We start from the raw sequence: 132,319 nt of genomic DNA, 5'->3' as shown, positions 1-132,319 counted from the left end.
CAGAGTAAAAGGCATCCTGTTAAGCAGAACATCTTCCTAAAATGTCGAAGAGTTACTATGAGAGTCGTGCATAATAACCTCACTCCCTGACATTTTGTTTTCGGCTCCACCTCCTATGGAAGGGATTTTTTGGTTGCGCCCATTACTTTGTGTCAGCATTTAAAAGATGCCCTGCAGGTTCGGAAAGGTTGGGGACCCCTGGTTTACAGCATTGGGACAGGACCGGGGAGACCTTGGGCTCAAATCCCAGCTTTCCATTAAATTTGTTTCGTGAACTAGGTCCAGGCACCTACCTCGCAGGGTTGCTGAGAGGATAAAATGGAGGAGGGGACAGCCACGTGTGCTTCGCTGAGCTACTTAGAGGAAGGCTGGACTAAAATTAAAAATTGTACCCAATAAATCTCCCAACTAGCCTGTCCTTCAGGGCTGGAGTTACCAAGAGTAGAAGATTCATCTCCAAACAGCAGAATCTTATCTTCGGTTTTATTAGTGTGATTCTTAAAGGCGAAGACAATCAGCAGCCAACTTCAAAGAATGACCCCGTGACTCTTCCTCCACTCTTTGTTTTCGGTGCGTTCCTGGGATGGAGGGCGATTTTCATCACTGCTTTTAATAACATCCTTTGCTACAGAAACATCTGGATTTGTGCTGTCCCGACTGGGGGCGGAACCTGGCGCAGGGGAGGAGGGAGGCCACAGAGGTTTTCTCTTTTGGGCTCCTCAGTGTTGCCGGCGGTCTCTCTGTCTCTCCCCATTGCCCCCCCTCTTATAGTGTGGGGGAGCTCAAGCCTCATTGCTGGGGGGCGGCACCTTGATCATTCCATGTGTGCTACAGGAAGCTTACCACATATCCCTTTACAGGCTGGCACTGCCTGAAGCACCCCACATACCCAAGGTGTGCAGCTGGCTTGTGTTCGTTGAGAGGGGGGGCACCTTGGCCATCTTCTGGGCATGGAGCAGGGTCACTGGGGGTGTGGGGGGGAGGTAATTGTGAATTTCCTGCATTGTGCAGGGGGTTGGACTAGATGACCCCTGGCGGTCCCTTCTAACTCTATGATTCTGATTCATTGCAATGCACAGCTGAAGGCTGTTTGGGAAGGGGCTGCCCCTTTCCCTCCACACCTGCCCATGCACTGAGATCTTTTGGCTAAGACCATGCTCTCTGTCCCACCTCTATCTGAGGATGGATGGGAGGGTATGTGAGGCAGGGCCTTTGTAGTAGTGGCTCTCTGACTTGGGAACTCGCTGCCTCAGGAGCTTCATTGCCCTCCCCTCCCCATGATAGCCTGTCATTGACCAGTCTCCCTCCTGAGACCAGATACCTACTTGTCAGGGGTATTACAGTAGTAGCTTCTGCTTGGGCAGGGGGTTGGACTAGATGACCTTGGTGGTCCCTTCCAACTCTGAGAATAAATAAATAAAATTAATGTTTTAAAACAAAAATTCCTTGTTCTGGGATACATTTTGTTTGGGGCTTTCTCGCTGCTGTCATTTACTGTTTTTCAGTGGTTTTGTGTGTGTTTTTCTTGTGTTGTTGATGTCATTGGGGTTTTTTTTAGCATTTGGTTTATATTTGGTAGCTGCTTGGAGGGGGTCCCTTGAGCAAAAAAAGTAAGGAATGTTTTAATAAATGGAATAAAAAATTGTGTGCTGGAGCTTCAAGCTCTCATCCCTCTATCCATAATTCTTCTTCTGACAGCTGTTGAGGCCAGCACCTTCGGACTTCCTTCTCTTGGCTCCAGCAAGTCTGACTTCTGCTTGCTAGTTATGGGGCAGCTGTCCAGTGTGTGTGTGGGGGGAGTAGTGTTGCTTGTGGCGCACCTGAGCCTCGACCCACTTCAGTGCTCGGCCTCACGTGTCCATCTTGGCAGGCAGCTGCCCCCCGAAGCCTCCCGCCCTCCCCTGCTCCCCCTGGGTGCTTGTGGCAAGCAGCCATTTCTGAATCATGACATTCAGGCTGTGCAGGTGACCACGAACTTTGCCCGTGTGGGTTTGATTGGTGGCATGCACCAATGCACTGTTTGGAGGGCTCGGACACGGAGTCACAAGCAGTGTGCAATCCCTAAACAGGTGGGGACAAGCACCTGGACACTTTCTGGATGGCCACAGGTACCGGCAATGTGGATGCCGGGCTTGGTTCCAACGGGGCTGTTTATTCTGCACACCCCGGCAGGAGCATCAAGGGAGAGGCCGAGCTGACCCTGGATTTGCTGTGGAATACTGACTTCTTCTCTTCTGCCTGGGGAGGAATTGTGTTTTCTGTTGGCTCCTTGCACAATGGTGAGGGAAACTCTCCCAGAAAGGTGGGGTGGTTAAGAGCGGTGGCTAGGAGCACTGTGGACTCTAATCTGGAGAACCGGGTTTGATTCCCCACTCCTCCACATGAGCTGCGGACGCTAATCTGGTGAACCGGGTTTGTTTCCCCTCTCCTACACATGAAGCCAGCTGGGTGACCTTGGGCTAGTCACAGTTCTCTCAGCCCCACCTACCTCACAGGGTGACTTGTGGAGAGGGGAAGGGTCGGTGATTGTAAGCCGGTTTGATTCTTCCTTAAGTAGTAAAGAAAGTCGGCATATAAAAACCAACTCTTCTTCTGCTTCCCTTTGGGAGGCCTTCAGCCCAACGTCCAGGCAGGACACCGCATGTGGAAAGTTTGCATTCAGGTTTTACAACTGGGGGCGGCTGATGGGAGGGAGAGGCACAGCCACCGAAGAGGAAGAAGGTGCAAGCTCTTTTTCATGGGCGTGCCTCAAGAATGCTCCTTGTGCCTGCAACTTCCATTCCAAATATGGTTGAGCTATTGGCCCTGGAGCAAAGCCGGAGGGGGTGGGGGGAGGTTGGTGCCTCCAGCTTCTTGCTCATAGGTCGACCCCAAATGGATGAGGCTGATCTCTGAGTCAGCAGCCTCAGCTTTCCTTCTTCCCTCCAACTGCAAACTCCACTACGGTGCTAGCCACCTATGCTGGGCCCCTTAAAGCGGTGTGTGTCATCCAGGCATTGGGGTGGGGCTGTTTTTCCTTGTCATTTCTTCCAAGCTAAAGCATGCGTGTGTGAGAGAGAGAGAGGGAGAAAGAGAGAGATCTGCCAACCTCACCCTGATTGCCAGAGTGGCTGTTAAGCTATAGAATATGCTAAACGGTCCTAATTCTGGGGGAAGATGAGGGCAGAAGAGGGTGGACAAATGGAGGCTCTTAAAGTTTCCCGCAGGACAGCAAGGGAGTTGCATGAGTCCGGCTGTTGGAGCCCTGGGGGGACGGAGTTTCCCGCTTGTAGCGTGCCTTATAAACACAGCCCGCGGCTACACCTGGCAAGGTGCTGCAGTTCCCGACTGGGTGGAGTTGGTCGGTCTCTTTCTAGTGTCATCCGGTCTAGGAATCCATCGGTTTGCCTGGAGACGTCCAGTGAGCAAGGAGGGACTGATATGCCTGTCTTATTGTATCAATATTCAATCACAATAAAACAGTCAGAAGTTGAAGATTCAAAGCAGTTTGTTTTATTGGCCAATATACAAAAAGCCTGGTGAAAATTGCCTGAAGCGCAGAGCAATTCCCACCCGCATCAAAGGGTTGCAAGCATGAATATAGACTTCAATAATGGGTGGTTACAGAGGCGTAATACACACGTAAGACCCAACTGCCCAATACTTGGGACCTCTAAATTAGAATAGCCTATAACAGCATTGAAGGCGTTGCAGAGAAAGTTATGATCTCATGTCCACTAATGAGCAAGAAGAGTTTTCAGTGTCAGGTGCTGCTATGTTTTGATCCTAACCTACTGAAGTTCTTATCTTGGATCCTGGCACTTGCCAAGGCTAACTAAGGGAGTGTTCCTAGCTGGCCCGATGAGGGAAGTGGGGGGCCAGCTTATGAGAGCATACTAAGATCTTCTATAGCTTCTCTAATTAACTTCTAACAAGCAAAGCTGGGCCTCTTATACTCAAGGCCTTTAACATATATGTGCTTGGTGTGACTTTATAATAGATGCCAACTCTTATATGCTGAGTCTGGCATATTCATAAGTGCAGATTATACTTTATTGATTACAAAGAATTTATTTCAAATCAAAGAATACATTTCTAATACATTTCCCATAGAATATAATGATTTCAGGCATTGCAGGACTCGGCAGCCGATGCGCAGAGAAGCTGCCAAACGCTGGGCTGCGTGTGTGCTTCACGGGCATTTTCGGCTCATGAGCTCGTCGGCACTTAGCAACTGTCCGAGAGGGTGTGCTTTGCTGCCAGGCCTGGGAACTCGTTCAAGCTCTGGCCACTACTCCTTGCTGCCCGCTGCTTCTTAGCTAGCAGCACAGCCTGTTACCCGTTTGCACCCTGGCCAGGCTGGGCTGCCTCTGAACAAAATACTCTCCCAAAATACTAGAGCTCAAAGGCATCCAGTGAAGCTGATGGGCAGTAGAATCATAGAGTTGGAAAGGGCCATAGAGGCTACCTAGTCCAACCCCCTGCTTAGGATCAGCCTAGAGCATCCCTGACAAGTGCTTGTCCAGCCTCTGCTTAAAGACTGCCAGTGAGGGGGAGCTCACCACCTCCCTAGGTAGCTGATTCCACCGTAAAACAACTCCTCAGCCTTTCCTCGCAGGGCTTGGTCTCCAGCCCCCTGGTCATCCTCGTCGCTCTCCTCTGCACCCGCTCCATTCTGTCCACATCCTTTTTGAAATGAGGCCTCCAGAACTGCACACAATACTCCAGGTGCGGCCTGACCCATGCAGTGTACTATGACATCTTGGTGATTTGGATGTTATGGATTTTGGACAGACAAAAGGAAATACTTCTTTACACAAAGAATGACTAAAATGTGAGATTTGCTGCCAGAGGATGTAGCATTGACCACAGGCATGGACGACTTTAAAAGGGGATTAGACGGATTCACAGAGCAGAGGTCTGTCTGTGGCTACTAGCCATGGTGGCTAAAGGGAGCCTCCATGTTCCGAGGCAGTCAATCTCTGAATCCCAGTACCAGGAGGCAACCTCAGGGGAAGGCCACAGCCTCTGCGCTCTGTTTGTTTGGCCCTCCAGGGCAGCTGGCTGGCCGCCCTGTGAGACAGGATGCTAGACCACTGATCTGATCCAGCCGGGCTGTTCTGATGTTCTTATATAAAATCCAGTCCTGCTTTTGTAATGGAGGGCCAGGCAATCTGGGCAGTGCTATGTATGGTTGGGGGAAAGGTTGCTGCAGGATCAGACCCCACGGGAGCCATACTTGTGGTCCAGACATTGGTTTGCAGGCTGGACAGCCACAGAGGAGGTCAGGAAAGCTCCCACTCCCCTGGCTTTCCGCAAACTGGGCAAAGCTGAGTGATTCAAGGGGGCTTTTCTGCGCAGGTGATAGGGTTGCGCTGCACAAAATGGTTTTACAAACTTGTTTAGATAAATGATAAGGGATTGTGGTCTATGCTGCTGTGTATAGCTTATTTTAAGCAGGATCCTATTGTAATTTTTGTACTGATTAATGTGTCATATGTATACTTATGTGAAGACATGAACACATGAAGCTGCCTTATACTGAATCAGACCCTTGGTCCATCAAAGTCAGTATCGTCTACTCAGACCGGTAGCGGCTCTCCAGGGTCTCAGTCAGAGGTCTTTCACATCACCTACTTGCCTAGTCCCTTTAACTGGAGATGCCTGGGATTGAACCTGGGACCTTCTAGCTGGCCAAGCAGAGGCTCTCCCACTAAGCCACAGCCCCTCCCCAAAGCATACCCATGAAGCTTCTTTCTACTGAATCAGACCATCGGTCCATCAAGGTCAGTACTGTCTGCTCAGACTGGCAGCCTCTCTCCAGGATCTCAGGCTGAGGTCTTTCACATCATCTGCCTGGTTCCTTTAAAACTGGAGATGCCGGGGATCAAACCTGGGATCTTCTGCAAGCCAAGCTTCCATTGACCCAGAACCCTTCCATGTTCTATGCTTTAGTTCTTTCTAGTTGGTTCCAGACTTCTCAAATCCTAACACATTGTTTATTGAATGTCCCATTTTGTTGATTGTACTGACTTACTCGGTGTCATCTGCCTTGAGTCCCTGTGAGAAAGGCAGACGATAACTAATGTAAATAAATCGTATGTCAGGGAATGGAGCTGAGATAATGTGTGTGGGGGGGGGGGGGTTGCAAGCAGGATCAGCCCTCCAGCTGTTGGCGCCTTCCTGGGAAGCAAACATTGTGGGGTGTTGAAGCCGTCCCATCCGCCCAACCTTGTGGGAAGTTGAGACCTGGCCGAAAGGTGCACTGGTGCTCACCTGCAAGTTCCACTTGCAAGTTTCAACTTCCTGGGCATATAGTTTTACTGCCGGAGGCACTGGGCAGTGGTGCCAGTAGGGGGTAGTAGCAGGAGATAGATGGGGCAGTTCCCCCCTTTTCCTGTCTCCTAAGCCCACACGGATACCCTTCTGTCCACACCTGTAGTACTCAGGTAAGGGAGTGATGTAAATGGCTGTTTGCGTTCTCTGTGGCTAATAATTGCTGGAGTTTCTCACTCGAGTGGGTATTGCTGCCTGAACAATGAAGGGCTGGGGACTTTCCTTCGCCTGAGCATTTCCTGCTAATTCCGCAGGGTGTGGTTGCGCGGGCGTTCTCTCTCCCTCTGCATGGGTTTGTGCATTTTTAAAGTTTCCGGAGGTGCAATTCCAGTGAAGCCTGTGTGTAAACATAGGATAGGCTGTGGCCTTGATGCAAGAATGCAGGAAGTAAGGCCATTGGCACCCACTGTCACAGTTTACGGGGTGTGCTCTGGGTGGTGAACATAAGAAAGGCCATGCTGGATCAGACTTAGGGCTGTTTAGCCTGGAAAGAAGGCGGTTAAGGGGAGACATGATAGAGGTCTATAAAATTATGCCTGGTATGGAGAGAGTGGACAGGGAGAATATTTTCTCCCTCTCTCATAATACTAGAACGTGGAGTCATCTGCTGAAGCTGGAGGGTGAGAGAGTCAAAACAGCTAAAAGGAAGCATTTCTTCACACAACGCATAGTTAAATTGTGGAACTCCCTGCTCCACGATATGGTGATGGCTGCCTACTTGGGAGGCTTTAAGAGGGGAGTGGACATGTTCATGGAGGAGAGGGGCTATCCATGGCTACTAGTTAAAATGGATACTAGTCATGATGCATCCCTATTCTCTCCAGTATCATTGGAGCTTGCCTATAGGTCCTGGAGTCTGACACCTATTATATTAGGTGCTGTGGAACACAGGCAGGATAAATGCTGCCGCAGTCGTCTTGTTTGCGGGCTTCCTCGAGGCACCTGGTTGGCCGCTGTGGGAACAGACTGCTGGACTTGATGGGCCTGGGTCTGATCCAGCAGGCCTTTTCTTATGTTCTTAGACTAAGCCCCATCAAGTCCAGCAGTCTGTTCACACAGTGGCCAACCAGGTGCCTTGAGGAAGCCCGCAAACAAGACAACTTATCCCGTCTTACCCCACTTTCAGGTCCTTTCTCTGTTCCTGCCAGTGGTCAGATACGCATACATGAAAACCAAGTGTCATGACTTTGGCTGTGTGTGTTAAAATTCTGGATATTTGTAAATGAAATGTTGTGTGGAAGCCCAAAAGATGCTAAGAGTTGATCCCTACTGGTGGAAATGTGCATTTGGGCTTGCAGGCTTGGGATGAACACTCTCACTCACCTTTGATGAGTCAAAGTCGCCTCCAGACAATTAGGTTAGGGAAGCTTGTAAATACTGGAAGGAGCTCCTTTTATTTTCCTCCAGGCCATCAAAGCACCAGAGATGTTTCTTCTGTGCATACGTGTGGGCAGCTGAGCTAGAAATATGTTTGGAGGCCAAATCAGGCTTGCAGCACTGGTTGCAGGTTAAGCACAGTTCTATTCTATTCGTTGTATGCTTTGGTGTCCCAAGGCCCTGGGTCGCTAGGAAGGCTGAGTGTGTCAATGGCTGCAGGGAACCTACAGGTTCAGTGGCAGTATATCTTGCAGTATCAGGTGCTAGGCACAGAAAGCAGGGTGAGTGCTGTTGTCCCCATGAGCTTCCCAGTGGCATTTGACTGGCTTCTGTGTGCAAACAGAATGCTAGACCAGATTTCCTCTGCTGTCTGCTCCAGCAGGGCTGTTATGGCGTTCCTTAGGGAGCCTACTGGAATTTCTCCTTAACTGCTGGAAATCCCTCTCTGTAAAATGTTGGTGAGCTTGGCCATGCAGTCAGTAGCATAAACTTGACCATAAACTTCCGTTCCCCCACCTTTGGCATAGTTTGTCCAGATTGGTGTATCCATGTGGCAGTCTGTGTGGGGCGTGCAGCTCATAGAATCAAAGTTGGAAAGGACCACCAGGGTCATCTGGTCCAACCCCCTGAACAATGCAGGGAATTCACAACTACCTCCCCACACACACACACACACACCCTGTGACCCATACTCCATGCCCAGAAGATGGCTAAGATGCCCTCCCTCTCATGATCAGCCTAAGGTCATAGAATCAGCATTGCCGACAGATGGCCATCTAGCCTCTGCTTAAAAACCTCCAGGCAAGGAGAGCTTACCACCTCCCAAGGAATGCACTGCCTCGGAGGGTGGTGGAGTCCCTGTCTTTGGAGGTCTTTAAGCAGAGGCTGGATGGCCATCTGTCAGAGTGCTTTGATTGTGGGATCCTGCATGGTGGAGGGAAGGTTGGGGTCATGGCATGTGGGGGGGAGGTAGTTGTTAATTTCCTGCATTATGCAGGGGGTTGGACTAGATGACCCTGGTGATCCCTTCCAACTCTATGATTCTAAGCCTGTTCCACTGAGGAACCGCTCTAACTGTTAGAAAATTATTCAGATAGCTGCTTGGGCTGATGCGCAATTCTGCATGTAGCTTGCGAGGTTGCTGCTGCGGCTGCTGCTTCTCCTGTTGTGCCATTTTGGTGGATAAAAGTCACAAGATTGCCCCGAGGCAGCTCATCACACCCTTGCTCTAAATTCCTCTTCCAAGCTTAGGGCTGGCCAGATAGTTTTTACTCCCAAAATGAAACTGTAATTTTGCCTAAAAATAAAATCCCAGCAAAGAGGCCAGCCGATCTTCTGATTGCTTCAGAGGCCTTCCCATCTGGCAGCGTGCCAGCTGCAGCTCTGGATCCCCTGCTGTGGCACGCTCATGGGGGGTCTTATAGTCTGTGAACCTGGTGCACAGTATCTGAAACTGGGGCGCAAAAGAGCTCTGCCCTCCTGACCTCTGACTCCGTCGCCCTTTCCCCTGATCGCCTGCGATAGAGGCTGGTTGCAATTACGCAGTGGGGAAGGAGAGTCTCTTGATTTGTGCAAGGGCTCAACCCTGGAAAGTAGACGGTAAAATCAAATAAAAATGGACATCTTCACTGAGTAACTGCAAAGAGTTACCCACGTGACAGGGGGTTATGGGGAGAAGAACTTCCAGACTTGTGACAACAGACTCGTACCCACAAATCCCCCCCCAATTTACTTGTTCATTGCATGTTCTAATGGTTATTGTCTATTAGGGACCATCCCTGTTTTTAGTTTCCTGTTTGTGATAAATCATGGCTGTATACTGTATAAAGAGAGCCAATGTTGTGTAGCGGTTAAGAGCGGTGGTTTGGAGTGGTGGGGTCTGATCTGGAGAGCCGGGTTTGATTCCCCACTCCTCCACATGAGCGGCGGAGGCTAATCTGGTGAACTAGATTTGTTTCCCCACTCCTACACATGAAGCCAGCTGGGTGACCTTGGGCTAGTCACAGCTCTCTCAGCCCCACTTCTCCTCCTCCTCCTCCTCTTTTGTCTGAATCTTTGCCATTTTCAAATGCCTTATTAAAATTTGAGTTGCTAGCCTCGTCATCCCTCAGGGGTCAACTTGGTCTCCAGAAGTTAACTCTCTGAGGAGGTGGGTGTGTTGTGTCTCGAGTGCGCATCCACGGGTACGAGCATGAACACCAAGGCACTGTGGCAGCCTGCCGTTTCACTGGGTAGCTCAGCTCATTTGCAACTGTTGATTAGAAGCTACCCAGGACAATTGTGTTTTTCTAGCTTATCTTTAACCTCAAGAGCAAACACCTTCTCGGTTATTAAAATGGAGCAGAGCCGGCTGTTGCAGAGGAAGAGAATACAGTAAACAGGCAGTTGTGGGGAGGGTTGTTATTTTGACACCACCACCACCACCCCGGTTGTTCACATTTCATATTATTCTGCAGCCCTTGGGATTCCCCCAGATTTGTGGAACACTAAAATGTAGCTGCCCCTGATCTGGATGGTCCAGGCTAGCCCAACCTCATCAGATCTTGGAAGCTAAGCTGGGTCAGCCCTGATTAGTCCTTGGATGGGAGACCACCGAGGAAGGCTCAGGTCGATTTGCAGAGGTAGGCAATGGCAAACCACCTCTGAATGTCTCTTGCCTTGAAAACCCTATGGGGTCGCCATGGGTCAGCTGCAACTTGATGACGCTTTCCACCCCCACCACAAAAATGTAGCTGGAGTTGGTCCCTTTTTGGGGGGTGGTTTATTTTGGATCCTCGTGGGGGCCAGACCTTGTATTCTGAATAGAACGGTAATGTTTGTTTTCATGAAGCAGTTTATATTGCTGGTTTCTTTGCTCTGTTACTCACTCGCCCTCAGCTGCAGAGAGGAGATTAGAAAAGCAAGTGAAATACAAACGGCATCAGGCTAACTGGAGAGTCCAAAGATCGCTGGTTGTAGAGTCCCAGCTGCTGAGCCCTGCAGGACTATCTAAAGTACAGAAAAGGGCGTGTAGTTCTGGGGGCGCTAACCCCCCCTCCCCCCACAATGAAAATAAGGCCAAGAAAGGAATCCCCCCAGCACTGGCTAACTGGCGGGGGCGAAGGGGTTCTCATTGTGCCAGTTCCCTGCCCCTCGGCTTGTATCATGCTGTCTTGTTCTGCTTTGATCTGTTTGCAGTGCATTTAATTCTCGGGGTCAGGCTATTGACAGCTGCCGTCACCTTGGTTGTTTGCCATCGACCCAGGGTTGGCAGTCATCAAACTCCTGCTTGCCCTCTTAGACGCCGGGCATGGGTGCCAAGTCTTTGGTGCGCCAGTCGCTGAGGCTGGCCCTTCATGTGCTCTGCTGGCTGAACTTGCGTTTCAAGGAGCCGGTGTGATCAAGAGGCAAAAGGCCATGGTGTGGCCGTGAAGGGCAGGCCAGGCCATGGGAGTCCTTCAGCCCTTCTTGGTTGCCTGCTCTTCAGTTGCGGAGAGATGCTCCTGGGATTTGGAGCCTCACATTAATGGCCAAGGCATGCTCAGTGAAAAGCCCCAAACTGCAAGCTGCCCATCGTTTTTAATTAAATGTCTTCAGTCTTCACCTTGGTTTTCAAATGAACTTCTCTGCCTTATAATTGCAGAGCATAGCATGGAGGCATTACCTCGATACTGTCTGTACATTAAGGAGTTAAAGAAAAAGACCCAAACCTGAATCTCACCAACTTTCAAACATGCAGACCTGATGGCCAACCCTTTAGCAGGGGCAATGCTGCTACTTCAAATAAAAAGAGGGGTGTCTTTCAGAACTGGGCCAAGCAGCTAGTCAGTAACAGGAACCATAAGAGTTTGCTTCCAGTGCCAAACTGCTTTTAAACTTGTACTCGCTTTTGTTTTCTCCTGCGGTTGGCTCCGTTAAAACTCCTTTGTGCCTTATTTTGTTGCTGGTATTTTTCACATTTGCAAATGAGCCAGTGCTTAGGTTTTTGCTCTCACCTGGGATGGTGGAAGGAAGGCCGGGGAGGGGGGGTGTTTCCCCCTACTGTTTCTTTTGGGACATGCTCATTCCGGTAGGGTGGAGTGTGTGTGAGTGTGCAGACGCATAGGAGTGAGCTGTGATGACAGGTTCCCATTGCCTCCAGTCTCTGCCCAAAGAGGGAATGAGCACTTTTTCCACATGTGCAAAAGGGAGGGGGAGGCGGGTTTCTTCAACTGCTGGTGCTGCAACTTGACAAGGAAGAAGATCATAAAGGTACACCAACCTTGCCAATCCAATACGCATCGCCTGGTTGGAATAATAATCAATATTTCTGCAATACTTTCAAATGTTTAAAGTGCTTCAACATGCCTTTTGTTGGTTCTGATCCTCACAACCGCCCTGTAAGGTAGGCAAGTACCATCACCACCCATTTTGCAGATGGGAGGATGGAAGAAAGCAGCAAGCCAAAGGCCATCGAGTGAGTTTGTGGCAGAGAGGAGATTTGAACCAGGGACTTCCTGGTCCTTAGCTCAGTTTCTCAGCCTTTCCACTTAATTTGTCCTGTGAGGTCTTGTGGTGACTCCAGTGCCCCAAACCAGCTGCCTTTTCATTCACACCCCATAATAGGTTTTAGGGAACACCACACCATGGAGGATGGGAAATCTGTCCAGCTGGGGAGGAATGTTTGGTGACAGATGGAGAAGAGGGGGTGACGTTCCCATAGGGTGGCCAGTTCCAGGTTGGGAGATACCTGGAGGTTTTTGGGATGGAGCCTGAGGAGGGCAGGGTTTGGGGGCTGGAGGGACTTCAGTGGGGTAGAATGCCCTAGAGCCCACCTTCCAAAGTAGCCATTTTCTCCAGGGGAACTGATCTCTGTCACCTGGAGATCAGTTATAATAGCGGGAGATCTCCAGCCACCACCTGGAGGTTGGCAACCCTACGTCCCCACCCACCCGCAAGGCCTGGGGCAGGTGTAGAGCTATTCCAGGGAGGCGGGTGGAGGGGGGAGCAGGAGAAAGGAGTTTGCAGGGAAGAACGAACAGGCACCTGGGGCAAGTTTTTCAGCCCCCGCTGCCCCCCCCATCCCAGCCGCCTCCTGTCCAGCCTCAGCGTCAGCCAGATTGATTTTTTTAGAAACACACACGTTGCACTTTACCCGTTCTGCTTGTTTTTTTCCTGGTAAAAAAGCCACTCCTGGCAGCCAGCCGGGTGGAAGGGGAGGCCCAGAGTGGCCGGCAGCTGCTGCTTCAGTGCATTTAGATTGAGCAGCCGTACAGCTGTGGAGCCGGTGGGGGGGTAGGAGGGGGCAGTCTGACATATTCTGCTTTCAAGCAACTTCTGTTTGTTTTTTAAGTGGTTGCCTTAATGGAAATGGGGCTGAGGGGAGGGAAAGCTGGGCTCTGCCGTTGGCAAAGCTACGGAGAAGATCCCTTGCTAACAGGGGGGAATGAGTGGGGGGAGCCACTCTGTAAGGTCCTGTCCTCCAAGTCTGTGCCTCTTGTTTTTTTTTGGGGGGGGGGCGTTTGGACAGCTTATGATTCCTGCTGATCATTGGCAGCACGTGCAGCTAGATAAGGAGGGAGGGGTTGTTTTCAGTTCCTGGGAAGGGGTCAGAAGAGGCTGTCTAAACGGGCCAGGTCTCCCTGTCCGCTTGGAAAGAAGGTGGTTAAGGGGAGACATGATAGAGGTCTATAAAATTATGCATGGTTTGGAGAGAGTGGACAGGGAGAAGCTTTTCTCCCTCTCTCATAATACCAGAACCTGGGGTCATCTGCTGAAGCTGGAGGGGGAGATAGTCAAAACAGATAAAAGGAAGTATTTCTTCACATAATTCATAGTTAAATGGTGGAACTCCCTTCTCCCGGGATGTGGTGATGGCTGCCAACTTGGAAGGCTTTAAGAGGGGAGTGGACATGTTCATGGAGGAGAGGGCTATCCATGGCTACTAGTCAAAATGAATACTAGTCATGATACTATTCTCTCCAGTATTATTGGAGCATGCCTGTTATATCAGGTGCTGTGGAACACAGGCGGGACGGTGCTGCTGCAGTTGTCTTGTTTGTGGGCTTCCTGGAAGCACCTGGTTGGCCGCTGTGTGACTGTACTGCTGGACTTGATGGGCCTGGGTCTGATCTAGCATGGCCTTTCTTATGTTCTTATGGAGGATGGGGCTATCCATGGCTACTAGTCATCATGCATACCTATTCTCAACAGTATCAGAGGAGCATGCCTATTATATTGGGTGCTGTGGAACACAGGCAGGACAATGCTGCCGCAGTCGTCTTGTTTGTGGGCTTCCTGGAAGCACCTGGTTGGCCGCTGTGTGAACAGACTGCTGGACTTGATGGGCCTTGGTTTGATCCAGCATGGCCTTTCTTATGTCCTTATGACCTGCAGTGCTGGCAGGCTCCTTCTCTGGTCTTTTTCCATTCCTTTGCGTTCCTATTCCTGAGCTGGGTTCTGGTCAGTTGTCAGAAGCCTGAGCCAGTGAAACTGGTCAGCTGGACTCACTTGCTGGCTGTGAAAAGCTCTGCCTGCTTGTCAACTTTACTATCCCTGAGCACTTAGAAGGCTGAGCTTTGAAATAGGTTGGACGGACACTGCAGTAGGTCAGATCTTCAAGTGAACTGGACCAACGGAGTCTCCCACAGGGTCCTGCTGCTGCTGCTGCCGCCGCCTTTGCACACAGTTTTCTGCAGCAGATCATGTGGAGAACCCGCTGCGCTGAATGTAGTCAAGCTGCCTGATTGACGCAAGACAGGCCCTTGCAAACAAGACGCCTCCGGACAGCTGCTTCCCTGCTGGAAGTGTGGGAAACTGCTGGAGCAGGTGCCTCACAAATGGGGGCATCTTTTCTGTGCTTTCATCCTCTTCTGCGTGGCCAGGACTGGGGTGGGGCGGGAGCAGAGAGGGGTGGGCTTGCCAGCACCTAGGCCCAATATATACACACAAGAGGAGGGGCTGTGGCTCAGTGGTAGAGCATCTGCATGGCATGCAGAAGGTCCCAGGTTCAATCCCCGGCATCTCTAGTTAACGGGGCTAGGCAAGGAGGTGATGTGAAAGACCTTCCCTGAGACCATGGCTCAGTGGTAGAGCCTCTGCTTGGCATGCAGAAGGTCCCAGGTTCAATCCCCAGCATCTCCAGTTAAAGGAACCAGGAAAGTAGATGATGTGAAAGACCTCTACCTGTGACCCAGGAGATCCACTGCCGGTTTGAGTAGGCAATACTGACTTTGATGGGCCAAAGGTCTGATTCAGTAGAAGGCAGCTTCATGTGTTCATGTGTTCAAAAGCACAACAAAAAACGGTTTACTTGTGACTCAGTGGTTCTGCACATCTCTCGCTCATACGAGGACCCGGGTTCAGCCTGTGTTATAACTGGTTAAAGGATCTCCAGTAGCAGACGTGGCTTTCGTTCGTTTCTCTGTTTGAGATCCCAGAGAGCCATTGCCAGAGTGGAATGGGGGGGGGGGGGAGCTGGTCCTTGAACTGTTCAAAAATTTGAGCCAGAAACAAAGTGCCGCATCCAGCTGGGGCCCTCAAAAGCGGTCTGAAACCCAGCTGTGGCTCTCTGGTTGAAAAATGTGCCACTCCGGAGAAGGCCATGCTGAGCTAGACAGAAAGGCGACCTGACTCAATAAAAGACAATTTCAGATGTTCAACGATGTAAGGAGCGGCCAGAGAGGCGGGGGCGCAAAAGAGGAGCCTCCGCAAATGTTTTGTCTCTCGCTGCTATATTTATACAAAACACGCACAAAAATATCCAGGGACAGTTGAAACCAGAAGCTGCAGGGCTGGAATGCATTAGCGAGGGTGACGCCGTGTTTCGACGCCTAAATAAGGAGCTTTGGGGTACTTTCGTTGCCAAGCGGGTTTATTCACACTCACACACCTTAAATCGGGTGCAGCAGCAATTGGTTGCACTTCATGCACTTCATGAGGAAAGGTTGAAGGAGCTGGGTATGTTTAGCCTGAAGAGGAGAAGACTCAGAGGGGACATGATAACCATCTTCAAGTACTTGAAGGGCTGTCATATAAAGGAGGGTGCCGAGTTGTTTTCTGTTGCCCCAGAAGGTCGGACCAGAACCAACGGGATGAAATTAAATCAAAAGAGTTTCCGTCTCGACATTAGGAAGAATTTTCTAACCGTTAGAGTGGTTTCTCAGTGGAACCGGCTTCCTCGGGAGGTGGTGAGCTCTCCTTCCCTGGAGGTTTTTAAGAAGAGGCTAGATGGCCATCTGTCAGCAATGCTGATTCTATGACCGTAGGCACATCATGAGAGGGAGGGCACCTTGGCCATCTTCTGGGCATGGAGTAGGGGTCACTGGGGGTGTGGGGGGAGGTAGTTCAGAATTTCCTGCATTGTGCAGGGGGTTGGACTAGATGACCCTGGTGGTCCCTTCCAACTCTGTGATTCTGTGATTCCATGGGCTGATGCTTCAGCAACTGCAGGTTCTCTGTGGTTCGCATCCTTCCCAGGGCAACTGTCTGAAATGTTCTTAGCATTCCATTGTCTCTTGGGCTTTTGCCTTGTGGTTTGGTTTTTCCTTCAGCCTACACATTGAGGTGTGTGTATTAGATTATCTATCTTTCTATCCCTCCAGAGCCCCACATTTCCAGTGAAGCAGGTTCTGGCTTCCAAAAAGTCTTGTCGTGATAAACTCGGTGTTCCTTATGGTGCTGTCAGATTCTCTTGTCTTGTCCCATCAGTTGTGCGTTTCTCTCGAGCGATGCCAGCCAACCCCGAGAATGACCTTAGATAGCCCTTGTCTGTGCGGACTTGGCTTTTGCTCAGGTTTCATAACCGTCTTTCCTTCGCTCGGAGCCATCCAGAAGGAAACATCTGTGGTTTCTCTGTCCTCTGCCAACCTGCTGGGTGGTTAGCCATGGCTGATCTGTGTGTGACCCGGGGAAATGATAGCTTGTTCAGGCAGCCTGGCAGGCCACCGTCTTAGCCCCTGGGAGCCCCCCTCCAAATTCTTGTGGAGAAGAATGGAAACACATAAAAGCAAGGAACCTGGAAAAATCCAGGCAAGAGTTTGTTCCTCTTCAATAATCTTTTTTTCCTTGTGCTCGTAGGGGCTGAATCCCTGGGCCTCATGTGCGCCAGAGTTAACTGTGCCTCGGCCCAGGATTGCTTTTTGTAGCTGCCAGGAAAGTAGAACAACAATAATGTACAGACTATCCTAGAAAATAGGATAGGATAGAAATTAGGATGAGTGCCTTCTTCAGCCCCATACTTTGGGCTCCATATCTGTGTGGTAACGGTAAAGGTAGTCCCCTGTGCGAGCTCCGGGTCATTCCTGACCCATGGGGTGACGTCACATCCCGACGTTTCCTAGGCAGACTTTGTTTACAGGGTGGTTTGCCAGTGCCTTCCCCAGTCGTCTTCCCTTTACCCCCAGCAAGCTGGGTACTCATTTGACCGACCTCGGAAGGATGGAAGGCCGAGTCAACCTTGAGCCGGCTACCTGAAACCGACTTCCGTCGGGATTGAACTCAGGCCGTGAGCAGAGCTTGGACTGCAGTACTGCAGCTTACCGCTCTGCGCCACGGGGCTCCTTATATCTGTGTGAGTGGTGGTTAAAAGGGTCATATCGGCACGGGCGAAACCCAGGTTCAAATCCCCACTGTGCAGTGAGGCTCGGTAGGCTAATTGCTCTCTTTCAGCCTCACCTACCTCATAGGATTGTTGTAAGGTTAAAAGCTTGCAGGAGAGAGCCATGTAAGACCCCCTAAGCTCTTTGGAGGACAGGCAGGATTTAAATGTCATCATTTTCTGGAGTGGCTGGAGCATCACAGTATTTGTGCTTGGAAGTTTAAAGCGTTCTTGGAAGAGATATGGGGGGCTGCATGCAGCCTGGAGAGCCACAGGCCTGGCTGTTCTTCCGGTGCCCAGGCAGAAGGCGTTTGGGCTCACGCTTGACAGATGGGAGCGGTTCTGCAGCCTCAAAATCGCTCTGCGGGGGCGACAGCCATGGCAGTGGCTGTGATTTCCTAGCAGGTTCTCTGGGAGGTCTCATTTGAAGCTGAGGTCTGAGCCCACCTCTCTGTCCTCCTGAGTCTTCTTGCTGCTGACACTGCAGAACCTGTCTGACCAGCTGCAGCATCTGGGAACCGCGTCTGGGAACAAGCCGGTGCTGATCCGGTCTCTCTTTGTTCCTTTCCCCAGCATGCCTCTTCCGGTTCAATGGCCTCTCCTTAGTGTATCTTCTCTACCTCCTGCTCCTGCCGTGGTTCCTGGATCCTACTGAAGTCAGCATTAAAGGTAAGAGCCAGCGTGGTGTAGTGGTTAAGAGCGGTGGGTTGGAGCGGTGGATGCTAATCTGGAGAACCGGGTTTGATTCCTCACTCCTCCACATGAGCAGCGGACGCTAATCTGATGAAGCGGGTTGATTCCCCACTCCTACACACTAAGTCAGCTGGGTGACCTTGGGCTAGTCACACTCTCTCAGCCCCATCTACCTCCCAGGGTGTCTGTTGTGGGGAGGAGAAGGGAAGGTTATTGTAAGCTGGTTTGAGTCTCCCTTAAGTGATAGAGAAAGTCAGCATATAAAAACCAACTCTCCTCCTCCTCTTCCTCCTCTAAGAGCCCTACACTGGTCCAGCTTTATCCACCTGGGTAGGAACAAGGTGTTTGGGATTCCCAACTTTGTGCAGTTCCAGATTTGTAGGTGGCATAATTCTACAAATCATCATAGGGTTGGAAGGGGGCTTGGTGTCCAGCCCCTGCTCATTGTGGTGGTGGAGGAAAGCGCCGTCAAGTCACAGCTGACTTATGGCAACCCCCATGGGGTTTTCCAAGGCAAGAGATGTTCAGATGTGGTTTGCCATTGCCTGCCTCTGGACCCTGGACTTCCTTGGTGGTCTCCCATCCAAGTATTAACCAGGGCTGATCCTGCTTCCAAGAGTCTGACGAGGTCAGCCTGGCCTGGACCATCTAGGACAGGGCCCATTGTAGGAGATCCAAAGCTTCGATAGCTGGTCAGATTATGCTTGAAGACCCCCAACAAGGAAGAGAGCCCTCCTCCCTGCTAGTAACTGGTCCCATTGTCAGATTGCTCTCCTCTTTAAAAGTAAAGGTAGTCCCCTCTGCAAGAACTGGGTCATTACTGACCCTCGGGGTGATGTCACATCCCGCCGTTTTCTAGGCAGACCGTGTTTATGGGGTGGTTTTCTATTGCCTTCCCCAGTTGTCTACAGTTTACCCCAAGGAGTTTTAATTTCATATTTATTATGAGGGGGGGAGACTTGGAATTAAGACTAGATGAGAAAGTCTTGAGAGCTGACAATCAGGAGAGATGGAGACTAGAAGACTTAGATTTAGGCCTGGGAGCCAAACATGCTGTTGGAGACATTAGAAGATCCACAAGAAGCTCCCCTCTCCTCCCTGGTTTCTAAGCATGCAGGAGAAACGCTCAGGTTGCTTCCACATTAGACCTAGAAACTTGACCTCTACTTTAAAAAAAGTCTCGTGTTCTGTGGGAGTTGCCAGGTTATTTATTGCCAGGTTTTTACACACACACACACAAACACACACACACACACACACACACACAATTAAGGTTATACTGCAGAGATTCTTAGGATGCGTGTGCACTTATTTATTGCAGCAAATTAGGGATGAGCTAGGTGTAAGTGGCCAAATGCCTATTCCCACAGGGAATAGCACTGTGCCCAAAAGGGCAAGGCACCCAGCCATGCCATGGCACCTAGTAGCCGCTGAAGCAAGAGTGAGGTCCCTGCAGCTTTGGAACTTTTGGCTGAGAGTTTATGGTCGGCCACAGTCTGCATTGGTCCATCTCTCTGGCCTCCTACCAGTGCTGGGCACCAGAAGCAGCAGAGGAAAGTGTAGGAGAAGCCAGAGGACAAGGGGGGGGGGCAGAGCTATAGAATTCCCTTTGCCCTCCTCCAGCTTCCTTCTGTGCCTCCGTATGCCAACTGTGGAACTTCGTTCCTCCTGTTTTATGTTCTTCCTTTCTGTTTATCCCCCTCGCACGGGTCGATGTTGGTTTCCTTCCTGAGGTGCTCACCCCAGGGGCTTCTGTACCACATGCCCTGCTCTACATGCCCGGCCCCTCCTGGCAGGCCCCTGGCTACGTGCCATGGCTGCCTCCCTTTTCTGATAGGAGACACAATAAGTCCTTCCTGTTTTGAAAGGTAGGAGTGTTTTTGCCCTGCCCCCCCTTCCTGGAGGCTTTAGCCAGAAGTTAGAGGAATGTTAGTGTCCTGCTGATGTGTGGAAAGGCAAGGAAAGGGGACATGAGGGCAGATTAATTGTGCCAATGCCAGCGATGGAGAAGGCCAAATCGGGGATGAAGTGGGATACTGGACTCCGATGCATTTTTGCCTCTGGGCTGGTTTTCCAGGGGCCGCTGCCCTCTCTGCAGAGCAATGAGCTGGCTGGAGAGCCTCACGTGGTATCCATGTCCTGTACATGAGACACTTTTAAACATGCCATTCACACCTCTGGCTGCATCGTCGCAAATTGTTAACTCTAATAATATTGGTATAGCAGCCTGTCACTTGTGTGGACTCAGCGGTAATCCACACAACAGCCCTGTGAGGTAGGCCTGTGTTATCCCCATAATCGGTCCTGCAAGTAAGTTCACAAAAGTTACTGATGGTGGAAAGTGTCGTCATGTCGCCACAGACTTATGGGGGGGAAATGAAAAGTTATAAGGCCACTGACATACAGAAAACAAGAAACAGTTTTTACAGCTTTTTTTTTGCAAGTTTCTGTAGGCAATCCTGTGTTTGCCTAAAGTGGCTGGCGAGGGGCTATTTAGAAGCCTTCCCATATTACACATTTGGGGGGTGGTTGCTGAAAGAGGGTACCTTGCCTTAACCAAATCACAGCACGTTCATGGCTGATTGGAGGTTTGCCAGTGACTTCCTTCTCTTATGCTACACACAAAGGCCTCTTCCTGCTCTGCCCAGGTCAGAACAACTCTCTCTGCCCCGCAGGTATATTTAGGAAGAACAGAGGGGCGGGTGTGGGGCTAAAGAGGGCCTCTTCTTCTCGTCTCCTTCCTTTTGTGGTCTCCCCTCTCCCCGGTCTGGGTGGGCTGGTGGCTGGCTGGCTGGGTCACGCTTCCCTGGCATGGAGCAGGGTGTTTAAATTACAAGCCGGTTTTGCTATTCATAGCTGCTGTGCTGCAGAGCGGCTGGTTGCAGCCAACAGGGGTGTTGAAGCAAAGACCTCGGAACCAGCTGGGTTCTGTACCTGGGCGAGGAGGGGGTGGCGTGTGCGGAGGAGGGGGCAAGTTCAGGTCACACTCAGGAAGCCGCCAGGAAAGACCACTGGAGGGGAAGTGGATGGGGTCAGCCACTTCCGGAGAGGCAGCCACAGGTGGGTGGGAAGAGACCACAAACATCTACTTGCTTCTCCACGATTGTCAGATCCGCTGTGGGCTGGATCCTGAGCATCTTCCCTGTTCGTTCACATTGCCAAACAGACGCTGTTTTTGAAAGCTTCTGCGTTACTGACCAGAGATGCTCGACTAAAATAATTGCCAAAGCTCTTTAAGAACTTGTTCAGGACGGCCTTTGGTTGAAGCTTAAACTGTGAACAGGGTAATTTGGAAGGTGATAACTGCAGAGGAAGGCACTGGCAAACCACCTCTGTTAGTCTCTTGCCATGAAAACCTCAAAAAGGGGTCGCTATAAGTCGACTTGACAACACTTTACACACACACAACTGCAGAGAGCTGCTGCTTGGCATTAGAACACATGGATTGCACGCACAGGGTTCTGGGTTCAATCCCTGGTACCTCCACTTAATTGAGACCCTGGAGAGCGGCTGCCGCTCAGAGGAGATAGCATTGGGCAAGAGGAACCACGGGTCTATCTCAGTAGAAAGCTGCTTCAGACTAATAAACAAGTTTTCTAGCATAAGAGGGATGAAGTGTGCCGGAAGGACATCTAGACCACCCTTGAACACATGAAGCTTCCTTATACTGAATCAGACCCCTGGTCCATCAAAGTCAGTATTGTCTACTCAGACCGGCAGCAGCTCCCCAGGGTCTCAGGTAGAGGTCTTTCACATCACCTACTTGCCTAGTCCCATTAACTGGAGATGCCGGGGATTGAACCTGGGACCTTCTGCATGCCAAGCAGATGCTCTACCACTGAGCCACAGCGCTTCCTCTCTAGGTCACAATCTTTCCTCTGCTGGTGTTAGTTTGTCACTTGCAGTAGAAAAGAGAAAGAGCCTAGTAGCACCATAAAGACGAACCAAATTTCTGGCAGGGTAGGAGCTTTCATGAACCACAGCTCACTTCTTCAGATCTGAGCTGTGACTCAAAAAAGTTCATGCCCTGCCAGGAATTTTGTTCGTCTTTAAGGTGCTACTGGACTCTTGCTCTTTTCTACTTCCCATGCCGGACAGGGCCAACCTCCCCCCTCCCCTCCTGCGATGGCGAATGGATCCATAATTGGAACTGCCACTAATGGCTCTGCCCTTTTGAATATTTCATGGCTTTTCGTGCCACCTGAGCCCTCCAAAGAGCTGAAAAGCAAACTTACGGTAAAAAAGCAAGTGAGAATTTTTTGGGAAGGGCCTCTCTTCCCCTCCTCCCTGGCAACAGCCAGTGTCCCCTCGAGGGACGCTCCGTGGCTGAAGGAGAGTCTTCGGGTTCTTTTTCTTTCCAGGCTAGAGAGGAAAATGTGAGCTCTCTGCTCCTCTTCCCGCGTGCCCCCCTCCCGCCCACTCCCCTGCCGGCAGCATCCTGAGATTTATGAGGCCTGTGCGAGAACAGGGGGCTTAGCAGCATCTGGCGGAAGATCTGGGCTGTTCCATGCAGCAAATTCAGTTGGAATTTTCCAGCCGTGGGCTGCAAAGTAAGCCGCCAGCGACCAAGATGGGGCCAGCCAGGCCCTGGGGTGAGGGGGTGATCAGTTGCATCCTTGGAAAGTGAGACACGCTGTTTCGGGATGACCAAGGTGGTGTCGATTCTGGGCATGACTCCCTGTACGCCAGGCCAGGCTTTGCCATTTGGGACCCTCCAAGTTGAATGCAGTCCACATACCACGTATGCTTATACACATATTTATTTCCCTATCTCCAGGGCTGGGGGACTGCATCCAGCTTTGTGGCTTCCAGATTGTTCAGATTTCCTTCTTTGTCTTATTAGCTGACTGGCAGGTAGGAGTTCAAAAGGGGCAGGTCTTCACTTTGTGAGGGCTACAGTTAGGCGAGAAATGGCTCTTCCTGTTGAGATGCCACGGAAGGCCAAGGAGCATCTTTGGCAACCCCGGTACTAAAGTTAGGCCAGTCTGAGACCGGATGGTGGTGCCTCAGGCTCAGACGCAGAACAGAACTCCAGCTGCACCTTAAAGCCAAGAAGAGGAAGAGGAGGAGGAGTTGGTTTTTATATGCCGACTTTCTCTACCACTTAAAGGAGAATCAAACCGGTTACAATCACCTTCCCTTCCCCTCCCCACAACAGACACTCTGTGGGGTAGGTGGGGCTGAGAGAGCTGTGACTAGCCCAAGGTCACTCAGCTGGCTTCGTGTGTAGGAGGGGGGAAACCAACCGGTTCACCAGAATAGCCTCCGCCGCTCATGTGGAGTAGTGGGGAATCAAACCCGGTTCTCCAGATCAGAGTCCACCGCTCCAAACCACCGCTCTTAACCACTACACCACAGCGTCTATTCTGGTATGAGCTGTCATGATGCTCAGGCCCCAGGTCAGAAGGCGATGGGAAAACCCTTGTCAGGCTGAGACCCTGGGGAGTCACTGTGGGTTGCTGGGGGGTGGGGGTGGGAGAGGGGACCTGCCAGTTAACCTACTGGGGAAAGTTCCTAGGAGTGGTTGGGTGGTATGAACATATAAACACATAATAAACACATAAAGGAGAAATCTGTCGCACTCTGAACTTCTGCAACTTTTATGGATAAGAACATAAGGCCCATCAGACCAAAGGCCCATCAAGGCTAGGATTCTGTTCACCCAGCGGCTGGCCAGCTGCCTCTAGGAAGCCCATTAGTTGGATGACTGCAGCAGCAGCATCCTCCTGCCCCTGCTCCCCGGCAACTGATACACAGAGGCATACTGCCTCTTTGGCTGCGGGGAGTAGATATCCACCATGACAGGTAGCCATCCATAGCCCTGTCCTCCGTGAATTTGTCCACTCAACTTTTAAAGCCTTCCAAGTTTGCAGCCACCACCACATCCTGTGGCAGCGAGTTTCACAAACTAACTGTACTCTTTGGCTTGCAGGTCACACGGGACGCCTCCTCCGAGCCCTCTTGGGCACCAGCATCCTCTTCCTTGTGGCCCACCTGGTCTTCCAAGTATGTCTCTACACTGTGCCCGCCTTAGACCAGCTTCTGGGGAGCAACTGTGAGTACCCAGTGCCCGTTGCCCTTTTGGGACTTCCTTCCTGAGTTTTTGGGTGGGGCTGCGCGTTGAGGGGAAAATGCAGAGTTCCCAATCTGGAGCTTCCTGTGCAGAGCTACTGTGGAGGCATTGTGGGGGTGGGGGGGAGATTGATGGACAGGGCTGCATTCCTACACTCCTGGTTGTAAGTAGCCCCATAATGCTTTTCCACCCAGCCGGGCTCTGAAACATGAAGTGAGCCCTGCTTTGGTTGGGGTTACTAGCCGCCTTTCTCCTGTGCACAAGACGGCTTACAATATAAATGAAATGATTATAAGAAACACAATAAAACAATATAAATAAAACAACTATTATAACAGCATGTAAAAAAGTCACAATTTAAAAACTCCAATTAGGACAGCCAATAAATAAAAACTGAATCAGTCAAATGCTGTCCTAAACAAAACTGTCTTCAACTGCCTCCTGAAGATCAACAGTGGGGCGGGCGGGCCAGGCACACCTCCCTGGGGAGGTTGTTCCATAATCGTGGGGCTGCCACCGAAAAGGCCCTCTCTCGTGTGCCCACCAGGTGAGCTTCCTTGATTGGTGGGGCAGTCAGGAGGACCTCTCGCTGTGATCTTGATTCCCAGGGATGAACATATGGGAGAAGACAGTCCCTCAGATAATGGGTACCAAGCCACATAAGGCTTTAAAGGTCAAATTCAACACCTTGAATTGGGCTCAGGAGTGGATCAGTCACTAGTGTAATTGCTGTAGTATTGGGGTCACGTGCTCCTGGTAGCTGGCCACAACCAGCTAGGTGGTTCCGCTGCCCCTCCGTTCCTGTTGGGACCCCCAGTTTATCTCATTTGGCCCTAAAAAAAAAAGAAGAGTTGGTTTTTATATGCCAACTTTCTCTACCACTTAAGGGAGAATCAAAGCGGCTTACAATCACCTTCCCCTCCCCACAACAGACACCCTGTGAGGTAGGTGGGGCTGAGAGAGCTGTGACTAGCCCAAGGTCACCCAGCTGGCTTCCTGTGGAGGAGTGGGGAATCATACCCGGTTCTGCAGATCAGAGTCCACCGCTCCAAACCACCGCTCTTAACCACTACACTAGACTGAAGTCTGTGTTCTTCCCAAGCCCTGAGAGAGAGAGAGACGTGTGTGCCTTTTGCAGTGTCGAGGGTTCCCAGCTTCTCCGTTCCCACCAGGCTGGTGCTGATCGAAAAACATCCCCCCACCCCGCCCAGCTGTTCTCCCTCTGATTGTTGGTGACACTTTTGCTTGGCAAAGCTTTTTACGATCGGCTGTAAAGCAGCGACCCCCGGGAGGGCCAGGGCTGACCCGGGTGCAGCTGGAATGTGAGGTTTGTGCTGCAGCAGGGCTTGTGTTTTTCTTGACATCTCTCCCTGCCAACAACACATGGATCTTGGGCGGGTTGGGCAGGGGGAGTCTTCCAAATGGCTTCCCTTCTCTGTGCGCAGTGGAATCGAACGTGGTGGGGGGGGGGACGTTCCCTTCTGGAAAGCCTGGCCAGCCTCGCTCCTTCCAGATGGAACAGCTCTGCCTGTTAGGAGCTCCTTGGTCACTAGGATGGCTCAGGAAGCGGACATTTTGTCCTAGCAGGTAGCTGGAAATGAATTGTCCTTTTAAAAAAAAAAGGCTCCATTAATGATGAAGTTTATGCTCTTTGCAAAATAAGGATCGGACATACTATTTACGAGACCCTGTGGAATGGGGCTTCCTCTTTTTTTGGAGTTTTATGAAGGACAAGTTCTTGTTTTGGGCTTACACGGTTCTGTGGGCAAGCGAGATGAGTTCTGACCGCCTGCCTGCCTAATGCCTAGTTAGTCCCGGCTCTTGGAATCCCAGGTGGGCAGGCACAAGAAGAGGTGTGATCTCAGGCTCTTCTGATGTTTATAAACTGTCAGGTTGATTGATACAGAGGTGACCATTTCTCTTAACACCATGGAACTTCTCTTTCTAATTTCTGGCACCAAGTTTGGAGAGGTGAAAGGTTGCCCTGTTAGTCTGTTGTCACAAAATAAAAGTCTAGTCGCACCTTAAAAACTGATAATCCACATGTAGCATCCCTGTAAAACGAATCATGACATTTTTGTCCAGAGCAGAAGGCAGGCTCTGTCACTGCCAACCTCCACAGCGCGCACAGGATTTCCTTGTTCATACACTCGTACATCCAGAGATATTGGCTCATTTCAGGTGATCTCACAAGTAAACCAGCGTTTGTTCCTGATATGACACAAACCTGCTTAAGTGCCGGGGCTCACAAGCCTCCCTCCTCTTGTACAGAGATGGACCAAGATTGATGGTGGAAGTCTGCGTGTAACTCCAGTCAGTCATGATGTCTGAATGCATCACTTTAACTAGAGCCAGCATGGTGTAGTGGTTAAAAGCGGTGGACTCTAATCTGGAGAACCAGGTTGGTTTCCCCACTCCTACACATAAAGCCAGCTGGGTGACCTTGAGCTAGTCACAGTTCTCTCCGAACTCTCTCAGCGCCACCTACCTTACAAGGTGTCTGTTGTGGGGAGAAGAAGGGAAGGAGATTGTAAGCTGGTTTGATTCCTTATGCCCAGTGGGGAGAAAGTTTATTTTTATCCAGTGTAAACATTTGATGCCTAGGTTGTTAGTAGCTTTCTTTTCACTGTTGGCCTTCATAGGGTTAGTGTTCTGTTTGTAGCCCATGGCTCTGCTCCAGTTCTCTCACGTTTAAAGCATGAGGGACCACGCTGACCTCGCCAGCTCTGTGGAATAAGCAGCTACACTTTCCATACCAACAGCCCTGCGAGGCTGATCAGGACTAGTATCCCGACATCAGGATCATTTCCATTAGCAGCCTGGCTTGCTTCTTTGCAGCACACCAGCCCAGTGTGGAGATTGGCTAGATTACCTGGGTCTAGGAATTGGATTGGTCCTGCCTTGCAGCAAAGGTTTTGACGGGTTAGACTAGATGGCCTCTGGGTGGAGCATGTCCAGCCTGGTGTGTTGTATCCTGATGCTTCTAATAGTAGGACTGCTGGGGAAGGGAGCTGTCTCCAGGGCTGATGCCTCCACACTGCCCTCCCCCTGGGCTCTCTCCACCGCTCCTGGCACCTGTTCCATGGCAACATTCCCCTCTTGGATTCCTTGGACCTGAAAAGGAGATGACCTTGGCTGGCTCCCCCCACAAATAGCAGGGAGGGGGGAGACCCCATGCTGTGTTCTGCTGCCTCCTGGAATTAGAGGAATGGAGAGCGCTCTGTCAGGGACAGGCTGCAAAGCTAAGCAGACTCAGCGGGAGGAAAGTTCCACTGAAGTCAGGTCTGAACCTCGAGCACCCTGAGCCCCACTGGTCTGTCCTTCCGAATTTCCAGTGTTCTACAGTATTTCTGCACGGTTCTACAGTAAAAAAAAGTATTTCTTCACACAGCGCATAGTTAAATTGTGGGACTCCCTGCCCCAGGATGTGGTGATGGCTGCCAACTTGGAAGGCTTTAAGAGGGGGAGTGGACATGTTCATGGAGGAAAGGGCTATCCATGGCTACTCTGGAGGTCTAACAACAAGGCATAGAAGCTGAGGCCTTTCCCTTCATAAGAACATCAGAAGAGCCCTGCTGGATCAGACCACTGGCCCGTCTAGTCCAGCATCCTGTCTCACACAGCGGCCAATCAGTTACTCCAAAGGGATGGCAACAGGGCAGGGAAGCTGAGGCCTTCCCCTGATGTAGCCTGTGTCTCCACTTTTAAATATGGGAGGTTCCCTAGAATCCCCATGGCTAGTAGCCACTGATAGACCTCTCCCCCATGAATCTTTCCAATACCCTTTTAAAGCCTTCTATGCCTGTGGCCATCACTACATTCTCTGGCGGCCAATTCCACATTTTGATTCCACATTTTAAAAGCTGTAGACAGTTAAAGCCCCCTAACAAGGGGGAAATCTTGTCGGGTACTTTTAGACTGCTTTCACCAACCTGTGCCCAGGTGCTTTCAAATGTATTGTCTCTTAAGTCATGAGGGCTTTGAAGCATATTGCAAAAAGGGAAAATGAGGCATCCATGACCAGGAAGACCAAATATGCTCCTGTGTGTTGACAACCAAACGGAATGCACACACCTTACCATGTACCCCTTCAGAACGGCTGGGTTGGTTGTCTGTTCTGCCTTCACAGAGATGCGCGGGCAAGCTCAGGCGTCTGTTCACAGGTGATTTCCACATACCTCTGCAAAGGTGGGTTAAAACTCAAATGTTTGGGCAGAAACCATCTCTATGCTGTGCTGGCTTATCGCTTATTTCCCCACTTTACAACTGTTTGGATTCCCAGCTAGATCACAGAGTACCAGCCAATGACCTCCTCCCCAGATTTTTCGCCCTTATCAGCTCCTTCATTAAAACAGGCTTGCTGGTCAGAGGAGAGTGAAACTTTGAGGATTCTTGCATAACTCATTCTTGTGTAACTCGTATTTTTTTTCCTTTAGTGCCAGTAAGATCCAACTCTGGTTATCTCAGAGGTCGAAAACAACATATGCTTTTAACAACTGGTCATTGGAATGCATTGATATGGGCCGGGGTGTGTTAAGGAGCTAACTGTCTCTCTCTCTCTTTCCCCTTTTGCAGGCAGTAAGTGGCAAAACCTCTCTCTGCACATTGGGGTTACAAGGTAAGGGCCTGATTCTCTTGGCTCTCTGTCCCAGTGGTCAGCCACTCATCGTTCTCTCTAGCATTAGAGGAGCATTCCTATTATATTGGGTGTGGTGGAACACAGGCAGGATGGTGCTGCTGCAGTCGTCTTGTTTGTGGGCTTCCTAGAGGCCCCTGGTTGGCCACTGTGTGAACAGACGGCTGGACTTGATGGACCTTGGTCCGATCCAGCGTGGCCTTTCTCATGTTCTTAAGTTCCCTTTTGTGGGATTTCCCAGCATCGCACAGAAGTTGCATCTTGGGCTCACGGGGAGTCCCAGAGGGAGCCGGGGTGCCTTGTCCTGCTCCCGCCCCTGAAATGTCTTTTCTTAGAGGGCTGGGAAGTATCACCAGCTTTTGCAAGAGAGACGCCTGGCCCCGCTGACATCTCGGTGCAGGGGGCAACCTCAGCACAGCAATGTTTCCCCCTCCCTTTTAACTTCCAGGCTGGACCTAAATGACGTCCCAAACGCCGTACGCTTGGTGGGCCCCGACCTTGGGATCCTGCTGATCTCTGCCATCTTCCTTAACGTTTGCAATCGCCTGGAACCCTCGAAGAAACCCGCAGCCCGGAGCGAAAGCTCTGAACCCAGCCCCCTCCCAGAACAGGTGAGAGGTGGCAAGTGGCCCGTTCCCATTCTGTTTCTGCCCGCTCGTCCCTCCCTTGAGCAAAGGGTGTGGTTCATCCTTCCTTCACTTCTTCTTTCTGCGCTCTGGCACATGAGACTTTCCCCACCTCTGCTGAGTTACGTCAGAATAACTAGACTCTCCCTCGGTATACGTCAGCTGGGCATAGCTTCTAAGTGAACAAACACACACAGATTCAAGTTCCCTTTATGCACTGTGCATGGATGTCAGTCCTCAGGGGATGTGGAGCTGTATGTTAGTTGCAGGTGGGCCATAGTGGATGAGGCCAGTTTATTTATTCATTTTACTTCATTTATGTCCCTCCTTTCTCCCCCAGTGAGGTCCCAAAGTGGCTAACATCGTTCTCCTCTCCTCCATTTAATCCTCACAACAATCCTGTGAGGTAAGCTAGGCAGAGAGTGTGTGACTGGCCCAAGGTCATCCAGTGAGCTTCTATGGCACAGTGGGGATTTGAACCTGGGTCTCTCAGATCTTGCTCTGATGCTCTAACCACTACACCACCCTGTCCAGTGATGAGCACATATGAAAATCTGGCCAGGAGGGCTCTTTTTTCAAGGGTGAACAGATACCGGGGTGGGGTGTGGGTCAGAAGGAGACCGAACCAATCTGCTGTGGGGCAAAAGAGTTGTTCAGTCAGGCAGCCTCCAGGGCTTCCTTTGCCCAGGAGAGGAAGTTCCTTGGAGTACAGGGAGGCTTATCCTGTCTCATTTACAGTGCCTGTTTATTTCCACAGCCAGAGCGCACTGGCTGGCTCACATGAACACATGAAGCTGCCTTCTGCTGAATCAGACCCTGGACCCATCAAAGTCAGTATTGTCTACTAAGACCAGCAGCAGCTGACCAGGGTCTCAGGCTGAGGTCTTTCACATCACCTACCTGCCTGGTCCCTTTAACTGGAGATGCTGGGGATTGAACCTGGGACCTCCTTCATGCCAAGCAGAGGCTCTTCAGACTGAGCCACAGCCCCTCCCCTGCCCGATAGAACTAAAAGTGGGCAATTTGCAGTTGGATGTTTTGGGGCAGATCCCACAACAACAACAAAGATTCTGTGGCATTCCAAGGCTAAACCTTCCCAGGTGCTCCCTTTCCAGACAGCCGCAAACCATTGTAGGTTTCTGAGAAGTCTAACTGGGCTGTGTGAGCTTAGGGTAAGGAAACAGGGTTCCAGGATTTACTGTGACCCCCTTCCCTGTCTGACGCACACTCACTGATGTTGCACTTCTAACTTACAGTAGCCCTGTGAGGTTGGCCCTGCTGTCCCATTTTGCACCAAGACGCCTTGATATGCTCCCGTGTCCTTGGCAGAGGTCAGCTGCCTGCAGCAGGCAACTGTTTGGACATTATTCCCCCAAAAGTCCCTGCAAAGCTGGTAGTTGGCTTCCTTCAGAGTAGCCACCCACCCCCAACCAGCAAACCCTCCCTCTGGGACAGGAGAAGATTCCAAGGCGGTGATGGAAGGCGAGACCCTCAGCTAGCAAGACACAGGTGTTTTTCAGGTTGCCTCTGCTGGCTGAATGGGTTTGCTGCTCCCTCTGCTCAGAAACGCAGCTTGGAATGCCATCAGGACAGCAAGAACAGCAGAGTTCAGACACCGGTGGGAGAAGAGCCAGATTCGAGTCCAGCAGACCAACAAGATTTTCAGAGATAAGCTTTCGAGAATCAGAGTCTTATGTCTGACGAAGGGAGCTTTGACTCTCAAAAGCTTAGACCCTGAAAATCTCGTTGGTCTCTGAGGTGTGGCTGGACTCGAATCTAGTTCTCCTGCAGACCGACACTCACACCCTCAAGCTATTTTGGTGGGAGAAGGTTGCAGGCCTGTGGATCATTCTGTCACTGACATTCTTTGGCAAATGAGCTTCAAAGAGAGACTCTGGCAGGAAAAGGCTGAAGAGGGTTGATAGAGTTCTCCAGGAGTCAAACAGGCCTGACGGATTTCTCTGCAGGTGTTAAATTGCTTAACATGGCTGGGGACACTGTGTGATTGATTGCCAGATACAACCATTGTGAATGCAAACACCGTGTCGTACTTTTGATTACTCACCAGCACAGACTTTCTTTTTGGATTTTGCTATGCGTGGACATGGCTGCCTTTGTTTCTTGTCTGCTTTGGGAATAGCTGTCGGGGCTGCTCCCTATGTTTTTATACAAGTATTTTTGCATAAAAATATCCCATGCCTGGCCTTTTAAGCCAGAAGAGCCAGTGGGGTGTAGTGGTTAAGTGCGGTAGTTTGGAGCAGTGGAGTCTGATCTGGAGAACCGGATTTGATTCCCCACTCCTACACATGAGCGGCGGAGGCTAATCTGGTGAACTGGGTTGATTTCCACACTCCTACACATGAAGCCAGCTGGGTGACCTTGGGCTAGTCACAGCTCTCTCAGCCCCACCTACCTCAGGGGGTGTCTGTTGTGGGGAGGGGAAGGGAAGGTGATTGAAAGCCAGTTCGATTCTCCCTTAAGTGGTAGAGAAAGTCGGCATATAAAACCCAACTCTTTTTCTTCTTCTAAGCCAGAGTTGGGAGTTTTGTTTCCTTTGCGTATAGTGCTCCTCGTGACTGAGAATTCACTTTAGGCATCTGATGAAGTAGGTAATGCTGCAATAAATTTGCTGGCCTTTGGTGCCACAGAACTCTTGTTTTTACTGTAACAGATTGCTGTGGCTACAGTCCTGGAAATGACTTTCAATATAAAAACCTACAGTACAAAAACAAGAAGAAAAGAAAGTGTAAAAATCACAATAGCAGTAAAAGCAGTTGAAAATCAGAAAGCAGTGCCATTAATCACCAATAAAAGATCAATAACAAATAGATAAAATCAGCACTATGGCAAGGGGAATCCTTCAGAATTAAACTATCTTTTCACACCTCCAGAAGGCCAAAATGGAGGAAGAAAAGAGAGCAGGGTATTCCAAAATCTGGGGGCGGAGGTGGGTGGGCCAACCGGGAGCTGGCAACGTCAGAGCCAGCTGAGCCCCTGCAAAGCATCAATGCCCTCCTTGCTGCGCTGAAGTGGATGCTTGCGTGGTGTGGCCAGAGAACTGTCCTGTTCTTTGAAGCTTGCAGGATCAGGCCTGAAGGAGGGAGAGGAGAGCCAGACTATGATTTAGCCGTGGCCCAGTGGTAGAGCATCTGTTTGGCATGCAGAAGGTCTCAGGTTCAATCCCCAGCATCTCCAGTTAAAGGGATGAGGCAGGTAGATGATGTAAAAGACCTCTGCCTGAGACCCTGGAGAGCTGCTGCTGGTCTGAGCAGACACTACTGACTTTGATGGACCGAGGGCCTGATTCAGTAGAAGGCAGCTTCATGTGTTCATGTGTTTGGCACAGTAGAATCCTCCATGTTCAGACGCAGCCTGCCTTAGCTGGGCTGGGGGGGTCCTTGCCTCCCATCCCCTGCTTGTGCATAACCCCCCATAGTGTCTGCCCTGCTTGCCAATGTAGGCAGGCCTTTGGTGTGACCCAGCCAGGCTGTTCTTATTGCTTGGGATGCCAACAGCATCATCCGCCCGCTCTCCAAGATTCCCCGCTGAGGGGAACCCGTCTTTCCTGGCACCTCCAGCCGTGAGTCACCAGCCTCCCAGGCAGATTTCCCACGTCTGCCCGAATGTATGAGTGACTCTCTGGCCGTTCCCAAATTGCCATGGAGACTCCCTAACAAACAGTGGGGCTTCACAGAGGCCATATTGTGCTGGCTGGCGTGACATCGCTGAGGATGAATTCAGTGGCCAGGCCCCGCACGTCGCCACCTGCCCACTGGCACCAGTCGCTCTTCTGCCGTGTGCGTGGGGGCGGCACCCCCCTTAAGGATGACCCAGCCCCAGCTCAGAGGCGCTGAGAGTCTGTTAGCTTCGACAAGGAAGATGATGTGCAGAGGGGGTGATCCAGACCTGAACAGTTTCAGAGAGTAGCCATGTTGGCCTGCGGTAGAAGAAGAAGAGGAGGAGGAAGAAGAGGAGGAGGAGGAGGAAGAAGAGGCAGGGCTGCAACAGGAAAAGCCGCTGGGCCTGCAAGCGACCCACCCTGGTTTGTTTCCTGTGTGTGCCATTCAGGCCAGATTTCCCTTCCCACCCTACCGTGGGCCACTTCTCGGGCAGGGGAGACCTGAAAGTGGCCGGGGTGGGTGGGTGGGCACATCTTGCTGTGGCCGAGCCCTAGTCACACGCCCACCCCTTTCCCCATCTTTGGGGGAGGGTGGAGAAGGGGAAGGGAGAGGCTGATCCATGGTGGTGTGGGGTGTAGTAGCACCCAGTGCAGGAGACCTAGCCTGCACAGTGGTTGCACTCTCTGCCTTGGTGCTCGAGGTCTAGCTCTGGAATTAAACCCCCCTCCTTGGACTTTTCTCCCCAGCCAGGTTGTACAAGAAGGCCGAGATCTGTGAGAGAGCCCGCGTGATGTAGTGGTTAAGAGCATTGGACTAGGATCTGGGAGATCCAGGTTCGAATCCCTACTAGTAGAAGAAGAAGAGCTGGTTTTTATATGCCGACTTTCTCTACCACTTAAGGGAGACTCAAACCGGCTTACAGTCACCTTCCCCTCCCTGCAACAGACACCCTGTGAGCTGAGAGAGCTCAAAGAGAGCTGTGATTAGCCCAAGGTCACCCAGCTAGCTTCATGGGCAGGAGTTTGGAAACAAATCCAGTCCACCAGATTAGCCTCCGCCGCTCATGTGGAGGAGTGGGGAATCAAACCCAGTTCTCCAGATCAGAGTCCACCGCTCCAAACCACCACTCTTAACCACACCACTACTCTGGCCATGAAAGCTTGCTGGGCTTGGACCAGTCACACACTCTCAGCCTAGCCTACTTCACAGGGTTGTTGTGAGGATGTAAGCTGCTTGGGGTCCCCCTTGGGGAGAAAGGAGAGGCATTAAATAAACAAATAAACTTGGGTTCCGAAGGGGGGCTCTGATGCGGCCTGGGTTTGCGGTTTCCGTCATTGAAGATGGAAAAGGGGAGCCAACAGGGAGGGAGGCCAGGTTGAGAACTTGTTTTCCTGCCACAGGCCATGTGAAACAGTCTGCCTCTGAGGTGGTGCAGAGTGCATTTCTGTACCCCTCTGTGCTTGCTTTGAACTCTGGCTTTTCTCCTCTGGGCCATTTAGCTGTGGGGGCCTCGGCCCCATCTCTGCATTGGCAATGTCAGGAAATGATCCCGGCTGCTTCTTGCCTGCCCCAGCTCAGCAACCCCAGCATGGCATGGATATTCTCTCTCTCCCTCTCTCTCTCACCCCCCCCCCAATTCACACCTTCTCTTGGAGCTAATGCTGAACCACGGCCGGCTGGCACTTCTGCAGCCAGGGAGCTTTGCCCAGCCCTTTCCCCCCGGGCTCCCAGGGGGCTTCCGTGCTTTGTGCATCCCGGCACGATTGATCCAAGCTGTACTTGGAGCCCTGGCCGGAGCCCTGGCCAGCACCGAGGAGGTGGGGCCAAAGACCTTTGCTGCCAACCCCACCGGGTTGGAAAATCGCTGGGCCCCTTGGGCAGCCAAGAAAAACAGACCTTGGCGGAATGCACTTTCCAAAGCAGCGAATGAGATAAACAAGGGCCGGCGCTGGCTTGTGGAAGGGCAGCTGCTCCAGCCGGGAGAGGTCGAATTGCCAGGCGCTGGGTCTGGGGCACGCTTTCATGGGGTTGCCAGAGCCGTCTCTGGAAAACAGCAGGACTGGCAAGTTTTAGTCCCATGCGTAGTGGGTTCTTGGAGGTACATTCAGTGTGTTTGCTGGCTGGGCCTGAGCGGCATCCCAACAGGGCTCAAGCGCTTCCCTTCTGGCCGGACATTATTGGGAAGAGGTGCAGAGCAAGACAGTCTAGGTTGCCAGCCTCCAGGTGGGGTAGGGTTGCCAGGTCCCTCTTCACCAGCGGCAGGAGGTTTTTGGGGCGGAGCCTGAGGAGGGTGGGGTTTGGGGAGGGGAGGGACTTCAACGCCATAGAGTCCAATGGCCAAAGCGGCCATTTCCTCTATGATCTCTATGGACTGGAGTTCAGTTGTAACAGCAGGAGATCTCCAGATAGTACCTGGAGGTTGCCAACCTCCAGGTGGGGCTTGGAGAGCTCCAGAATTGCAATCCATCTCGACTAGAGATCAGTTCACCCAGAGAAAATGGCAGCTTTGGAGGGCAACCAGTAAGGTCCCTCCCCTTTCCAGGGTCCACCCCCAAATCTCCAGGCATTTCCCAAGCCAGACCTGGCAACCCTGGGACAGTCTGATTTTCAGGGAGGCTCATCTGCTAGAGCTGAGGGTTTTTTTTAAAAAAAAATTAAACTCACCATAACAAGCTTGATTTTGTATATATAAGGCTCTTTTGTCAATTCTGGTTCTGCAAATAAAATGCCTGAAATTAGCTCATTTGGGCCGCGTGCGTACAGCCGGACGCTTACCCCAAATGGTTTGTGTATACTGGTTTTTAAGTGCTGTTTTTCAGTGGCTCGGCTGTCAAAGATCTGCGTGGGTTTTGCAATACCGTTTGTAAATCACAGATCAAGACCAGCCTTCCGATGTCAGGGGAAGAGCCCTGTGCTGACAGCAACTTTCATCCGTAGGTGGGGCTTAGACTTCCAAAATAGGCGACTCCCCAGCCTCTGGGAGCAGGTGGGGGTGTTTCCATTCTCACAGCGAGAGGTTGCGTGCCAACACCAACCTGATCATGCTCTCTGGAGAGTGTAAATGATCCCTCTGGGCAGGCTTGGGTTCCCTGGCACTGCCACCCTGTCCTGGGAGGAAGTGGGTTGTGGCATTTGATCCCAGGGGTTGTGCTGCTTCCCACACCTGTCATTTGACGCTGGGCTGGTTCTGTGTGTCTCCCCCCGACATTGGCCTCATTACCTTTCAAGAAATGTCCCCACTCTGGCAGAGACTTCTGTGTTACAGGTGCGCGCTTTCTCGCACGTGCAATCTCTCTCTCTTGCGATGTTTGTGTTCTTTGTGGCAGGCCTTTGAGTAAACTACTTTGGCATCCCTTTTGTTGTGTCTTTTTGTATTTTTTTCAAAGCACACACAAACGTTCAAGACAGTCTTGTTTTGAAGTTCTGTGCACTGGCAGATAATGTTTTTCCTCCCATGCATTCAAGGGATGGAAGCGATGCTTGTGGTTTTGCATCTGCACCGGGCAAACACATAAATTAGTATCGTGCACTAAATTCTGCAATGGAATGGCATCCATGGTAATTAAAAAAGGGTTCTAGTCCTTCAGTCCAGGAAAGCAGGCTTGGAAGCGTGTGGAGCTGAGGATATATGCAGGGACTTCGGCAGCATTTCCATTGGTCAGAAAGCCAGTAATTAGTTCAGGGCACAGTCTTTGCCCCTCCTCCTGATTTTCAAAAGCAAATATATTTTACAAAATAAATGCAAATTAAATTACTTTGGATGATATTTTCAGGTCAACAAGTTCTGGTTTCTTGTCGCACTAGAGTGTTAGACAAGGATCTGGGAGACCCGGGTTCAAATCCCCACTCTGCTGGACCACCCCTCCTTAAGGGAGTGGCCGTGGCTCAGTCTTTGGCACGCAGAAGGTCCCAGGTTCAATCCCCAGCATCTCCAGTTAAAAGGACCAGGCAGCTGGTGATGCGAAAGACCTTTCTCTGCCGGAGATCCTGGAGAGCCAATCTGCCGATCTGAGTAGCCAGCAGGGACCATGATGGATCGATGGTTCGATTCAGTAGAAAGCAACTTCTTGTGTTCATGTGATCTTGGGCCAGTGACACACACTCCACCTAACCCACCTTGCAGGGTTGTTGTGTGGATACAATAGAGAAATGAAGAATGGTGTTCAGCCTCTTCTCTGTTGAAGAGAAATGAAGTAAATAAATAAAGTGTGTTCATCTCTAGCTGTGCTCTCTATGGCTTGGTGAGCTTTTCACCCTTGAGCTTTTCATGGCAGGAATTCGTTGCCTTCTCCAGAATTATGATATTATACATTTAGCTGCTAGCAGTGAGTAACTAACAAGTTTCTCCCCGGGGATGCAGTCTTTGGGGCTGGGCAATTCGAATGAAGCCGTGTTTTGTGGGCTCTTGGGGGCTCTCTGACTCCTGGCTCCCCCCTTCTTCCCACCAGTGTGGTGTAGTGGCTAAGAGCGGTGGACTCTGATCTGGAGAACCAGGTTTGATTCCCCACTCCTCCACATGAACGGTGGAGGCTAATCTGGTGAACTGGATTTGTTTCCCTACTCCTACACACGAAGCCAGTCACAGCTCTCTCAGCCCCACCTACCTCACAGGGTGTCTGTTGTGGGGAGGGGAAGGGAAGGTGATTGTAAGCTGGTTTGAGTCTCCCTGAAGTATAGAGTAAGTCGGCATATAAAAAACAACACTTCTTCTTCTTCTTCAGGAAGAAGCGGCTGTGGATGAGGGTCTGCCGAGCTCAAGTGGAGCTGGCAGGGTGCCGCCTGAGACCTCGCCAAGGCGGCGGGCGCGGCTGGCTGCCCGGCTCCGGCTCAAGGCCCACTGGCTCCTGATGGCAGTCGGGAAGGTCCTGGCCGTTGCTCTGTTGGCGCTGGCAGGTAGGTGCCAAGAGGTGGTGGTAGAAGGACAGTCACATGCATGGGCCATAGAGAGAGGGGCTGGTGAGGAGGATCTGATGGCATTGGAAAGAGCCCCCCCTCCGCATGGATGAGCCGTTGGGCCCATACTCCGTGATCACGTGACCCAGCCAGGGGTCCCACTCTGAGGCATTCCTTTCCTTTCGAGGAGGGGGCTCCCCTTTGCGTAATTCCCATCTCCTGCCGGCAAATAACCCCACAGCTGAACCAGCCTCTGCAATTTCACCTCTGCAGTCTTCTTGTGGTCTCCCAATGGCTGGGTGTCCATCAATGAGATGAATATTCATGGTTCTCCCAAACCAGTGTGGTGTAGTGGTTAAGAGCGGTGGTTTGGAGCGGTGGACTCTAATATGGAGAACCGGGTTTAATTCCCCACTCCTCCACGTGAGCTGCGGACCCTAATCTGGTGAACCGGGTTGGTTTCCCCACTCCTCCACATGAAGCCGGACTGGGTGACCTTGGGCTAGTCACAGCTCTCTTAGAGCTCCCTCAGCCCCACCTACCTCACAGGGTGTCTGTGTGGGGAGGGGAAGGAGATTGTAAGCCGGTTTGACTAATCCTTAAGTGGTAGAGAAAGTTGGCAAGTAAAAACCAACTCTTCTTCTTCTCTTGCCCTGGGTCAGGTTGTCCTGTAGTTCCCTCGGCTGAGTCTGGGGAGACTCATGCCTCCCTACCCCTTACTCCACTAACCCCCCATGGCCTCCTCCTTGCCTCCTCCCCAGGGATCACCCTGCCATCCGCCTTCTCCAGCACGTACTTCCTGGTCTTCGTGGGCCTCTGCACGTGGTGGGCCTGCCATTTCCCCATCAGCCAGATGGGCTTCAACGTCTTGTGCGTCGTGGTGGACGTCTATGCCGGAGGACACCTCATCTGTCTCTATGGCTACCAGACCCCCTTTATGCAAGAGACCCTTCCACCCGACGATCTCTGGGCACGGTAAGGGGGCTGCTTGTAATTGCATTGGAAGGGGGGGTGAGGGAATGTCACTGTGTGGCCTGGGTGGTGTAGGTTGTTCGGTGTGATGTGATGGGGAGGAGGTAAGACGGCCCAGGTATGTGGTGGTGTGCTTGGGAGTCTGGCATGGGTGCCTCACAGAATAAGCATGCAGTGGCGTGGAGTTCCTCTGGCACATCTGACGCCAGGCTTGAATGGCATCACCGACTCTTTCTCCCACCAAGGCCCTCTTAGCAGTCAACAGAAAATCATCATTCCTAGAGAGCCAGCGTGGTGTAGTGGTTAAAGGGTCAGACTAGGATCTGGGAGGACCAGGTTTGAATCCCCACTCTGCCATGGAAGCTTGCTGGGTGACCTTGGGCCAGTCACACACTCCCAGCCCAACCTACCTCACAGGGTTGTTGTGAGGATAAAATGGAGGAGAGAAGAATGATGTAAGCTGCCTTGGGGTCCCCATTGGGGGAAACGGCAGGATATAAATAAAGTAAATAAATTCCTAGCATTTTGAGTCCTCTCGTGTCCCCGCCCCCCACATCAGTAAATGATTTTGGGGGCTAGGGTTGCCAAACTCCAGGTGGGGCCTGGAGATCTCCTAGAATTCCAACTGATCTCCAGATGACAGAGCTCAGTTTCCCTTCTGGAGTGTGGACTCTACAGCATTAGACTCTCCACAAACACTGCTCTCCCTAGGCTCCACCCCCAAATCTCCACGAATTTCCCAACTCAGTGTTGACAACGCTGTTTGGAGGGTTTGAAGAAGAAGAGGAAAGCCAGGGGGGCCGTGGGTGGAGCATGAACGCACCACAAAGCAGGAAGCGGGGTGGGGATCGCACTTCCCAGCAGTACCAAACTCTGGCCAAAGTACCTGTTCTGAAAAGGCCCAAGTCTGAGGCCTTCGCCAGGCATTTGACCCGGTCACCTAATCGCTCCAACGGGTTTTAATTGCTGCTGTGGTCAGATAGCATTGCTATTACTTCTGTGCCTGTGTCGTTTCAGCTCAGCGCTCTTCCAGCCGTGTGCTCCATGCGGCTGATTGGTTTTATTCCTGTGTCCTCATATTAAATGCTGCGCTGGCAGGCGCCTCCAGCGATTTTAATCAGAGAGAGCAGTCTGTGGATAGTTTCGGTAAACAGAAGCCAGCCAGAGAGCCTAGGAAACCCCGATGTAGAGCTTCCCCCAGACATGGGAACCGCAGAAGGGTCTTGTAGCCCCTTGGTGGGGGGGAAGAGGCAGAGCTTAACAGGATGGAAATGAGCTCGGGGGGCATGGCTCAGTGGCACAGTATCTGCTTGGCATGCAGAAGGTCCCAGGTTCAATCCCTGGCATCTCCAGTTCATAGAATCTTAGAACCATAGAGTTGGAAGGGGCCATGCAGGCCATCTAGTCCAACCCCTTGCTTGATGCAGGATCAGCCCAGAGCATCTCTGACAAGTGCTGGTCCATCCTCTCCTTAAAGACTGCCAGTGAGGGGGATCTCACCACCTCCCTAGGTAGTCGATTCCACTGTCAAACAACTCCTACTGTAAAACACTTTTTCCTGATATCCAGCCAGTACCTCTCCACCTGCAATTTGAACCCATTGTTGCAAGTCCTGTCCTCTTCTGCCAACAAGAACAGCTCCCTTCCCTCCTCTAAGTGACAGCCCTTCAAATACTTCAAGAGAGCAATCCTGTCCCCCCTCAACCTCCTCTTCTCCAGACTAAACATTCCCAAGTCCCTCAGCCTTTCCTTGTAGGGCATGGTCTCCAGGCCCCTGATTGTCTTCGAAAGGACCAAATAGGTGATGTGAAAGACCCTTTTCTGTCTGAGCCCCTGGAGAGCTGCTGCCAGTCTGAGTAGACAATACTGACCTTGATGGACCGAAGGTCTGGTTCAGTAAACAGCAGCAGCTTCATGCATTCAGCTTGTCTTAGCATCTCTGCCTCTGGCTTCCTCAAAAGGCTTGGCTTGGCCCTTCCTCTTGAAGGGAACTGCAACGTGTGGCGGGCCCAGCTCTGTCAGAGCAGAATTTTTAACACTGGGGGAGGAGTTCCTTGAGAAATGGAAATCACGCATACCTCTGTGCATGTGCAAAGTGCCTTCACACCTAACCCCGATGTGGAGTTGAGCAGGGCTCTTCTGCGTAGGGACTGCTGCTTTCTAAAATCCCTGAGCCCCCACCCCTTTTTAAAAAGGGGCCAATATGTGCAGGGGCTTCCATGCACTTGTTCAGCACTCCTTCAGCAAAGTTCTGGGTGTTGTCGGTGATTCCTGGTTGGGCGGGAAGGCGGGATTCTGCCTGGGTGCTGCGTGCTCTCCCCTCCTTATTCTCAACCATGCAGATGTTCTGCAGCTGGAGAGGTTTGTTTGTTTTATCTTATTTCCTCCCTTTTTACCCCGCCTTTCTCCCCAAAGCAGCTTACATCCTCCTCCTTTTTATCCTCACAACAACCCTGTGTGGTTGATTCGGCCGAGAGTCTGCAACTGGCCCAAGTGAGCTTCCATAGCAGAGCAGGGATTGGAAAGTGGGTCTCTCTGATCCTGGTCCCGGGCTCTCAACCACTACACTGGTTGGGGGGCACGATTCCCTTTGGGACCCTCATCACCTGGCCCCTTTGCTGCCCCCTCCTCCCACCCCAGGCAGGAAGGGAGAGTCTGGGATGGGATGGGAGACCCCTCCCTCGTCCCATTTCCTTTCTCTCTCCAAACCCTTTGAAACTTGAGAAGTCTGTGAAAGGGAAGGTGGGGGAGTCTGGGAGGGACCTCTTTATCATCTGAGCTTTGTGGCAATCGGGTTTCCCCTCCCAGGCTCAATTTCTTCCCACTGCAGGAGTTTGCTTTGCTCCAGATTGACTTGGCAGATCCCCCACAGATGGGATGCCTCTCTAAGCTCCCTCTCTGCAAACGGAGGAAAGGATTTCGGTCTCTCTGTCTGTCTTTGAAAGCCCGCTTGGGATCAAAGCAGAGACCTCTGCTTTTGTGCCTCTGGAAGAAGAATGGCAGGTGTTGCTGTCCTTTCTGTTCCTCGGGTGTTTTCCCGTGAGAAAGTCCGCCCTTTGCTGGCCAGAGAGAGGGAGACGGCTTCCTACTCCTTCTCTTGCAACCTGATCTGAGCTTCTTTGCAAACGAGACATTTAGCTTCCAAGGAGGTTTTTCCTGTGCACAAACATGGAGGGCAGGAGCACGCAGCTCCTTGCCGTTCACAGTGTATAAACTTTGCAGTTCTTGTGCTCCAGAATTGGACTCGAGGAACCTGAAATATACCCCTGGCCAGGGCTAGTTTCTCAATGAAGGCTCAGTGTGTCTGAGAAGCCCCAGAGAGGGAGTCTCACGATCCTTCCCTGTCAGGATCACTCTGCGGTGGCTGCTTTTTCCATCTGCAACTAGTTCAGATGTCATGGGTCCCAACTAGAGTTGCCAACTCTGGTTTGAGAAGTTTCTGAAGATTTGGAGGTAGAGCCTGGAACATGTGGGGTTTGAGGAGGAGAGCAACCTCAGTGGGGTATAATGCCCTTGAGTCCCCTCCAAAGCAGCCATTTTCTCCAATAGAACGAGGGATGCCAGCAGCCTCCAGGTGAGACCTGGGAATCCCCTGGAATTACAGCCTACTGAAATCCAGACTACAGAAATCAGTTCCCTTGGAGAAAATGGGTGCTTTGGCGGGTGGAGTCTGTGGCATTGTATCCCACTGAGATCCCTGCCCTTCCCAGGCACCATCCCCAAATCTCCAGCAGTTTCTCAACCTGGATCTGAAAACATTAGCCCCCCGCATCCCCCACCAGCAGAGAGAGATGACCTGGTAACCCTAAGGGGAACTGATCTCTATCATCTGGAGTTCTGTTATAATTCTGGGGGATCTCTAGGCCCCACCTGGAGATTGGCAACCCTAGTCCCACCCAAGGAATTTTGGGAATTGTAGTCTAGTGAACAGGGCTGGACTTCCCTACCAGAGAATCACATGAACACATGAAGCTGCCTGATCCTGAATCAGACCCTAGGTCCATCAAAGTCAGTACTGCCTACTCAGACCAGCAGAGGCTCTCCAATGTCTCAGGCAGAGGTCTTTCACATCCCCTACCTGCCTAGTCCCTTTAACTGGAGATGCCGGGGATTGAACCTGGGACCTTCTGCATGCCAAGCTCTACCACTGAGTCATGCCCCCTCCTCGGCTGCTTATGAGCTGCAGCAGATACTCTCAGGCAGAGGTCTTTCACATCGCCTACCTGCCTAGTCCCTTTAACTGGAGATGCCGGGGATTGAACCTGGGACCTTCTGCATGCCAAGCTCTACCACTGAGTCATGCCCCCTCCTCGGCTGCTTATGAGCTGCAGCAGATACTCTCAGGCAGAGGTCTTTCACATCGCCTACCTGCCTAGTCCCTTTAACTGGAGATGCCGGGGATTGAACCTGGGACCTTCTGCATGCCAAGCTCTATCACTGAGTCATGCCCCCTCCTCGGCTGCTTATGAGCTGCAGCAGATACTCTGGGAAGAGCCCTGCCAGCTTCATGCTCCATTGGGTCTGTGTGGGGTTACTGGAGATACTTGGCCATGCAAAGAGGGGAGCTGACGCAGGGAGACCTGCAGTCTGGCACGTTGTTACCAAAGCGCCCCCTGTGCCATTTGGCCAGGGTGCTCCAGAGTAATGTCTGAAGCTGCTGTGGGAAGGCGGCCGCTTGCTGTGCTCCTTGGAAGGAGCGTCACGGTTTTAGCTCTGCAGCTCCACCATCCTCTAATGTGGCTTTCTTAAATCTTCCCTGAAGGTTGTTTGGCTTGAAGGATATCATCCAGCACGAGGCCTGCAGCAAGCCCAACGCCCTGCTCCTCAACGTTGACCTCCCGTGGCCTGTGTACGCCAACCCGGGGATTTTGCTGGTGCTCTATTACGTCTTGGCCACCCTGGTGAAGCTCAGCAGGTCCCATGCCTATGACCAGGTGAGGAGGCAGGCCGCATTGCTCCGTTACTCAGCCTGAGCCCCTTTTCTAGGCATTGCTACTTGTGGATTAAAAAATGCCCACTCTGGACCATGATCTGGGAAGGGGCAACCTTGGATAGGAATCGTCCCAGAGCAGAGCTGTTACGGGGCTTTATTAACAAGCAAGCAAAAAAAAAGGAAAATGGAGCGGGGGGGGGGGTTGCACACAAGCAGTATCCCATAGAATCATAGAGTTGGAAGGGATCACCAGGGTCATCTAGTCCAACCCCTACACAATGCAGGAAATTCACAACTACCTCCCCCACCACACCCCCAGTGACCCCCTTCTCCTTGCCCAGAAGATGGCCAAGGTGCCCTCCCTCTCATGATCTGCCTAAGGTCATAGAATCAGCATTGCTGACAAATGGCCATTAGCCTCTTAAAAACCTCCAGGGAAGGAACCGCTCTCACTGTTAGAAAATTCTTCCTAATGTCTTGACGGTCTGTTGGTCAGGGGTTTGGCATCCCAGGGTCAGATCTCTCAGTGTCACCATGAATGGCCAGTGAGACTTTAGGCCAGCTGTTCTCTCTAAGCCCCGGCTCTCAGCCTCTGCATTGTGGGGATAATAATTAAAAGCCTACCCTGCAGGGCCATTGTAACAATTGCAGAGGTCAATGTGAAATGCCCAAAAAAAGCTTTATGTTCCTGTTCAGAAATTCAAGTGCCTACGTGCCAAAGTACATGGGTGAATAAAAAAACAGGTCCCAAATTATTAAATATTGAAAGAAAAACTTCAATCCCAGGGTTTAGATGATGCATACAAACTCCTAATTTTAAGAGCAGAAAGAAGAAATTTAACTATGTGTACGTATATTTGTGATAATAGTGATTTAAAATGGTAAGTTAAAGTGGGGAGGGGGGGTTCCACCGCAATCCACCCATCCACACATATTTATTCATTTTATTAAATGTATACCGTGCCCTTTCCTGGTCAAGCCGGGCTCAGGGCAACTAACAACAGATAAACGTATTTAAATATTTGTTGATTTAAATGTTTATAGCCTTTTTTTCTCCCTACTGAAGACTCGAAGTGGCCAACAAAACAAACAAAACACATGAGTAGAGTTAGAGAAAGAGACAAAAAGGGCATTCAGTGGAATTCCCCGTGGCAGGCCGGGGAGACAATGGGAGTAGCCCACAGACTGTGAACCGTGGATCGACATTCCTTTGGCTCAACCCTTTGACCACACCCAGGCTTCAGTACCCAAACCAGGAAAGGGAACAGAAGCTCAGCTTTGATCTTCTGCCCAGCAAAGGAACCTGTCTAATCTCTGCCTGGGGGGAGGGAGGGGGGAGAAGCCCAGCAAAGTGTCCAGAATCCTTCCCACCGCACTCCAAAGTTCTGATAGCGTCTTTCTTTCTCATCTCCAATTTCCAAAACACAAGAGGAGGGATGTTCCGGATTCAGCGTCAGACTTGCTGGAGCTGGAGAATTGGCCCAGGGACCAAGATGGCCTGGCTGAAGACGCCAAGGTGAGGTGCCCTGGAACGTGTCCGGGTCAGCCCAGGGAGGGAAATGTCACCATGTCTGCTTGCGGTGCCCTGGTGTCTCTGTGGTGGAAGTGGGAAGTCTGAACTGCTGGCTGAGTGGTCTAGGTTTTGGCTCACATTGGATGTCTCTGTGTTCTTCTCTCCCTCCCCCTTCCCCATCCACCCTTTGCAGCCAATGCTGGCTTCTGCGGCTGACCCTGAGAACTGCACGGTGCACGTGATTGGAGAAGCCGACCCACCAGGTGAGGATCTTGATGCTCCGGTGCCGCAAGGAGAGCAGCATGGTGTAGTGGTTAAGAGTTGTGGTTTGGAACAGTGGACTCGGATCTGGAGTACTGGGTTTACTTCCCCACTCCTCCACATGAGCGGCAGACTCTAATCTGGAGATCTGGGTTGGTTTCCCACACCTCCATGTGAAGCCAGCTGGGTGACCTTGGGCTAGTCACAGTTCTCTCTGAACTCTTTCAGCAGCACCTACCTCACAGGATGTCTGTTGTGGGGAGGGGAAGGGAAAGTGATTGTAAGCCAGTGTGATTCTTCCTTAAGTGGTAGAGAAAATCAGCATATAAAAACCAACTCTTCTTCTTCTACATCACCCTCCCCTTTTTCCCTTGCCTGAATTAAAGCCAGCTAGCAAAGGGCTTCAGCTCTGCCCCCTCTGTAGCACCGGGCTGTCCCAGTATAGTCACCTCTCTGTAGGATCGGAAAATTGGGGGGGGGGATTCAGTCCAACTAGGGCCCCGGAAAGCCTGCAGATCCCCCTAAATGGAGATTATACTCTACTGGGGTCCCTCTTCTCTCTAAAAACCACACTCCCTAAGGTCCACGTCCAAATCCCCAGGAATTTCTCAGCCCAGAGTTGGCAACCCTCGGCAGTCCAACACTATGTGATACTTCAGTGTAGAACTGAAGCTCATAGACAGCAAGCACGCCTCTCTCAGCTCCTGAGAGTAAATGTACTCAAGACCTAACAAAAAAAGACCATCAGTCATGTCCAGCATGAAACCAAGTTCAGTGGCCAGGTCTTTGGCGGGGAGGGTATTTTACTCTGCCCAGCACCAAATGAAAGCAGGACGGAAGGCAGAGACCTTCCTGAAACTTATCCTGCAACCTCCTTTTAACGCAGATCATGGGCAGGGGATATTGCTGGGTATAAAACCTACCTGGCATTCTGCTGCCTTGGCATTGGATCTGGCTTGGCATGAGGTAATGCCGCCTCCTCGTGGTTAAATGGCAGCATTGCATGGGCACTGGGTACCTTTGTTGACCAATTCTTGGGCACAGAGTTCATTTTGTTGCAAATTCGCAGCCTGAGTACACTTTTGGGTATACACTTTTGTGTATCAAGCCCAGCAGAACAAGGCTAGCTGTGAGAAGTCTAGTTCTGAAAGCAGAGGATGCTCGGATGGGAGGCTGGAGCCCCCTTGCCAGGCATCGCACATTGCCTTGCCCACACCAAGGGTGAAAGCGCTTGGCTGTAGACCCCAGTCAGAATCCATGCTATGAATTATTAACAAGTGAAATCCACTGACTCGGAACAGGGTGCGAATCGCTAGTTTAGTTAGTTCTTTAAAAGGATTAGACAAATTTGTGGCGTCTCGGTCAGTGAAGGATTGTTAGTCGTAATATCCCTATAGAACTTCCATATTCAGAAGCAGTGTACCTCCTGGGAATCCAGATGCTGGCAGCGGCCATAGGTGGGAAGAGGCCCACCCATCAAACCTGACTCATAAGCTTTCCAAGGCCTCTGGCCTGGAACCAGACTGCTGGGGCAGGTGGATCATTTGATCTCATGGCCTTCCCGGGAAGCTGGAGAAAAGGCCCTTTTAAACCAGATGAACATAAGAAAGGCCCTGCTGGATCAGACCCAGGCCCATCAAGTCCAGCAGTCTGTTCCCACAGTGGCCAACCAGGTGCCTCTAGGAAGCCCACAAACAAGACAAGAAGAGTCTGTTTTTCCTGCTCCTGGTCTAGCCAGGCATTCTCCCTGAGAAGAGAATTCTGGACGATTGCCCTGCACTCCCCATTGTAAAGGACAGTGTGTGTTTGGGGGAGCAGATAAAAGGAATTTGCCTGTTCGGGGGTGGGGAGTTTGACCCAGGTGTGAGCAAACGCTCCTCCCTCAGCCATTTTTCCTTAGAGAGATGGGAAATGCTCTACATATCTCCTTTGCAGCCGGCAGAAAACGAGAACGGCGGAAGGAGAAGCAGCTGCTGCAGTCGCTGGGCCACGTGGTCATGAACCAAAGCTATGTCTGCGCCCTCATTGCCATGATGGTAAGAGGCAGGAGCTCCCTGGATGGGTACAGGGAGGACTCGTCTGTCTGGGCCCCACGGAGCCAGGGGGCCAGGGTTTAAAAGCAGGGTTCCCCGAGGGTTACCATCCCTTCCTGCCCGGTCTAGGGATTCCGGGCTTCTGCAGCAGGCCGAGTCCAGTCACCGCCTGCCTCTGCTCTCTTTTCCAGGTCTGGAGCATCACCTACCACAGCTGGCTGACCTTTGTGCTGCTGCTCTGGGCGTGCCTCATCTGGATTGTGCGGAACAGGCACCACTTTGCCATGCTCTGCTCCCCCTTCATCCTCCTCTATGGGATTGCCCTCTGCAGCCTGCAGTACGTCTGGGGCATGGACTTGGAGAAGGAGCTGCCTACCAAGGTTGGCTTCATGAGGCTGGAGCAGCTGGGCCTGGCACACCCCAAATACCCCTGCTTATCCCTCGGAGCCAAGGTAAGGGCTGTACGTTTGTGTTTGCCTGGCCTCCCTGGCTCGCCTTTCTGGATGCATTCAGATGTCGCAGTAAGCCAGGGTTGGTTCTAACCCTGGTCAGTTGTGATGTCTGTTCAGTAAACTGGGGTTTGTTGGCCAGCATCAGAGCAGGATTTCAAACGAGGGTTTGTAGCTGCTTGGTGCAACACTGTTAGGACTAATTGTGGTCTGTTGCGGTGTCTGCAATCCCAAACTGCAGTTTAACACCATGCCTACAGAGACAGCTGTACCGGGAAGGAATCCTTCCTCCTGGAAAACAGAACCAAGCCAAAAAGCAGTCAAACCTAGGTTTACACACAAACCAGGATTTGCCATGTAGGACTGGTAGATTAACCAGAGTTTGTTACACACACCACAGTTTGAGCAAGCCATAGTTTCGTTGGGTCTGCCTGCATATATTTTCTTAAGGGAGAGGGATAATTTTCTCCCTGGACTTCTGCTGTCTTCACGTTTACCTAGATGTTCTAGAAATGCAGATCCATGTAACGTGACATCTGGCAGAAGAGGGGGGTTTCCTTTGGGCAGGATGTTTTCCTGCATTGGCGGATTTCTGGGTTTTCACGCGAGTGATGCTTGTGTACTTCCTGCACTGCCTTTTGGGGTAGAAGCGTGGTTGCATGGCACAGCATCTCTGACTCCCCCCCCCACCCCTTTTTGTCCGCAGCTCCTATACACCCTGACCTTCTGGCTCCTGCTGCGGCAGTTTGTGAAGGAAAAGCTGCTCAAGAAGAAGCCCCCGCTGGCCCCCTTGGTGGAAGTGACTGTGGCAAACTCTGGTGAGCTGGAATCGGGAGGGTCACAGGCCCGGGCTTCCAGGGTTGTTTCCCACTGCTCGTGTCACATCTGCCTGTCCGACTTGCACCTGGCTCTTGGGGGGGGGAGTGTCTCCCATCCAGATTAGCGCTCAGCAATGCATCTGCTTAGATTCGGCAATGCTGTAACACTACTGATGTTCCCAGATAATTTGCTGGGTCCTGAGGTGAGCTGGCATTTTGCAGGTACTTCTGAGCATGTTCAGGATGCCTTTCCCTGATGGGCTAGTAATCACCGCTGGACCTCAGCCCCTGCAGCTGTGTGCTAGAATTTCCAGTCTGGAAGGAATGGTGGGGAGGGGCAGTGGCTCAGTGGTAGAGCATCTGCTTGGCATGCAGAAGGTCCCAGGTTCAATCCCTGGCATCTCCAGTTAAAGGGACTATGCAAGTAGGTGATGTGAAAGACCAATGCCCAAGACCCTGGAGAGCCGCTGCCGGTCTGAGTAGACAATACTGACTTTGATAGACCAAGGGTCTGATTCAGTAGAAGGCAGCTTCATGTGTTCATGGGCAGCTCGAGACCCAGAAAACACTGGGGGAGGTTCTCCAGATGTGTCCCAGCTGGGGCGAAGTCAGAAAAGGGCAAATTTTCCTTTGTCCGTTCCTTGAACTGCTGGGGACAGGCCCTGAGTTTCAACGCTGGTTATCCTCAGAGGTGGAGGGATCCAGAGCAGGAGAAGAGCTGTAGGGAGACTGTTTTCTGTCCCGTCCCCCCCGCAGGCTCAAGGGGGTTTGCTTGAGGAAGTTCCATATTCTCGATCCTCGTGGGTTCCTGGGTGCTCAGTGAGGATCATGCCGGGCCGGTCCTTCGGGTGTTCAGGATGCTGAACCAGTCTTTCTCCCCCTGGCAGGGCCGGGCCGCAAGCGGGATGTGCTGAAGACCCTGGGGGCTTACGTGACGGGCTTCTACGCCAAGTTCTGGATCTTGGTTTGTGCCGGCATGTTCATCGTGGTCAGCTTTGCGGGCCGCCTGGTGGTCTACAAGATCGTCTACATGCTGCTCTTCCTCCTCTGCCTCACTGTCTTCCAGGTTGGGGTACAAGCTGGCCGGGGAAGGGGAGGGCATGTCAGGGCGTGCCCAGACTCAAATGTGGGCACCCCTACCAGTCTAGGCTGAACCTTTAACAGATGCCCACAGTCTTTATTTTTTAACTGATTTCTATTTCCAGAGTAGTCATGTTGGACTGCAGTAGAACAACTAAACTGGAGTCCACTCACACCTTAAAGACCAACAAGATTTTCAGGTGGTAATCTTTCGAGAGTCTGAGGAAGTGAGCTTTGATTCTCAGATGCAAATATCCCAAAAATTTTGTTGGTCTCTAAGTCTAGTTGCCGTATTTCCAGGGCTTCCTATTCATCCCTAGGCAGCCAATGGGCTATTTTTGGTTGTCATACAGAGAGCCAGTGTGGTGGAGCCGTTTGTATGCCTGATTAGGATCAGGAATACCTGGTTCAAACCTCCCCATCTGCCGTAAAGCTTGCTGGTTGACTTTTGGCCAGGGACTCTCTCAGCCTAACCTACCTCACAGGGTTATTGTGAGGATAAAATAGGGAACGGCAAACCACACATGCTGCCACGTGAGCCCTCAAAGGCGCTCGTTGGCTGTTTTGGTGTCCTGCCTAGAAGCAAGTCCAGAGATGCAGCTTCTGCTCAGTAGGAGTGATCCAGACTCTTAGGAAGGGGCCGTGGCTCTGTGGTAGAACATCTGCTTGGCATGCAGAAGGTCCCAGGTTCAATCCCCAGCATCTGCAGTTAAAGGGACTAGGCAAGGAGGTAATGTGAAAGACCTGTGCCTGAGAGCCGCTGCTAGTCTGAGTAGAAAAGACTGACTGTCTGAGTCCTTGGAGAACTGCTGCCAGTCTGAGTGGACTGATAGGCCAAGGATCTGTTTGCGGAGGGGCCATCGCTCAGTGGGAGAGCCTCTGTTTGGCATGTAGAAGGTTACAGGTTCAATCCCCAACATCTCCAGTTAAAAGGATCAGGAAGGAAGTGATGTGGAAGTCCTTTGCCTGAGACCCTGGAGAGCCGCTGCCAGTCTGAGTAGACAGTACTGACTTTGATGGACAGAGGGTCTGGTTCAGTGTAAGGCAGCTCCGTGTGTGTGTCCTAAGCCATCTCTCCTGCAGGTATACTACAGCCTCTGGCGAAAGCTCCTCAAGGCCTTCTGGTGGTTCGTGGTGGCTTACACCATGTTGGTGCTCATTGCTGTCTACACCTTCCAGTTTGAGGATTTCCCCATGTACTGGCGCAACCTCACGGGCTTCACCGACGAGCAGTGAGTAGAGGTCGCGCCCTCAGGGCCGCTTGCCCCACAGAGGCGAGGGGGAGAGGCTCCCCACTTCGGAGGGGCTCGGCATTTGGGGATCTCTCTGGGTCTTCTCCAGCAGCCGTCTCTCCCTCTGCTTCCGCCTCGCAGGCTAGGAGACCTGGGCCTGGAACAGTTCACCGTGACGGAGCTCTTCTCCAGCATCTTCATCCCTGGCTTCTTCCTGCTGGCTTGTATCCTGCAGTTGCACTATTTCCACCGCCCTTTCATGCGCATCACCGATCTGGAGCGCGCGACTGCGCCAGAGCTGCGTGACTCACAGGCCCTGGGGTACGTGATGTGGGCCCCGTGGCAGAAATGTGGTGCAGGGTCTGGTTAGCATGGAACGGTGGCATTAGCAAGCCCCTTGCTTCATGTATTACATGCATCGCAGTGGGCCAGTCAAGAAGCCACGGGCGGCGTGACTGACGGAAGCAGAGTCCTTTTGTTTCAAGAGTGGGTGAAACTGGCAGATCAGCCTATGCTGGGAAAGGGCCCCTCTAGCCGCAGTGCCGATCTGAGATTCCACAAGCGAGGCTGGATCCCAGCTTTTCTCCCTCTCTCGTAATACCAGAAGGCAAGGTCATCTGCTGAAGCTGGAGGGCGAGAGATTCAAAACAGATAAAAGGAAGTATTTCTTCACACAACGCATAGTTAAATCGTGGAACTCCCTGCCCCAGGATGTGGTGATGGCTGCCAACTTGGAAGGCTTGAAGAGGGGAGTGGACATGTTCATGGTGGAGAGGGCTATCCATGGCTACTAGTCATGATGCAGATCTATTCTCTCCGATATCAGAGGAGTATGCCTATTGTATTAGGCGCTGTGGAACACAGGCAGGATAATGCTGCTGCAGTTGTCTTGCTTTTGGGATTCCTAGAGGCACCTGGTTGGCCACTGTCTGAACAGACTGCTGGACTTGATGGGCCATGGTCTGATTCAGAAGGGCTTTTCTTATGTTCTTATGGAGGACGGGGCTATCCATGGCTGCTAGTAAAAATGGCTACTAGTCATGATGCACACCTATTCTCTCCAGTATCAGAGGAGCATGCCTATTATATTAGGTGCTGTGGAACACAGGCAGGACAATGCTGCCACAGTCGTCTTGTTTGTGGGCTTCCTTGAGGCACCTGGTTGGCCACTGAGTGAACAGACTGCTGGACTTGATGGGCCTTGGTCTGATTCAGAAGGGTTTTTCTTATGTTCTTATGACTGTGTGCCTGATTTTTCAGGGAGACTAGAACCCCATCTGGGGAATTTCCCCAGCCAACCAGTTCTTCATGTTTCCTCATCTCTGTCTTGCCTTTATCCATCTCCAGATACCAGGGGGATCTTGCAGCTGGTTCTAATGCCATTTGCCATTCCACTTGTTTTCAGAAATGAAGATGTTAGTGGGAGTTGTGCTCTGCTCCCGCCCGAGGACGGAGAGGCCGAAGGCCACGAAGCCAAAGATACTGCCGATGCTGCGTCTCAAGGTAAACCAGCTTCTCCCATTGAGTCAGAAGAGAACAGAAGGACCGGGCTGAACAAAGAGCTGCCTGCCCAGATTTTCCAGCATCCAGGGAGAAAACTCCACACACATTTTTCTTCCTGCTGTGTGGCTCAGATAGGCTCTTTTTTTTACAGCCTGCGCTCCTCAGGGACCTTTTAGTTTTTTCCTCTCAAGATGGAAAGAGGGGCTGGGTTCTGAGCCAGGCTGTGCAGGCTGGACTCTGGGGCCAACCTGTTGCCTTTTGAATGCAGCATGCTCGAGTCACAGCCCACTGAAGTGCCAATGTGCGCACCCCATTAGGATTGCAGAAAACAGGTGGGGAAGTACTTAGAATCATAGAGTTGGAAGAGACCACCAGTTTCATCTAGTCCAACCCCCTGCACAATGCAGGAAATTCACAACTACCTCCCCTCCACACCCTCAGTGACCCCTTCTCCATGCCCAGAAGATGGCCAAGATGCCCTCCCTCTCATGATCCACCTAAAGTCATAGAATCAGCCATCTAGCCTCTGCTTAAAAACCTCCGGGGAAGGAGAGCTCACCACCTCTCGAGGAAGCCTGTCCTACTGAGGAACCGCTCTGACTGTTAGAAAATTCTTCCATATGTCTAGATGGAAACTCTTCTGATTTAATTTCAACCCGTTGGTTCTGGTCTGACCTTCTGGGGCAACAGAAAACAACTTGTGTCAGAGGTGCACCAGCGGGACCTTAGGTGGCCCCCTGCTTTGTAACCACTGAGACCCGAGCGGATTTCTTCTTAGCAACCCCTACCTCCCCAATATAAAAGGAAACGTTGCTGATGGTTTGTGAGTGGGTCCCCCTTGTTCTCCTGCCGCAGGGGGGGTGCCCAGCAAGTGGGGCCTGGTGCTGAAGCGCTTGACGGTGCTGGGAGAGAAGTTCTCCAAGATTGTCGGCCGCATCCAGGTCTTCGTGCTGCGCCTGCTCGAACTGCACATCCTCAAGCTGGTGGCGCTCTACATCGTCTGGGTGGCACTGCAGGAGGTGAGGCTGTGGGGGAGGCAGAAGGCATGGCGGGGGGGGGCTTTCTTGAAGAAGGGCTGGAGGAGTGAAGGAACCCAAGACCAAGCTGGGGCAGTGAGGTTTCCATAGGTTTCTGCGGCTCCTTGCTTGTTATGCATCCAGACTTCTGTCCCTGCTTTTCTGGGCTCCCTTTATTCTCTTACATTGGGGCGGGGGGGCTGTCTGATTCCCCCCTCCTCATGAGGGAGGAAACTGTGCAGATCACAGGAAGGGCGAATGAGCTGGACAGAAGCACCAAAGTCTTGGCTATTCAGAACCTTGCCTTACTGTGACATGAGGGCTAGCATCTTGCCTTTAGACTTAAGCAGAGGGATCTGATGTTTCCTGGATGCTGAGTAACGCCCTGGGGCTTGGGATTCTGTGCATGGTTAGGGGACAGGAGGGGCTACGCAGCCCTGGCCGTCACAGCTCCCCCCACCCTTGTCTAGGTGTCGGTGATGAATTTCCTGCTGGTGGTGTTCTGGGCCTTTGCCATGCCCTACATCCGCTTCCGCCACATGGCTTCCTGCCTCTCCACCATCTGGGTCTGCATCATCATCGTCTGCAAGATGCTCTATCAGCTGAAGATTGTCAATCCGAATGTGTATGCCAGTAACTGCACCGAGGTATGGAGGGGGGACCAGAAGTGTGTGTGCAGCAGAAGGGACCGGTGGGGAGGAAGAGTTGACCCAGGGGAGGGGGAGTCACTGTACTCAAATCCCCCCACTCTGCCAAAGTGTGGGAGTTGTGTGCTCTTAGGCTATCTGACTTTGGAAGAGCTAGACTCGAGTCCAGTAGCACCATTGAGACAAACCAAGAAAAAGAGTTGGTTTTTATATGCCGACTTTCTTTACCACTTAAGGCCAGATCAAACCGGCTTACAATCACCTTCCCTTCCCCTCCCCACCACAGACACCCTGTGAGGTAGGTGGGGCAGAGAGAGCTGTGACTAGCCCCAGGTCACCCAGCTGGCTTCATGTGGAGGAGTGGGGAAACAAATCCAGTTCACCAGATTAGGGTCTGCCGCTCATGTGGAGGAGAGGGGAATCAAAACTGGTATTCCAGATCAGAGTCCACCACTCCAAACCACCGCTCTTAACCACCACACTATGCTGGCTCCCTTTGAAACACTCTAAAGCCCTAAATCGATGCTAGCTAATAATGTCTGACAGAGGAATATGATTTTGCTTCCCTCAAGCCAACCGCCCCCAACGGCACCAACCTCTTGCCAGAAGAGATCAGCAACTCCACACTCTACAGGGACCCCGTCGATCCAGCCAACTGGTTCGGCATCCGCAAGGGCTACCCCAACCTGGGCTACATCCAGGTGAGCTGGGCGGGGCTCCTCCTGGGTGCCTCTTGCTGCTCTCTGCCAAGGAATTCAGGGAGAGTGGCTGCATCTGGAATGGGCACAAGGGAAAGGTGGGTTCAGGGCCCTTGAGCACCAGTTGCCCATGCCAGCCTTGTGTGAAGGGGGAAACGGGGGTGGGCGGCATTCAAAGGAGGGACTGCTGTGGAATCATAACTCGCCTGCTGCTGGGGGGGTCTCACCAGTCGTTTATTCTCCAGAGAGTTTTGGTTTCTCAAAAACAGGTCATGCCGAAGTAATCTCATATCTTTTTTTGAAAGAGTGACAAGTATGGTAGATAAAGGGAATACTGTAGATGTAGTGTACCTTGATTTCAGTAAAGCCTTTGATCTTCTTGAAACAAAGCTAGTAAAATGTAGGCTGGACACTGCTACTGTTGGGTGGATTGGGAATTGGTTGACCAACTGAACCCAAAGGGTGCTCATTGATGGCACAACTTCATCCTGGAGAGGAGTGACCAGTGGAGTGCCACAGGGGTCTGTCCTGGGACCGGTACTATTTAATATTTTTATAAATGACTTGGATGAGGGAATGAAGAGCATGCTAATCAGATTTGCAGGTGACACCAAGTTAGGAGGGGTAGTTAATACCCCGGAGGATAGGGTCAAAGTTCAGAATGACCTCGATAGACTGGAGAGCTGGGCCATAAGTAATAAAATGGATTTCAATAGGGAGAAGTGTAAGGTACTTCACCTAGGCAGACAGAACATAAGGCACAGGTACAGGATGGGAGGTAGTCGGCTTGACAACAGTACATGTGAAAGAGATCTGGGAGTCTTAGTGGACCACAAACTGAACATGAGTCAACAGTGTGATATGGCGACTAAGAAGGCCAATGCAATTCTGGGCTGCATCAATAGGAGTATTGTGTCTAGATCAAGGGAAGTAATACTACCACTGTATTCTGCATTGGTCAGTCCTCACTTGGAATACTGTGTCCAGTTTTGGGCTCCACAATTTAAGAAGATGTTGACAAGTTGGAGCGTGTCCAGAGGAGGGCGACCAGAATGGTCAGAGGTCTGGAATCCATGCCCTGTTAGGAGAGACTTAGGGAGTTGGGTTTGTTTAGTTTGGAGAAGAGAAGGTTGAGAGGAGACATGATAGCCATGTTTAAATATTTGAAGGGATGTCACGTTGATGAGGGAACTAGCTTGCTCTCTGTTGCTACAGAGACTAGGACACGGAGTAATGGATTTAAACTAATAGAAAAGCGATTCCACCTGAACACTAGGAAGAACTTTCTGACGGTGAGGGCTGTTTTACGGTGGAATGTGCTGCCTCGGAGGGTGGTGGAGTCTCCATCTTTGGAGGTCTTTAAGCTGAGGCTGGATGGCCATCTGTCGGGAGTGCTTTGATTGTGGGATCCTGCCTGGTGGGGGGAGGGTTGGGGTCACTGGGGATGTGGGGGGAGGTAGTTGTTAATTTCCTGCATTGTGCCGGGGGTTGGACTAGATGACCCTGGTGGTCCCTTCCAACTCTATGATTCTATGATTCTATTCTATCCTGTGGGGCTCAGTATTTTGCAGCCTCCTTCTCTGCTCCCCCTCCCCACTTCTGCCTGCTTACCCATCTCCGCCACCTCTCCCAGAACCACCTGCAGGTGCTAGTGCTGCTGGTCTTCGAGGCCATCGTGTACCGGCAGCAGGAGTACTTCCGCAGGCGACACCAGCTGCTGCCCCCACCCACCCAGACAGTCTTCGAGGGGACCACGCGGCAGACCCTGGACCGGGACTTGTTGCAGTGCGGCAAATACTTCATCAACTACTTCTTCTACAAGTTCGGCCTGGAGGTGAGAGGAAGGGGCTGGGCCGGATGCCTCCCCAGAGTGCTTAGCTCGCAAGTGCCTACGGCTGGGGTGCCCAGCCTTTTCGAGCCTGCAGAGGCATCTGTGGGATTCTGACGCGGGGTGTTGGGCACAGCCACAAAATGCCCCCCACAGCTCACCTTCATCCACACAGTGAAGGTCCTTGTGCTGTGGCGGCAGCTGCTGCTGAAGCCATTTTTTTTAGAAATCTGCATGGCCAATCAGAAGGGAGGGGCTGTGGCTCAGTTTGTAGAGCACCTGCTTGGCATGCCGAAGGTCCCAAGCTCAATCCCTGGCCTCTGCAGTTAAAGGGACTAGGCAGGTAGGTGGTGTGAAAGACCCTTTTCTGCCTGAGACCCTGGAGAGCCGCTGCCAGTCTGAGTAGACAATACTGACTTGGATGGGCCTTGATGGTCTGATTCAGTATAAGGCAGCTTCATGTGTTCAGAAGCCTTGCTGGGCAAAAGCCCCACCTGGCCCCACCCACTTTCTAGCAACACTTGGCGAATGCTGGGAAAGGTGCCATGGTGACCACATGCACCACGTTGGGGACCCCTGGCCTAAGGGGTCAAGCTCGTGGCCACAGAGGTGTCCCTGGTGGGAGGGAGACCCCCAAGCCCCACCATGGCCCCACACTTCAGTCTTCTCCCATGTCATTCCTGGAGCCTCGGTCTTCCCTTCTGACCTCTCTCCTCCTCCCCAGATATGTTTCCTGATGACGGTGAATGTGATTGGCCAGCGCATGAACTTCATGGTGATCTTTCATGGCTGCTGGCTGGTGGTCATCCTGACGCGCCGGAGGCGGCGTGCCATTGCCCAGCTTTGGCCCAATTACTGCCTCTTCCTGGCCCTCTTCCTGATCTTCCAGTACCTCCTCTGTGTCGGCATTCCTCCAGCACTCTGCAAGGGTAAGTCACCGCCTCTGCCACTGTGGGGATCTGAGGGAGGGCATCTTGGCCATCTTCTGGGCATGGAGTAGGGGGTCACTGAAGGTGTGTGGGGGCGGGGAGGTAGTTGTGAATTTCCTGCATTGTGCAGGGGGTTGGACTAGATGACCCTGGTGGTCCGTTCCAACTCTGTGATTCTGATTCATTGCAATGCACAGCTGAAGATTCTATGACAGCAGCTTCACCTCTGAGGCAGCCTGTTTCTCTTGAGCAGCGGTTCCCAATCTGTGCTCTATGGAACATTTGGTGCTCCGCGAAACATCTCCTAGTGCTCTGTGAAGAGATTGGAAAGAAAAATACTACCATCATTCGGTTTAGTATCTAGGTGCTAGGTGAAAATTAGTGCTCCGTGACGAATTTCTCTCCTGAAAAGTGCTCCATGACTCAAAAAGTTTGGGAACCGCTGCTCTAGAGGCAGCTGACACCCCTTTGTCAGCCACCAAGGGTGTTCTGCTGCCGAGCAAGAAATCCCCAAACTTCCCCACGGATTGTTATTGTCAGGAGAGCAAACCCCCATTTGACGGCAGTTCCTTCTACTGCAAAAGTTAAGGCCCCTGGTGGCACCCAGGTCGGTGTTCCTGGGGCTGCTTGCGGAACCTCTCGTGGCTGAGAATGAGCCGCTGCAGGAAGACGCCAGGGATTCTTCACCACAGCAAAGCTGGGATTTGGAAAACGAGTAGTTTGAAAGGAAGGGGAGAGGGGATCACAGAGGAGAGGTAGGGAGGGGACACCATCAGGACAGGCAGAGAGGATAGGAGGGATTCCAAGTTGTGCTCTGAAAACGGCGTAGCCCTCTGTGCGGCCTCGTAACGCACCTGGCGTGCTGCTTGTTCGGGAGATCTTTCCGTGGCCCTTTGGCTCTTGATGCATGTGACAATTCAGAGCCAACGCTTCGCGGTGCAGCTCTGACCCATGAAACCAACCAGCGGCCGAGCTTTTAGAATCTCAGTTGCATTTGATGTCAGACTCCTTTCTGATGGCTCACGTCACCAAAAATCTTCTTTGGGAGTGCTTTTGCATACACACGTTTGGGGAAAAGTGGTCTTGTAGCTTGTCCAACAGGGCCAAACAGCACCACGTGTGGCACAGCTGCCCAGATAGATGTCTGTGTACAGGGGTTGGCGAGGATGGCGCTGGGCCCAGCCATTCTGCGTGGGCAAAATTTGCAGACAGGCTGTGACCAAGGGCGCTTTTGCACATACTGAATAATCCACTTTCAATTCACTTTAATAATCATTTGCAAGCGGGTTTTGCCATTTCACACAGTAAAATCCAGTTGCAAAGTGGTGCATTATTCAGTGTGTGTGAGAACGAAATGTGAGGAAAGAATGAGAGGCTCTTCCCTCTGTGTTCCCTGTACAGGAAAGAGCTTGTGGCGACGAGGAGGGACACTTAAAGGGCTCCCCCCACTGAAGACAGGTATCCAAATGCCCTTCCTGACCTGCTGGTGTCTTTCCTTGCCCCCTTAGACTACCCATGGAGGTGGAGCCAGGCCATCCCTGTTAACTCCGTTCTCATCAAGTGGATGTACCTTCCAGACTTCTACATGAAGCCCAATTCCATCAATCTCATGAGTGAGTCTTTTTAAAATGGCTGCCTCGGGGCCAGAGAATTTGGGGGCTCCCTCGCCTCTCCTGTGGGGCAGGTTGGAAGCAGACAAATACACTTCAGCAAATTTACTTTTGATCTATACAATCGGCAAAAGGCAGGATTTTCGGAGGGGAGTGCTGTTAGCATGCTGCCCTTCTGAGGAGGGGCTGTGGCTCAGTGGCAGAACCTCTGCTTGGCATGCAGAAGGTCCCAGGTTCAATCCCGGCCTCTCCAGTTAAAGGGATCAGGCAAGTAGGTGATGTGAAAGATCTCTCTGCCTGAGGCCCTGGAGAGCTGCTGCCGGTCTGAGTAGACAATACTGACTTCGATGGACCAAGGGTCTGATTCAGTATGAGGGAGCTTCATGTGTTCTGCCAGCTGAACCCTGACTGAAAGGGGGAGGAGTCATGGTACATGGGCTGTGCCACCCAAAGGGAGGAGCTAGGCCAGGTCCCACCTCTGGGGAAGGGAGACAGCCTCTCCCTGGGCCCTGCCCCCTTTCTGCAAGGGGCAGGGTCTCTGCTGGCCACAGCAGCCGGTTGCATCATCGTTGCGCCTTTTGCTTCCTGCAGGTGATTTTCTGCTCCTCCTCTGCGCCTCACAGCAGTGGAAGGTTTTTGTGGATGAGCAGACCGAGGAGTGGGTGCGCTTAGCCGGTGACAACACAGAGCAACTGGAGCCGCTGGAGGAGAAGCCAAACCCGGTGCCCAACTTCATCAACTGCAGGTGTGTGCCACAAATAGCCAGCTGGCTAGTGGTAAGCTAGTTTGGTTGCCTTTCGATCTAAGGTCAACCGCAGGTGTTCCAGAAGTGCAGAATGGGGAGGAAACCAAGGGCCACAGAGCCGGGGGTTCTCCAAAGCCTGAGCCAGAGCCCTTTCCAGAATTGCTGAACCCCTGGGGTCCTTGACATTCCATTCCAGTGGCTGAGCTCCTTCTCCCCTCGCCCTCTTCAGGTCCTACCTGGACATGCTGAAGGTGTGTGTCTTCCACTACCTCTTTTGGCTGGTGCTGGTGGTCGTCTTCATCGCGGGGGCCACCCGCATCAGTATCTTTGGCCTGGGCTACCTGACGGCCTGCTTCTACCTGCTGCTCTTCGGAACGGCCCTGCTGCGGCGGCCCCTCAAGGCCCGCCTGGTGCTGTGGGACTGCCTCATCCTCTACAACGTCACCGTCATCATAGCCAAGAACCTGCTCTCAGTAAGTTTGAGTGGGTGGGTCAGCCGGGCGGGGGCTTCCATGCCGTTCGTTTCTGGCAAAATTCCGCAAAACGCATGTAGAATTCGTTCACGTTCTCAGCCTTGTTTGTCAAGCTTTTCTGAGCACAGAGACACAAGAGTCCCGGTCACTGCCCTCCTCTTGGGGATCGTTGCCCCGCTGGCAGCTTAAGAGAGGAAATGCCCCAAGCGCTCTCATAGTGCCTCACCAAAGGCTTTGCCATGCCCAGCTACGTTTCTGCCGTAGCTCAGTGGTAGAGCATCTGCTCGGCATGCATAAGGTCCCAGGTGTTTAGTCCCCAGCATCTCCAGTTAAAGGGACCAGGCAACTAGGTGTTGTGAAAGACGCCTGCCTGAGACTCTGGAGAGCCGCTGCCGGTCTGAGTAGACAATACTGACTTTGATGGACCTTGGTGGTCTGATTCAGTATCAGGCAGCTTCATGTGTTCATGTGATTTGAATAGCAGCTCTGTCTCTATCCCTTTCTTCCTCTGCACGGCCTCTTCCCCTTCTCTCCCGGCAGCTCCTGTCCTGCGTCTTCGTCCAGCAAATGCAGAGCAACTTCTGCTGGGTCATTCAGCTCTTCAGCCTCGCCTGCACCGTCAAGGGATACTACGACCGTGAGTAGCTGCAGGTGGAGGCAGGGGGAAAGAGCGGGCGGAGCAGCGAGCAAATGAGACCCTCACTTTGGGGTTCCATCCTGTTACCAGGCTGTGAGTTCCCCGAAGTAGAAAGGTGGCATGAAGCAGAGGGTGTGTTCCCAGCCCTAACTGCAGTACTGGAAAAGTCAGTTGTGGGTAGGTCCTGCAGAACTTGGAGTTTTGCTGTGAGTCTCTGCCGGTCCATGCCTTTGACTTTTCCAGCGTACAAACATAAGAAGTGCCCCGCTGGATCACACCAGTGAGGGTCCATCTAGTGCAGCATCCCGTCTCACACAATGACCAAACAGTTTCTCAGAAGGGCCCACAACAGGACACAGAGGCCGGGGCCTTCCCCAGATATTGTGTCCTGGCACTGCAATTCACAGGTTGACTGCCAATGAACATGGAGGTTCCCTTTAGTCACCATGGCTAGTAGCCACTGCTAGACCTCCATGAATCTGTGTAATCCCATTTTAAAGCCGTCTATGCCTGCGGGAATCACTGCATCCTGTGGCAGTGAATTCCACAGTTTAAGTCTGGCTTCCCTCGGGAGAGACCCCCAGTAGAGCCCGGCTGTCCCTGCTCACCAGAGAGGAGGCGTGTCTGGGTGATCGGAGAGCGGGGGGTTACAAGCCCCTTTTGTCCCCCCCTCGGCAAAAGATCCTGTGTCCTGAGCCCCCCCTTCCCTCTTCTTTGCCAGCCAAGGATGTGGAGAAGAAGGAGGACTGCACGCTGCCCGTGGAAGAAGCAGGCATCATCTGGGACAGCATCTGCTTCTTCTTCCTGCTCCTCCAACGCAGGGTCTTCCTCAGCTTCTACTTCCTGCACGTGGTGGCAGATCTCCAGGCCTCGGCCCTGCAAGCCTCCAGGTAGGGTTGCTAGGTCCCTCTTCACCACCAGTGGGAGGTTTTTGGGGTGGAGCCTGAGGAGGGTGGGGTTTGGGGAGGGGAGGGACTTCAATGCCATACAGTCCAATTGCCAAAGCAGCCATTTTCTCCAGGGAAACTGATCTCTTATCGGCTGGAGATCAGTTGTAATAGCGGGAGATCTCCAGCTACTACCTGGAAGTTGGCAACCCTACCTCCTGGTGGGAGCGGAAGGGATTAAGGGCGGAAGGAGGGAAGCAAGCAGCCGTTGCTTTGGGGAAGGAGCTGTGCCTTGAGGCAGTGGGCACGATCCGACAGCTGTCCCAGGCATCCGCACACAGGCATAAGTGATCAGGGTGGGGGGGTTTTCTATCTTGGCTCGAGCAATCCAGCTGCTTTGGAGTCGGGAAGTGTCTCTGGCCAGTCCTACAGGGCGGGTCACCTGTCGTGGGCTCGGGGGAGGGGAAGGGGAAGGGGGGGTCTTGGCAAGTTCTGGCCTGCAGTCCCTGTGCCGTGGCTGAGATTTCGCTCACTCCGGTCCCTCTCTTTGCAGGGGCTTTGCTCTTTTCAAGGCCAGGATGCTGAAGAGAATGAGCTCCCACCGCCGGGCTGAGATGAAGTCTCTCGTCCAACTCAAGCGCCAGTGAGTTACACAGGCTCCGAGTCCCATAGGCAGGGTAGTGGGGAGAAACTCTGTCTTGCTGTGCTCAGGTACTCCTGCCCCAGGGGTAGCTGCCAGGGGTCTTTCTTGCGCTGAAGGGGCAAAGAAGGCCGGCCATCTTCCTGGAGCTGTCAATCTTTTCCCTGGAGTGCTCCCTCCCAGGAGGGAAGGAACCTCTTTTGCAGGCGTCTCAGAAGCAGGGCTCCTGATAGAGCCCTGGACCACTCTTCTGCCGTCCTGGGGCTTTATGGCCCCTCCGTAGCTCTACCAGCCAATCCAGGCATGCAGCCAGATCTTAATGCACAGGATGGGCATATCCAGGAGGGGGGGTGGGCATTCGTGTGTCACCTGCTTGCCAAGGGGTATCTGCAGCTGGAAAGAGGTGCTGGGCTCCCCAGTCCCACGATGGGGCTCGATGCCCTCATATAAGCCTGGCAGGACAGCTGAAGAGTCTCCCCGAAGCAACTGGAGGTGTTTAAATGCATTTTGGGGAAGGGGCAGAGCAAAATCCAGATGTGCGCATTCTCCTTTTGACCTCTGATCCCCAGGGGAAGAAAATCACGAGGAGGGAGCGGGGGGGGGGTGTGAATCAGGCAGATGGGCGCCAGATGCCACGTCCTCAGTGCTGCTCTGTGCCCACAGGATGGAGCGGATCCGGGCCAAGCAGGAGAAGTACCACCTGGGACAGCGTGCAACAGAGTCTGAAGAGGCCCTGGAGGGAGACCAGCCAGGTGGGAAGGGTCTTGGGGGCGCCCTGGGGAAGGGCGGAGGGTGGAGGGGTTTGTGCTGTGGTGGAGCTGACCTGTGTCCGCGATGGAAGTACCAAGAGAAATGTATGGTTTTGCCTCCTGCCCGCCCTCTCTTCCATCGGCCTGCGCTGCAAGCAAGGAAGCCCGTGCTAGTCTGGGACGCAGGGTGGAGCCCCGTTTGTGTTGACTCCCGTGGGTCTTTCTTCTTCCATATTTGTGGACCTGGGAGTGTCTGCATTGCCTCAGGAGCAAATGGAACCCACACATCTCCCTGGCACTGGATTTTGCAGTCCTCTGAGATAAACCATCCTTAAACATGTACAGACTTCACTGTTCAGAGGCAGCTGGAAGGTTGACTCCCAGATGTTGAGAGCCAGCGCAGTTTAGTGGTTAAGAGCGGCCCACTCTAATCTGGAGAACCGGGGTTTGATTCCCCACTCCTCCACATGAAGCCTGCTGGGTGACCTTGGGCCAGTCACAGTTCTCTCCGACCTCTCTCGGCCCCACCTACCTCACAAGGTGCCTGTTGTGGAGGGGAAGGCAATTGTAAGTCGCTTTGAGACTCCTTACGGTAGAGAAAAGCAGCATATAAAAACCCAATTCTTCTTTAAAACGCATGGCTAGATGGAACGCTGATCCCCTGGGCTCTGCCATTCTCCCTCAACCCTGCTGCTGTGAGTAGGTGTCTTTAGCCTTCAAATCTTTTGATGATTGTCTTCACAACCAGCCCTGTTAGGTTGGCAACTATTGTTTCCATGTTTACCGACAGAAGCAGACAGATTCACTTGCCCTGCAGACGGGGTCCATAATGAAGTGGACCCTTCCCCTGTTTTTCCACTGGCATCCATGTCTCTCTCTAGACTTATAGGTTCTTGGCAGGAGGGGGCATTTGGGGGCAAGGGGGCACAGTCTCAGCTGGAAACTGCACAGGGCAGAGCTGCTGCCTGTCCTTGGCATATCCCTCACACTTCCTTGTGCCCATTCCACAGAGACAGGTGCCAAGAAGGACCCTTCCCACCAGAGGAAGCACTGGTGGCGGCCCTGGCAGGACCATGCCACAGGTATAGCCCTGCCCTGAAGGGCTGACTAACCCTGACTCACCTTCTCCAAAGCAGCCCTAATTCTGCCGGCTCAAGATAATCCTTAACTCACACCATTCTGGCGGTTCTATCCTTCATTTCCATTCTTCATGCATCTCTGTGGGTAATTATAGTCTGGGGGCTTCTCTCAATGCTCTGACCCTGGGAGAGGAGGGTCCCTACCCTCACATGCATGTGTCCCTTCGCACTGACTTTGAACTTATGGGGTCTCTGGGATCTCTCTGCCTGTTTCTCGTAACAATGCAGCCATAAGCACACAGACTGTGATGTTGCAGAGGTCATCTTGAGGTCTTCAGGGCCTCCTGCATGTCAAGGGTCTTTATACTTTAGCTTTGGCCCTCCCAAAGCTTATGGGTCTCTGGAGGTCAGCTGTTAATTGTGCAAAGTGTAAGAGCTACGAATGTGAGGCAAACAGAAGCAAACACAAACTTGCACAAAAGAAATGCAAGCAGATAGTTAGAGATGCAAAAAAAAGATTTTGAGGGGCTTATTGCTAAACACATCAAAACAAACAATAAGAAATTCTTTAAGTATATTAGGAGTAGGAAACCAGCTAGGGAAGCGGTTGGACCATTAGATGACAGTGGGAGTAAAGGAACTCTAAGGGAGGATAAAGCGATTGCTGAAAAACTAAATGAATTTTTCTCATCTGTCTTCACTGTTGAAGATACAGGGCAGATTCCTTCTCCTGAACAGAGATTTTGGAGAGGGGAAAATGGGGAACTGAGGCAAATAATGGTAACAAGGCAGGAAGTCCTAGAACGTCTAGACAAACTGCAAACTAACAAGTCACAGGGACCAGACGGTAATCATCCTAGAGTTCTTCAAGAACTCAGATGGGAAATTGCTGAACTTCTAACAAAGATATGTAATATGTCCCTTCGATCAGCCTCTGTACCAGAGGACTGGAGAATGGCCAATGTAACACCCATTTATAAAAAAGGTTCCAGGGGGGACCCAGGAAATTACAGGCCAGTTAGCTTAACGTCTGTTCCGTTTAAATTAGTGGCAAGCATTATTAAAGATAGAATTGTCAAGCATATAGAAGGGCAAGGTCTGCTGGGCAAAACCCAACATGGCTTCTGTAAGGGTAGGTCCTGTCTCACTAACCTATTAGAGTTTTTTGATAGCGTCAATAAGCATGTGGACAGGAATGAGCCTGTGGATATTGTGTATTTGGATTTCCAAAAAGCTTTTGACAAAGTCCCCCACCAAAGACTGCTAAGCAAACTTCATAGTCATGGGATAAGAGGACAAGTCCTCTTATGGATTGAGAGCTGGCTGAAAAATAGGAAGCAGAGAGTAGGAATCAATGGTCAGTTCTCACAATGGCGGGATGTGAGCAGTGGGGTGCCTCGGGTGTGTGTTGAGACCGGTGCTTTTCAACCTGTTCATCAATGACCTGGAGTTGGGGTTAAACAGTGAAGTAGCCAAGTTTGCAGATGACACCAAATTATTTAGGGTGATTAAAACAAAATCGGACTGTGAAGAGCTCCAGAAGGATCTCTGCGTACTGGAAGAATGGGCATTAAAATGGCAAATGAGATTTAATGTGAGCAAGTGTAAAGTGATGCATATTGGGGCAAAAAATCCCAACTTCACATATACACTGGTGGGATCTGTGCTGGCAGCAACAGACCAAGAAAGGGATCTTGGGGTGGTAGTGGATAGCTCAATGAAGATGTCAACCCAGTGTGCGGCTGCTGTAAAAAAGGCAAATTCCATATTGGCCATAATTAGACAAGGAATAGAAAATAAAACTGCTAATATCATACTGCCCTTGTACAAATCTATGGTGAGACCACACTTGGAATACTGTGTACAGTTCTGGTCACCACACCTAAAAAAGGATATTACAGAGCTTGAGAAGGTGCAGAAAAGAGCAACCAAAATGATTAAGGGACTAGAGCAACTGTCCTATGGGGAGCGGTTAGGACACTTAGGGCTGTTTAGCTTGGAAAGAAGGCGGCTGAGGGGAGACATGATAGAGGTCTATAAAATTATGCATGGTTTGGAGAGAGTGGACAGGGAGAGGTTTTTCTCCCTCTCCCATAATACTAGAACATGGGGTCATCTGCTAAAGCTGGAGAGCGAGAGATTCAAAACAGATAAAAGGAAATATTTTTTCACACAAAGCATAGTTAAATTGTGGAACTCCCTGCCCCAGGATGTGGTGATGGCTGCCAGCTTGGAGGGCTTTAAGAGGGGAGTGGACATATTCATGGAGGAGAGGGGTATTCATGGCTGTTAGTTAGAATGGATATTAGTCATGCTGCATACCTATTCTCTCTAGTATCAGAGGAGCATGCCTATTATTTTGGGTGTGGTGGAACACAGGCAGGATGGTGCTGCTGCAGTCGTCTTGTTTGTGGCTTCCTAAAGGCCCCTGGTTGGCCACTGTGTGAACAGACTGCTGGACTTGATGGGCCTTGGTCTGATCCAGCAGGGCCTTTGTTATGTTCTTATGTGACTTTCACAAACATGCAAAACACCCAAGACTTCCACAGCTGAAAATCACAGGATGCTCATACAGATGTAACGTCCTGGGTGTGTAGAGCGGAAGCCTGCAGGGCTGACCCCACACCAACCAAGGCAAGCTGCACTGGGTGCCCCCAGAGGAGGGTTTCAGGAAAGTTGGTCTCAAATTCTCTGCTGTTTTCCTCCATCAGGAGGGCCGCGTTTAGTGGTGACAACCCCGGGGTGCTGTGCTGGTCCAGAGAGAGGTGAAACTTTGGGGTGGTCACTTCATTCACAATTGCCAGAAGAGGACAATTTAGTGTGCATTTGGGGAACTGGGGGCCCCCGTGGCACAGTCTTAGCCAGCACCTGTGCCAGGCAAAGCTCCTGCCTGTCCTTGGCATATCCCTCATCCTTCCTTGTGCCTGTTTCACAGAGGCGGGTGCCAAGAAGGACTTTTCCCAGCAGAGGAAGCACTTGGGGTGCCCTGAGCTGACCCATGCCACAGGTATAGTCCTGCCCTGGCATGAAGGGCTGAGACGGGCATGCTTAACCCTGTCTTGTCCTGCTCACGGAGCAGCCCTAACTCTGTTGGTGTGATGTGATCACTAACGTAAACACAAACCGTCTGGGGAGGCGTCCGGAACGTCAGTTCGGCAGCAGAACGTCTAGATCTGAGTCCAGAAGCAGAGTCCCACAAGATTTTTTTTTGGGGGGGGAGCTGTTGAGAGTTCAAGCTCCCTTCGTCAGATAAGGGCTCTTGAAAGCTCATACCCCCAAAATCTTGTTGGTCTCTGAGGTGCTCCTGGACCTTGAATCGAGCTCTTCTATGGCAGACCAACACGGCTCCCCTCTGAAACCATCCTGCAGAATTAGCGACAGTAGGAGGGTTGCTAGTCAAAATGGATACTAGTCATGATGCACCCCTATTCTCTCCATGATCAGAGGAGCATGCCGAATATATGAGGTGCTGTGGAACACAGGCAGGATGGTGCTGCTGCAGTCGTCTTGTTTGTGGCTTCCTAGAGGCCCCTGGTAGGCCACGGTGTGAACAGACTTCTGGGCTTGATGGGCCTGGGTCTGATCCAGCAGGGCCTTCCTTATGTTCTTATGTTGCAAAGCAGAGGACGGAGGGGTTCTTGGGCAGCCGGTTGTGCCATCTGTGGGTGTGCATGCGCATGGAAAAAGGAAAAGAGTGAGCAAGACGGCTTCTTCAAGAACTTTGATGCTCCTGTTGGGGGCTTTGACAGGATGGGTTGTCTTAAATTCGCTGCTGGAGTACAGGAAGGTGTAGGGCAGGGGGCCTCAACCTTTTTGCGCCCGTGGACACATTTTGCACGTGTGGGCACATCTGAGACAGTGGGCAGGGAATTTGTTCTGACTCGCTCTTAACACCAGAACTTGGGGTCGGTAGACCCAGTGAAGAGGCAGGGAATTCAGGGGAGTCGAAAAGCAGTGATTCTTCACACAGCACATGTTAACTTGTGGAACTGACTGCCGCAGGATGTGGTTATGTTGGCCACTAGCTTAGATGGTTTTAAAAGGAAGATAAGTCCCGATCCATTAATGGCTCAGTGGAACCTGTATGTTCAGACACTATATACCTCTGAATTCCAGTTGCTTGAGCAGCTGCGGAGTGAGGTGTTGGCCTCTGGGGGGGTCTGGCTGGCCACTGTGGGAGAGAGGCTGCTGTCCTGGGTGGACTTTGGGTCTGGTCCAGCTAGGCTGCTCTTGCGCCGTGACCCCTCCTCCTCTGGCCATGCCACCATGGAGCTGAGTTTGCTTTCAAACTTGCTGAGGCAAACCGGCAGCATTTGGAAGGCAACTTCGGCTGGTGTCGCTGCCTGGAGAGGGTCCATTTTTGTGCCGCCTTCTTGTGAGGGGAGAGTCCTTCTGTCCCTGCAAGGATCTCTCTTCTGGTTTGAAGGGACCCACATTTAGTCCCCTGCCCATCAAGACTCTGTGTGTGCCCTCCCTGCGCTGCCCTTCTTTTCGGTGCCTTTGCATGCTTCCTTTGCCTTGGTGTGACTTAATCAGTGGCAAGAGGATCCGGGCCCTTTTCCTGCATGCATTTGTTCCAAAGGAAACCGTTCCTCTTTTCTCCCTCCCCTGGCTCCGGCTGCGGGATGGGGGGAAGACCCCGCCTGACGCTCTGTTTGGGGTTTCAGTATTGCACTCGGGGGACTATTTCTTGTTCGAGACGGACAGCGAAGAAGATGAGGAGTCGGTTCTGGAGGATCAGAGGCCGCCGAAGCAGAGCGCCTTCCAGGTGAGGGTGGGGTGGTTCCTTGGGTGGGTGGGGGGAGCAGGGAGGGAAAAGATGTAGAGGAGAAGCCAGGGCAGGACAGAATCTCGAACTTGGGTGAGTTCACTGGATGGTTCGGCAACACTTGATAAATCCTTCCAATTCTTCTGTTGCTTCCAACACTTTAGCAATAAATTGAGGTTATTCATTAATGAGGGAAGATCCTCTGTACATGCACAGAGACACTCTTTGTAATGTCTTTACTCTACATACTGTTGCCTGGTCCTGACCAAGGCCCAACAGCAAAGCCCTTGTGTCTACCTTTGAGTGCTGGGGTTTCACGCAGCCTGTCTATACACCCCCAACAGTCACACTTTTATCCTGCCCTTCCTCCAAAGAGCTCAGGGCATATGTAGTTCTCTGGTTTATCCTCACAACAACCCTGTGAGGTAAGCGAGGCTGGGATTGAGTGTCGGGCCCAGGGTCACCCAGTAAGTGTTAGAGCCGAGTGGGGATCTGATCTCAGGGTTCAGCAGTCCCCTAGCCCAGTGCTCTAACTCCTACACTGCACTGTCTCTCTGCAAACAACACTCCTGTTTCTTCTCCCCCATCCTCTCATCATTGTCTTCTGGCTCCAGCTGGCCTACCAGGCCTGGGTGACCAATGCCAAGTCCGCACTGAAGGAGCGGCAGAAGCAGGAGAAGGAGCAGCGGGCGCTGGAGCAGGTGGAAGGTAGGTCACCCGAACCACCCCCTTATGCCTCTTCCCTTCCTCCCACCGGGGGGGGGGGGCTTTGCCAAGAAGGGGCACCCCTTTGGGTCAACACCCTGTGCGGCTATGGTTGTCCCACCTGGCAGAAGGTCTCCAGTTGGCTGAGGGCAAGCTTGGTCAATGTGGTGAGGGGCATATCTGACTATTTCTGCATCCTGCAGGTGATGTGAGCAAACCCCAGGGAAGTGGGTTGCCTGGGCCCAGCAGCCAAGAAGAGGAGGAGGAGGAGGAAGAAGAAGAAGAGGAAGAAGCAGTTCCAGGTGCCTGTGCAAGGGCAGCCTTTGACCTGTACTCAGATTCAGGGGGCAGTGGAGGGACGTGATGGTGCGGCTTCCATAACAGGAGGCTCAGGGTAGGAGCCCCGGCTTTACATGCAGAAGGCCTGCGGTTCAACCCCCGGCGGCGGCAGTAAAAGGTTCTCGGGTCTCAGGTGTCGGGAAAGACCCTTTCTCTGGTTATCCTGAACGAAAGGGACACATGGCCTCCTCCATCGGGGCTGTTCTCATGAATGTGAGCTATCCATTGGAGTCTTCCCCAGGGAAGGGGCTGTGGCTCTGGGGTAGAGCATCTGCTTGGCATGCAGAAGGTCCCAGGTTCAATCCCCACCATCTCCTGTTAAAAGGACCAGGCAGAAGGTGATGTGAAAGACCTTCGCCTGGGACCATGGAGAGTCGCTGCCAGTCTGAGTAGACAATACTAACCTTGATGGACCCAGGGTCTGATTCAGTAGAAGGCAGGTCCAAGTGTTCCTGTGTGGTGTAGTGGTTAAGAGCAGTGGTCTGGAGCGGTGGACTCTGATCTGGATGAACCGGGTTTGATTCCCCACTCTCCATATGAATGGTGGAGGCTACTCTGGTGAACCGGGTTGGTTTCCCCACTCCTACACACGAAGCCAGCTGTGTGACCTTGGGCTAGTCACAGCTCTCTTAGAGCTGTCTCAGCCCCACCTACCTCAAGGGTGTCTGTTGCGGGGAAGGGAAGGGGATTATAAGCCAGTTTGATTTTTCCTTAAGTGGTAGAGAAAGTCGGCATATAAAAACCAACTCTTCTTCTTCTTCCCTCCAGAGAAGAGCAACGTCGTGCAGCGGGTGCTGAACGTGCTGCGTTTTCTGTGGGTGCTCTGTCAAGCCACGGTGGAGGGCCTGACCCAGTGGCTGCGGGCCTTTACCAAGGAGCACGAGCAGCTGTCCACCGTGCTGGGCCTGGAGAGATATGTGCTCACCCAGCAACTGGATCAGGTAGGAACCGGCGGGACACGGCTGGGGCAGGGAGAGCAGAGGGGCTTCCAGGGGTTTCTTCGGGGGGGGGGGGTGTTTATTTGCGTCCATTCCTCTGTGCTAATCCCCGTTCAGGCTGAGGAGGTGCAGAGGGGGTTCCTGGACGAGCTGTATCAACCGGTGGCGGCTGTGGACGAAACTTTGGAGGAGACCGCCTTACCTGGAACCGCGGCAGAGTCTCCAAACAGCATGGCTTCCAGGCAGGTGCATAGGGGTGAGGGGCTGGAGGGAAATTGGGGGCCCTGTGGGTTGGGGGCTTCTTTGCTCTGATTCCAGTGAGGCCTGTGGTGTTGATCAGGCGTAGTTGGAGATTTGGGGGTCTGAGAAGACATGGGACAGTGGAAAAGACACTAATGCTAGCAAAAGTTGAAGGCAGCAGGAAAAGAGTAAGACCCAGCATGAGATAGACGGGCTCAATCAAGGAAGCCACGGCCATCAAGATCTGAGAGAGGCTGTTGACAATAGGATGTTTAGGAGGTCATTAATTCATTGGGTTGCCAGAAGCAACTCGACAGCACATAACACACACGCACCGGGGTCTTTGGGGTCTTCCTTCAGAGCATCTTTTTGGTGCTCAAGTTCCCACCTGGGATTGAGGCAGAGCTGCACATGCCGTTCCTTCTGTGTTGACTTCAGCAAATGCCTCAAACTACTGGGTGTGGGGAGTGTCTGGGACAGAGGGAGTTGCTCCAGGGAAGGTATGAACTCTGGCACAGGCCGTTTGAATCTGGCACTTGAACCCAAGTCTCCACTGGAGGCACTAACAGCTTCAAAGGAGAGCAGGATCCACGATCTCCAGGATCTAGGAGATCGTGCCTCCTTTTGGCCACGCCAACCCCCAAGAGGCACCTGTGTCGAGAGCAGTGCGCTGATTTCCTCTTTTGCCTCCCTAGCGGGTGCGAAGGGGCAGATGTGCTCAGCACGGATACCACTGGCTATGGCACCCGGAGCGCCAGCGAGGAGCAGCTCACGGCCATGGGCTCCCGGGACGATGTGGGGCTCCTCCCCAGCAGCTCCCAAGAACTGCTCGCCCACCCCCCGGCCCGGCCTCGCACGGCCAGCGAGTTGCTGCTGAGCAGGTACTGGGGCCAATCGAGGGATGGCTCGGCCCCCTCATTGTGGTGCAAAGCCCGGAGTGGGGGGGGGGATAAAGAGTGCTGCATTCCCACATTGGTGAGCTTCGGTTTCAAAGCCAAAGATGTGGGATGTTTTGTTCTTTGGATTTAGCATTCCTTCCCCCCACCTTACTCCCACTAGTGTGTTTTTAAGCATTAAACCAGATGAGACACTGGAAGATTCACTCAGAGGGTAGCCATGTTGGTTTGAAGAAGAAGAGTTGGTTTTTTCTATGCCAACTTTCTCTACCACTTAAGGGAGACTCAAACCGGCTTACAATCACCTTCCCTTCCCATCCCCACAACAGACACCCTGTGAGGTAGGTGGGGCCGAGAGAGCATGACTAGCCCCAGGTCACCCAGCTGGCTTCGTGTGTAGGAGTGGGGAAACCAACCCAATTCACCAGATTAGCCTCCGCCACTCATGTGGAGGAGTGGGGAATCAAACCCGGTTCTCCAGATCAGACTCCACCACTCCAAACCACCGCTCTTAACCACTACACCACGCTGGTTTGCAGTTGAACCGCTAAATTAGAGTCCAGAAGCAGCTCAGAGACTAACAAGATTTTGGGGATATGAGCTTTCGAGAGTCACAGCTCCTCTCTTCCCAAAAATCTTGTTGGGCTCTAAGTTACTACTGGACTCAAATCCATTTGGAAGATTTGTGAGCATCACAGCAACCTTGTATTTTGGGGTAGGGTATCTTCTTCCTGTACCATTTTCCTGACTTCAACCCCACCCCATTCCAAGGGCAAGGAGTCCTTTTTCTGCACTGGAAATAATCTTTTCCCTTGCAGCGAAGACTCCTCGGTTACTGCAAGACAGTCCTAAGATCTGACTCCATGTGAGTTTTTTGAAAAAAATACAAGTGCCTGACCAGGACAAATATTAAGTGAATAGATCCACGTTTTGAGAATACATTTGATTGTTTGTAAGATTAGCGTCCCACCATTCTAGCTAAAAGGCACTCAGGGTGTCTTAGAAAGAGAATAAAATAATCCTGTTGTCAATGAAAATAATAATGAATTAAACTAAAATAACAATTGAGCGAAGCAGGTCAACATCAAAAGAGCAGCGGGTAAAATCCCACCCAAATCTAGCTTTAAAACCTCAGAACCAGTAAAAGTAGCTGTGCTATAAAAACAATAAAACGACAGCGTTGATCAAAAATCGCAACCATAACTTGTCGGACAAGATTGCAGAAGGAGCCCAGAAGGGTTCTGCTGGGGGGGGGGGGATTTCGGAACCACTGCTTTGGCCCCAGGTGGGTGGCACGGGGCCCGCTGGCCCTCCCCATGTTTCGAGTCTCCCTAGCCCCAACTCTTGGTTTTGCGCCTTCCAGACGCGTCTCCTTGGAGGAGCTGGAGGAGTCGGAGCGCTTCTATGCCTCGCAGAATCGCTTCCTGCAGCTGCTGCTGGCCTGCTACCACTTCGTGGCGGCCCATTCGGACCTGCTGTGCTACTTCGTCATCGTCCTCAACAACATGGTGACGGCCTCGGTCATCTCTCTGGTGCTGCCCGTCCTCACCTTCCTGTGGGCCATGCTCTCCCTCCCCCGGCCCAGCAAGCGCTTCTGGATGACGGCCATCGTGTACACCGAGGTGGGGGCTTTTCCTGGGGGGGCAGCCAGGGCCTCTGCATTAGGGAAAGGGGGAGCTTAAAACTGCAGGTCCTGTCGGTGTGACCTGCTACCTTTCTGATCTTGCTGTGCCTCCAGGGAGCTCAGGTTGGCCTATGTGGCCCACCCTTTTCCTGGTTATCCTCTCAACCACCCTGTGAAGTAGGTTAGGTTGAGCGAGAGAGTGGCTGGCCCGAGGGCACCCAGTGAGTTTCTTGGCTGAGGGGGGATTTGAACACAGGTCTCCCTGACTTCAACCATGAAACTGTACTGGTTCGCCTAACTGCAGTTTTCCTAATTGGCAGATAAATGTAAGTTCTTTTTTGTGGTGGTTGTTTTAAAAATGTTGACCGCAAGAAAGCTTCCCAGCTCTTGCAGGAAACCGTCTTCCTTGGTTTCTTTTGGAGCCGTTTGTTGCCAGCAATGCTAGTGTGGGCAACTGCCAGAGACCATGGGCACACTGGCTAGGAAAGAGAGAAGTGCCAGGTTATGCCAGCTGTCTGCCCTTGTAGCTAGTGAGGATGTCAGGGGTGCCCAACCTTTTTGAACCTGCGAGCATCTTTTGAATTCTGACACAGTGTGATGAGCACAGGTCACGCAGGGAAGATCCTTGTGCTGGATCAGCAGCTGCTGCCAAAGGAATGTTTTTAAAAATCTGCGCAACCAATCTGATCTCCAGAGGACCACTAGAAGCCTTGCAGGGTAAAAGTCTCATCTGGCCCCACCCACTTTCTAAAAATACCTGGTGGGTGGCAGGAAAGATGTTGGAAGGTGCCATGGTGCTATAGGGTTGCCAACCTACAAGTACTAGCTAAAGAAAATGGCCTCTTTGGCAATTGGGCTCTATGGCATTGAAATCCCTCCCCTCCCTAAACCCTGTCCTCCTCAGGCTCCACCCCAGAAATCTCCAGGTATTTCCCAACCCAGAGCTGGCAACCCCATGGGCATCACTCTGGGGATCCCTTGGGATAGGTGGTAACCATACCTGGGGACAAAGCAGGTAGCCAATCTGGGTGGGTATGCTCACAGTTACTCCAAGCCTTGGAGCTGTTGAGATCTCCTTGGGCCTTTTCCCCACATGCATTGTCTCCCTCTCCCCCTGTGCAGGTGATGGTGGTAGTGAAATACCTCTTCCAGTTTGGCTTCTTCCCCTGGAATAGCTACTCGACTCTGGTGCGCCAGGAGGCCAAACCCTTTTTCCCGCCCCGCATCCTGGGTCTGGAGAAGACAGACAGCTACCTCAAGTATGACCTAATCCAGCTGATGGTGCTCTTCTTCCACCGGTCGCTGCTCCTGGTAAGGGGCGGAGCCCAGGGGCTGATGTGCCTGCCCTGAGCTGGGGAAGCAGCCTGGGGTGGGCCCAGGCCTGGCATGGAAGTGGTACTTGGGAAGATAATAGTCGCCATAGCAACAGATGTGGGAGGGATGCTGGCTATGGGGTCTGGGTGCCTGTTTCTCCCAGGTTCAGGAGAGGACCAAGTGTTGCATCAAGCAGATACCAGCCCACGCTGAACTGTTTCTGTCTTCTTCTCAACAGAGTTATGGTCTGTGGGATCACGAGGAAAACGTCTTGGCCAAACCTCAGCCAGAAGAGGCTGAACTGCCGGTTTCGACAGAGAGCGCGGATGCGGCCGAGCCCCTGCCACAAGCTGATACGGAAGCAGAGAAAGTGGTGGGGCTGGAGCCCAAGGGAATCCGCTCGCGATTTAGGAAGAAAAAGGCCAAGAAGCGGAGAAAGGAGCAGGAAGAACAAGTGGCAGAAGGTACATGGGATGGGGGGAGAGCCACAGTTGACTCGAGGAAGCTAAGAGGCCTCCATCGCAGGAGCATGTGCAGAAGCTTTTTTGGGCACCTTTGGTGCCTACACTGCTGGAGCACATTTTCAGCCTGTCCCTACCTGTCTTCCCCACCCCCACCCTGCTCTGTTTAGGCAACAGTACGTCAAATATCCATGCTGCTTGAATCTGGAATGTCAACCCCTCTGGTTTCTAAGTGCTCCTGTTTTCTTACAGTTTCGACCTGTTCTTAGGCTATCGCTGGTTGCTTTTTTGGATTGCTGACTGATAGTTTTCGGTTCAGTGTGCGCATGCATTTTTATTGTTTTTCATTTTTGTATCGCTAACCATTTTGGTAGTAGAAAGGCAGCCGAGATGCACCCCGAATAATAAATGCACCGGTTACGCATTAAAGTGTACTTCCAGCCCACAATGTCCTGGTAGTCTGCAAAATCCCGACCAAATAAAGTCTTGCAAGGTATTGGCGGGGTTAATGAGGAGCATGTGACAACAGGAAGCTGCTGTGTCCTGAGTCTGACCACCTTCGGTCTCTCAAGGACAGTCTTTTTCAGGCAGAGAAAGGCCTTTCCCATCATCTACTACTTGAGCTTTTTAAAACTGGAGATACTGGCAGTTGAATCTGGGGCCTTCTGCATGTAAGGCAGATGCTCTAACCCCTGAGCAGTGCTCTCCCTCTCTCCAAAGTGGTGCTCCAGGTGAGGTGCATTTGACCCACACTGCGGCGTATGGGTCGAGATCAGTGCAAGGAACTCACTGAGGTTCCCAGTCTGTAGCCAGGCACAGCTACCACTCGTTGCCTGTCCCCAGGAGCTAACATGTGCGTATCATGCTCTGTCTTGTTTGCAGAGGAGTCAGGGGAGCAGCCGCAGGAGAAGGAGCAGGAGGAGGAGGAAAAGAAGTCAAGCCCAGCCCAGGAAAAACTGAAGGCTGCTGGACGCCGAGCAAAACGTGTCTGCGTTTCTGCGTAAGTGGCAGCCTGGGCTTCAAGGGGGGGTTGGGGAGTTGTACAAGTTCTAGGAGGCAGGTCTGCCGCATTCTGATCCTTGCTGAAATAACATCAACATCCAAAGCTGCCTTCTGTCGAGGCAAACCCTCGGTCCCTCTAGCCTGCTCTCCGAGGTATCAGCAGCAACCTCTTTTCCTGCCCTGCTTCTTGAGATCCTTTTCAAGGAATGTATTGAGGATGGAACTCAGGACCTCCTGCGTGCGAATCGTGCACTCTGCCACTAACTCCGTGGAGATGGCTTTAGAAGATGGCTTCTCTTTTAGGGAGACCCCCGACAATAGCTTTTTAAATTTTTTAAAATTTCTTTCTTCCACCATAAATGTGGGGGGATGGGGAATCAAAAAAAGGAGAACAAGGGAGGGAAAACTTCAAACTCCAGCAACTAATCAAAGAGAGAGGGGAGGGAGGGAGAGAGAGAGAGACTATATAAAGTAGAAATAAAAATATAACAACAATCGTGGCAGATCTTTACAGAAGTTTCTATAAAAGGTTTCTAAATATCTAAAAATAAGTCTATGCGCAATTGTTGTTTATATGCCATGCATTCAACTATTGATAAAGTTGTAAAGTCCTCAATCCATTCGTTTACAGGAGGTGGGTATTTATCTCCCCAATGTTGTAATGCAAGTCTTTCTGCTGTAGTAAGGGCACGGAGGGGCCATTTTCGTGCACCATCATTTAGCCTCCAAGAGACGGGCAGATAGTTTAAAAGTACATAAACACCCTCAAAAATCAATGAACATTCTAATACACAATTGAAGTGAGTAAATAACTTCCTCCCAGAAAAACCAAATGAGTGGACGCGCCCTGACAACCGGTGACGTTTGAGTAACGTGGGAGCAGAGTTACCCCTCCCCCCGCATCATCTTACCCTGCCTGCCCCACCTCTTCCCCCAGGGTGCAGGTTGTGTACCAGCCAGTGAGGCAGTTCTTCTGGGACATTCTGCACAGTGAATACCGGGCCGCCACCGACGTCTACGCTCTCATGTTCCTGGCTGACGTGGTCGATTTTATCATCATCATCTTTGGGTTCTGGGCCTTTGGGGTAAGCTCTTAGTAGCATTCCTTTTTGCAATCCATCGCTCCACATAGAGCTTCATGCTTTAAATTTAGTCCCCAGAAAGGTCAGGTCTTGCCCCAGAAATTGGCAATCTGAATTTTGAAAGAGAAGAAAAAAAGAGAGCAGGGAGGAATCCACCAGTATCCTTGACAGTTGACCAGTGGTGACCCTCCATTTTGGTTTGGCACGTGTCGCGGGAGCGGGTGGAGCTCCAGAGGCACAAGAAAGCACTGAGGCCGTTGTCAATTAGGGTGCCTCTGAGGGTCAGCACCAAGCAGGAGATGGGACTCTGCCTTGAGCGGAGGGGTGAAGGTTTTTTTCCTCTAGAGGCAAGCCAAATGTTGCAGGTCCTTGGGCAAGGGTAACTCTCATGCCAGAGGGGTTGATTGTGACAAGGTGCCCAACCTGTTAGGAGGACCACTGCCCCGGAGGGATGCAGCCTTCTACCTGCCTGGGCACTGTGTGTCTTACAGCCAAGCCGGCTTCTGTTCCCTCCCAGAAACACTCGGCCGCAGCGGACATCACATCCTCCCTCTCGGATGACCAAGTGCCAGAGGCCTTCCTGGTGATGCTGCTGATCCAGTTCTCCACCATGGTCATCGACCGGGCCCTCTACCTGCGCAAGAGCGTCTTGGGCAAGCTGCTCTTCCAGATCATCCTGGTCTTCGGCATCCACCTCTGGATGTTTTTCATCTTGCCTGCAGTCACGGAGAGGTACCTGGGCTCCCTTCTCCGGCCTGCCCCTGGGCTGCTGCTGCCGGGAGAAGGACGGGCCCTGATAGGTCCCCCTTGCGATTTTCCTCCCCAGGATGTTCAGCTTGAATACAGTGGCCCAGCTGTGGTACTTCGTGAAGTGCATTTACTTCGCTCTGTCGGCCTACCAGATCCGCTGCGGCTACCCCACTCGCATCCTGGGCAACTTCCTCACCAAGAAATACAACCACCTCAACCTCTTCCTCTTCCAAGGGTAATGTTAAGGAGGGGTGGGGGGGGAGGATGAGGATGAGGATGATATTTTTTATTCATATCCTGCTCTCCCCCAGCAATGCCATGCTCAGAGCAGCTAACAACACAGTTAAGAGCCAGCATGGTGTAGTGGTTAAGAGCAGTGGTTTGGAGCGGTGGACTCTGATATGGAGAACCGGTGCTACTGGACTCTTGCCCTTTTCTACTACTGGAGAACCGGGTTTGATTCCCCACTCCTCCACATGAGCGGCGGAGGCTAATCTGGTGAACTGGATTTGTTTCCCCACTCCTCCACATGAACTCAGCTGCGTGACCTTGGGCTAGTCACAGCTCTCTTAGAGCTCTCTCAGCCTCACCTACCTCACAGGGTGTCTGTTGTGGGGAGGGGAAGGGAATGCAATTGTAAGCCGGTTTGAGTCTCCCTTAAGTGGGAGAGAAAGTCGGCATATAAAAACCAACTCTTCTTTTTCTTAAAATACAATACATAGATCCACAACATTAAAACCATAGGGGAATCCTGAGCCAGACGCAGAAGTGGGTGGAGCCTCTGAGCGCAGAGAGCAGATTCTCTGCTTCCAGCTTCAGTTTGGATCAGGGCTGATTGTTTGGGAGGGAACTGTGGATTTATTTTTCAAGGAAGAAATAGTATTGAAGCATAACAACACACGCATGGAGCTTCCTCGTACTGAATCTGACCCTTGGTCCATTGAGGTCAACATGGAGTCGTGCCTGCGTGTGCCTGGTCATGCCTCACATCCAGATTTTAAATACCCAAATTCAGCACAAGGAAAAAGGGAGGATGCAGTGGACACAATCTGCATTGGGGTGTTGCGTGCACTCTTTCTGGAAAACAGGGATTGGGGGCGGGGGGCTTTCTCTTACAAGCCTTTCTGGAATGCCCAGTTGTGTCTGTGGCCACTGCTGCCCGTGGTGGTTCAGGCACAGTCCAAGGAGGCAGAGTTTCATTCATTTGATTAATGAGACGGATCAGCAAACACCACTACATCGGGACATGACCAGAGGGCCCCTTCCAGCTTTGGAGAAGGGAGGTGGGCTGGAGACACAGGGGAGCTGACCTTCCACCTCTTTCCCCTCCCAGCTTCCGGCTGGTGCCTTTCCTGGTGGAGCTGCGGGCCGTCATGGATTGGGTCTGGACGGACACCACCCTCTCCCTCTCGGACTGGATGTGCGTGGAAGACATCTACGCCAACATCTTCATCATCAAGTGCAGCCGCGAGACTGAGAAGGTGGGAGGAGGACGGGGGCAAAGAAGCATTGGGGTTCGGGGTTCGGAAGCAACACCTGGCGTAGTGTCGTAAACCTGGCTCTCACCAGCCCCACATGAAGAGCAGGACGCGCACTGGGTGGAAGTAGGGAGGCAGAGACAGATAGGGTTGCCAGGTCCCTCTTTGCCATCGGCAGGTGGTTTTGGGGGCAGAGCCTGAGGAGGGTGGGGTTTGGGGAGGGGAGGGACTTCAATGCCATAGAGCCCAATTGCCAAAGCAGCCTTTTTCTCCAGGTGGTCTCTGTTGGCTGGAGATCAGTTGTAATAGCAGGAGATCTCCAGCTAGTATCTGGAGGTTGGCAACCCTACTGTGAGGGCTTGTGCTCCTCATGGAGCATGGAAGCGAGGAGGGGAAATGCAGACGTCCCAGGACCCAGAAGGCGGCCATCTGCGGAACCCAAGGGCCCTCTAACCCAGGGGTCCCCAACCTTTTTGAGCCTTTGGGATTCTGGCACAGTGTGGTGGGCGCAACCACAAAATGGATGCTGCAGGAGGTGGAGCCAGCCACGAAATGGCTGCCGCAGCTGACCTTCATTCACACAGGGAAGATCCTTGTGCTGTGGTGGCAGCTGATGCCAAAGCAACTTTACAAAAATAAATCTGCACATCCAATCGAATCTCCAGTGGCCGATCAGAAGCCTTGCTGGGCAAAAACTCCACCTGGCCCTGCTTCCCTTTCTCAAAACACTTGGCAGGCACCAGGAAAGGTTTTGGTGGCACTAGGGTTGCCAGGTCCCTCTTCACCTCCAGCGGGAGGTTTTTGGGGAAGATCCTGAATAGGACGGGGTTTGGGGAGGGACTTCAATGAGTCTAATGGCCATTTTCTCCAGGGAAACTGATCTCTATCAGTTGGAGATCAGTTATAATAGCAGAAGATTGCCAGCTAGCGCCTGGAGGTTGGCAATCCTAGTGGGCACATGAAGCCAGCTGGGTGACCTTGGGCTAGTCTCAGTTCTATTAAGAGCTCTCTCAGCCTCACCTACCTCACAGGGTGTCTGTTGTGGGGAGGGGAAGGGAAGGTGATTGTAAGCCAGTTTGATTCTTCCTTAAGTGGTAGAGAAAGTCAGCATATAAAAACCAACTCCACCCTCCTCTGATGGGGACCTCTGCACTAGCCCATCAATCTCCAGCTGAGGAGGACCTTTCCCAGCATTTGCTGCCCATGATCCTTCAACTGGGGCCTCCTGCGTGCCAGGAGTTGTGCTCTCCTGAGCTTCGGGGTATCCCCAACAAAGGTGATCATCTTCCCTTGTGGAGGTTGTGGCCAGCCATGCTCACGCACCCTTCCTATGCCGCGCGGGCCTTTCTCTGCAGAAGTACCCACAGCCCAAGGGGCAGAAGAAGAAGAAGATCGTCAAGTACGGCATGGGAGGGCTGATCATCCTCTTCCTCATCTGCATCATCTGGTTCCCGCTGCTCTTCATGTCCCTCGTCCGCTCCGTGGTGGGCGTGGTCAACCACCCCATTGATGTCACCGTCACCCTCAAGCTGGGGGGTTATGAGGTATGAGGAGGGCAGTGTGGGCTGGGACCCGCTTCCCTCTTCGAGGAGCTCCCGTCAGAAGGGCTTTTTTCCTATCCCTGTTGTTGAGCGTTACTTTGGCACCCTCTGCAGACAGCAGACGAAGTAACCAGTCAGTGCGTTGAAGTGCTGGTCAGTTGTCTGAAATACTCTCGATGGGGCCAGGCCGGTTGCGTGGTGACCATAGGATCACTGCAAATAGCACCCAAGGAGATCCATCCCGTGACCTTAATATTCAGGTCATTCAGCGATATTTGCAATGGTTGTTATTCGTAAGCCTCTTAAAGATCATGAAAGGGACAGGATGTCTGCATGTAATAAAAATAAGCATATAAAAAGAGCCCAACTCGATCAGAACGCCAGGTTCTGTCCTTTTTCTGCCAGGGGCTAGAAGCCTGTAGGATTTGTAAAGCAAGGTCTGTCCACCGTGGCTGGCCTCTGCAATTTTCACTCAACAGATAAAATTGCTCTGGTTGTAAAGCAATCGTTGCCTCTGTGACTTTGTCTAAGCCTCTTTAAAGCCATCTGGGCTTGTGGCTCTCACCACATCTTGTAGCCATGAGTTCCACAAGTTAATTTGCCTTTGTGCATGTCAGTGAATCAGCTCCCTGCTTTACTGAGATTCCCCCTTAGTGGTTCATTTTCATCTCCAGCAGGCAGGGGTTTGGGCCAGACCTGGTTTCCTGTTAGTGGGTCCCTGATCCCACTGGTTGTGGGATCAGTGTCCAACTTGGCTGGCCATGAGGAGTTGTCCTCCCCACACACGTGTGCCCTTTTCCTCTCAGCCTCTGTTCACCATGAGCGCCCAGCAGCAGTCGATCCAGGCCTTCACCCCCAAGGATTACGAAGCGCTGACGGACAAGTTTGAACGGGAGCCAGTGAGTGCACAAGGGAGAAAACTGGGCAGGGGAAGGGCAGCTCCTTCGAACAGCCAGGGGTAGCGTCAACCCCCACGCCCCCCATTGTACAGCACACGGGCAGCAACGCTTGGAGCTGAGGACTGCCCCACTGACGTCCATCTGGTGTCCCCCCCCCCCCATGGCATTCTCTGCAGGTGGCTATGCAGTTCATTTCCCTCTACGGCTACGAGGATTTGGTGAAGGCCCGCATCGAGGGGAGCTCCGGCTCACTCTGGAGCATCAGCCCGCCCAGCCGGGAGCAGCTGCGCGAAGAGCTGCACAGCGGATCCTCCGACATTACTCTGCGCTTTACTTGGAGCTTCCAGAGGTAACGCTACTCCTCCCCCCCCCCCAGCTGTAGAACCAGCTGCTGTTTTTTGGAGAGACTATCTGGTTTGTGGCAGCAGGGAGGATGGTGAGAGCCCCCTTTTGTGGGATGGCCAGCTCAGCGCCAGGTGCCCAAGCTGCAACCAGCAGGGCCACTTCAGCCCAGAGTGAGCCAGAGCGTGGTGTAGTGGTTAAGAGTGGTGGTTCGGAGAGGTGGAATCTGATCTGGAGAACCGGGTTTGATTCTCCCAATCCTCCACATGAGCAGCGGACACTAATCTAGCGAACTGGATTTGTTTCCCCACTTCTACACATGAAGCCAGCTGGGTGACCTGGGGTTAGTCACAGCTCTCTTAGAGCTCTCTTAGCCCCACCTACCTCACAGGGTGTCTGTTGTGGGGAGGGGAAGGGAAGGTGATTGTAAGCCCGTTTGATTCTTCTTTAAGTGTTAGAGAAAACTGGCATATAAAAATCAATTCTTCTTCTGAAAGTTAAAACTGGCTGCTTGCTTTGCGCCTGTAGATTTTTCCCAGTTCCAAAAAGCTGTGCTTGTGAAAGAATCCTGTGTAACTCCAAACCTTTCTCCCAGCACTTGATTTAGATGTGATTCCCCCAAAGACTCGAGCAAGCAAGCGCATCTCAAGCGCAACAAACAAAATGGGCAACGTGCACCCATGGTTACCTTGGTCCAAAGCAAAACCCATCACAAAAGTCACAGAATGCTTTTTTTTTTTTATGAAGACCAATCCAAACGGGCACAAAACAGGGTGCAACCTTTGGAGATCTCCAACATCCTTCAGCAGGCTGGATGTTAAAAAACCAAACAGGGTAGAAAAAGTTTGTTTTGGACCCCAATCTTAAAGACCTTTGTCAGTGTTTTGCAATGAAATAAGGAAAGGGACAGGGCTTCCTCTGATTTGGACCCCCACACACACTGCTCCTTCTTGCCTTTAACTCTCCTCTTTGCCCCGTCTCCAGGGACCTTGGCAAGGGGGGCACCGTGGAGTACACCTCCGAGAAGCACACGATGGACCTGAAGCCAAACAGCACCGAGCGGAGGAATCTGGCCGGGCTGCTGCAGGGCACCCACGAGGCCCCTGTGTGAGTTTTAGGGACACAATCCTCTCTGGGTCCCTTTTTTCTTTTTTCTTAATGCGCAGGTGGCTAGCAGGGGAAGGGGGCTCTTCTTCCACTGAGAGCCAGCGTGGTGTAATGGTTAGAGGGTCAGATTAGGATCTGGGAGAGCCAGGTTCGAATCCCCACTCTGTCATGGAAGCTTGCTGAGTGACCTTGAGCCAGTCACACACACTCAACCTAACCTACCTCACAGGGTTGTTGTGGCGAAGATAGAATGGAGGAGAGAAGGCTGTAAACCAAGGGGTGCAGCGATTCTGAATGTGCAATTCCTTTATCTTCTGCTTCTTCTTATCCTCCCTTCTCCTTTTCTTCTTTCAGGAAAATTCCCCACCTTTTCCCTCCCTACATCCGTGCTCCCAATGGCCCGGAGGCCAACCCTGTAAAGCAGCTGCTGCCAGGTGAGACCAGGACGGGAGCCGGGAGGGCACCAGGCCCTGGCAGTCCCGGAGTTACCCATGTTCTGTGGCATTTTTCACCCAGAGAATGAGCATAGGCTCTGTGGCAGGCTCTGAAAACCTGGTAGGCGTGGGCACCTAGGCCATAGGACAACGCCCCAACTGGTACGAACCATCTCCCCCCTCCCCCTACGGTTGGGGTATGCACTGAAGAAGGATCAAGGGAATGAAGAACGTTAACTTATGAGTGGAGAATAATAGAGTTTAGCTGGCAATGGGAGGAGGGAAAGGAGCAGGTTTATGGGTTTGCAATTAGGAAATGTAGCATTGGGCTGCGTCCAGACGAAATGTTCCATCATTGGAATGGAATGTTCCTCCCCCCAGTGCAGCCTGCTGATCTCCACAAAATGCTGCTCCTGGGGGAGGGAGGGGGCCCTGAGGAATGACAGGAGGGGTGTGTGCTGTGGGAAGAGGGAATCGGAATCAGTGGAAATGGCCACTTTGGCGTGGATCCGGCTCACTGGTTATTTCCAAACTCCTTAAAAATCGAGGAAGTTACAGTCCTGATGCAGGTCCTACCTCACAGGAGGATAGGACAAGCAAAAACAAAGATGGGGTGAACTGAGATACAAATGGAACAGGAGGAAGGAGTGTTTGGCTGCTGCAGAGCAGGAGAAATATCTCTTCCTGGGGTAATGCAGGAGATGAGGCCAGCCTGAAGCTACAAACAGGATACTAGCAAAGTTGGGCTGGGAAAACAACAGGAGGGTTTGTGATGTTTGGAGGTTACAGTTCTGACAAGCCCCCCCCACCCCCTCCAGCCAGTTCTGGGAAGGAGGATCCAAGCCAGGATAAAGACAAGCTTCAGAGCAATCCACATGTTGGCGTTCTGTGACTGCCAACTCCTGGTGTACGCTTCAACCCAAAACAGGAACCTCACAGGGTGGGGGGAGCAAAATCGTGGGGTGGGGGGTGGGCCGGACAGCCAAAAGGCAAGGACCCATGTTGAGGCTTCATGCAGCCCTGGGGAGGGGGGGGGGCATTTTCAGTCAGGATTTTTACAGATGTCTGAAAATTCTGACCAGCTGCTGTTAGATTTTGGTGCCAGCATCTGATCACATTCCTTGACTGCTAAATCTGTCCCCTTTTTGGGGAGGGGGAGGGGACAGCTGTCCACCATTGCAAGGAGTAGTTTGTCTTCCACAGAAGCCTTTAGGATTTTCAGTATCCCTCTCTGAAACAAGAGATCAGTTACGGGCTCTTATGACTCAAGGAGTGGGAGTTACACAGTAGGAGGTCCTGGGGGGCGGGGGGGGGGGGTTGGTGGTGGTATGGATCCCGGTCAAGCACCAGATTAGTAGCCTGCAGTTCAAGGCCTTGCCAGCTGACCCTGCAGACACAGCCTGCAGTTGTGGGCACGGAGTCTCACTCGGCATTTCCCTCCATCTCCTCCGGCAGAGGAAGAGGACAGCTATTCGGACGTGGAAGTACAGCTGAAACGGCAGAGGGTGGGGCCGGGCAACAGCAGCAACAGCTTCCTGGAGTGGTGGGTGATCCGGCTGGCCAACTGTCAGCGGGAGGACTGCAGAATCCTGCCCATGGTCATCTTCAGCGACAAAGTCAGCCCTCCCAGCCTGGGCTTCCTGGCAGGATACGGGTAAGTATCCTGAACCCTCCAAGTCTGCTGTGGCGGGAACGGCAGGTGCGTCCAGAGCCCCCGAGGGCCGTTTGCTCCAGAAGTGATGTGGGCAAGTTTGGAAATGACTCTTTAAAAAAAAATTAATGGCTGACCTGTCGATGGAGTCTAGTTTCCTTAATCTGATTTGCCACTACTGTGGCGTATTTTGTTCAATGCAATTTAACGCTGTTTTGGATTTCGGTAACCTGCCTCGAAAATCAAATTGGGTGGAACAACGAAGTTAAAAAAGTATTTTAAATAAGTAAACATTGATCTTTGGGTCAGGGAACTTAGGGCTGGATCATCCCCTGCCTCGAGCTTTCCAGAAAAGGGCCTTCGTCTTTTGGGAGGTGGGGGGAGGGGCTACTTTCCCGTTTTGCTGCAGAAGAGAACCAAAGTCCTTGGAGCTCCAATCTGGCCTCTCCAGCAACTGAGTTCAGGGGTGGAACTCTGTGCCCAAAGAGCTCAGCTTGCCCCTCTGGGCAGAGAACTGAGCGAAATGGTCTGGTGTGCCAGGGGGAGGTGTCTGTACCCGAGCCTCCCCCCTCACGTTCTGCTCCTCCTCCGTTTCTGGCAGCATCATGGGCCTGTACGTCTCCATCGTGCTGGTGATCGGCAAGTTTGTGCGGGGCTTCTTCAGCGAAATCTCCCACTCCATCATGTTCGAGGAGCTGCCCTGCGTGGACCGCATCCTCAAGCTGTGCCACGACATCTTCCTGGTGCGCGAGACAGGCGAGCTGGAACTGGAAGAGGAACTCTACGCCAAGCTCATCTTCTTGTACCGCTCGCCCGAGACGATGATCAAGTGGACCCGGGAGAAGGAGTGAGACGCCTGCAGGAGAACCGGTTCCCCCCGATCTGCAAGACGCTACATTCAGGAGCCAATCTTCTCTCCGTAGGGATCTAAAGGACTGGGAGGAAAAGCACTCCAAACGCTGTTGGATCCTGAGACGGCCTCTCTCTCCCACCTCCTGCCTGGCCTGAGGATTCCTAGGAGGGGCAGCCCCTGACCTCTGAGCCGTACCTGCTGCCCCACCGCCTGGGGGAGGGGAAAAACACTCACTTTATTATTTTTTTAAAAGGCTCTGGAAAGAGTAGGGTGTAAGCCCCCGTGTGCCTTGCACTCCCTGGCTGGGACATTTGCTGCAGGAGGGGAAATGGAGTGGGGGGGGGGACGGTGCACCAGCACGGAAGTTAGAAAACTGTAGTGGGAAGTACTCAGCTGCTCGAAAGCCCGGCGTGCGTTCACAGCAATAACCTGCTTGTACCCCACCATGCTGGGGGCACAACACTCCTCCTCCCTCTTGACCTCACGGACCTTCCAAGCCCACCTGCCCCCTTTTCTCCTGTTCCAGAGGCAAGTGCCTCAGCCCAGGCACCGCTACTCGCCAGGCCCAGCTGCTGCGGACAAGGGGTAGCTGGACCCCAAAAACACTTTTTCTAAGAAAGCGGTTTTATTTATACAGATCTATCTAATAAAAGAAAAATTAAAATAAGAGTTTGTCTCTCTGTGGTGTCCTAGCAGGCTAGGCTCACCAGTACAGACAAGCAATAGCGCTGATGCCCCCACCCCAAAAAAAGCTTTCACCATGGGAATTCTCGGCTTCACCCTCACCCCCACTTTGGGGGGAGGGACACAGTTAAACAAACTAACCTTGCAGGGGGGTGGAAAAAATGTTTTAAATATTGTGCTCCCCCCACACACCCACAAAGGTCAAGTCCAATAAGCTCTTGCAGCAGCTTACAGAACTGGTGGCTTCTTGGGGAGGGGGAGAATCAATGTTGTCTTCTGCTGGCTTAGAATTTCTGCGACTTACGACAGAAGGGTTTGGGGGGGTCAAGCCGAGGGAGGAGTTGGCACCTCTGCAATTTATAACACTCTGGACTTCAGTGGAAGCCCTACTGCCCTGCCTCACAGGGGGTGTTTTTATCCTCCAGGGATTCTCAAGCACTTTGCAAATGATTAAGTGCTTCCTGTAACCAGTGGACGAGCCTGCCTCCATCCTCTCCAGTCAGAGTCAGCCGCGCCCGGATTCAAAATAATGTATTTGCTTTAGAAAAGAGTCATTAAAACACAGAGAGAAACTAAAAGCCCAAGGCCGTCTTCTCCTGGCAGGGAGAGGACAGGACCAAGGAGTCTGCCTGGGCAGACGATGCTGGGCTGGGCTTCAGTGGAGGGCAGGGCTTGGCTCGTCAGCTTGCCGGAAGGTCCTCATCGTCCTCGAGAAGGAACTCCTGGATCTCTTGCTTCATCGCAGCCCTGCTTGGGGGAAGGAAGAGAAAACGTACCGGACTCTGCATGGGAGGGTCTGATAAGGAGCAGCTCTACTTAGCAGCTCCAAGCCCCAGAAGAGGAGACCCTGCTGGAATGCCTCCTACGTTACTGTGAAAGGAGGGGGGAGGACTCATGGGCTAAGCCTGGAGGGTGCCAGGCAGTGCCTCCCCCCACCCCACTTCAGCAGGCCCGACTTTAGGCTCAGACGTTCAGCATGCAAAGTGCCTGACCTGGGTTTCTCCCACCCGCTGTGTCTGCAGGGAGCTGAATTAATTCCCGGGGAGTGAGGCCGAGCAGCTAAATTGGCTATGTGAATTCCTCGCTGCCGAGGCCAAGATCTGACCTGCGGTTTAGAACTGCTCCCAAGCCACCAAAGGGCTGGACCCTTCAGATCTGTCTCTCACCATCCCTGCAAGGCTCATCCACATTGATGCTTCAGAGGATGTGGCCCTGGGGATGGGGGGTGGAAAGCATCTGAGGTGCCTTCCCTAGAGGGCTCAAGGGGATTATCCCTCATCGGCGTCTCTCTGGTCTTTTACCTGTGCTGCCGGCGTTCGGCCTCGGAGTGAATGTACAGCGGGAGAGGCTCCAGGCAGGTCTGCAGAAAAAGAGAGTGCACGAATGGGCAGCGGTGATAGGCAGAGCCAAGAGTTTCCCAAGAGCAAGCCTGGGCACATTCCCCCCCCCCCCCATATCCTGTCTGGTGAACATGAAGCCGGAGGCAAGGGGCCACCCCACCCCACCCATCCCTGCAAAGCCTCAGCTTAGGTACCAACAACCTGGCCATATCTTTCTGAACCCAACTTCTGCAATTGCCATCTTTATCCGAACACCCTTCTTGTCCATTGGATGGTTGTGCGCCAAACCCCCTCCCCCCAACTCCTCAGCATCCCTCTCTCGCAACACACAGCAGATGAAATCACAACACTGGGGAAGCCTAGCCTCCCACTCTGGATCCGTGGAGCAGAAAAGAACAGCCGCTGCTGTGCAGGTTAAGAAGAAAAGCTGGTTTTTATATGTCAACTTTCTCTGCCGCTTAAGGAAGAATCAAACTGGCTTAAAATCACCTTCCCCTCCCCACAACAGACACCCTGTGAGGTAGATGAGGTTGAGAGAGCTTGAAGAGAACTGTGACTAGCCCAAGGTCACCCAGCTGGCTTTGTGTGCGGGAGTGGTGAAACCAACCCGGTTCACCAGATTAGCCTCCGCCGCTCATGTGGAGTGGGGGAATCAAACCTGGTTCTCCAGATCACAATCCACCGCTCCTAACCACTACACCACGAGGCTGTTCCCAGGATGCCCTACTGGCGAATGCAGCCTCTTCCCTCTCCTCCTCACAACTTACCATGTCTTTGACAGTCAGCCGGCAGCTGTAGCACAGCAGCGGGAAAAGCTGGACCTGGGGCGGAATGGCTCTGTGGGTGAAAGCAATTGAAGCCGGCTGCTGTCTAGGTGTCCGCCCAGGGCCACCCTCATCATGCGACAGAAGACCCCAGAGCAGGGGTCGTCTTCTTCCCCCTCCCGGCTAAGTTCTTTCTGGAGCCAGCTCCTCCTTACCCTGCCGTCGGAGGCCCCCTGCAACAGCCCGTCTGGGTCGGGGGCCCTCCGCAGCAGCCGCTTCCAGCAGATGGTGGTGGCTTCTGGCAGAGCTCTTCTGACAGCAGCGTGGACTGCAAGGAGGAGCCATCCACTGCAAGAAAGGCAGAGGTGGCATGTTGGAAGGTTCCGTTCCATCCTCGGGAGCCGATGGTGGGCTGACAGCGAATGCTGGATTTGCTCAACTTGGTAAGTGGGGTGTTTTGTGCATCCACGCCCCAGGAAGAATCGCTGTGCCTCCCACAACAATGAGGAAGTACACCTACACCCCACATAGATGCCTCTCCTCCACCTAAGGTGTTCATAGAATCAAAGAGTTGGAAGGGACCACTAGGGTCATCTAATCCAACCCCTTGCACAATGCAGGAAATCCACAACTACCTCCCCCACACACCCCCAGTGACCCCTACTCCATGCCCAGAAGATGGCCAAGGTGCCCTCCCTCTCATCATCTTCCTAAGGTCATAGAATCAGCCTTGCTGTCAGATGGCCATCTAGCCTCTGCTTAAAAACCTCCAGGGAAGGAGAGCTCACCACCTCCCAAGGAAGCCTGTTCCACTGAGGAACCGCTCTGTCAGAAAATTCTTCCTGATGTCTAGACGGAAACTCTTTTGATTTAATTTCAACCCATTGGTTCTGGCCTGACCTTCTGGAGCAACAGAAAACAACTTGGCACCATCTTCTATAGCCACTGCTCAGGAGACAGGCTTACAGAAGTCCCAGTGACTGACCGACTGCGGCTTGGTCCAGAGAAGCCCCTGTGCTGGCTGTAACTGTTTAACTCTTAGGAGAAGTTTGCTGGACAGTGCACCCCCCCTTCCGGTTGGGCTGATCTGGGGGAGGGAACTGCTGGTTCTGCCCAGAGGGGAGGGGCAGGAAGGAAGCAGCTGGCCTTTTGGTTCCTCCAGTGCTGATTCCCTGAGGTCTGCCTGGCCCTTCACAGTCCAGGGGCCTCCCCTTCTCCACAGCATGAAGCAGGCGCCAACCACCTTCCCCCACCCCAGTGCCACCCCCACATACCAACATTGGTATCGAGGGTACAGAGGCATAAGAGGCAACGCTCGGGTTCGGCATCTCCGCCAGCATCAGCATCTCGAGGGGTCGTCCCGAGTTTCTCACCTGTCCTGCAGAACAGGCCGGAGAAAGTATCAGGCAGTGCCCCACCCTTAATCAGGGATAATTCTGTGCCCAACCCTTAATTCTCCTGGTCACACACCCCCATGCCCCCTAACTGTGCTGGCCCCTGCGACATTAAGGGAAGCAAATGCTTTTGCATGCAGAACGACCGAGGATTCAGCCCCGGCATCTCCCATTAAGAAGAGGATCTTAAGTAGCAGAAGCAAAGAATGACCCTTTTCTGCTAGAGACCCGGGGAGAGCCCAAGGCCCATCAGAGCAGGTGGGCCTGGGCTCGACGGACAAGAAGGCAAGTCTTCATGCGGTCAGGGCTGCCTGGGCTATCCTGTGAGTAGCCCAGGATCAGACCGATGGCCCCACTGAGCCAGACACCCTGTTTCCAATAGTGGTCAGTCAAATACCAGAGGGAAGCCCACAAAGATGGCCCGCTGGCAACGGCCTTCCCCAGCATGAAAGGCTGGGAGTTCAGTAGCTAAAAACCTCTCGTTTTTAACAGAGTCTCTGGACCCAACAATTGGCAAAAGCAGCATTGCACTTCTGCCAGCGGTGCCTGACAATCTCAAGCAGGAAATAGGCTGCACCAAAAGGAGCGTGCGTGTGGGCACCGTAGCCTGTCTGTCAGCACTGGGGATCGGTGCCCACAGTCCTCACAAGGTGGCAAGAAGGAACAGCCTGGTGGAAGGAAGGTTGGCAAGGGAAGATACTCTTGAGGTACACCTCCCAGGTGGCACAAGAACGCTCCTCTTTAGGTAAGCGGGGCAACACTCACCGATAGACGGTGCTGATGGTGGAGGGGAACTCAGAGTGCAGCTTGTAGAGGAAGCTCTCGATCAAGCGGTGGATACTGGCTCGGTCAGGGGCCTGAGGAGAGAGTAGGACAAGACCACTGTGTTCCTGCAGAAGGGGAAGGGCCCCTGGAAGCCCAGCGCCACCCTATTTCTTTCCTGCATCCTGCACTTCCAAATCATGCAGCTAACACATGGACCCAGAAATCCCATAACAATAAAATGACCCCAAACATTAAATCATAAGACCCCAATAAATAAATAGGACCGGTTGGTTAGACTGCTGGAAAGATTTTTCTAAAGCCAGACTCTCAGCCACTGTGACTACCTAACTAACCAGCGGGGCCCGCAAATGAAAAGCTTTCTCCCTGGAACTGTCGTGGGCAAGGGCTGCTCCGCAGGCACCCAGAAGGGCAAGCGAGCTTCAGCTTCCACTCAGCTTCCACCTTACTTTGGTATCCAGCGAGGGTGTGAAGACAGCAGGCACCCCGAAGAGACGGTTATAGAAGGCAATCTCTTTGGCAGAATACTCCCGCATGGGGCGCAACACCAGCACGTCGCCATGGCGGCCGTCCGAAAAGCCCTGGGAGGGGAAAGAGAGGAAGGCGGGGTGAGGATTGCTGCGGGGTCAGAACGGTTCTCACTGGGCCTGAGGAGGGTCAAGCGGAGCCAGGCAGGCCGGGCTAGCTGTGTGTAGAGGGACTAAGCAGCAAGCAGAAGGGAAGGCCCAGAACGCAAAGACGCAGGGGCCCTGCTCTCACCGTGTCCCCTGCAAGGAAAGCCCCCCGGCCCAGGCAGAGGTTGGTCAGCAGCTTGACGGCCACGCGGGTACAGCTGTCCCCCATCATCACTTTGGTGTAGCTGTTTGTCCGTGCCACGTGTACGATCAGGTGGTTCCTGAAGAGGAGAAGGACCGTTTCTAACTCCTGCAGGGGCCAAACGGCCTGACGCCACCCCCCCAAAGCACAGAGGAAGCAGAGCAGCGGGGGGGGGGGGCTGTGTTGCAGCGCCCACCAACAGCCCAGGTGCGAGCACCCTCATGGCCACCAGGTCGACTGTAGCCTGGCCGGCGTCCGTCCCCCCCCCCCCCCCGCAAGCCTTTAGTTTTGGAGCACATGCTCCATCAGTGGATATAGTTATACTAAATATCAGTGTAATAACCCCTATTTGTTTTAATTTATTTATACCCCGCCTTTCTCCCCATTGGGAGCAGCTTACATCATTCACCTCGCCTCCGTTTTATCCTCACACCGACCCTGTGAAGGAGGTGAGGCTGAGTGTGACTGGCCCAAAGTCATCCAGCGAGCTTTCGTGGCTTGAGTGGGGATTTGAACCTGGGTCTCCCAGACCCTAGTCCAACACTCTTAACCACTACACCATACTGGCTCTCCTACTGAGCGGTAACAGGAACTTGCCAGGTCCGATCCAAAGAACATCACTGCTCTGCCCCTCCTTGGGCCCAATGCTGGCGAGGAACTCATCCACCAGTTCTCTCTTGCCAGCTCAGGAACTCACCGGAGAGTCTGCAGGAGTTCCTCCTTGGCCGTCAGCGACTTCACTGCTCCAAAGAGGCGAGTCAGTTCTGCCATGTGTGAGACAGACAGAGGCCCCGCGATCTCTGCTGCCTCCTTCCCGGAAGGGTCTCGTATACTCAGCTCAGACAGCCGGCCTGGCAGAGAGTCCCCTGTCTTCACCCTCTGTTGCTGCTGCTGCCGTATGAAACCATCCACAGCCTCTTTGTAGCTCTGGCCGCTGTCTGTGGCGTCGTGGGAAACGGAGCGCAAGATGGAACCGGGAAGATCAAACACCTACCAAATGACACCGGGAGGCTCTGTTCAGCCACTGCAAAAGCACCCAAAGGACAAGCAGAAGGGGAGCAGATGGGAGCGCTTGTGGTAGCAAGAGGATGCTTGCTGATCAGCCTTAAAGGTGACTCTGCTTTTTGAACGGGAAGGTTAAAGACTTTGTGATCTCATTATGTGAGTGGGGGAAAACAAAGGGGGTGTCTGAGATCAGTGCCAAAGTTCTAGTGTAACACCAATGGGTAAATGGGTCAATAAGGTTGTTCCATTACTGATAAGCTAATAAGACCCCAGTATGCTGAAAGGGAGAAGCTCCAGCATAAAGGGGAGGGGGAGCTGACCCTGACAGCCCTGCCTGAACACATGAAGCTGCCTTATACTGAACCAGACCCTTGGTCCATCAAGGTCAGTATTATCTACTCAGATCGCCGATGGCTCTCCAAGGTCTCAGGTAGAGGTCTGCCTCTGCGCAGGTGTCTTCCTTACCTCCTCCAAGTGCACCAGATGGAAGGGGAACCCTGTGGCTCTCAGGATCATCTCCACCCGACTGCAGACCTCTCCTCGCTTCTCTAGGTCCTGCCCACACACAGCTCCTTCTACACAGCAAGAAAAACAGGAAGATCAGAATGCAAAAAGATAGCCTAGCCCCAGGGCAGTCCCAATCCTGGCATCAAATTCTAGCTGCACATTTGGGAAAGGAGAAAAATGTGTGTGTGCATATAAACAATATTTAACAAGCTGCCCCAGCCCTACTGGCCTTTGCTCTCCCAGGCACAAAAGGAAAGACACGGAAGAAGCGTTACCATCAACAAAGAGGATGCCTGGCTTGAAGCGGAGTTTCTTGGCTGCTTCCTGACTCAGGCCCTGAGAAGCAAGAGTTGGGGTTGGCTAAATAAACGTTTCTGAGCATCTAACAATGCACAATACATTAACACACTCTTTTAAATACAGGCAGTGCAAGATTCCCCCACCACCACCTCCTTTTAAAATTAATTTGTCACCCTTTTCCCTAAATCTCTGTTTTCCAAAGGTTCTCAACTTTGGCCCCTTTCTAAACATGCCTTGTCTCACACCTCTTCTGCAGATCGGAGCAGTAATCCAGCCTTGGATTACAAAAAACACTACAACCAAGTGTTTCCGAATCCTGCCTAAAAAACAACCTGTCAGGGAGGGGTGCAGGTGGCAGCAAGCTTCTGTGACTGGAAACCCACCTACCCACCCACCCACCCCGGCAGTTTGAGAATCACTATGCTAAACCCAACCCCTGGCTGACTCTTTCAACTGACCAACCGTAGATCCAGCTAGTCTCCACGGGGCCCAGAGTAGATACCTCTTGGACTTGCCGCACCATTGCACTGGAGGCAGGTCCACCCGAAAACGCAAGGAGAACCTGCAGCAAAGAAGGAATGCCTTGAAAGGTTACTATGAACTGTCCTTGTCACTTCTAGTCATCTTTCCCACTGCCAAGACATAATTAGACCGGACCTTCTCTCCGGGGAAAATGCATCGATTCTTCCCAAGCATGGCACGGAACTTGTGGACGAAGTGATCCTTGAAACAGGCCCTGCAATCAGAATATGCTCCTGTAAAATATGTCCACTCTCTGAAAGCAAACAGCTCCAGAAACCCACATTGTACATAATTCTGTGATCTGAGGGTAAAATGAAAAAAGCAGACAACAGCCAGCTTTCTCAGCAGTCTAAAGCCATCTACAACTTGGAAGGGGGAGGGGGAAGAGCACGCACAGGTTTTTATGGACAAGTGTGGGGGAGTTATGAGTTTGGGCAGCCCCTGCCCTTCACCTGAAACGGCTTCTTCTGACATCCAACAGAATGAAGCTTTACCCTATCCACCTAGCGCTGTAGATAAATCCCAATTTCTCCCCCAATCCTTTAAAGAAGCCACTCATGGCAAACAGGAATTCTGGCTAGCGTTCAGGAGCAGGCTGGTGGCCATGAAGCTCTGTGTATCGTAGGTGTGGCAGGAGGCTCCCAGCTGAAGGCTGCTGTGCCCAGTTCCTCCTGCATCTGCCATCCCTGGTGCTTACTTGCAAAAGGCATCTCCGACACGGATGATCAACACCGGAGGTCCCTCTTTGCACTTCATGCACTTCTGGGGGCGGCTATGGAAAGCGAAAGAAAAGACCAGAACACAAGAAGGTGCTTTAATAAAAGGAATGCAACTGTAGGCTACACTTCTGTATATTATCCATTTGCTGAATGCATTATATTGCTGTCACTGCACCGTTTCTATGTAATTCCACTTTTCTGCTATTGTTAACATATCATGTCTGATACTTATACTTTGTTTCAGATTTCTATAATCCTGGCCCAATTACTTCTTTTATCAAATGTCTTATTCAGTTGCTTGCGCTGATGTACATTGTGTAGCCTGCCTTGAGCCTCAATGAGAAAGTGGGACTAGAAATAAAGGTAATACAAGAGGCTTTTGCAGGAAAGAAGAAACCATAAGGGGCACCGTGTAGCGGCTGAAGTGTCAGACTAGGGTCTGGGAGACCCAGATTCAAACCCCAGCTCTGCCACGGAAGGTTGCTGGGTGACCTTGAACCAGTCACACCCTCACAGCCTAACCTACATCACAGATAATTCACAGTGGGCAGCCGTGTTAGTCTGTCTGCAGTAGTAGAAAAGAGCAAGAGTCCAGAAGCACCTTAAAGACTAACAAAAGTATTTTCTGGCAGGGTATGAGCTTTCGTGAGCCACAGCTCACTTCTTCAGATACCAGGTATACCAGCTGTGGCTCACGAAAGCTCATACCAGATATCTGAAGAAGTGAGCTGGGGCTCACGAAAGCTCATACCCTACCAGAAAATATTCTTGTTAGTCTTTAAGGTGCTACTGGACTCTTGCCCTTTTCTACTACTACATCACAGGGTTGTTGTAAGGATAAAACGAAGCAAAGAAGAACGATGGAAGCTGCTTTGGGTTGTGAGGGTCTGTACGCCTTTGCCTTGTGTGTTTCCCACCCACCCCTGGACTCGTAAAAGCAGTCCAGGCCTTTTGCCTTTCCTTGGTTCAGGCGCTGCGTCTAGCAGGCCCCAGATTGGAATGTCTCTTCCCACGTCCACCTCCCTTGCTCTCTCCGACTCCCTCCCGCCAGCTATGGCCTTGGTAGGCAGATAGCAATAACGAGCTTCCTGAGGTCTTTGATGTTCCTGTACCATGCACAATTATCTCGTAGATTCCCATAACATACATTTGACATCTGCTTCCCTGTAGGGGTTATAATTCTGTCTTTGTGAAATTGTGAGCACTTGCAACTTTACCAGTGTAAGGTCTATACTACCCTGAAGCTTCCAATAAAGTTCCTTGTTTCTGCATGACCGTCTGAGCAAGTGATTTTATGGAGTTTGCACAGGGAGGTTGGGAACCCTCACATGGGTCCCCATTGGGGAGAAAGGTAGTAAAGTAAATGAATAGGGGCTGTGGCTCAGTGACGGAGCATGTGCTTGGCATGCAGAAGGTCCCAAGTTCAATCCCCGGCATCTCCAGTTAAAGGGACCAGGCGAGTAGGGGATGTGAAAGACCCTTTTCTGCCTGAGCCCCGCTGCCAGTCGGAAGAGACAAGGCTGACCTTGACGCACCGAGGGTCGGGTTCCGCGTAAGGCAGCTTCATGTGCTCAATACTGTCCAGGGGCAGAGAGTTCCGCAGGCTGGCGCCCATGGAATTTGGAGGCGGGGCTTCCGCGGGCCCGTGACCCTGCCCCCCCCTCCCACGACCTCCACAGACGCCGCCCCCTTTCCTCACCCGCCTCGCGGCTCCCGCGCCGGCCGCCCCCCGCCGCCGCCGCAGCCCCCGGCCTGGGCTTCGCACATCCCCGGCCGGACCCTGCCTCGCCTCGCCCGGCGGAGGGGGGAAGCGGAAAGGGCCTCACTTCCGGCGCGCCCGTGTGACGCGCGCGGGCCTTTGTCCCTCCCGCCCCGCCCTGCCCCTGGTCGCGGGGCGATGACGTGCCGGGTCCGCTTCCGCCCGGGCCGCCGTCTCCATGGCCGCCGCGATGTTCCGCAGCCTGTTGGTGTCGGCGGGCGGCGGCGGCGGAGGAGGAGGAGGGGGGGGGTCCCGCGAGGCCTCCCCCGCCGCCCCCAGCGCCGCCCACCCGGCCCCCGAAGGCGGCGCCGCCCTCGAGGCCCAGTTCAGCTGCCCCATCTGCCTGGAGGTCTACCAGCGCCCCGTCCGCATCGCCCCCTGCAGGCACACGTGAGGGGGGGGCGCGGGACCCGGATGGGACGCCGGGGGGGGTGGGGGGTGGGGGGAGAATGATGGAGAGCAGCTGGGGGGGGCACTTGGATGCCTTCCTCTTATCCCCACAACAACCCAGTGAGGTGGGCTAGGCGTGATAAAAGGAACGCGTCGTTAAATTGTGGAACTCCCTGCCCCAGGATGTGGGGGAGGGGGAGGTCGCTCTGAGCCTTCCGTGGGGGTGGGGGGAGAATGATGGAGAGCAGCTGGGGGGGCACTTGGATGCCTTCCTCTCTCCACGGAGCTGGAAGCAGAATGAGTGGCTCTCCTCCCCCCCCCTTATCCCCACAACAACCCAGTGAGGTGGCCTAGGCGTGATAAAAGGAAGTGCTTCTTCACGCAGCGCGTCGTTAAATTGTGGAACTCCCTGCCCCAGGATGTGGTGATGGCCGCCGAGGAGGGGGAGGTCGCTGTCGGTCCCTCCGTTGGGGGAGGAAAATGATGGAGAGCAACTGGGGGGGGGGCACTAGGATCCATCCCTCCCTCCCCGGTGCTTGAAGCAGAATGAGTGGTTCTCCCTCCCCACCCCTCCCCACAACAACCCAGTGAGGTGGGCTAGGCGTGATAAAAGGAAGTGCTTCTTCACCCAACGCGTCGTTAAATTGTGGAACTCCCTGCCCCAGGATGAGGAGGGGGAGGGGTGGTCGCTCTGAGCCTTCCGTGGGGGTGGGGGGAGAATGATGGAGAGCAGCTGGGGGGAACTCTTTGATGCCTTCCTCTCTCCACAGAGCTGGAAGCAGAATGAGTGGCTCTCCTCCCCCCCTTTATCCCCACAACAACCCAGTGAGGTGGGCTAGGCGTGATAAAAGGAAGTGTTTCTTCACCCAACGTGTCGTTAAATTGTGGAACTCCCTGCCCCAGGATGTGGTGATGAATGCCACCTTGGAAGGCTTGAAGAGGGGAGTGGGCATGTTCATGGAGGAGTATTCATGGCTACTAGTTAAAATGGATGCTAGTCATGATGCATCCCTATTCTCTCCACGATCAGAGGAGCATGCCCATTATATTAGGTGGTGAGGAACACAGGCAGGACAATTCTGCTGCAGTCGTCTTGTTTGCAGGCTTCCCGGAGGCACCTGGTTGGCCACTGTGTGAACAGACTGCTGGACTTGGTGGGCCTGGGTCTGATCTAGCAGGGCTTTTCTTGTGTTCTTATGGAGGAGAGGGCTATCCATGGCTACTAGTCATGATTCACACCTATTCTCTCCAGGATCCGAGGAGCAGGCCTACTATATGAGGTGCTGTGGAACACAGGCAGGGTAAATGCTGCTGCAGTCGTCTTGTTTGGTACCTGGTTGGCCAACTGTGAACAGACTGCTGGACTCGATGGGCCTGGGTCTGATCCTGCATGGCCTTTCTTAGGCTCTTATGATTGGCGCTCAGGGTTACCCAGCAAGCTTCAGGGCGGAGAAGACCAGAAAGGGGCTGGGGGGGACGACATCCTGGGTGCCAGAGAAGGGTCCTGGTGGGGGGTGGCAGACAGAACCAATGCATGGGGAGAGGGGAGGGGTGCCTTCAGGGACCCAAAGGGAAGGTTGCAGTTGGGGGAAGCAAGCGGTGGGTGGGAGGGAGTGGGCAAGACAAGGAGGCTCCTGGGGGTGGCTTCCCCGGTCATGTTTGGAAGGAGGACCCTGAAAATGCTTTCTGCAGGTTTGTCAGGAGCAATAACAAAGCATGGGCGGCAGAGCCAGGGTTGGTTCCTTGCTGGTGGGTTTGAGTGAGACCAGGTGCGAGACCATCTGTTCCATCCCCTTGGTTTTATTTGAATCATGAACTTCTGTTCCAGGCAACCACGGTGCCCAAAATTGTTGGATTGTGTGACTGTTGCTGCCCCTCCTTTTCCTGAGGCAGCTCTGCTACCAAATCTGTGCTGTTCCAATGCCTTCAGAATTCACATAGAGGAAGAGCCGGAAACTCTGTCCTCCAGCTAGTGCTGTGAGATCTTAAGCCAGTCAACCAAAAGGCTTGTCTTGCCAAGTTTTTTTGTTTGTTTGTTTTTTGTTTTTGAGGTCTTGGCTTGTAGGCACGTTCTTCTGAGAATTTTTTCTAGTTGCTGAAGCTCTTGAGCAGGGTAGATCTTCCTTTGAGAAACAGACAAGGCCAGTTCAATGTTTCTTGTAGGTTATCCGGGCTGTGTAACCGTGGTCTTGGTATTTTCTTTCCTGACGTTTCACCAGCAGCTGTGGCAGGCATCGTCAGAGGAGTAACACTGAAGGACAGTGTCTCTCAAGTGTCAAGTGTGTATTTTGTATTTTGTTCAATGTATTTTGGTACTGTAAGTAAGGTATGCCAATGCCCTCCTGGGCATTGCCAGAGGGGGCTTCTCTTTCACCCAGCTGGTGGTAGTATGTGCCCAGGAGAAGGTGATGCAGGTCACCTTGCATGCCCTCCCCCCGAGATAGTTGGGAGCAAATCGAGCCCCTGTGGTATCTCGGGCCCTCTTTCTTGTGCTACTCTAACCAGCAGTTTGGGCTGCTTGTCATGAGAACCGGCCCTGGAGATGGACTTTGGCCCAATTTGTCTTTACCAGCACAAAGGCAAGGGGGTCCTGTGGAACCGCAGAGACAAGCTGTTTTATTGCATGTTGCAGTTTGCTAGCTGCATTCATGTGTTTTGTCATCTTGAGTAATAGCTGATAGGCACGGAGAACAAGGGGTTCTTTCATGCCAGGCCAAGAGAGGAAAGCTGTTTGTGTGAAGATGCTGTAGCTTCTCTGATCTGCGGAACCTCATGTATGGCCAACTGCATTTTCTCTCCTTGGGTAAACTTGCAGTTCATAGGTGTGTTCTAGAAGTGGGTGCTGAAAATAGCTTTTTGGGCAGAGAGCAATTTGGGATGGAGGGGTACCATCACAAGAGGCAGAGCAAGGAGAATTGCAATTGATGTCAAAGCGAATGAATGACCGTTAGTGTCTCATTGGCCCCAAGAGATAATGGCTTGGAGATCTATTTGAAGACAGCGAGTCTTGTGGCCGAGTCTCCCTGTGGACGAGCACAGCTAGATGTTCTGCAGCATAGGCAGCAGTGGGGCCCAGGGAGGCATATGCCTCCAACTGGGCTGTGAAAATGGTCTTGTGCTACAAGGCAAATGTGTGAGCTACAGTTTAGGAGAAGGGCAGGGTCTCCTGGGCTCAGTTCTTCCACTTCCACCTTGATCACAGGGTAAGCCTTTTGAGTCATATGAGTTGGCACTTCCCAGTGCTAAGCAGATGACATGCCAGAGAAAAGAGGCTGCCCTCTCTTGGCATTGCTCTTGATTGCCAGTCCCCGGTTGTTTGCCCTGTGCCTCCCCTGCCTTGTCCCTCTAATGTGGACTGGGAAAAGTTGTGGGCAGGGGTTGTGTCATTCCTGTAGTGCACCTTGTAGTTAAGAGTGGTAGTTTGGAGCGGTGGACTCTAATCTGGAGAACTGGGTTTGATTCCCCACTCCTCCACATGAGTGGCGGAGGCTAATCTGGTGAACCGGGTTGGTTTCCCCACGCCTACACATGAAGCCAGCTGGGTGACCTTGGGCTAGTCACACTATCTCAGCCCCACCTACCTCACAGGGTGTCTTTTGTGGGGAGGGGAAGGGAAAGTGATTGTAAGCCAGTTTGATTCTTCCTTGAGTGGTAGAGAAAGTCGGCATATGAAAACCAACTCTTCTTCTACATCAGCACAATAAATTTCCACTGGTAGCAGTAGGGTTGCAGCCAACAGTTCCCCTGTGGCAAGGAGTGGGGAAGGCCCTCCCCAGCAGTTGTCGTCTTGTCTTTCCCTCCTGCGATGTCTTCTGGAGCAGAGAACTTGTTTGTTGGCGAAGACGTAGAAATAAAAAAGGCTATCTTTGAAAAGTATATAGGGCAGGGGGAGTTCCCAGGGCAGGAGGCAAAGATAACGTAAGACTGGGCAGTTGGCTGTTCAGGATTGGATGAAATCTGTCAAAAAGCTGGCATGTTAGCAGGTGGGATGCTAGGCTGCCTTTCCTTCCCTCAGGTCTGTTTCTGGCCTTGTAATTATTCTGCAAGAGCTTCTTCCACTGCCTTCAACTTCAGAGCTCTGATCCCGCAGGCATAAAAACTTTTCGTGTGGCAGCCGTTCCTCGACCTGGAAATGCATTATCTCGCCTGAGGTTCTCGGGATCATTGCTCAGATTCCTGTAGCCCCTGGCTCAGAGGGCAGAGATGGGAGTTTCCTTACGGATGCACGGGCATGCTGATTATCTTGCTTGCTCGCTCGCTTTTATAGTTGTAAAGGGCAGGAGACAGTGAGCACTTCCATGGCAAACAGGTGGACCTGCTCCGGTGTCCTCACGGGTGCTGTGTGGCCTTCAGGACAGCATAACATGCCCCAGTTGTGACACAGCAAACTTCAACCAGCTTGGAGTCTTTATGGCCAGGCCACCTTCTTGCATGATGCCCAAAATAGAACACCCCATTGCAGTACAGTCTGTGCACCAAGTTCATAATCAAGGGCATGGGGAGTGGTGTCCTCATGATTTCCTCCATAGTTTTGGTCCTCCCCTGTAGGTTTCCAAGCACCCTGCCCTGGAGAGGAATACAGCTAGCCTCCATGTTGAATGTGCTGGCAATACACAGATGGGTGCATGTGTTTCTTAGTAGGGGGACGGCATCGGGTCTTGGTTTCCTTTCCAGATTCTGCGGAGAGTGCCTGCAGCCCTGCCTCCAGGTGCCGTCTCCCCTCTGCCCGCTCTGCCGCATGCCCTTTGACCCCAAGAAAGTGGAGAAGGCCTCCAGTGTGGACAAGCAGCTGTCGTCCTTCAAGGCCCCCTGCCGGGGCTGCACCAAGAAGGTACTCCTGGGAGCTGTTTACCAGAGAAGCGGGGGCAGATCTGTGCACAGATGCCTGCCTGCAGTTTAGTCCAGGGGTGTCAAACATAAGACCCCTGGGCCGAATCCAGCCCCTTGAGAGTTTGGATCTGGCCCATGAGCCAGCCGAGACAGCTACCACCATCCCCAGTCCCGATCTGGGCTGGCGAGGCATGGCCCAGCCCGACCAAGTGACATTTATGTCATATCCGGCCCTCGTAACAATTGAGTTTGACACCCATGGTTTAGACAGTGAGGAAGTGGTTGGGGTGGCTTAGTAGGTTCAGGGACCCACCTCTCAAGTGGCTGAGGTTTGACACCAGGAAGGCCAGCTGGTGGGAAAATCTGCAAAGCGAGATTTAGAAGTCTTCTGTTATGAGAATCAGCACATTTTCATCATTTCGAAGAATATTTTTGTAAATCTGTTGTGTTCTTGGCTGGGTCTTTCTGGCACAACAGAGAGCGTGTGGGACTTATAAGAGGCAGAAAGGAGGGCAAATGGTCTGCCGAGCCACACTCACGACCGGTTGCAGGGTGGACAGAATTATTTTTTATGGATTTTGGGTAGCAGGTGTTGAAAGAGTCTGCCTGAATCCCTGGGGAGCCTTAGCCACTCAGTATACAGTGCTGACTGAGGTGAAGCAGTGGTGTGACTTGGTATACGGCAGTTTGATATGGTCATATAGGACCAAAAGAAATCCATTTTGCCTGTCAAAATAATCCTCTCCCTACAGCAAGGGCTTTTTTTTTTCTTTTTTTTTTTGCCATGTGTTGCCGTTTGTATAGCTTGGCTTGCTTATGCAAGACATCTCTTCTGTAAGCACCTTTCTGCAACTCACCTGCTTGGTGTTTGTGCTGTGTAGTGATGGGGGGTTGTGTAAGTTAACTGTCTGGTGGTTAACTGTCAGCAGGTATTTTGAGTAGTTTAAGGGGAGGCAAGCCCTGGCATGGGAGCCAGAAAGCATCTTGCTGGACCATTCTGCTCCGGACACGAGGCCGGTTCTGTGCCCAGGGGGCCAAAGTGAGCTTGTGAGGCGCTAGAGGCGCTGCCGAGGCTCAGCTTGCTTCCGGTGTGTCTGTCCAATTATCTCCCTCTTCTCTCTCCTTTTGTCAGTACGTATTTATTTATGCTTTTGTGTATTGTTAATTTTTTCCAAAATTTGACAAGGGGCCGAGCATTTAAAAACCATCAAGATAATGTTCCTGTGCCCAGTCCTCCTCCTCCTCTGTCTTCCAGGTGACGCTAGCAAAAATGAGGTCGCACGTCACGTCCTGTGCTAAGGTTCAGGAACAGATGGCCAACTGTCCAAAGTTTGTTCCCGTTGTCCCAACATCCCAGCCCATTCCCAGGTATTAATTTCTCCCCCAGTTGGAGCAGCAGATCAGAAAGGGGCTTCAAGGCTTTTGCTCTCAGAGGTGGGGGCCTGGTGGGTTCTTTCAAGAGGAAGTTTTCCCAATGCTTTTCTTCTGGGTGATCCTTCCAGGTCCCTCCCTCTCTTGCGCACGCGCTTTCCTCTCTCTCTCTTCCTCCCCCTTTGCAGCAATATCCCAAACCGATCCACTTTTGTGTGCCCTTATTGCGGAGCACGGAATCTGGACCAGCAGGAGCTGGTGAAGCACTGTATGGAAAACCACCGCAATGACCCCAACAAAGTGGTGAGTGACACTCATGTCCCAGAGGCATCGCCACAAAATGAAAGCCTGTGGGAACTGGAGAGGGAATGCTGTGGTAGTCCATTCTGTACCCCCCCCCCTTGGCCTCCAAACGCTCTTGCCCAAAAACCCAGACCGTGAGCCAGAAATGCTTAGCTGCACCGTGTTCTCCTATTGTAGAGAAGCACACACTTCTCTACTGATGCAGACCTGGGGAGAGTAGTAAGGAGAGCAAACTGTGCAAGCCAGTGCTTGTTGGAATCAGTTCCCTGTGCAGAGCTGAGAGCTGGTAGTTTGTGCACATGTGCTTCCAGGCATTGAATGCGCTGCCTCTTTCTAGTTCATTTAATCGCTGTTCATCATCTCTGGCGGGCCGAGGCAAAGCTGCCTCTGTTTTCTTCAGCAGAAGAAAAGGGAGAGGCAGATGACCAGATGCCTCCTATAAGTCCAACTCTTTCCCAAGCATGGAGGGGCAAGGAGCAGTTCTGTTTTTGCACCTTCCTTGCCACTGGGTCATGAATGTGTGTTGTGGGTAATATCGCTCTCGTCTTGAAGACTGTTTCCAAAAGCAGCCGTAGGATTCAGTGTAGGGGAATAGTGTGGTTGGGCCGGCCTCGAGCGGTTTGTGTCATGTGGAGAGCCAGCGTGGTGTAGCGGCTAAGAGCAGTGAATACTAATCTGGGAGAACTGGGTTCAAATCCCCACTTCTCCACATGAAGCCTGCTGGGTGATCTTGGGTCAGTCACATTTCTCTCCGAACTCTCTCAGCCCCACCTACTTCACAAGGTGAAGGAGGGAAGGAAGGCAATTGTAAGCCACTTTGACACTCCTTAAAGGCAGAGAAGAAGTGGGGTATAAAAATCAATTCTTCTTCATGGAACCCCGTTGATGGTGCAGGACTGAATTTGAAGCCACAATCAGACGACTGCTTGAGCTAACGTGGATTTTTCAGAGAAGTTGTTTGAGCCTCTTGTAGGAGGATGCCATCCTCTGCATTCAGGGACCCAAGCAGTTGCATTCTGTTCCCAGGTGTGATTCTGCGCAGCGTGACCAGTTCTGCGTCTCTCCTAATGGCAGGGGGATAGCATCAGCCTGTTCTAGCCCTCTTCATTCTCCCCCGCAGTGACACTGACGAGAGGTGTGCAAACTGTGGTTGCCAGCGTGGTGTAGTGGTTAAGAGCGGTGGACTCTGATCTGGAGAACCAGGTTCGATTCCCCACTCCTCCACATGAGCGGTGGAGGCTAATCTGATGAACTGGATTTGTTTCCCCTCTCCTACACACAAAGCCAGCTGGGTGACCTTGGGCCAGTCATGCTCTCTCAGTCCCACCTACCTCACAGGGTGTCTCTTGTGGGGATGGGAAGGGAAGGCGATTGTAAGCCGGTTTGAGTCTCCTTTAAGTGGTAGAGAGAGTCGGCATGTAAAAACCAACTTTCTCTTCTTCCTCTTCTGTGTGCCACCCTGATGCATAGGACTGCTCTGACCCCGGTTCTGTTTTGCCTCCCTGGGTGCTCCAGGTCTGTCCTGTCTGCTCAGCCATGCCATGGGGTGACCCGAGCTACAAGAGCGCCAACTTCCTTCAGCATCTTCTCCACCGGCACAAGTTCTCCTATGACACGTTTGTGGTGAGCTCTGCTGGGGTGGGAGGGTCAGATGTTGAAAGCCCTGAATGGATGCCCAGTTATCGGGGTAGTGGTGGTAATTGGGGCAAGGGCTCCGTCACATCTCTTGCTCATGGACTGAACTTTCAGTTGTTGATGGGTGAGGGCGGGGAAGGGGGCGTGTTTGGCACTGAAATTCAAGCGGCTTCTGCTTCCCAGCCCAACCAGGCACTCTGTCTCCCCGCTCCTAAAAGACTCCTTCCCTGGAGGTGATCCGGAATAATGCTTTCAGACAGAGCTGCGTGTGTTTGCGCATGAATGAGTGAGCGGTTTGGCTTGCCTTTCGTTCCCCCCTCTCCAGGCTGTTGTGCACAACTTGAGGGGTTGAGTGCAGAGTGGTGTCTCTCCCCCCCCCCCCACAAGTCGTGCAGAACAGCATGGTCTAGTGGTTAAGAGCGGTGGACTGTAATCTGGAGAAACAGCTTTGATTCCCCGCTCCTTCACATGAAGCCTGCTGGGTGACCTTGGGCCAGTCACAGTTCTCCGAACTGTCTCAGCCCCACCTACCTCACAAGGTGTCTGGGCCGTGGGCAGGGCTGCGTTTGCCTGGCTGTCACAGCCTGTGCTGCTGAGTGGGCAAAGAATCCTCCTTGCAGGCTTCTGCTCGGTCTCAAGAAACTGTCGTTTCACACAGGGGCTAAATGGCTACTGAGCTTCTAGGGTTGGCCCGTGCTGGGGGAAAATGTGTTGCTGCCACATGTGGCTGCCTTATGCAAAATGAGACCATCAAAGTCAGTATTGTCTACTCAGACTGGCAGCGGCTCTTCAGGGTCTCAAGCAGAAAAGGGTCTTTCACATCACATAGAGCCTGCTCCTCTTAACTGAAGGTGCCGGGGATTGAACCTGGGACTTTCCGCATGACAAGTAGATGCTCTACCACTGAGCCACAGCATTCTGCCACATCCTAAATGTGTAAATTCTTATTCCGTGTCTCTCCCCCCACGCCCCCCAGAGGAGGGTTGAAGTCAGTTTACGATATTGGCACATCATGCTTTTTAAATTACAAAAATACTCTAATAAAAAAGCCTGCCAGATACTCAGCAATCTAAGAAGGGATACGCAAGCCCCCCCCCCACACACACACACACACCTGCTGCCACCTGTGTTTTCTGGGTGTGAGCTGGCAGCCGAGATCTTTGCACGACTCACCTGGGAAGTCCTTTGTGTCATTTGCGGCTAATTTCAGGGCTGGGTTTTGAGCTGCAGGCTAGGTTTCCCAGCGTACCAGAGGTCTTGCGAGCTCAGTCCTACCCAGGTATTGCCTAATATTGGGTGGGGGGAGGCAGGGCAAGGCCCTCCCACTCTTGTTCCTCGAGGCGGTCTCTTTCTTCTCATTTCCAGGATTACAGCATTGACGAAGAAGCGGCTCTGCAGGCGGCCCTGGCCCTCTCCCTCTCCGAGAACTGAAAGCAGCTGCCCAGAGGCAGCTGGGAACAGCTGTGGGGTCCTTTCTGCAGGCCCCCTCCCTCCCGCTGGGGAGGCTCCGTGCTCATCCTTCCCTCGGCCTCACCCAGCGAGCAGGCAGCCCGTGTCCACGGCTTCCGCCCTGTCACGCCGGAGTCGAGCAGAAGCTCCCTTCGTCTTGCAGAGCGGAGAGGTGAGCTGTCCTGACGCGCCAGCCGGCTGGTCAGGGGAAGCGCAGAGGTTGCCACACTGCCTGGTTTGTACTGTGGGGTGGTGGTTCCATATCTACGTATGGAGGGCCTGTTTTATTAGGAGGCTTTTAATAAGAGTTTCACGCCATCAGCCCTCACTCCATTTGCGGTTTACATAGCAACAATGCATTTTGTGGAGACTTCTCTCGGTTTCTTTTTTTTTTTAATCAACAGTGTGTTAACTCATTTGGAGTTTTTAAACTTAAAAAAAAAGCATGGGACATTGAAACTTTATAAAAGGACTTATTGTGTCCTTGACCCGCTGTTGCCCCCGAGGCAAAGTACAGCCCTGGACCAGACCCCTGAGTGGAGATGCTGGTGAGCATTCCGGAAACCCCCCCAAGAAGAGGATGTCGGTCCCACCCGTGAGCTCCCTTCTCTTCCCCCCGCTTCCCCCGGCTGGCCTCGCTCATTTTGTACTGGCTTTTGTGATACTCTAGAGGTTCTTGCATTTTTTTTTCTACATCTCTCAACGTGATAATATCCTTTTCACATTTTATAGAGAAAGAAGAACAAAGCAGTTAACTCTTGCTATTGCAATATCTGTGTTTGACTAGGAACAATAGTATTTTTATGGAACATTATTTTTTAAAGTATATTTTTTAAAGAAAAAAAAACAGCATGGGTTCAAGAACTTCAGTCTGGTCAGGAGGGCATGTTGGGACCTGGGACAGAGGAGGGGGCTTCCTTTATCACCCCACCGATGGAACTCGGGTGTGCTTTTATTGTTTGGGGTTGGCATTTTTTCTTTCCCCTTAAGGAAAAAAAAAAGAAAGGTCTTTGTTGAACTGACCTTCTCTGAAATTCTTTTTCTCCACGTAATAATTGTTTCTTTTTAGAAGCTAGAGAGATGCGAGACCATTTCAGGTGGTCACAAGCTCTGTTAGATCCGCTGCCACAAAGCGTGTGGTCCAGGTATTACACCATTGGGTCAGTGGCTCTTGAGTAGACTTGACGGGAATAAAAACTGTGAATAAGTTGCAGCGTGTTTGTGTCTGTTTGTCTCTCCCCTCCCCCCATCCTCCCCACAACTTGAAGGGTTCTTTTCATTGGGTAGGGGCTAGTCTGAGCCCCTGCAGGTCTTGCGGTTCAGCCACCACTGGAAGCCAAATCAAATTATCAAAAGCCAGCGCCATGAAGGAGCAGGAGTGACATCTCGTTTCTAGCTGCCCCTTCTAGTGTTTCTGCTGCACAAAGCTGAGGGGATGCTCTGGGATTCTGCACACGCATCTATGTGAAAAGCCGGTCAGAATTTGCTTCTGCCGATGAATCGCCTCACCTCTCTGATGCACTGCTGGAGATAGAAGGGAGAACTCATACGGAGAGCAATTGGGGGGTGGTGAGCTCTCCTTCCCTGGAGGTTTTTAAGCAGAGGCTAGATGGCCATCTGTCAGCAATGTGGATTCTATGATCTTAGGCAGTTCATGAGAGGGAGGGTATCTTGGCAATGGAGTAGGGGGTCACTGTGTGTGTGGGGGGGAGGTAGTTATGAATTTCCTGCATTGTGCAGGGTGTTGGACTAGATGACCCTTGTGGTCCCTTCCAACTCTACGATTCTATGATTCAATCTGTGTTGGATGGGACGTTAGCGGGTGAGTGAACCTCAGCCGAGCAGATCTCGCCTGTGGTCCAGCTGGCACCCTCCAAGAGTTCGCTCTGGGACACAAATATAGCTGCAGGGGAGGGAGATTCCGTGTGTCAGCGCTGTCAGCACATGGCTTCGTGAACTCAGAAGCATGTGCCTGGCTGACCCCACTGAATGCGTCTCAGGCCTATACTCTTGGGGACAGCGAGCAAAAGGATGCTGGGTCCAGAGAGCCGCCAGTGCAGATTCTCATGCAAGAAAATGCCACACTCCTGACTTTCAGTGGCTCTTCCTAGCGCAGTCTCAGAGGGTAGCCATGTTGGCCTTCAGTAGAACTGCTCGATTTGAGTCCGGGCGCACCTTAGAGACAGACATGATTTTTTGGGGGAATGAGCTTTCAAGAGTCATAGAATAGAATCAAAGAGTTGGAAGGGACCACCAGGGTTATCTAGTCCAACCCCCTGCACAATGCAGGAATTTCACAACTACCTCCCCCACACACACACCCAGTGACCCCTACTCCATGCCCAGAAGATGGCCAATATGCCCTCTTTCTCATCATCTGCCTGAGGTCACAGAATCAGCATTGGTGACAGATGGCCATCTAACCTCTTCTTAAAAACCTCCAGGGAAGGAGAGCTCACCACCTCCCGAGGAAGCCTGTCCCACTGAGGAACCACTCTTGACTGTTAGAAAATCCTTCCGAATGTCTAGACGGAAAGTCTTTTGATTTCATTTCAACCCGTTGGTTCTGGTCCAACCTTCTGGGGCCACAGAAAGTACTAATGAAGTATCCGAAGAAGGGCACTTTGACTCTCGAAAGCTAATACCCTAGAACTCTTGTCGGTTTCTAGGGTGCTCCTGGACTCGAATTTTCCCAGTGCGCTTTTTGAGGTGTGAAACGGATTTTTAACCCGCTGCGCCCTCCAGGGGGAGCAGACGCCTCGTTTCTGCTCTTCCCGTTCTGAACTCCTTCCTGCTTTGGGGCAGCGCTTGATGTGCCTTCGGCCACAGTCATGCCTCAGGTGGCTTGTTCGGAATGGGCTTTTGGAATGCAAGTGGGCTTAGCTCTCTCGTGCTCGAGTCATTACTCAGTGGTTGAGCAACGCGGGCTGGAGATAAGAGCGGCCTGCCCATCATAATATATGCCTCGAAATCTCGGTTCTCTGACTCTGTACAGTGAAACTTCCCCACCCCCAGCAAGGAATAGTTTTGTGTCTCCTCGGATGGCCCAGGCTAGCCCGATCTCATCAGATCTCGAAGCTAAGCAGGGTTGACCCTGGTTAGTACTTGGATGGGAGACCACAGAGGAAGTCCAGGAGCGCTCCTGAGAAGACAGTCCATGGCAAACCACCTCTGAACCTCTCTTGCCTGGAAAACCCTATGGGGTCGCCATAGGTCAGCTGCAACTTGATGGCGCTTTCCTCCACCACTTGGTCAGTTTCTTTTCCAGGGAGAGCCAGTGTGGTGTAGTGGTTAAGAGCAGGTGGTTTGGAGCAGTGGATTTTAATCTGGAGAACCAGGTTTGATTCCCCACTCCTCCACATGAAGCCAGCTGGGTGACCTTGGGCTAGTCACACCTCTCTTAGAGCTCTCTCAGCCCCACCCACCTCACGGGGTGTCTGTTGTGGGGAGGGGAAGGGAAGGTGATCGTAAGGCAGTTTGATTTTCCCTTAAGTGGTAGAGAAACTCGGCATATAAAAACGAACTCTTCTTATCTCAGGCATGGGGGTGTCAACTGGTGGGAAAAGAAAAGGAAGGTAGTGCCTGTCCAATCATAGCAATTTGAAATTTAAAAAAGGAATTCCGCAACAAGCAAATAACGAGGTTTTGAGGTGACTGTTGGGCTCGTTCAGGACACCACGGGCTTTGCCTAAAAGCTTTTCAGCCAGGATGGTCCAACACAAAGCAGCGGGACCTGGCGGTGGGTTGGGGGATTCAGTGGCACTCTTGCTTGTTCCTCAAGACCGAAAACATACAGGAAGCTGGTGCTGAGCATGTGCTGAGAGCTAGATGGCGAAGAGTCGGGCTGCCAGGATCAAGCCTGTCGGTAGGAAAACGTGAGTTCCATCTGTGGGATGTAACAGCCAGGGGGGATCAGGCGTTCCAATCTCTGGGGGCGCTCAGGGCTTACAGAATGAGGGAGCCGCTTTGCTGGAGCTCGGCACAAACCATGAGCTTGAGCACAAAACTGTCCATGTTGCAATGGAGGGGTGGGGAGACACGGGCAGGCCCATCAGCAGAAAAAAACAGCTGCTTTGAGTTTCTGTAAGGTCCTCCCCCAGAGTCATCCACACACCCCACACCCCTTTATAGCCTTTCTTCAGTTTTCCCTTTGCCAGGAAAAAAAATGATGGGAACAGTTAAAGTTGCATGCAAACAGGCAGTGTTTTAGACGTGGCCATATGCAATGAATAGTCAAGAAGACTGGTCTGTCAAGGGCTAGCCTTGACAGGCCAGTGTCTGATTCAGTATCAGGCAGCTTCATGAGTTAGCGGCTGCACTGTTGGCTGATGTTTCCAACAGCTGTGAGGCCAGAGAGCAGCCTGCAGATATTCCAGATGCACCGGCGGTCCCAGTGTCTGCTTGTTGCTGTGATTTCTTTTTTAAACCAGAAGTGTTGAGCAAGCTAAAATGTGCATGCTTGTACTGCGCTGTATCTGTGATAACTTTTTCTGTGGAATAAATGCATTTTCTCCATTTTGTGTCATAAGAACATATGAAAGGCCATGCTGGATCAGACCCAGGCCCATCAAGTCCAGCAGTCTGTTCACACTGTGGCCAACCAGGTGACTCTAGGAAACCCACAAACAAGACGACTGCAGTAGCGTTATCCTGCCTGTGTCCCACAGCACCTAATATAACAGACATGCTCATCTGATCCTGGAAAGAATAGGTATGCATCTGTACTAGTAGCCATGAATAGCCTTCCAAGTTGGCAGCCATCACCACATCCTGGGGCAGGGAGTTCCACAATTTAACACTGAGTTGTGTGAAGAAATACTTTTATCTGTTTTGAATCTCTCACCCTCCAGCTTCAGCAGATGACCCCGCATTCTAGTATTATGAGAGGGAGAAAAGCTTCTCCCTGTCCACTCCATACTGTGCACAATTTCATAGACCTTTATCACTTCTCCCCTTAACCACCTTCTTTCCAAGCTAAACAGCCCTAAGCGTTTTAACCACTCCTCATAGGGCAGTTGTTCTAGCCACCTGATCATTTTGGTTGCTCTTTTCTGCACCTTCTCAAGCTCTGCAATAACGTTTTTTTAAATGTCCTTGTTAATTCTTTAGAATTGTGAGAGGGGGGATGTGTGTCTATATGGTTGAGCACCGGCAGTGCGGTGGGCAGGGGTCTCCTCTCCTGGGACACTTTGCACATTTGGGAACAGTTTGCACAACCCTTGTCTGATTCATTTAGTTGATTTGTCTATTTGGAAGAATGTTACGCTGCCTCTCTGGGGAACTAGCCTGAGGCAGCTTCCACCACCAAGAGAGCTTAACTGTGTCTTTATTCTCATGGGATTTGGGGTGACTTCAGCTCCCGGTTATTCTCTACAAGGCCTGGGAGGGAGAACGGGTCTCGGCCAGGAAGGGGCCCCTGCAGAACTGAGCAGCTGGAGGAAAACGCAAGCTGGGCAGCTGATTCCTGCAGGTTCACTTGGAGGAGGGAGGGACGGCAAGGGGGGGGCGCAGGGCTGTGGCTGGCCTGAGCTGCGAGTGTCCCTGAATTTGGGAATTCCAAACGCAGGCTTTGTTTCCTGAGCCAGCTGAGATAAGGCGGCCTCAGCTCAGAGGGGCAGGGAGTCGCCTCTCCTGGGTTCCCCCCCCCCCAAACAAAGGCCTGTTTTTCTGTTTCCCCCCCACACACACACACCCTCATTAACTCCCTTCAGTAGAACTAACAAGCCCAGTTTTGGCCCCTCTGAAATCTCGTGTTTTGAATCTCTCCCTCGCTGGCCGGCCAGCTCTATCAGGGCTCCGACTGCCTGTTTATCAGGGTGACGCAGGACTTGCAGCATCTTATCTCCTGCCCGGCTTCGATCAACAGCACAGCCCCAACCCCATGGCTTCTCCAAGCAGCCATAACCTTGCAAGGGTCTGTCTTCAGAGGCCGCCTCGCTTTTACCAAGTTGCTTTTTTACCAAGTTGCAGGGTTTCAATGATTCAATTATATGGTGGTAAAGAGCAGTGGTTTGGAGCGGTGGACTCTGATCTGGAGAACCGGGTTCAATTCCCCACTCTTCCACATGAGCGGCAGAGGCTAATCTGGTGAACCGGGTTCATTTCCCCACTCCTCCACGTGAAGCCAGCCGGGTGACCTTGGGCAAGTCACATTCTCTCAGCCCCACCCACCTCACAGGGTGTCTGTTGTGGGGAGGGGAAGGTGATTGTAAGCCGGCTTGAGTCTCCCTTAAGTGGTAGAGAAAGTCGGCATATAAAAACCAACCCCCCTTCTTCTTAAATTCTTCAAAAAACCAAAAACACCACCACTGCATGGCTTTGCGGCTTCAGACATGCCTATTAAATGTGCACAGAGGTCAGCAGAAAACTCTGGCCCCTTTTAAGACATCCCAGTGGCAAATACAATTCTACAATATGCTAAGAAGATGAACAGCAGGCAGGACATTCTGGAAAAGCCCACCTCTGCTAAGCATGGGTTGTATCGGGGCTGACCATTGAGAGCACCATCTCCAGGTTGCCAACTCCAGATTGGAAAATTCCTGGAGATTTGGGGGTGGAGCCTGGGGAGGCACCTCAGCAGGGCATAATGCCATAGAGTCCACCTTCCAAAGCAGCCATTTTCTGCAGAGGAACTGATCTCTGTAGACTGAGATCAGATGTAATTCTGGGAGATCTCTCAGACCCACCAACTTCACAAGGTGTCGGTTGTGGGGAGGGAAAGGGAAGCAATTGTAAAAAGGCGTTAAAACCAACTCTTCTGCACTTTTATCAGCACTATGGTATCTTTTTCAGATGCGGAGACCCACCAAGACTCTTATAATATCAGCTAGCATAAGCCTCAATGTTACAAGACTGAACAGTGAAGGGGGGCAGGTCCCCCTGCCTTGTTAGTTGGCTATGAACTTAGTAGGTGGCTTCAGACATGTGCAGTCAGGAGAGGAGGCTCCTGACCTGATCTGTAAAGCTGATGTAAGGATTCCAGGTTGCAGAAGGACTCTGGCCAGAGAGGGCTAGGAGTTGCAAATTAACCCATTAAGTGATTGAATGGGTTGAAGTGCTTGCCTTGAAAGCCGGGGAGGACAGTGGGTAGTTAATGGGGGGTAGTTAATGTGTGATGTTGCTCAAGCCCCCCCTCCCCCGCGTGAAAGATTAAACAATGCTTGTATCACCCCCATTCCAGCTATGGAGCTTGCAGCATTTAAATACCAGGCAGGAATCCCTCTCCCCCCCCCCCAAATGTGTGCAAAGACTCTGAGCGAAGGAACAAACACTCCAGCCAAGAAAGCATTCCGGGACTGGGCTGGGGACATTCCTGCCTTCGTCACCACTAAGCCTCTTTGGCCCGTCCCTGTATTGCAAGGGGCTTACTACTGCAAGCACCCAACATCTGGGCAGAGTAATTGGGAGTGTGCAGCTGTCTGGCTGAGCTGAAAACTTTGTGTGATTTCTAACAAGTTGCTTTAATCTTGGTACCAGCCAAGAAATGGGGGTGGGATGGGAAGTCTTCTTATCCGGTGCTCCTGCAGTGCCCTAGAACAAGGCAGCGCAGAGACACAACAGCTGGCAACACCCACCTGTTCTTGCCTCCCCAAGTGGGAGATGCCAGAGAAAGGTCACCAGGGGAAGCTTTACTGCCAAAGGGTCTCTCACCATGAGGTAGTGAGTGGGGTTAGCAGCACCTTGTGGGAAATAACCAGAAGGTGGCATATTGCCTCCCTACTGTGAGTGCTTCATAGCTGGCAGAAACAAGTGTGCACAAACCAGAGAATCCTCTAGAGTAGCCACAGGCTATTAATTGCACCTTGTACTAGGTGGGATGAAAAAGCAGACAATTCATTGCCTGCCAGATTCCTGAGAGCTGGTGCTCAGCAAGGAGGCCAAGGTTCAGCCTTGTATAATAAGAACATAAGAAAGGCCATGCTGGATCAGACCAAGGTCCATCAAGTCCAGCAGTCTGTTCACACAGTGGCCAACCAGAAGAAGAAGAGCTGGTTTTTATATGCCGACTTTTTCTACCACTTAAGGAATACTCAAACCATCTTACAATCACCTTCCCCTCCCCACAACAGACACCCTGTGAGGTAGGTGAGGCTAAGAGAGCTGTGACTAGCCCAAGGTCACCCAGCTAGCTTCATGTGTAGGAGAGGGGCAATGAATCCAGTTCACCTGATTACCTCTGCCGCACATGTGGAGGAGTGGGGAATCAAACCCGGTTCTCCAGATCAGAGTCCACCGCTCCAAACCACTGCTCTTAACCACTACACACCATGCAGGTGCCTCTAGGAAGCCCACAAGCAAGACGACTGCAGCAGCACCATCCTGCCTGTGTTCCACAGCACCTAAGATAACAGGCCTGCTCCTCTGATCCTGGAATGGACAGGTCTGCATCATGACTAGTATCCATTTTGACTAGTAGCCATGGATAGCCCTCTCCTCCATGAACATGTTAACTCCCCTCTTAAAGTCTTCCAAGTTGGCAGCCATCCTAGGGCAGGGAGTTCCGCGATTTAACTATACAACTGTCACACCAGCATTGTTTGGTTATCGCCTTTCTTCTACAGTGCTACCCTTCTGCCAAAGTGCTCAAGGCGCAGTGCGCACAAGCTCTTGCAGCTTTTAATCCTCAAAACAACCCTCCGAGATGGGTTAGGTTGAGAAATGGTGTGGACCCTCTGAGCTTCAATGCCCAATGGAGGCAGAATTGGGGGGGGGGGAGAGAGAATCTCATTCCAAGGGCAACCGTCAGACCAAAGCCCCAACCCGTACTCCCTGGCACCGACTGCTGCTCCAGCAGCCTTCTTTGGCCTGGGAGCGAATTCTGGCTACAGGTTTCAAGGCAGGTTGGCCAGTTTTATTAAGATAGATCATGATGGGCAGCCTTGTTAGTCTGTCACTAGTGGTAGAAAAGAGCCAGAGTCCTGCAGCACCTTAAAGACGAACAAATCTTCTGAAAGGGCATGAGCTTTCCTGAGTCACAGCTCACACCCTGCCAGAAGGTTTGTTCGTCTTTCAGGTGCTGCAGGACTCTGTCTCTTTTCTACCGGTGCTCTGTCTCTTTTCTTTTAAGGTGCTGCAGGACCCACTTCCACACAGGCCAAAGAATGCACTTTCCGTCCACTTTCAATGCACTTTGAAGGTGGCTTTTATTGTGTGAACTGGCAAAACCCCCTTGCAAACCATCGTTAAGGTGCAGCGCAAGCGGACGGCGAGTGCCTTCTTTGGGCTGGGTGGCCGTGCCCCGGCCAGCTCTTTTCTGCAGCTGTCAGCAGGTGCTTCTGCCTCCCGGGCTCGCATTTTCGAGGCGCCTTCTCCCCCTTTGCCACCCACCGGGCGGGGTGGGCGCCGGGCTGCTGGCTCGGTCCCCCGACGGGCGGCCAGCCTTTCGGGACGCGGCGCTCCAGGGGGGGGAGGAGGAGGAGGGCGGCGGCGGCGGGGGGCTCGGCGGGGCGGCCCGGGGGCGGCCCATGCTAATGAGGCGGCGGCTTTATGGGGCCGGCCGGCCCTGGTTGCCCGCTCAGCCCGCCATGCCGCGCTCCTTCCTGGTCAAGAAGGCGGCCAGCACCCGCGCCCCCAACTACGGGCAGCTGGAGACGCGGCGCCCAGGTGGGGAGGAAGGGAAGGGAAGGGAGGGCCGGCCCTCTGGCGCGCGCCTGCCTCCAACGCCGCCTCCCTTCCCACGTGCGCCTGACCCGCGTCGTCCCGACCTCGGGGCCAGGAGCCGCGCCTGGCGGGGCTGCGCCGGGCCGGCCGGCTTTGCACGCGTGTTCCTCCCGGTCCCAGCCGCTTGGCAAGATTCCCACGCGGCCGTCCGGGGCAGGCGGGTCGGCTCGGAAGGGCGGCCGGCGCTCCCTGGCCTCCCTCGGCCGGCGCCGTCTCCAGAGGGGCTCGGGGAAGGGACGGGCGAGGCGCGGCGGGGAGGGCTCCTCTCGACGGTCGAACGGAGGCGGGTCGGAGAAGGGCCGGGGCGCGGTGGCCGAGCCTCTGCTGGGGGCGCGGGAGGCCCCCGGGGCCAGGGAGCAGGCACGGAGGTGGTGCGAAAGACCCTTTTCCGCCCGCGACCCTGGAGAGCCGCTGCCGGCCCGAGCAGCCAAAGCTGACTTGGATGGACCAGGTGGGGTCTGGCTCAGTAGAAGGCAGCTCCGTGGGGCGAAAACGCACGGGCGCTTGAGCCGCCTTTCTTCCCTGTTCCAGCCAGGATTCAGCCAGGATCGAACGCACGGACGTTCTTCGAACGTTCGAAGAACGTTCGAAGAACGTCCGTGCGTTCGATCCTGGCTGGAACGTTCCAAGAACGTTCGTGCGTTCGATCCTGGCTGGAACGTTCCAAGAACGTTCGTGCGTTCGATCCTGGCTGGAACGTTCCAAGAACGTCCGTGCGTTCGATCCTGGCTGGAACGTTCGAAGAACGTCCGTGCGTTCGATCCTGGCTGGAACGTTCGAAGAACGTCCGTGCGTTCGATCCTGGCTGGAACAGGGCAGAAAGGCGGCTCAAGCGCCCGTGCGTTTTCGCCCGTGGTTAAGAGCGGGGCGGGGGTGCGTGCAAAGGGCTGGGTCCCTTTTGCTTCGGGCCAGACAGACGTCCTGCGGTGGAGAAGGGCTTTCCGTGCGGGAGGGCACGGGAGCAGAGCCCCTGGCCCCCAGGGCTGCCCCTCTGGGTCGGAAACCAGGCTGCAGCCGGACCGACCGCCTCCTCCGGCTTTCGAGCTGCGTTGGAGGCAGTTTGGGAGGGGGGGGGGATCCTGGGGTGCCTCACTTAGCAAGGACAACAAGAAAATAATTTTGAATCGCGACAGTTAGAACAATTCACTTGTTTTAAAGTCATGCTGTTGGGCAGTGGTTCCCAAAGTGGGCAGTACCCCCCCCCCAGAGGCGGTGGGATTACCTAGGGGGGCACTAAGAGGCAAGGGGGCAGCAGAGGGGTGCTAGAGGTGGGCCCCTTCAGCTATGCTGTTGGATAGGGTAGGCGGCGCTGGGGCTGAGTTTGTGGAACCGAGGGGGCGGTGACCTGAAAAGTTTGGGAACCACGGCTATAGGGCCTCTGCCCTGACCTGGATGGCCCTGGCTAACCCGGTCTCATCAGATCTCAGAAGTTAAGTAGGGTCAGCCCTGGTTAGTAATTGGATGGGAGACCACCCAGGGAATCCAGCGCCAACACGCAACACAGAGGCGGGCGATGAGAAGCCACCCCTGTCAGTCCCTCGCCTTGAAAACCCCACAGGGTCGTCGCTTTCTACCACCTGGCAGATGAGCGTGCCTGCCTCCCCCTCTCCCTGCCCACAACTGCAGGAAAGTCTCACATTTGTGGGTGGCTGCAGGGGTTCACCCGAGGACTGAGACACCCAGCAGACTTGCCCTGGGTTCGGCATAAACAGTGCATGTGTGCTGCCGGCCGCGAACAGGCTCCCCAGTCTCCCAGTGGTGCACTTTGCGGGAAACTTGCGGGGATTCATCAGGGGCAGATTGGCTAATGGTTCAAAGATTCCCCAGAGGCAGAAAGTGTGTGAGTTAATCCACCCGCTGCAGTGAGGCCAGAACCTGCTCATGAATAAAGAAGGCAAGCTTACAGGGGGTTGCTGAGGAGGAAGGCAGTTTGGAAACACTGCCTGCCGTGAGACTTGGGTATGGGGTGGGCGATGTGCAGCCAAGAGTGCTGGGCATTCCCTGGGAACCAGTTGTTCTCCCTCTGTGCAGGTGTTGAAGCAGAGGCTGGGTACCCATCGGTCAAGGGGGCTGCAGGCTGCTTTGGGCTTCCTGCACTCATAGAATCATAGAGTTGGAAGGGACCACCAGGGTCATCTAGTCCAACCCCCTGGTGTGGGGAGAAGTCCATGTGGCCCCATTCTGTTTTTTGCTGCTTTTCTCCCCCCCCCCCCATGAATGTTTAGTGCCTTTGTTATGACCTCTGCGACTCCCTCCTACAGTCAGAGCTGGGACATCCCAGGGAACGTCTGCTGAGCTTAGCTGGAAGATGTTGTGTATCTGGAAGTGAAGAGCATTATGGTCTTTTTCTTAAAAAGCCTTTCTTCCTTTTCTCCCCCAGAATGCAATGGGCTGTGCCCGACTTGGCGAGGGCTGGTGTTTCCCCTCCTCATGCCCGATGGTGTGGCTTGCCTGTCCCCCTGCGAGCCGGGCCGGCTCTGGGACCGCAGCTCCGGCCTCGCCTGCCCATCCGTGCCTCTTCCGCAGAGCGGCCAGGCCAGAGGGGAAACTCCTGGCTCCAGCCCGCAGTCCACAGCAGCTGGAGATGATGGCGTGTCCGGAGGCCGACTCTCCGGGGCCCCCCTCCGTGACAACCTGAACAACCTCAATCTGCCGTCTGCCTTCGGACTCCCCCCCAAGAGGACTCTCAATCTGGGCAGCCCTGCAGAGGGAGAAGAGGAGAAAGTGCTGGGGGAGCCGGGCGGGGCTGCTACCCCCCCGGAGAGACTGGAGTGTCCGGACTGTGGCAAGGCCTACCACTCCTTCTCGGGCCTGGCCCGTCACCGGCAGCTGCGCTGCAAGCTGCATTCGGTGGCCAGGAGGTCCTTCAACTGCAAGTACTGCGAGAAGGAGTACTCCAGCCTGGGGGCCCTCAAGATGCACATCCGCACGCACACGCTGCCCTGCATTTGCAGGATCTGCAGCAAGGCCTTCTCCAGGCCCTGGCTGCTGCAGGGGCACATTCGGACTCACACAGGTAGGGGGCGTCCTGGGAGGAGGGGGCAAAGGACAGTGCTAAAGAGGGGAGTCTCCTTTGTGTGGAGGGCATCCCTGCAGGTTTTTGGGTGGGGGGACGTTATGTACAGCACCTGTCACTCCACTGCTCAAAACGCAGACCAGTGTAGATGCAGTAGTTTAGGGTGTTGGATTTTGGAGACCCGGGTTCCAGTTTCCGATCTCTGTGAAGCTGTCTGGGTGACCTGGGGCCAGCGGCTCCCTCTCAGCTTGACCTACCTCCCAGGGTTGTTGTCCATACAACAGGGAGGGTCTGTGGCTCAGTGGCAGAGCCTCATCTTGGCATGCAGAAGGTCCCATGTTCAGTCCCCGGCATCTCCAGCTGAAAGGATCAGGTAATGTGAAAGACCTCAGCCTGAGACCCTGGAGAGCAGCTGCCAGTCTGAGTAGACAATTCTGACTTTGAGGGACTTGAAGAACTGGCTCAGTATTAGGCAGCTTCATGTTCTCAAATAGAAAACCACAACAGTGTTGAGAAAATTGCCCTTGCCACATGCTCATAAGCACTTTATGTCTTGCTACATGTGGCCCCCAGCTTAGTCTTGGCATTGAAAATAAGTCTGGGAACAGCTCAGTGAGCTTGGACTCGAATCCAGCTGTGACTTAATTAGAGAGGTGGAGAAAGGTGCTCTTCTACAGGGTGGTCTTTATCCCTCCCCGCTCCAGCATGCAGAAGGGTGGGATGTTGTGCCTCTTTGGAAGAGCCGGTTACCAGAGCAGTTTCTCCCCGGCTGCTTCTGAATGTGTTCATGTGCATTCACTAAAGCAGCAAAATGAAACCTCCAGCTTTCAAGGCAGTGGGGTTCTGAATGTGGGGACCAGGTGAGGCCGAGGCAGGCCTGTGGCTTCCTCAGGCAGGTCCGGAAAGCGCCTGACTAGAGCTGCTGTCTGATGCTGGACTAGTGAGGCCTTCAGACCAACCCAGCAATGCTCTTTTTATAATTCAGTGGACAGAAGAACATAAATGATCAAAGACTGCTGTTGGGAATCAGGTTTGGAGGGACCCTTCTGCTGCCTCAGAAGGTCGGGCCAGAACCAACGGGTTGAAATTAAATCAAAAGAGTTTTCAGGTAAACATTATGAAGAACTTCCTGACAGAGCAGTTTCCATCTAGACATTAGGAAGAATTTTCTTAGAGCGGTTCCTCAGTGGAACAGGCTTCCTCGGGAGGTGGCGGGCTCTCCTTCCCTGGAAGTTTTAAAGCACAGGCTGGATGACCATCTGTCAGCAGTGCTGATTCTGTGAACTTCGGCAGATCATGAGAGGGAGGGCAGGGAGGGATGAGTCAGTGCTTGGCTCTTGTGGCCCTTTCTTAAATGCCAGGGTAATGCTAATCTCCACTTTGGGGTCAGGAAGGTTTTTTTTTCTCGTGGCCAGGGATCCTGGAGGTTTTTTGCCTTCCTCTGGGCATTGAGCAGGGGTCCATGGGGGAGTGAGGGGGGGTAGTTGTGAATTTCCTGCATTGTGCAGGTGGTTGGACTAGATGTCTTTTGAGGTCCCTTCCAGCTTTATGTTTCTATGACCCTTGGCCAGATCCAGCCAGGCTCTTTTTGTTTCTGTGTAAATACTGCTTCTGATCTGCATGACTAACCTCTGCTGTTGTGCACTGCCACCCGATGAGCCCGGCACCGCAGTTCAATGGGCCGTGTTTTGAAGGAGAGCCCTTCCCAGTTACACAGAACCAGAAAGAATCTCTTGGCAAAGACATAACAAATTTCGTCTCACTACAAAAGCTTTTGTGTGCTGGAGCCCACTGCATTAAAGGCAAGGGACGGAGCTTTCTGCAGGCAGATATTCACTTAAAACCAAAACACACCCTTTCAAGGAGACCCGGTGTTTGATTGGAAAACTGTGGCCAAAGTGGGTGTTGGTATGAACAGTCTTCTCCCCCCCCCCCCCCAGATGCACTTCCAGCTCCGGTTCTCATGGGGAGAGGCCTTTGGGAGCATCTGCAAGAGCTCTGTTGCTGTTTAAGTTGCCCCGGGGTGACTTTTTGTTTCTGCTCTAGCTGCAACCGACAAACCCCCACCCCCCACCCCCGCTTCAGGCTCAGAACAGAAGTGTTGCCTCTTGTTTGACAGGGGTGAATTATGGAAAATCAGCACAGGCTGGCCCTTCTGTTCCAGGGGCCGAATGCTTGGTAGCCGTGATGAGGGGCTTTCCCTGCTCAGCTGAAGGACTGCCAGGGCAGCCACAGGTTTATGATCCTGCGGGAAGCTTCTGCCCCTTGCTTTCAAGGAATGGTTGGTTTTAAGGATAAAATCTACTGAGTGTGTGTTAAGTGCCGTCAAGTCGCTTCCAACTCATGGGACCCTATGAATCAATGTCCTCCAAAACGTCCTGTCTTTTACAGCCTTGGTCAGGTCTTGCAAATGGAAAGCAGCGGCTTCCTTTATACTAGGGTCAATCCATCTCTTGTTGGGTCTTCCTCTTTTCCTGCTGCCTTCATCTTTTCATGGCTGATTGTCTTTTCCAGTGACTCTTGTCTTCTCATAATGTGACCAAACTACGACAGCCTCAGTTGAGTCATTTTAGCTTCTAGGGTCAGTTCAGGCTTGATTTGATCTATAACCCACTGATTTATGTTGTTGTTGTTTTTTACAGTCCATGGTATCCGTAACACTCTCCTCCAACGCATTTCAAAGGAATCTACTTTCTTCCTATCAGCTTCCTTCGTTGTCCAGCTACTACTAGGGAAGCTTTATAGCTTCACTGTCGTGGCTTCCTTCCATCACTGTTCTGAAAGAATCATGGGAACTGTCGCTTGATTAGGGTGCTGACTTTGAAAGAGAGGGATTCCAGCACTTCTCACAAAATTGAGATCCCCCAGTAATGAGAAAATTGCTTACAGCTGCACCTCTAGACACACTTGCCCTTTGAGAAGGGACTGTACTTACCAAAGAAGGACAGTTTAATGTATAGTATGTACAGTTGGGGGACCTGATCTGGATGGGCTAGGCTAGCCCAGTCTTGTCAGATCTTGGAAGGTAAGCCGGGTCAGCCTTTCTCAGTATTTTGATGGGAGACCGCCAAGGAAGCCCAGGGTTGCTATGCAGAGGCAGGCAATGGCAAACCACCTCTGTTTGTCTCTTGACTTGACAATCCTATGGGGTTGCCATAAGTTGACTGCAACTTGACAGCACTTTCCACCACCACAGTTGGGGGGCTCAGATCTCTAGACAAGCCCCGCTGGGGCCTGACTGTCTTCTCTGTTGGTTCCCTGCCCAGGCGAGAAGCCCTACACCTGCTCCCACTGCAGCCGAGCTTTCGCGGACCGCTCCAACCTCCGCGCCCACCTGCAGACTCATTCAGACGTCAAGAAGTACCAGTGTCACTCGTGCTCCAAGACCTTTTCCCGCATGTCCCTGCTGCTGCGGCACGAGGAGGCGGGATGCTGCCCTGCCACCTGACCCGGCTTGGAGCAGGACTAGCTGAAAAATTGGCCGTCCAGGACACGATGGGGAAGACGGGCAGTGCAGAAGCCAGAGTTGCCTTGTGACGTTCAACCTCTGCCACAGATTGCTCTGAAGAATTCAGTTGCAGCAAGGCCAGGATGGCTCTTGGGTCAGGTGATGGGGGGATGTAGGTTGCCTCCTGCAAGGAAGCTGCCCCAGAGGCTGGTTTTGAATTCTGTGCACCAAATTCTGCAGCTGAATAATCTCCTGTTCTGGAAGGGCTTAGTTGATCCACCCAGAGAGTGCCCTTGGCAAGCTTTTTGCGGGCTGGTTCACCAGGGCGACTGAGGGCCTGCCCCTTCTTGCAAGTTCCAGCCGCTCTATTAGGAGATTTCCATCTCCCAGTTCTGATGCAAACGTATGCGGTGCGATGTGGTTTTCCTACATTCTTGTGGTGCCTCCCCCACCTTCCTATTCAAAATTTCTTTGTGGCTGGAACGTGGGATCTTCTTCTTTCTGGTTTGGTTGTCTTCTCTGATTTTAAGAAATAAAGAAATGCAGCTTAACTTGGTCCCCGAGCCAAGTTTTTTTTCTTGGTGTGTCCCCATTGACATCAGTGAAAGGTTAGAGCATGTATTTATTTATGCTATTGATAGTCAACCTTTCTCACTGGGACTCTGCAGATTCTACAGATTGAGTCAATACAATTGACAGGATGCAATAGGATTAGGGTTGTAGCAGTAACCAGAAGTCTAGAAACAGAACTGAAGCAAAGCAAACGTATTAACATGATACATTAAATGATGCAAACTTCCATAGTAGGATCCTTGTTCCAGGAAGCTAAACACAGTAATATGGGCCACAATTCCTAATACTTTTTCCAAGTAACTTTGTGAATCATTTAATCCAGGAGCAACCCTATTGCCTTCGCCGAAAAGCCCTCCTGAATAATTCAGTGTTGCATGGTTTGCAGAAAGCCAGGAGAGTGAGAGTCTTCCTGACCTCCTCAGGCAGGCCGTTCCACAAGGTTGGGGCCACCACAGAGAAGGCACGGGCACCCGCGTCTCTTTCACACGCCAAATGGGCTCATTGTACCACCAGCTTTGGCATCAGGTGCAGTGGGCAAGGGGCAGGTACAATCGTGACATGCAGATGCGAAGAATCCTTTTAGCCTCCCCCTCCTTGTGCCCTCCTTGGGCACCTCAGAGAGCGGTCCCTTGTCCTTTTGGTGCAAAGCATTTCTAAGAGGAGGAACAGCATTATTACAAGGCGGGCAGCAGTGAAGTCAGCTTGCCAGGACCGCACAGGCTGAGTGGCGTGAATATTTATGATCGGGGCAACGTGAAGGATGGCCTTACCCAAGCGCACACAACTCGGGCTCAGATACCTAAAGGAAGCGACATTGTAAATTGGGTTCTATTTTAGGCCCCGTGGTGTCTAAATCCGGCGGCTGCACCTGTCGTTTCAAGGGCCAGAGCAGGAAAGAATTCTCGCAGAGCCTAAAATAAGCCCAAATGTTTTTCCCCTTGCTCCTTGCTGCAGATGGAAAATGCTTATAAATACGGAGCAGGGCTGCTGGGATAGTGGGGCGGGGGTGGGTGGGGACGGCCGCCAGCCAGGCCGGCCAAGGGCGGGAGAGTTGATACGGAATTAATGAATGAGTTTTTTCCATCGCTCCTAAGCTGCGTCGATGTGCAGAGACACATAGTGACTCTGCGGCCTCCTTGGTGCCGGGGTTTGCTCTGTTATTTTGTAGTAGTGGCAGTTCTCAAGCTTCCCCACAGGGTGCCCCCCAAAAAAAGTCAAGAAGAAAACATCCTGAGCCCTGTGAATGAAGAGGAGACAGTGTTCTGCAGCAGGAAAGATTCACCACTCAGCTGTCCAGCCGTGACCTCTAGGAGCGCCTTCTCCGGGTAACGTGAAGTTGCCCTAAGAGGGGCTCTGGCTGAGTGGAAGAGCCTTTGCTTGGCATGCAGAAGGTCTCGGGTTCAATCCCCGGCCTCTCCAGTTAAAAAAACCAGGCAGACATCAAATTCCTCAGCCTGAGACCCTGGAGAGCCCCTCCCTACGGCTGCTGGAAGCACCCTCTACCACATGGGGACTTCAATGAAGCGCGAAACAGGACTGGGTGAATGCAGGGCAAGTTATGTGGGTGCAGATTAGGGTGGCCAGGTCCCTCTTGGACACCGGTGGGAGGTTTTTAGGGTGGAGCCTGAGGAGGGTGGGGTTTGGGGAGGGACTTCAATGCCATAGAGTCCAATTGCCAAAGTGGCCATTTTCTCCAGGGGAACTGATCTGTATGGGCTGGAGATCAGTTGTACTAGAAGGAGATGTCTGTTGTGGGGAGGGGAAGGTGAAGGTGATTGCAAGCTGGTTTGAGTCTCCCTTAAGTGGTAGAAAAAGTCGGCATATAAAAACCAACTCTTCTAAGAGCGAATGACCTCTGAAACATCCTATAATTAACAGGTTTTGCAAACTGAGAGCCATGGCTTCTTTGAGTAAATCCATTTCACGCTTAGTCTTCCTCTTTTCCTGCTGCTTTCAACCCTATCATCCCTTGTCTTTTCTAGTACGTCCTGTCTTCTCATGATATAGCTAAAGAACAATACCCTGACTTCAGTCATTTTAGCCTTGTAATTTTTACTTCAAACGAATACAGAGTATTTCTTATTAGAGCTTCTGTGTGCTCTTCTTGTGGGGCGGGGCTTGTGCTGCAAGGGGGTGTGGCCTCCTTTAAAGGGGTGGGTTTCCATGGGTTTTCCCCCCCCCAACATTGAAGTCTCACAGTATTGCAGATATTTTTGAGAATCTCTGCTACTGGGTTACAGCACATGGTTTTTAAAGTTAGCGTGATGAAGATTCTGGCTGTCTTGCAAATTGGCCCCAAACACCTTCCCCTGTTCCTAGCCACAAGTTCTTGGAACTCTGCATGTGGTCAGAGGCACTTCCTTACCTCTTCACCAGAACTGGGTGAACCCTGATCTCAAGAATACCGAGGATTCTAGCTGTCTTAGACCTGGATCAGTTTAAAGCCTGGGGGCAAAAAGTGCTCTATTAACAAGTGTCAACAGAACGTATTTATTTATTTAATTTGTACCCCGCCTTTCTCCCCAATTCTCCTCTCCTCCATTTAATCCTCACAACAGCCCTCTGAGGCAGGTTAGACTGAAAGCTTACCCAGCAAGCTACCATGACACGAGTCAAAATTTGAACCTGGGTCTTCTGGATACCAGTCCAACTCTCTTAACCACTACACCACACTGGTTCTCAACTCAGGCTGGAGCAGGTGGCCTTGTATTTGTACCCCATTTTACAATCTTTGGGTTTGACACACCGCCAATACCTGGCCCGGCCCGATCTGCCCAAACATGAGAAGCGGAACATATCAGCGCCGAGCAGTGACACCTCGCCATTCCCACCTGGCTTCTTCCTCCCATGACAAATGGAAAAACAGCGCTGGCTCCCCCCTGCCCCCAGAATTAGCCTGTAAAAATAGTGCCTGCTTCTGGCCAGGCAAAGTTTCTCGGGTGAGTACGCCAAGAGAAGCAAAAATAGAGGCTGCCTTTCTATCTATACCCTCTTGGCCGGCCCTTCGCTTTCTATCTTTAGCCTGCTGGCAAGCGTCGATGGAACCCGGCGTGTCGACTTCCAGGGTTCCACGAGCACAGCGGATGCCAGGCAGGTAGCAAAACAACTCCCCGACTGGTACTGGGGTAGGGGAGATCTGAGCCGGATGGCAGCGGGTAGACTGCAAATCCAAGGGGTACTTTCCATGAGACTGGATTTTCCATATGTTGGCTCCTAGAATCATAGAGCTGGAAGGTACCACCAGGGTCATCTAGTCCAACCCCCTGCACAGTGCAGGAAATTCACAACTACCTCCCCCCCCCACACCTCCAGTGACCCCTACTCCATGCCCAGAAGATGGCCAAGATGCCCTCCCTCTCATCATCTGCTGAAGGTCATGGAAGCAGCATTGCTGACAGATGGCCATCTAGCCTCTGCTTACAAACCTCCAGGGAAGGAGTGCTTGCCACTTCCCAAGGAAGCCTGTTCCACTGAGGAACCGCTCTGTTAGAAAATTCTTCCTAATGTCTAGACGGAAACTCTTTTGATTTAATTTCAACCCGTTGGTTCTGGTTCCTACCTTCTGGAGCAACAGACAACAACTCGGCACCATCCTCTATATCCTCTTGTGGATAGGGCAATATCTGGGGCATGACAGTCCATTTTGAGCAATGGATGATATTTGCAAGGACAATTCAACAGACAGCAGGTAACTGGTCATTCTCACCACCCTGACAGTAGGTCATTGTCTCTTAGTTTTTAATCCCCCTGCCCTCCTAAGGAGCTCAGAGTAGAGGGCAAGAGTCTGCCTTCCCTCTGTTTTATTCATAGCATCGTAGAGTTGGATGGTACCACCAGGGTCATCTAGTCCAACCCCCTGCACAATACAGGAAATTCACAACTACTGCCCTCCCACACCTCCAGTGACCCCTACTCCATGCCTAGAAGATGGCAATAATAATAATAATAATAATCCTCCAGGATCTCTGGCCTGGAGGAAAATTCCTTCCTGACCCGAAAGTGGCGATTGGCATTTTACTGGGCATGCAAGAAAGGGCCACGAGAGCTGAGCACTGACTCATCCCTCCCTCTCATGAACTGCCGAAGTTCACAGGATCAGTACTGCTGAAGATGGCCAACTAGCCTCTGCTTTAAAACCTCCAGGGAAGAAGAGTCCACCACCTCCCGAGGAAGCCTGTTCACTGAGGTACCGCTCTGTCAGAAAGTTCGTCCTAATGTTTAGCCAGAAACTCTTTTGATTTACAACCCGTTGGTTCTGGGGCAACAGAAAACAACTCTGCACCATCTTCTATATTCTTACAACAGCCTTGTGAGGTGGGCATGGCTAAGACAGAGTGGTAAAAAAATAGTAATGTTACTTTCTTTATGACTGTTAAGCAGCCTGAAGAATTATTCAGACTAGCGTTGCAGACTAAGGTATCTCCAGTACATTGCAGTGGGAGAGCCAGGCTAAACTCCTCTCTCTGCCATGAATCTCACTGGGTGGCCAAGTCTACCCACAATGTTGTTATAAGGATAAAATGTGGGGTTTGTGGGGTGGGGGAGAATTGTGTACACTGCCCTGAGCTATAAGGCAGAAATGGAGGGAAAATATGCATAAATTCTGACTTGTCTCAGTGGGTGGTTTTCCTATATTACTTACATATTGCATTTTGTGGAGAGTTCTGGAGAACCCAAAAGCCTGCATGCTATTTTCTTTTGGTTTGTTCTAATAAAAAACATTGACATGGCTTTTGTTTTCCGTTTTTGCTTTGGGCAGGCACAGCTGCCTGCATCTTCTGTCTAAAAAAGAACCAGGATAGGCAGTCCTAAATAAAAGGCGGAGGGGGGGGGCATAACCTGCAGCCTCTGAGCTCCCTCTAGCGTCTTCACTACTAGACAACCTCTGGTCCTTCAAGAGCTGCTGATTCCGGTGGCAAGCCTGATCCTTTGGGTACATGTTGAGGACACACCTGAAGTGACCCTGGTGGGGTGGTACAGAGTGACCGGTCTTGTCCTGAGTCAACCCCTTCCTGACAGCCATGCTGAACATGGTTAGCGTCTTCACATTCACCAAATGTTCACAAGGTTGCTTATTTATCTCCGGATGGTTTCCATGATTAATTTGCAGGGGTCAGTCTTTAGATTCAAAGATGCTCACAAGAAGTTTGGTCCACAGCCAATCTGTCAGTCTTTAAAAGGCCACAAAATGAGTCTTCTCTGTTGCAAGTGGACGCACCAGACTGTGGAGTCTGTCACTTTCCTACAGCATCTGGACCCCACATTCCAGAGGGGGAGCTGTCGCATCTTGAAGGCTGGTTGTAGCAGGAGCTTTTTGGACTACAGCCTATTTCATCCAAGGCTTGAAGCATTACCCTTAGGTAGCAGGCAGATGACTGTCATTTTAGGGTTGCCATCTTCCAGGTGGAGCCTGGAGATTTCCTGGAATTACAACCGATCTCCAGATAACAGAGATCAGTTCCCCTGGAGGAAATGGCTGCTTTGGAGGGGGGATGCTGTAGCATTATATTTTACGGAGGCCTCTAGCTCCGAGTTTGGAAATACCTGGAGATTTTTGGGGCGGAGCCTGTGAAGGGGGGGGTTGGGGAGGGACTTCAATGTCATAGAGTCCAATGGCCAAAGCGGCCGTTTTCTCCAGGTGAACTGATCTCTATCAGCTGGAGATCAATTGTAATAGCAGGAGATCTCCAGCTAGTATGGCTTCTTCGGTGACCTGTATCAATAATAAATATATGTATAAGTGCCTTAGTAGGTGTTGTCTCATAGGGACCGCAAGTAGTCGCCAAAAGGAGACCTGGATACAAATCTTTGCGGTCCCTATGAGACAACACCTACTAAGGCACTTATACATATATTTATTATTGATACAGGTCACCGAAGAAGCCATATGCGAAACGTGGTCCCGATCTAGACGACACGTCTGACATCTTTTTCCTGTGGCTTTGTTCCAATAACTGCAACCTAAAAAGAATTTGAAAGACTAAAAAAAAATTCTAATATCAAATGATACCTTAATTGGTTGAATACTTGAACTTACCTGTTGAATTAGGATCTTTGGCATCCTCTTGATAAGTCATATTTATTGGATTGTTAGTGTAAATTTTGTATCTGTTTGTACTCCCTTTGTATATGCTGTATATATTTATTCACTTTGCACTTTATAAAATTCACTTATTTGCTTTATAGTGTTATAGTGCTGTTTTGGGTTGCTCCAATTATCCTTACAGCACTGAGCCTTCTTTTCTTGTGGAGTACCTGGAGGTTGGCAACCCTAGGTTCCTCCCATTCCTGAACTCTACCCTCTTTCTACGCTCCATGCCCAAATCTCCAGGAATTTCCCAACTCAGAGTTGACAACCCTAACTGTCACACACCTGATTCCTCAGGGGCCAGTCCACAGAAGACTCTGCCACACTCAGCCAGTGAGCCTTTAAGATGCCCCAAGACACTCCCTTAAGATGCCACAGCTTCCTTCTGGTACCTACAATTTTGTAACATGAAAAGTTACCCTGGGGACCTCTTCTTTCTTTTGCAAATGCTATCTTGAAAAACATGTGAGGCTTCCATTTAACACCAGGCCAACCGCTCTGAGGCCAAGAGTCCTGTGTGAGTCCAACGCTTTAAACTTTATAAATCCTGAATTGGTCTAATTAAACATGCTGTTTCTTGTGCAGCAGGACCATTCCAAGTGCGTAAAAATCCAGAAAATATATCTATAGCCTCTCTGTCTCCCCTTCCTCAGTGGAACAGGCTTCCTCAGGAGGTGGTAAGTGCTTTTTCCCTGGAGGTTTTTAAGCAGAGGCTAGATGGCCATCTGTCAGCAGTGCTGATTCTATGACCTTAGGGAGGGCATCCTGGCCATCTTGTGGGCATGGAGTTGGGGTCACTGGTGGTGTGGGGTGTGTGAATTTCCTGTATTGTGCAGGGGGTTGGACTAGATGACCCCGGAGATCCCAACTCTATGATTCTGCTGTTCCTAAATTTCTGTTGCTTCTCTGCCCTCTTCGCGATCCTAGAGGCAGTGAAATGTTGCACAGAACTTGTGTGTATGCGTGCGCGCCTGTCAAGTCACAGCTGAGTTTTGCCGACTCACATGAACACACATGAATCTGCCTTATACTGAATCATACCCTTGGTCCATCAAAGTCAGTATTGTCTACTCAGACCGGCAGCGGCTCTCCAGGGTCTCAGGCAGAAAAGGGTCTTTCACGTCACCTACTTGAGGGAAGTGTAGAATTTCAATTTATTTGATTCAATCCTAGCATGTTAGTCATTCACAAGATATATAAAGAATATGGGAGCACCAAAAGTACTATTTTATGAAGGCACAAGTTTATAAGATAATATCATTTTATTAAAATAATATTTGTAAGCTGTAGTTATCTATATAAGCCAGTAGGAAGTAGTATATCCTAACAAAAGTTTAAACTTCTGCACAGGTGTAGTCTTAAGATTACGTCATAGACTGATACAGGCTGATACTAATAAACAGGATGGTGAGCTAATCGTAAATTGAGCTCAGGGGGTGGGTACATCACGGGGCTATGCTGCATCATGAAATCTGAGAAGACAAAAGACTTCGAAATTGTATAAAAACTGAGAAAAGAGGCGTAACATGATGGAAGAGTCCTATTTTCTAGTCATGAGGCTAACTTTTCCCTTGCTAGCAAAATAAATTACCCTCCTGCTTCTAAAAACCTGAGTTGTCTCCGTCCTTGGTTGAATCTGGCTAAGGAGCGGAGTGGCTTTTTGCATCCTACATACTCGCCTGGTCCCTTTAAACTGGAGATGCCAGGGATTGAACCTGGAACCTTCTGCATGCCAAGCAGAGGCTCTACCACTGAGCCACAGCCCCTCTCCATGGCTCCCCAGGGTCTCAGGTAGAGGGCTTTCTCACCTACCTGCCTGGTCCTTTTAACTGGAGATGCCGGGGATTGAACCTGGGACCTTCTGCATGCCAAGCAGGGGCTCTACTCCCGCCCCTGCCTGACTCCATGCCTATAGTGTCATGGCTGCCACGGGAAGCCGCCTATGCCTATAGTGTCATGGCCGCTACCGGACCCAGCGCTCCAGCCTCGGCTTGCGCAGCGCCTCCGCCTGTCCAATC

At 52.2% G+C, this 132,319-nt stretch overlaps 4 protein-coding genes across 4 annotated transcripts; 3 read left to right on the top strand and 1 right to left on the bottom strand.

Annotated features, from left to right (window-relative positions):
- Positions 1–37,675: 37,675 nt before the first annotated feature.
- On the top strand, positions 37,676–86,954 carry PIEZO1 (piezo type mechanosensitive ion channel component 1). The gene is made up of 46 exons (XM_056862395.1): positions 37,676–37,789; positions 38,551–38,764; positions 43,524–43,695; positions 45,124–45,210; positions 45,401–45,470; positions 47,404–47,504; positions 47,693–47,953; positions 48,657–48,768; positions 49,656–49,834; positions 50,932–51,080; positions 51,222–51,401; positions 52,486–52,583; positions 53,439–53,602; positions 54,070–54,246; positions 54,819–54,947; positions 56,578–56,778; positions 57,497–57,701; positions 59,210–59,314; positions 59,903–60,056; positions 60,286–60,529; positions 61,070–61,166; positions 61,888–62,056; positions 62,607–62,696; positions 63,357–63,445; positions 64,453–64,524; positions 69,189–69,289; positions 69,904–69,997; positions 70,198–70,296; positions 71,102–71,274; positions 71,389–71,513; positions 72,207–72,392; positions 73,771–74,029; positions 75,154–75,342; positions 75,584–75,809; positions 76,689–76,806; positions 77,746–77,893; positions 78,408–78,622; positions 78,717–78,875; positions 79,974–80,121; positions 81,474–81,662; positions 82,466–82,558; positions 82,735–82,907; positions 83,885–84,007; positions 84,362–84,441; positions 85,897–86,095; positions 86,694–86,954. Exons 1-46 carry the CDS (start codon positions 37,744–37,746, stop codon positions 86,941–86,943), a joined length of 6,912 nt encoding a protein of 2,303 aa, XP_056718373.1. The 5' UTR covers positions 37,676–37,743; the 3' UTR covers positions 86,944–86,954.
- A 1,355-nt stretch (positions 86,955–88,309) lies between these two features.
- Positions 88,310–95,878, bottom strand: CTU2 (cytosolic thiouridylase subunit 2). The gene is made up of 14 exons (XM_056862752.1): positions 95,758–95,878; positions 95,196–95,274; positions 95,041–95,100; positions 94,514–94,574; positions 94,197–94,306; positions 93,424–93,716; positions 92,670–92,805; positions 92,360–92,491; positions 91,893–91,984; positions 91,008–91,111; positions 89,949–90,081; positions 89,737–89,806; positions 88,931–88,989; positions 88,310–88,376 (listed from the first exon to the last, which is right to left on the bottom strand). The coding sequence occupies exons 1-14, from the start codon at positions 95,814–95,816 to the stop codon at positions 88,310–88,312; spliced, it is 1,455 nt and encodes a 484-aa protein (XP_056718730.1). The 5' UTR covers positions 95,817–95,878.
- Positions 95,879–97,716: 1,838 nt separating this feature from the next.
- RNF166 (ring finger protein 166) lies at positions 97,717–107,529 on the top strand. The gene is made up of 6 exons (XM_056862751.1): positions 97,717–97,928; positions 102,603–102,759; positions 104,014–104,126; positions 104,318–104,432; positions 105,948–106,055; positions 107,433–107,529. Exons 1-6 carry the CDS (start codon positions 97,717–97,719, stop codon positions 107,496–107,498), a joined length of 771 nt encoding a protein of 256 aa, XP_056718729.1. The 3' UTR covers positions 107,499–107,529.
- Positions 107,530–117,040: 9,511 nt separating this feature from the next.
- Positions 117,041–123,646, top strand: SNAI3 (snail family transcriptional repressor 3). The gene is made up of 3 exons (XM_056862750.1): positions 117,041–117,119; positions 119,557–120,192; positions 123,459–123,646. The coding sequence occupies exons 1-3, from the start codon at positions 117,041–117,043 to the stop codon at positions 123,638–123,640; spliced, it is 897 nt and encodes a 298-aa protein (XP_056718728.1). The 3' UTR covers positions 123,641–123,646.
- Positions 123,647–132,319: the final 8,673 nt, after the last annotated feature.

The sequence above is a fragment of the Euleptes europaea genome, chromosome 17 (genome assembly GCF_029931775.1).
Source record: "Euleptes europaea isolate rEulEur1 chromosome 17, rEulEur1.hap1, whole genome shotgun sequence".
In the NCBI taxonomy this organism is placed as follows: Eukaryota; Metazoa; Chordata; class Lepidosauria; order Squamata; family Sphaerodactylidae; genus Euleptes; species Euleptes europaea.
Note: the sequence above shows the minus strand (reverse complement) of the source record. Positions and strands in the feature narration are given on the sequence as shown.

Excerpts from the sequence above, each read along its gene's own strand:
- PIEZO1 (XM_056862395.1), top strand. The coding sequence starts at position 37,744 with ATGGCAGTCGGGAAGGTCCTGGCCGTTGCTCTGTTGGCGCTGGCAG. Across the intron at positions 75,810-76,688 it reads GGAAGAACAAGTGGCAGAAG|AGGAGTCAGGGGAGCAGCCG; the intron begins GTACATGGGATG and ends TCTTGTTTGCAG. Across the intron at positions 84,442-85,896 it reads TGTAAAGCAGCTGCTGCCAG|AGGAAGAGGACAGCTATTCG; the intron begins GTGAGACCAGGA and ends CTCCTCCGGCAG.
- CTU2 (XM_056862752.1), bottom strand. The coding sequence starts at position 95,816 with ATGAAGTGCAAAGAGGGACCTCCGGTGTTGATCATCCGTGTCGGAGAT. Across the intron at positions 95,275-95,757 it reads GTCGGAGATGCCTTTTGCAA|GGCCTGTTTCAAGGATCACT; the intron begins GTAAGCACCAGG and ends TTCTGATTGCAG. Across the intron at positions 91,112-91,892 it reads ACCATCAGCACCGTCTATCG|GACAGGTGAGAAACTCGGGA; the intron begins GTGAGTGTTGCC and ends CCTGTTCTGCAG.
- RNF166 (XM_056862751.1), top strand. The coding sequence starts at position 97,717 with ATGGCCGCCGCGATGTTCCGCAGCCTGTTGGTGTCGGCGGGCGGCGGC. Across the intron at positions 97,929-102,602 it reads ATCGCCCCCTGCAGGCACAC|ATTCTGCGGAGAGTGCCTGC; the intron begins GTGAGGGGGGGG and ends TTTCCTTTCCAG. Across the intron at positions 106,056-107,432 it reads TCTCCTATGACACGTTTGTG|GATTACAGCATTGACGAAGA; the intron begins GTGAGCTCTGCT and ends TCTCATTTCCAG.
- SNAI3 (XM_056862750.1), top strand. The coding sequence starts at position 117,041 with ATGCCGCGCTCCTTCCTGGTCAAGAAGGCGGCCAGCACCCGCGCCCCC. Across the intron at positions 117,120-119,556 it reads GCTGGAGACGCGGCGCCCAG|AATGCAATGGGCTGTGCCCG; the intron begins GTGGGGAGGAAG and ends TTTCTCCCCCAG. Across the intron at positions 120,193-123,458 it reads GCACATTCGGACTCACACAG|GCGAGAAGCCCTACACCTGC; the intron begins GTAGGGGGCGTC and ends TTCCCTGCCCAG.